A 144,179-nucleotide genomic window follows, 5' to 3' on the forward strand; every position below is an offset into this window, starting at 1 on the left:
AGAGAACTAAGGTGATGTCGGCTTTTGCAAGTAGTCTGGCACAACAGGAAAGATCTGCAGAGTGAGAGGCTTGGAGCTGAGGACCTGGGGTGCACACCCACACTGAGGGCAGGAGGCTGGGAGCTGACTCCAGACCACCGTACACTTACCCCTCAGACAAAAATCCCACTGCTAGCTGGTCCATATATTTCTCTTTGGCTAGTCAAAAATGACCTAGCAATGCAAATCAAAGCCTAGAATCTGGTGACAACTCTTAGATTGCCTTTAATAACGCACTTTTCAACCTACAATACTAACGTGGGTACAACAGGGAAAAAACCAAGCTGTTAAAATTCCCTATGTAAAATCGGAACAAGGGATTGTAAAACAAAGTTGCAGGGTTGCAAACAATGTTTAAAACTACTGTACTAATACAGTATGATACTTTTTCTGAAAGGGGCTCCTATGGATATATAATGGACATAATATGTATGGAAAAAATAATTGTTTACAGGAATATTTTGAAGTAAGAATATCACACTTGCAAAGGTTTGTCTTCAGTGGGACTCTGTTTCTGATGTCTTCCAAGACTGAAGGGAGATCTTAAATGCAAATTTCAAATTTTGGCTTTTTAATAAAGTATTCTCTAGTCCTGCTGAGCTTTGTTTCTTATTTCTACATGGTTTCCTGTTCTAACAGAATAACTTAACCAGCAAGAAGAAGTCACTTGCACAGTGATAAGAGAATATACTTGTTCCTAAACCAAAGGGTAATGGTTAATGATTGCCTTCACTTTCAGCCTACTCCTTAAATTTCCATTTGGTTCAACATGCTTTTAAGTGGAATCAGGTTAGTAAGGTGAATAACCTTGGGCAGCTAGCCAAAGAGAAGAAAGATGAAACAGGTGATGGGAACATGACTGTTCATTTACCCCTGTTAACATGCCAGTGAACTCAGCACACTTCCTAGAAAGCTTTTCAGTGCACACACAGGGCATTTCTAATTTCCAAATCATCACACTAAAAAAGGAATAAAATTTGAAGGCTCAGAATCACATTAAGGCCATAGGTACTTCACCTTATTCTGGAAGTATAAAGGCAACTATTTAATGTCTTTTTATTCTTCCAGAGTGATGTAAAATTGTTTTAAATTCACAAGCACCTGACCTAATGTCTTTATTCTTAAAGGATATGTAAAGATTAAAAGAAAATAACATTTTATAAAGTGTGCAGAATAAAAAAGTCAACTGACATTGTGTTATTCAGTAGCTCACAGAGATCCATCAGTGAAGATAACTCCAAAGACTTTCAGGAGCTGATCTGCATTATACAAGCACAGAACCTGACTGAGAGAGCTAGACCATGCAGCAGTATCCCCTTAAATCAGTGCACTAGTGAGCAGGTGCAAGGCTCCAATGCATGCCAGCTTATGGGATTTCTGCCACCTGTATCTGTTCATCTGGAAATGCACACATACATATACACATGTATTTGTTTAAATATATTTTAAAAATAAACAAACACATAGAATATAGCATATTTTTGCATCAGACACGACAGTCCTGCTTACAATATGTCCAAGGACTATTAAAACACATATCAGCTCTGCATCTACATATTACTATTACAGCTGATCAAAGAGGAAATAGATATAAATTGCTCTTGGACCTTAAATGGGGCAAGAGGTACTACAAACTTTCAAGTAGCAATCTCATCACCCTTTTTTGTTTTGTTTTGTTTTATCTTATTCCTCAATGCTGGACTATATAATAACATTTTCAAGACAGATTGTCAGATTCTGCACTAAGTAAAGATGTGGACTTCTTCAGTTAAAGAAGAATCTTCTTTCCTCCTCCTAACCCTCATCCCCCCCCGTTTACTCAGGTCTGTAAGGCTCCTCTTAAGTGCTGTTCATTATCTTTGTAGTAGAATTAAAATAGGTAAGTGTGCAAGAAGTGTAATTTGGATGCTGGTAAAAAAGATTAGAGATTACCTATCACCATGGAAAATATGAAAATATAAAATCTCTTGAAGCAAAAAAGCTCACTTTTGCTTCCCTTTGATAACTCATTTCTTCTTTTTATTTATTTATTGAAATGTTGAATTCCTATTAGCATTTTAAAGATTTTGCAGCCAGCCATGGGAAAACATCTCAAGTAAGCTAACACAGATGAGACTGGCTTTTTCTCCTCCATCATTATCCACTGACATGATTTCTAAAGATAATGCCACTTCACCTTAGAACATTTGCCAGACAAATTGTTTTGTGCTAGTGCTAGAAACTGCAGGTCTAGCCTATGCGGGCTAGAAGATATATCTCAATATTTAAACCATATCAAATGGGCTGGAGTTATATGGTCTCATAAAAAGAATAAAAATCACTGTTTTGACACTTATATGAGAAAGTACAAAGAAAGGCAGGTTCTGCTTCCTTAAGAGGGAAGATGTTATTCTTGCGGCTGTGCAGACTGCAAGGGCAGCAGGTAGGTCTGTGTAGTCTCAGTCTAAAGATAGCAGTCAAGTTGAGCCTGTATTATCCTTGTATCCAATCTGAAAACTATTTGAACAGACTTCAGAGGCAATCAAAAGAGTCTGTGCACATGCTTAATTCATATTCCTGTGATTCCATTTTACTCTACCTGTGTCTAAATTACACTTGAACTATAATTGACTGGCTATAAATTGTATATGAGGAATTCAATGTGTGAAAAAGTCAGAATCAGCTATATATAGAACTGCTGGGGAAAGAAAGGATGTCACTGAGAGCATTTTCCTGATTTGTCACCCAAATTGTCATTGACTAGTCCTCGGAAGTGGTTGGATGGCATTTATGGAGTGAAAACAAAGAGAAGTCAAAAAAAGCTCTAATTAATGTGATCCTCAGCTGCATCAGTACATTGCAAATTTATGTAGGAGAAAATGCCTGCTAAAATGAGTCAGAGCAATTACAGGACTTTACAAGTCTTAGTGGACTCTATGTTCTTTGTAGAGGGGGATTTAGAAGAAACTTTTCATTCATTTAGTTCTGATAGATTTCAGAACCTGCTTGACGACTGCCTGATGGTACAGGGGTGTCTGGGTGTAGCAGCTTCCAAACATTTCAGTTTTGCCAGAGAAGTGTACCAATTTTTCTATTGATGTTGTGGTGGCTTTTCAGTAAGTACTTTGAGAAATTCATCCTTTTTCTTTGAAAGTTTCTGAACTTAAGATCACTCCTACTGAAGTCCCATACTATTGCAGTACTCCAGAGGCAAGCTTCCGCTGGTGCCCCTGAATGAGACACTGACATGATAACGGCATTTCTGGATTTCTAGAATGGGAACAGTGATTATTCCACTGACCCGAAACAGCTACCATCTCATAACCATGCCTGTTAAAAATTGCCAGAAGTCTCTTTCAAAATTCAGACTGAAAGAAGGTTCAAACACTAGTCCTGAAAATAATGCTAGTTTAAGGGATTTGTTTCTAATCCAGAGCTTGGAAAATTATGTATTGGTTTAATCCATCTCAGACTAATGCTTCTGCACAAGTCTCCTCAGTACAAAGGTTCTGGCATGACTGTCCTCTCTTGGTAACAATTCTGCTGGTAACTCCCGAAGCACAGGAAGGTGTGGCGATGTACAGAGCCTAGGTTGGACTATTCTCCTGAAAGACATTCTCCCACAACACTCCAAAGCAAATTCCACAGCCAATGTTGAAGGTGACTGACTGTCAAGTCTGTTGTACCCCTATCTGCATACATGAAATTATCTATTCAATTGTTCTTTTATTGAATACTTTTTAGCACCACAAAGCGTTTTTAGCTGAACAAAGGAATGGAAGATTTTATATTACACTTACAAAAATGTATAAAAAGCCCTCCATAGGTACACAGGACAAATTGTAACCTTTCATCTGCTTATAAACCTAATTTCTCATTGCTCCAAGGCAAATGCAACTGAAGGCCAACTTGTGAAGGAAAATAAAATATCTAAATGAATACCTCCTGCCTCCCAGCTGCAAATCGATTCCATAATATCTTTGGCAACTGCCTCTTACAGGAACGACCTTGTTGAAGGAAAATATGGCATCCACATGGCAAGTTTGGGTGTTAAACAGATTATTATTTTGCATTAGGTTTGTTCACTTCGAGAGGCAGAGGAAACTGATTGTCAGAGAGTAATTTTCTAAATAGGATAAAATGGCACCTAATTGAAGACTTGAGTTATGGAAAAAAAAAATCCTGACTGCTCCTTCTAGCTCTAATATCTATAATTTCAGTAGTGATTATTTACATAGCACTTTGAACAAGTAAAGGGCTTTTCATGAAGCATTGTTGTTTACTTTGCATATACAATACAATAGTGGAGTTTTCAAATGAGATGTATTTAAAGATTAAGTTAAAATGTTTAAAGGAACAAGAGGAAAAGACAGTAAGTGTCTCAAATAAAAAAAATCATCATTTTAATAAGAACATCATGCTATTAGATCTACTGTAACTGTAAAAAAGGGACTTTTTTAATAAGAAAAAAATGCAGCTTTGAAAGAGGGAAATGTATGGGCATCTTTTTTCTGCACTTAATCTTTGGAAACAATATATTGCATTTCCTTCTTTTTATCTGCCTTTCTGCTTTTGCTATGATGCTGAAATAAATTCAGTAAAGTTATATATGTCAGACTTTTATGCCTCAGCTAGACCTTAGATCTTCTGTAGCATGTAAGAAACTACTCGCCACCTGATGCAGGGGAATTTCAATAGGTAGTATGTTACTATGTGAGTGATGATACAGGTAACTATTGCTAGGATATAGTTAATTTTCTTTCCAGCAGCCGGCAGAATGCCATGTTTTGGAGTTAGTATGAGAGCAGAGCTGATAATGCAGTGATGTTTTTAGTTTTTGCCAAGCAAAATCATTTTTTGTGTTGTCCTGCTAAGGAGAAGGGTGGGGTGGGGGGCACCCAGGGAGCTGGGAGGGTACACAGCCAGGACAGTGACCCAAATTAACCAAAGAGAGTGTTCTATACCATGGTGTCATGCTTGGCATAAAGGGGTACTGGTGAGTATGGGGCATGCAGCTCCATGACATGTGGTTCAGGGACAGTCTGGCTTCTGATGGGTCTGAGCTGCCTGTCTGAGCTGTTCCATGAGAAACTGCATCGTGTATCACCAGTTTTGTGTATTCTGTTATAAGTCCTATTGCTGTTACTTCTCCCCTGCTTTGAGGTTTATGAGGTTTGCCTTTGTCTTCCCTTTTTTCCCCACACCCTTTCCTCTCTTTTCTCTCCTGGGGTGGAAACGAGTGAGTGGCTGCATGATGCTCAACTGGCATCTGAGGCTAACCCACAACTATTTTATTAACCACTACAGAGTTTTATCTTAAGCTCAGATAAATTTCTCATAACTAGTCAAGACAAACTTTGGTTTTGAGCAGTTTCATTTAGCATAGATGGGAACATGAACTTAAGCATTGCTTCAAACGCTTTTTCTTAACAAAAATCCCAAAAAACAACAAAAAAACCCACCACCAACAAGACAAAACCACCAAGAAATTTCAAAGCCTTTCTGCTTGTGGGTTTTGATGTGGAGTTTTTTTTATGGTGTTAAGAAAGATGTTGACAACAGATTTAAAACATTTTGTTTGTTTGCTGAACCTATAACATGATTGCATCCTTTGTTTCAGTACTTCAGAGCACCTTATAATCAATCCTCAATCTCAAAATAGGAACTCTCTTATGTAAAGTAGGGAAAATAAATGGGAATAAAATTGACACTCTCCAAAAGAAGAGAAGTGTTATTAACTACTGTATCCCCTTGATCAAATTCTGATGAGGATACTTACTTTATGCTTTATAGTAAGTTCTCACTGAAGCCGAAACCAGGTGTAATAATCTTTGCTTCCTCTCCAAATGTGCTTGCTGGTGCAAGATATAGGAGGTATTAAACATCTGCCATCTTCCTCCCAGTTCAAAAGATACTTCAGCATTTCAGGAGTACAGATATAGCTGAACTATGGCTAGGTTTTTTCCACAGAAGCAAGGGGTTACAAGGAAGCTTTCCAGCAGTAGCTCTTCTGAATTCGCTTGCTCAAGCTCCTTTAGTTGAGTGCAAAGAGGCTCTGAAAGCAGAACATCAAAACTTAAAAGTACAAAGACATTTTTTATTGGCTAACATACAAAAGATGGCTAGGATTTAGCAACCTGTTAGACTGAGTCTTAATGTACTCACCAACACAGCACCTGAAGAGTCTTTGCTGGCCAGGGAACCTCAGCCAAGGGGGAAAGGGGCTGGCCTCTGCAGCTTCTATGACTTAGCTCTTCTGTGTTGCTGATATGTATTTTTCCACCTGCTCAGCACCACAGATGATGCTGGTGACTTGATGCGATGACCAAATAACCCTACCCCAGCCAGGCTCCCAGGTTGTGTCCCATAGATACTTATAACTTCCCATAGGGGAATCTTTCCTTTAACTGTTTGATCTAATAATGATTTAATCTCAACAGTCTAATTCCTTATTCCTATATGACCTTCCTCACAGCCTTTCTCAGCAGTTTGAGTCAAGGTTATGGGCCCATGCAGTGTCAGAGCTGAGCCTTTGGTACTTAGTTCACAGACAGTGGGAAGGGGGCAGTGCAAAGGATGTAACATGTATTATGGAGAAAGGTTTACACCACGAATAACATGGCACTTTTTTCTTCCCTGTACATGAAAGCTAAGAGAACTTCTCATTCTCCTGGTGGTGATGTAAGTGAATAGAGAAAAATGTAGGTCTTACCAAGTGTTCTTATGTAGGAGGCTTTGGTTGAAAAGCTTTAAGAAAGAGAAAAATATATTATGCATAATATAAGAGAAAGGATGTTGCCTTTTATTCACCTCTGGGAAATGTATGTCCTAGCCTTCTGCCAGGTTTACTGTGTTAATGAGTTGAACTATGAAATGTTTGTCCTATGATTTGTAGACACTTTGAATGGAGTTCTTTTAAAAAGCATAAAGCCACATGAACTATTTAAGCCTGCAGTTTAACACCAAAGTTTTATCAGGCCTTTCATCAGGAGCAAATTTCAGCTGAATTTAAAACTTTACTAAAGACAACAGACTTCAGAATGCCTAGGCTTAGTAAGTATCTGATGATAAATTATAAAATTATTACAAAATTCTTTAATCCATTACAGTTTCCTTTCCCTGCTATATTTGATTTCTAACTCTTCCTGTCTTGATAGTAGACATGTTGTCGTAGTCAGAAAACACGGCAGGACTTCTTGTGTGTCTGACAAGTCCCTTTTCCAACAGTCTTGATGCAGAAATGGATCCTAAAGTGAACATTATTATTTTCTTGGAAATAACTTATTGAATAGGGTTTCTTCCTAACCAGATCAAATATTAGCTCTAGTTAATCTCCAGGAAACTCTTCCATAGTTATTGTTTATCATATTTCCAGTCATTCCACCATGCCTTTCCACTTGAATGAAAAGAAGTCCTGAGAATGATCCCAGTTCAATTACTCAATTGTTGGTCTGGAAGTTATAAACACACAATTCTGGTTAAAGCACCATGTAATCTGCCAAGTGCTGTGCTTGTTTTCTCACTGGTTTTCCTAAGCACTAGTATCAGTTTCACTTGCAGCCTACCCTCAGAGGTAGCACGTTAAGCTTCAAATCACACTTTAAAAGTATAAAAAAACTCAGAAACAAGGCTCATCTGAAAGCTAAGGGTTCTGTCTTCTGGTGAGCTGAAAATGGAGTTCAGGGCTGGTACAAGTAGGAAGCAGCAGAAAAGCATGCAGCAGGACCGCTGCTTCTGGGCTCTCCACAGGAGAGCAAGTCCTGCATTTGCAGTGTGGAGGTTTAACTTTGAGTATGTCATGTTGAACTAGTGTTGCATGTATTTAACTTTACTTGATTCTCTGAATGTAATTGAATTGGTCTTGCTCTGCTGTGTTGAAGATGTTCCTGCAAAGAGATGGCAAGCCTGGAGGGAATCTCTATTTCTAATGACCCGAGGTGTGTGACTGGCACTGGGCACAATATGAAGAGTTATTTGGGCAGTCACAGCTTTTCATTGTCCAGCTTCTGCCTAACACTCTGACATGGGCTTGTACTGCTTTAGTAACAAAGAAGCAGCCTACATGCGGGACGCCTGAAATGATATTTAGAATCATCGAATCACAGAATCCTAGAATGGTTTTGTCTGGAAGGGACCTTAAAGATCAACTAGTTCCAACCCCCTGCCATATGCAGGGACAACTCTCACTAGACTAGGCTGCCCAAAGCCCCATCCAACCTGGCCTTTTCAGTGCTCTTGACACAGGAAGGTGATCCTTCTCCAGAGTCTGATGAAGAACTTCTACCTAAATAAAGAGAAACAAGAAATGGATTTCTAAAACTCTTCAATGCATTGTTAAAAAGGAGTTCCCACCTCATGTGATTTTCCTTAATTCGTGCTCTGTTCTGTTTTCTCCAATAATTTAATTATGCTGGCTGCTTGGTTTGTTATCTTGAGTCTTAATTTAAAAAAAAAGCTGACCAGCACTCTCCTGAGTGTATTTTTGTGACTCAGCCAGCACTTAGTTATGTTCTTGTGATATATGTCATCCACAAAAAAATCTGATCCTGGCTTGTTCTTATTCATTATCCCAGGTGATTCCCAGGTCACTCTCTTAAAACTTTACTGCTACAGAGTTCTTATTTTTCTATCACCTCTTTACCCTTTTGGTTTCCAGTTTAACACGTATTCTACCCCTGCCACTAATTCAAAACATTCTGGTTTTCCTTTGGTTCATTTCTACCCAGCAGTCACTGTTCTTGTGATGTTTAATTAATAAATCATTCTCTGTTGGGGTATGCCTTACCTTTCATAGAATCATAGAATCATATAATGGCATGGATTGGAAGGGACCCTAAAGATCATAGAGTTCCAACCCCCCTGCCACAGGCAGGGCCACCAACCTCCAGGCCTGGATCTACACAAGGCTGCCCAGGGCCCCATCCAACCTGGTCTTGAACACCTCCAGGGACGGGGAATCCATTACCTCTCTGGGCAGCCTGTTCCAGCACCTCACCACTCTTTCTGTAAAAAACTTCCCCCTAATATCTAATCTAAACCTTCCCTCCTTTAGCTTTAGTCCTTTCCCCCTTGTCCTGCCATTATCTGCTCTTTTAAAAAGTCGAATCCCCTCCTGCCTATAAGCTCCCTTCAGGTACTGGAAGGCTGCCATGAGGTCCCCCCGCAGCCTTCTCTTCTCCAGGCTGAACAAGCCCAGTTCCCTCAGCCTCTCTTTGTAGGGCAAGTGCTCCAGCCCTCTAATCATCCTTGTGGCCCTCCTCTGAACCCTCTCCAACAGTTCCACATCCTTCTTGTATTGGGGGCCCCAGATCTGGACACAGTACTCCAGATGGGGCCTCACGAGGGCAGAGTAGAGAGGGACAATCACCTCCCTGTCCCTGCTGGCCACTCCTCTCCTGATGGAGCCCAGGATACCATTGGCCCTACGAGCTGCAAGAGCACACTGCTGGCTCATGTCAAGCTTCTCATCCACCACAATCCCCAAGTCCTTCTCAGCAGGGCTACTCTCAAGAAGCTATTTATCAAATGATTCATGGCAGAAATTTTTGTTCTGTATGCAATCTCTCAGCTTTCTCTTTGATGCCTGTCTTTCTGCAGTGAAATATGCTGTAACATATCTGAATATAAAGATTTTCTAGAACTGACAGAAATACTTTGTCTTGTCATCTCTTACATTCAGTGTTCAGTTCTGGGATAACTTTAGTCATTTAGTACTTCCTGTTAATTCCATCTTCATGAATATTAAACCACTATTCAGATCTATGTTTCAACCTTACCATTAATGCCTTTGGTAGAAGACATTTCAGCTTGTTACCACCTCAGTATTTGAGCTATAAGACATTTCTGAGGGGAGAAAAGTGCTAGGCTTCAAGGCCCCTTGCCTTTGGTTGTGCAGTTTTCTCTGCAAACTTGAATTCACACCTTGCTTAGGCTTTTTATCGTTGCAGCAGTGTGTCTGTGAAGCTTCCCTATGGGAAGAATGCTACGTGGAATTTCCACCTCTTTCTTTGAAGAGCTCGAAGCTTCTAGATGACTGACCGATCTGTGATATATATTTCTTTATGAGAAAAAGTAACTTGCTAAAGGTATCCTCAGGTGAGGTTAGCACTACTCTATAGGGTAAACTTTATGTTATATCCATCAGAACAAGAATTCTTTTAAGTAAATTCCCTTTATAGGATGACAGGCATAAGCCTTGGAAGTGTTTGTGGTGTGAATGTGCTATTTTATCAGCTATAGAACTGATAGCTAAATATAGGTGTGTTTCTGTAAAAATACATGTATTCCTGTAGAATGAATGAGAAACCGAGAGTCCTACTACATAAAAATACATGACATCCTCAAGTTTCCCTGCATGTACAATCTTTCCTAATAAATTAAGTGAAGGTCTGAGACGTGGATGTGAATAGGGCTCACAGTACCTATGAACTGCACATTTTCTGTATCACACTGAGGAGAGGGCTAGGCAAGAAATTCTGAGTCATCATTACAGTCCTTGGAAACTGCAGGCAACAGTGGAACTGCTAATTACAAATAGCTGTAGTTCCTTCTTATAACTAACTACATTTGTGCCACTGTTATTCTTGTTCAAATGCTTTCTTCAGTTCTTAGATGGTTGGAAACCTTTTTCTAATATCTACCTTAAATTTATTTTTAGTCTATTTATACTCATTTATTTTTTTGCCCAAATAATCCTTACACTTTAATAGCTCTTTGCTTTCCCTGGTGCTTATTGACTTGATGAACTGATAGAGAACAATAACCACGTCTCTTCTTTCCAGAATAAAAAGGCCAGACATTTTTAGTATCTTAAGTCACTCAATCACCTATGTATTTTTGTAGTGTTTTTTGCAGGTGCCCTTTTCCAAATTGATCTTCCTAGAATGACATATAAGGTTGAATATCAACAAATAAGAAAGCTGGAGAAGGATTTTTTACAAGTGCATGTACTGATAGGACAAGGCTTTAAACTGAAGGAGGGTGGGTTTAAATTAGATATAAGTAAGAATTTTTTTTTTTCTTTTATGAGGGTGGTATGGCCCAGAGAAGTTGTGGATGCTCCCTCCCTCGTAGTGTTCAATGCCAGGTTGGATGGGGCTTTGGGCAACCTGGTCTAGTACAAGGTGTCCCTGCCCATGGCACTTGATCTTTAAGGTCTCTTTAAACCCAAACCATTCTATCATTCTATGAAACAGAAATTCCAGAGACCCAGCACGCGTGGGAATTTGTTTAAATTAAAGGATGAAACATGCCATCTTTCGTGGTAATGTTGCAGGATTAAAATAAATCAATCATCAAATGTTTTGAGATGTGGGGATCAGAGTCTTGAAAGGTAAGAGAGAAGTTAGAAGATGGTTTTCACTCATTTTCTTAAATCATATCGGTTTACTTATTTTTAATAATAGTAATTTGACAAACCTATTAAGGCATAATTGAGCCTCTTGGTTACATGGTTTTACACTACAATAATACTGCTTTTTTCTGCATTTAATTTTCTAAACTCAGTAGAAGATAGCACCATGTTTGTTAAAAAAGTAAGCTCCTAAAATGTACATATCACATTGCATCTGAAATAAAATTTCAGATTTTCTAGCTACAAAATAGAGACTTCAACAGCTTCTATACAGGATGAAAATAAATGCTTTAATAATTGTTACACAAGCCTTTCTGGGTGTTCACTGTCTGTTGATACCGAAAACAATAGTGTTCAAAAATCCCCAATTACATTTATCATGGTTTAGCCCCAGCCAGCAGCTTAGCACCACGCGGCTGCTTGCTTACCTCCCCACAGTGGGATGGGGAGGAGAAAGGGGAGACAAAGGCAAACCTCATGGGTTTGAATAAGGACAGTTTACTGGGACAGGAAAGGCAAAGGGAAAAAAAAGCAACAGGGCTGAAAATATACAAAACTGGTGATACGCAATCCAGTTTCTTGCCTGAACACACAACTCAGACCATACAGCCCAGACCTGTCCCAAAGCCAGAGGGTCCTGGAGCCATGCCATCCCCTCCCCAACTAGCCCCCCTTTATACTGAGCATGACATCATATGGTATGGAATGCCCTCTTTGGTTAGTTTGGGTCACCTGTCCTCGCTGTGTCCCCACTCAACTTCTGGTGAAAATTATCCCTGTCCTAGCCCGACCCAGGACAATAATATTCATCCACTAATTTTTATATTCAGGTTTTATATAAATATTGGTATCTCCTTTCAGGACAATTCTATGTCAGTATCACATATAAAGATATATTAGTATTTAGTAGGATCAACATACAGAGATCTGAATGTAAAATTTATGCACTGTGAGACAGCCTTGGTTTTGACCAGGATGTACAGTCATAGTTAGGGTCAGGCTTTTGACAATTTCTGTCCAGTTATGTATAACACAGTGGAGAATCTACCAAAACAGTGCTCCATTGCAGCAACAGAAGAGATAGTTTGATCATTTTCACAACATACATAAAGCTTTAAAGCTCTCAAGTCAGTTTTCATAACAACATTGTCTTACTATGATCTAATTAAGCAATAACATTATGCTATCAAATTCTATTAGTTATTCTACTTGTGGACAAAGAAGCTACTGGGTTTGTAAATACAAGATCATACTAAAAATAGAGTTCTGAGCACAAGAAATGCCAAAGCTTTTCTTTTCCAGAGCTTGAGACACAGATACACAAAAGAGCACATGGGATGTCAATGGAAAAAAAGGCCTTTTATAACTTTTTTTAACTTGCATTTTCTTTTTTTTTCCATTATTCTATCGTCAAGTAATGAATGTGCATCACAAAAAAGGAATCTGTTTTTCAGCAATGTATTTATATAGTTACATAATTGACAGATCTTATTCAGCTTTGAAAGTGGAGGTTATCTCAAGACATTTCTCTTGAATAGAAGGTTTTCTAGTTTGGGAGCGTGGGAGATCATGTTGGTTCATCTTTTTCATAGGACAAAAAAACAGTTTAAGCAATCAGATTCAGATCATTTTCACAATATATTCCAGCATTCTCAGTGACATTACTTGTTTGTATTTATTTCTATCTCGAAAAAAAAAAATGATACACAGTCATAGTGAAACTCTTGTTGCAAATCTTCTTCTTAACCCTATTTTGCTTTTATTAAAATTTGACCATATGGGTTGTCATACCAATAGACTCCATCCTCCATAAATAAATATGTACAGCTGTATACTTACTAATTTTGCCTTTCTCTTTTTAAGAGGCAGGACCCAGATAAGTTGTGAAGGCTCTGGGGAACTCTTAGGGATAGAGATACACCCTTAAAGTGCTTAGAAGAAGTACGAGTTACTTCATGGCTTTTTTAGCAGCTGTGTGTCTAATACACTCACCAGAGATCTCACAATGACAAAATCAACACATTTCATTGAAAGTTTCCCTTTATTTTCACTTTACCCATGGGATGACTAAAACCAGTAGGCAGATAAATACTAAAACAGTACTGTTCATTTGTAATAACTGAAACTGTTGACCCTTAGAAGATGAAGGAAAACCAGGGAACTTGCAAAGTCTTGCTGCAATTTACCAAAACTGCAAAATCAAGACAAAACATGGTGAATCGTGATGAACTGTCTCTTCCGTTTGGACAGTCTGATATTGTAGATAGTGTACATTCTCTGTGGTGTACGTGTATGTAATTAGTATTTTCCCTAACTTAGAGGAAGAAAAATTAGTAACAAAATTCAAATAAATTTTAAACATCAAGATCAAAGTAGAGGAAAAAAGAAAAGGAATATGTGGGTGATTCCTATAGGTAATACCATCAGGAAGTGATACGTAACATTAACATCAGCAGGGAAATGCAATGAAATACTGATAAAATAGTAAAGAAGTTCAATGCATTGAGGCAGGCAGCAGAAGCAGCTTCAACTACGTGGAAGAAAAACTTACCTAAGATTTCTGAATACTATTTTGTTTCCGTTAACTGAGCTACCCCACCATGAGTGATAAAGGACTGGCCCAAATCACACTTCAGTTTCCACCATTCCAAGACAGACAGGCGGAGAGGGTGTTGTCAATCAGAGGAGACTTTTTAAGCCGCCTTTTGATGTTTCCTCTTCTGCTCCCTGGAGTCAGATCTGCCATGTGAGCTGTCTGGGTACTGCTTGCTGCTCTCACATCAATTCTTCATCTTTTCCTCGGGAAGGACAATAAGCTAGATGGAGTGTCACACAAGCCTGAATCGCATCTCTGCGCTGCCACATGGAACTATGTGCAGAAACTAAATGCAAAGAAAGCTGCAAGAAATGCAGAGCTAGAATTAGCAAAAATACATTCATCTAGGAAGTCTGGGGACACTTCAAGTGCAACTAGACCCATTCTTCAGGTAATTAATAGGGAATTTGGAAAAATTCCATCTCAAATTTTTGAGCTTTGTGTGATATCCTAAAAGAAAACACTTCCCAGAGGTTGTAATAGCCTCATCTATACATAAAGCATGTATATCTATAACTTAAAGATAAAATCCATTCAAATAATATATTTTTATTCAAACCAGTGTGAAGAATAGATCATACAATCATAGAATGGTGTGGGTTGGAAGGGATCCCAAGGATCACAGAGCTCCAACCCCCTGCCACAGGCAGGGACACCAACCTGCCCAGGGCCCCATCCAACCGGGCCCTGAACACTTCCAGGGATGGGGCATCCACCACATCTCTGGGCAGCCTATTCCAGTCCCTCACCACTGTCTCTGTAAAAAACTTTCCCCTAATATCTAACCTAAATCTCCCTCCTTTAGCTTTAATCCATTCCTCCCCCCTTAGATCACTAAGTAAGTGTACACACGTTCATGTCCTGGAGCCCAACATTTACTGCCAGGCTAAATGCAAACATTTCTTCATCTGTCAATAAGGACTGGTAGTTACTAATACTCTGTGAAAATTTTTAGATGAGAATTACAATTTCCACTATCTTCCACATAAGTAAGAAAAGTCTTTATGACCCATCTCTGCATCATATAGAGGTAATGGTAGAGGAAAAGCATGTTTAAAGGAAAAAATAGTCTGGAATTTTAAGAGAATTCTTATGAACAGTCCCATTACCAAATACCTCTTTACTGTTAGCAGGTTCCAAGATTATCACATCAATTTTACCTAAGGCAAGTAATCCAGAGAGAGAGAGAAATGTATTTCACAGTGAATAGCAAACACTTGCACACAAAATTGAGAAACTTTGAAACTCTTTAACAGTCCACAGAATTTCATGACCAACAAATCCATAAATTTTCATGATCTGGGAGTTTTAACCCACAGATTCACCTCTGTTTCACTGCAGGAAGTACAATACAGAGAAAAGATGCAGACCTCTGGACCGGCAGCAAGCTGTTTGTCAGAAACTCAACCCCCAAAAAGAACTGAGAGCTTCCCTCAGGTGGACATCATTGTTTTGAGAAGACCTATACAGAGCTCAGAAATTAAACCATTCCCATCTCCCAGATGGAAACTGGTAGCCTAGATCTCTGAGGAGGCAGAAACAGGCTGCTCAAATTTTTGTACTGCTTACCTCAGCATACCAGCCTATGCACCAGCTTACATTTTTGGAACCTAAACAACATAACGTTCTGGCCTCTAAACAGTAATGAGTAAAAGGAAAGAAAATCTACAACAGCTGTCCAGTTGCTTCCATACACAGCTCACAGGGAGAATGTGTAAATTTAATGTGGCTTGTGGAGGGGGGAAGATGCAGTTTGGCTCTTAGATTTGGATGGTTATGCTCTGTTCAATCAGATACCAAAAGCTTTGAGTATAATGTTTTTTTTTTCTGTGGTTGCCCAATCTGTTACTGGAAGGAAACTCTAGTTCTGTGACAAAAGAGACATATGGCCATCTGTACAACCAAGGAGGAATTATTTTCTCAGATAGAAAGGTATGAAATCAAAATAGGAAGTTTAATATGGATTTAACAGGGAAAATATTTGAAAGCTCACATATTACAATAGCTAATGATCTTTTATAGTCTTTGATAGGGTAAGATGGCCTTTGGGAAGCAAACAATGACTTTAAATAACAAAAGCCACTCTAAGAAGAGTATTAATACAGAAGTCCATGTGCTTTCATCACTAGATGATATGTCATGTTAAATAACATGGCATTATTTATGAGACCACTGGAGAATAATCAGTTGAGTTAGTTAAGATTAATGTTTGCCTCTATCTCATCCTACCAACTTGTGCTCTTATTTTATGGAAACTAACCCTATAGGAACTTGTACACGCAAAAGCAGACAAAAAACTCTTGGATGTTATATGACATATCAAATGGAAATTTAGATAGACTTCCTAGGGACATTAAAATTTTAGTCAAATATACATATGATGGTTTCAAAATATATGAATTTATTAAAAAAAAAAAGCTTCTGGGTTATATCAACTTCTGTGAGAGTGAAAGAAAACAATAAAACATGGCAGCTTACTTTTAGTAATATTTCACATGATAATATTGAATTTAAATATACATGAATTGTATTAAGGAACAATATTCCTATCTATATTTAATATGCCTTATGTTTAGACAGAAGATAAGGCAGTATGGTGAAGATCTCAATATATTTTTTTCTTTACTTTTCCTACTTACAATATGAGTAACTTTGGATTTTTTTTTAAATAAATGGGTCTGCTGTGCTGTTCTGTACTGTACACATGCAAAAGCATTCACTCTATTAATCCTCATATGTAGTTTGTCATAGTATAACCTATTATTGAATGCTATTATTTGACAGGCTTTCAAGAGGTTTGTATCACAATACAAAACCTGTATTTCTTCCTGCCCCTGGGGGCTGTATTTCTTAGATGTGCATATTATTCCTGGATGAACATATCACAGACCTTACGTTGAGTAAGCCAAAAAAATATTTGCAGAAACACCAAGGGAATTGCATGAAATAACATGTAGAAACATGAAATAGGGACTTGTTAACTTTAACAGACAGCCAAGAATAAACTTAGAGATCTTTAATTCCCAGAAGAAAGTCCATCTTGATCCAGGAGTCAACCATTTTGACGAATGTTCAATAGAAATCAACTTACTGAAAATCCCTGAAGGTCATCAACTGCAAACTTTATCCATATTGGAAGGTGTTAAATGCTCCTTCAAGTTTTAACTGCACAGATGCCCTGTATACGCACACATTTTCCCACATCATCAATCACACAGAGCCCAGTGACAAAAGTAATTTCATTAAAAACTTATCCAGAGAATGGAAAGAGTATTATCATATGTGCCTGAATATGATGTGGGTTTTGACAACATTTTTGCAGAAATTATAAAAATCTGCAAAAGAAATCGGGGGAGAGGGATACTTGATATTTTCAGCAATGTCTTTCTCCACTTAATGGAATGGACTCTATTATTACTGGTGAATTCTTTACTTCTGTTTATCAAAAGGATAGTAACAAGAAACCTTTTTTGGAGATACTCTTACAAAACCTAGTTGTGTTTCTCAGGCTTTATTACATGCATTCTTCAAAATGGGGGTGGTTTCAAGTGAAAATAATTGTACTGTATTATGAGTTATGTCTGTGGTATTTTGTAGAGATCTGAATCAATTTCCCACCACCACCACTCTGATAAAACACTGATACAACTGCAGAGAGTTCCTGTGTGCAATTCTTCTCTCACTGGTTAACTGTGGCTCTGGTGTCCCAGTTGTCTATTAGATTGTTTCTGCAGTGATCATGGGTCAGATATTAATTTAGGTTTCTAGTTTTAATCAAATAAAACCGATCTGAACACACTTGATGAGATGAGTGGTTGAAGAAAACAGCACATTTCTAATGATATATAAATCACCCACAGCAGCAGATGCTCTTTCTTGCTTGGACTGAATGTATTGAGTGACAAGCTCTCTAACTCCTTGTAGCTCTGTAAAAAAGGTAGGGTAATGGGTAACAATGAGGGCTTATGTTGATATTTGACAAGAGAAACAACGCTGTTAGTAAATCTCAGTTTCGTCATTTCCAGCCGTGGTGCCAGGAAAGGGTTATTCTTGACAATCAGGAGGTTGCATGGCCCTGGCCACTGCAGAATCTGGGCTTGGCCAGGGTCCACATTCACTACAACTTCATTGTCTGTTGTAAACCTGCATTGATGACATCTTCCACAGACAAAGAAAATGTGGGAAATTATGTTTCTCAGAAAAAAATCAGTTTCAAAAATGAGTGAGCAAATACAACTTTTGCTCCAGAAATTACAGTATCCACTAAATCTCCTGTACTTGCCAATTTGTTTTTTCTCTTCTTGGTATCTCCCAAGACTATCATTATGTAGCAAACTATAAATTAGGTAGCAAAAGTAGTGACATCATTTCTACGGGAGGTATGGGGCCTGTCAAATGAGACAGGCATAGTCATAATCGTCACATCCATCAATCATTTTGAAATAATCTCTATCCCACATATATTTGAAGAAGTTGCCTTTGTATACAGTCTGTGAGGATTCAGAATTTTTGTTTTCTAGCATTTTAAATTCTCATCTACCTGAAGGCCTTGATTCTACATGTAATTAATGGTCTTAATCAGGAGAGCACTTTGTTAAGGATTTCCTGAATTGGAGAGTTGTTTTACTTAGAATATTTTCACTGGATTAGAACTTTTCAAGGTACTCAATCTGCTGCTAAGTGGTATTTTAGGTTTGAGTTTCTAAGTATTTTCTTACCATTTGCTGCAATGAAAATGTAGAAATATTCCATGAAATGACAGAAAGGAAATTTAGTGAAAAACAAATACAGTATATAAGACTTCTCCTAAGAGCTTTGATATGGCTTTTATTTAAGATTTTTCAAGACAGCTGCTATAGACCAGAAATATGGGTCATTGTATCTGAAATATCCACTGTATTTTGACATTCACACACACTTTTTTCTCAGATTCATTCACAGGTATCTTAGGTCAAAATATTCAGCTAGTACCTAAAAAATTATTTATACTAAAGTCCAACTTGGGATTGGAGAATTTTCTGGGTTTGTGCTCTGAAACAAAAAAAAATCTCTGTATGACCTTCAGTTCTCCTCTTCAAAATGACTGTTACAGTATTTCTTCACCATAGGTAGATTTTGATGATCAGTGTGTTAAAGGTATAAGCTCCTTCAGTAAAAGGAGGTGTCATGCAGTAGAAATACTGTTATTAAACCAATGTTTAGCAACCAATGAATTCCAAGACCTCAGTTTTAGGAATCTTTAGCTGTAGCCATTCTTTGATTGTTAACTGGAAAATAAACTGCATGTCCCAACAATATCTTTAATCTCATCAGCCTGCCAACCTATGACAAGTGCTGGTTTGATTTCAAAGGAAAGAATATTTTGAATGAATCTTGGGACAGCTCTCCTCCTTTCTTGATATTCCATCCTTCCCTCTGTCAGCTGGCTTGTTTCTTCTTACTCTTCTTGATCATCGTTGCCTTTGCCTTATTAATTCTGTCTCAAAGCAGGTCTCACCTTGACCTATAGACAAGAATATAACATAACAAAGATGGGAAAGAATCTTTTGCCCAGTGCACCAGTCATAGATACCAGAGGTCAATGCCATTCTTGAAGAGAAAGGATCTAAAAATGTGATTACAGTGCATTCTTGCCAAACAGTTCTAACAGTATTTTAACTCTTACAATGCTCGCTGTATGTATGCAGTGAGAATCCTTTAGGTGTCAGGCAGAATCAGAACAGCTCACCTGAGTCGTAATTCAGTGCAAGCAAAGTGGTTTATTTTGTTGCTGTGTTGTTTTTTTTTTTCCTTGGTGAGGTTTCTTTTTGTTGTTTGTTTTGTTTGGTTGGTTGTTTGTTTTAAGGGCAATTAGCTGTGCTTTGACGCAAGTAGTCATGGATTTCTACCATCAGTTCTGTGGCAGGGAACGCTGCATCCTTCTAACTGACTTGTGCTATATTCATGAAAATTCTCAGTAGACTCATTGATAAGATGTCTGTTAATTTCTCAGCAGCTGTCCTGTGAAAATTGACAGGTGACCTTCAAGACAATTATGCAGCTTCCTTTCTTCGTTTATGTTAATAGATGTGCATTTAGGCTTTCATTCTTCTTCAGCAGTTTTATGTTACTTTTTGCTTCTAATTTTTTCCTACGTTTATTTACTGTTGAAGTTTTTCATGCTTGGTGTTCATCACTAGGTTTCATTATTATTTAATATTGTTTCATTCTAAGTGAATTAAAAAAGCATAGGACTGTTCAGACTACAAATTAGTTGAACAGTGAATACATGTTATGAAAATAGGACATTGTGGGTGACTAAAGTTTATGGTAAAATATTAATTTATCTGCATGTTTGTGAACACAAAACTTGTTTTTCCCAGTTTATAATAAGGTCGATTAATTCATTCAAGAACAGTACATCACATTCAATTAACTCCCAGTCCCTTATAAAAAAATAAGAAGTTGGATTTTTTTCTGGTTTAGTTTGAATTACCCAATCCTCGTGTAATTATTTTGCTTTCTACAACTGAGAGTAGGTCAGCAGTGGTAATGGAATTATTTAGACCAAGGCCAACTTGTTGACTTAAATGAGGTTACTTCTGATGCCTTTTTTCTCTGAGTGACTGCAGATGAGAAATATTGAAAGACTTATTTTTCACTACAGGTTATAATGAAGTTTGAGTCTGAAATTCTCAAAGAGGAAGCAGGTTTATTTTGAAGACATTGAACACTTGGTAGAACTATCCATAGATGCAAATCTCCAAAGACCTATCAGTGCAATGTACACTCAAGCTCAGTCTTAAGATCAAGCTTTAAACAGAAAAAATAGTTTTAAAATGCCTTAAAAAGACAAGAGGGGAAAAAAAGAAAACCAGAAAACAATTCAGCAATCTATTACATCACTTTGATTTCTTGCTTATTTTTGTAAGTATCTATCTAATTACTGAAAAGGAAGGGAAAAAAAATCTCCTGTGGTGTGGAAAGCACTGTTAGATTAAGATGCAATAATGAGACAGCGATGAAGAGCCCTTCCCTTATATCAGATTCATTGTTTCCACATTGTTAACCTTTGTCCTCATTAACTGACCATTTTGTTACACAGTGGGCCGCAGACTTCACATTTATGGCTTTTCTAAAGTGCACTTGTAAGCTGCTTCTATAAATCCTCATGTCCATGTCATCCTGGAAGCTCAATAACAAACTACTGTGAACATCCAGCGTTGTGTCACAAGCGTAAAAACTCATTTCGCAACATCAAGGGTCCACCACCAGTGTCCTTTGCTAATTGCCAGGGGAACAAATTGCATTAGATTAATGTGGCACAAGGTAATGTCTGTGGGCCTTCTAGATTGCAGAAAATAGGCAGTGTTTTAAAGTGCTAGTTATCTGGAGGTAACTTCTGCAATACCTCTGGCAGTGTTATTTTTAACCAAAACAAAAGAATGAAAATGAATGGTTATTTCTGCCATTCCTCATAGAGAAACATGAGGAGAAAGTGGGTTTTTCATGGAGCTATTTATTATTACTGTGCTCCTCAGTGAAAATGGTCAGCCCAGAACCCATTATTTTATATGTGAAACTAGAAATTTTTTTCCCCCATGTGCATCACTTTACAATTCTCTACACTAAATTTCATATGCTTTTTTCATCACTCAGGCAGTCTCCTACAGTTCTTTTGCAGTTCCTCACTGTCTGCCCTTACCATTTTTATCTGGAATAAATTCATATCGGAAGCAAGCCTTGACACCTTTCTGCTCACCTCCTTTCACACAACCTTTATGAATGTGTTGAGCAGCACAGTCACCAAGCTGTCTCACCGGACTCCACTTTAACTACCCTCCATTGAAACAGTTAACTAACTGTGCCTGATTTCCAGCTCCTGTCTCTGGACCAGTTATCCATGACAGAGTTTTCCCTTACGCCAGTTTCTTTAAGAGCACTGAAGAATCTCTGTGAAAAGCCATTTGAGATAGAGGTATTATATGGTATTAAAGAACTAAGGAATGAAGGTAGGAGGCAAGCGTCTATCTCAGGTTTCAGAAGGAAATCCTCTCCCTGGCTTGTCCTAGCCTTTGAAATTCATTGAGTTTGGGTTTTTTTCCATAAAATTTGATGATTTAGTTCCAGGGCAGTCAGATAGAGGGGAGAGGTTAAAAAATGCATGCAGTCGAAAAATAAGCATAGCAAATAATGTTTGCTTTCTGCTACTGCTTTGGCAGTGATCCGTGTCACCTGAGAATTCTGCACTCTTCACTGTCTTTGAACATTTCTCCTTTAGTTGGAAAGAAATTGATTTCATACTCATCCTCTGCAAACGTTTCCACCCTGATTTCTTCTCACACTCTTATTTTCACCCATTCCCAAGATCTGGCATTCATCATGCTTCTTCCTGTATTTATGTTTTGTCCTGCATAGACAGAGTTCTCCATTTTCTTCTTCGGCATTTATCTTGGTTGAATGTCTCTGATTTTTCTACAAGCTATAACCATCCAATTTAGTCTCCTCTGTACAATGTGCTAAGCAATTCGGTATTCCTTAAAACAGGCACAGGAATCAAGTGTGTACTTGTTACAAGTGTAAACATAGGACTCTTCTGAGTGCATTTAAGGATATTTGTCTCCGTGATCCTCGGAAGACTCTGTTTGCAGCTAGTAAGGAAGATTTCACTGAAGACTGCATTCAGTGTTATCCAAATAAGATATTGCACTCTAGGAAAAACCTAAGGAGTTCAAAGTTAAGTTCATCTTCATTTACTCAAGAATAAAACCCCAGTCTTTGTTCTCAAGAACCTTCTTGCTTTAAAGGAAATAAAATACTTAAGCTTCCAAGAGAATTCATATATATATATATTGATTGTTCCTAAGACGTGCAGAGAAGTTTCAAAACAGCTTTGAATTTATATTAACCACTTAATGGAACAAAAGAAATGCAATGACAGTGTGAATCACAAGTACTATGGTACTGGAAATTCAGTACATACCAGATGCCACGGCACCAGTTAATGTCATAAGACAGGAAGGAATCAGGTGTTTTATTTCTGTTATTTTTCCTCTGAAATGTAAACAGCATGCTATTACTCATTTTCATTAATCTTCATGATTATGAATCTACCCATTTTGTGCCATGGAAAAGAATGATTTTTAGCTTTCAAGTTTTTATTTCCTAAGACAGCCTCACACTCTTACAAATCACCATAATCTCAACATAAGATATTTGAGGATAAGATTGTTAATTATCCAATATTTAAATATCTCAGGAGTAAGAGCTTCCCCCATCACTCAGCTGAAATAGTTCAGGAGAAATGAAAAACAAAAATTCCCATATTTGGGTGCAATATAGCTCTTCACAGCAACAATCTTGCAAACAGGGTTCCACCGCACAGAGAACAAAACTGCTACACACCCACGTGAAAGATAGATCCCCAATTAAATACAGGCACCTAAATGAAATGCAGAGTTCTTTGGCATCAAGGCAGCTTAACCTATTTAAGGTTTTATAGCTAAGCACTGTGACCTTCAAATCAATATGAATCTGAAGTGAATATTAATTTAGTAATGAAGTCATGAATTCATACAGTGGCGCGTGCTTTCTCCTTTCTCAAAGCAGACAGGATTTTATATTATCTTTACTTTATGGATGGTATTATATGAATTTAGGAATGGACTTGCCAGGGGGTTATTAAATACACTGCCTTCCTGCTATTTCAGTATTCAGGTGGATTTTTTCCCAGATACTCTGTTAAAAAGTCTAAACTTTAATATCAGATTTTGTTAGCTTTAAATAAAAGTTCTTGAGAAAATGATAGCTTTTACACAATTTCTATTACATTAATATACTCAGATGATAAAAATATTCTGGGTGAAACATGACCAGATGTATGTTTATTTTACAATTTTATAGCATCATGCTTGACACTAATAAGAAGTAATGGGGAGCTTATAGTTTTTTATCTGTCTACCTCAGTACCCCTAACTCTCCCATGTTTAACACAGGAATGGGAGTTGCAATGTCAATCCCAACCAAACTAATTCTCAGCAAATCTATTATGCCATAAATCCCAAAATGGGATAGCAAAAACATATCTTCACCACAGTTTGTCTTCTGAAGTTTGAAAGTCTGGTATTCTAGTTGTCTTCTCTTATTTGCTGTTCATGAAGAATACCTTTGCAGGTTAATGAAAACTTTATGCTTAGCTGACATTTATAAAGTCTAAAACCAGGAGCCAAGGAATTCAAAGAGAATGTGGAAAACCAAGCAAAGGAACCTGAATTGCTCATATTTTCTTGGCACATAAAGCTCTGCAAAACAAGAACTATTTCTTTATAAAGAGGTTTCCCTCTCAGAAACCTGCTCTTGTGCTAACAAAGGCATTAGGTTTAATAAACAGTGTTGACAGGTTACATACTTACTTTGAGAAGCTTTTCTTAAAAAAAAAATAAAAAAAATGCCACTTATATTCCTTGTTTCTGTATCTCTATATGGGAATCCACATTGTATTTAAAATTTGCTTGTACATGATTTCTATACAGCCACAGGTATCAGCAGAAAACACTGAGAATGTACTAGCTTTCATTTTGTGTATTTGAGAATAAGAAGAAAAGACTGAGGAACACACCATTTCATGCTGAGAAACTATCAGCATGAACCATGATATTACTACATATTAGAAAGATGAGATATATACACTTTAGAATTAATTAATAATCAGAATTTATTTCTTGACCACCACATTACATATATATCTTTTAATAGCTGCAGAAGATTAAGTCTTGATTATTATTGAGGCTTTCTGTGCCTTTAGTATAAGAAGAAGAAAAAACACCTGTTTTTTAGCCACTGCTTTCAAACGAAAGAACAGATATTTTAAACCTCAAAGCCACCACTACAAAAGCTCTCATTCCTCAGTCCCAGGTATGTTAGCACAAGCCTGTTGCAGTCCATCACTGACCTGAAGAGAAAGGGGGACACTGTGAGAGGTCTTTTGGGGCAATGCAGAGGCACATAACTGGCAGGAGCTCCCTTGCAACAGGTAATGGACTTAGTCTTTGCTTTCTCCTCTGCCCCATCATGTGGTCAGGCAAAATTTCATTTTCAGTCCTCCTTAATCACAGTGCTGTTCAAAGATCTGTGGAAAACACCTTGGAAAAAGGCTTTAAATCTACTAAAATGCAGCACGCTCATATCTGAGGGACATGACGGAGTAAACACACTTTAGGGACCGGCCAACATTTACACCAATGTGTGGCAATAGCCAGGGTTTCCTACTCATGGCATGAAAACATTGACTAGACAAGTTCAGCCTGTAAACTGAAATGATGTTTTTGAAAGTGTAATTACTATACTGGCAAACATCATCAATTCCATATGAAGAGTTTGAGTAGCCTTTTCCTCCTAATGACTTTCTGAAATGAGTATATAGTTCACCAGTGGTGTAAAATGAGTAATACTCATGCAACCGATATTCATTTTAAGGCATCTGATTAAATTTCCCTGGATCATAAAGCAAAGAATATAAGGAATCTTAAATGGTTATCTCTGAACCTGCTGATGAAAAGGCAGGTTTTTAATAAAAAATCAAGTGTGTGAGAATGGATGTTTCCTACTAAAATATTAAAGTTCTTTAAAATATATTTCCAAATTTGAAAACTAGCTAACCTAAAACTTTGTGTGTGTGTCTGTGTGTGTGTGTGTGTTTTGGAAAAAATTTTTAGCTGGAAAAAAATGTTTTTTTAAAATTGTATTTTTATTTGAAATGCTTCAAATGGGCAAAAGGAGGTAGTGAGAGTTTAAGAATATTCCATCGTTTCTGCTAAATTTAGAGGAAACCCTTTATTTTCACCAAAAAGTAGTTGTTAAATATAAAAGGAAAAATTCAGAAACATTTCAAGGACTTAAATATTATGGTCTGCTTACCTTTAATTCATTTATTATCATTTACTCATTCATATGAGAAGCTTCAGATTAGGCACATATTTGATTGCAGTATCAGATATAAAGTACAAGCTAAAAAGGAGAAAAAATACTTTAGGTATCTACATTCAACGTACGTTCATGATATATTTAGGATATTTTAAGACAAGTAATTTAAAAACCACTGGCTACTTAAGATTACCTTTTAAAATGACTGCTGAGTGATTGGGCTGGCTTCTCACTATCTAGAAAATCTTTCCATGATCAACTTGTTAATTTGCACCACTGTGACAACACATTTGAAATAAATGTGGTTTTGTGATACAAAAGGTCCATGGTCCATCTTTGCTGGAAGCCTGTATAAAATGAAGCTGAGTATTTTAAAATAATTAAAAATTATTAAAGAACAAAATTCATTGCAAAGAACTGCAAGTAAAAAAGAGTAATAAATGCATATATTATACTTCTACTTCATCCAAAGGATTTGCCATGACCCAGCAATGTTTTGAGAAATATTTTCAATTCCACATACCAGACCGTGTTTACACTTGGGGGATCCCTCAGCAAGATGCAGAGATAATAACTCTTTTCATTGCATTTCTCCTATTTAATTTATTTTAAAAACATTTGTGTAGTACCACAAATTTACAGGGAACATCAGAAATGTACAGATAAAACATGTTTACCTTCCATGTTTGCCACTGTTTGCAGTCAGTGCACTCACTTACATGCAACTAGAGGCAGCTTGCAAATTGGGGTGCTGATTTTCAGGGCTCATGCAAACCAAGCAAGGAACTGTCCACATGAAGAGAAGAGGGGAGAGTCCCTGGAAATGTGTCACCAAAATGCTCTTTAATGCCATAATTGGTGCTGAAAAGGTAGACAAGTGATCCATTGAAGATCCAGAGCATTGAACTTTCTCTCTTCTGAGGGTAGTCCCCAGGGAACATTTTTTTTTTTTAGTTATTTATCTCTGAAAAAGGACCTGGCACATACAGAAGCTCCTGTTCTAAGCCAAAGTTCGGTGTTCATTACATACAATTTGTTTATGCCATGTACTGGTTTTATTGAAGTGTGGCACAGGGAAATGAGTCAACAGTCACAGAGGAACAAAAAGCTAGCCCATCACAGCACAGTCTTTTTGATCATTTCAAAGTACACATCAACATATATCTGTCATTAGGTGGCACATGGTGGAGCTCTGAAAAGCAGGCATTTTAGAAAAATACATTTTAAGTTAAGAAAGAAAAATTAAATTAGATGTAAGAGAAAACATTACAAAACTTTCTTTGGAAAGCAAGTAACTGATTTTCAGCATCTTTGGTTCGACAGAATAGTCCTGAATATCTAGCTGAGTTCAAAGAGAAACAAAATCTCAGCTAGTTTGACCTTTATTTAGCATTGAACATTTCCATGTTAATTTTTAATATCCAATCTTGTGGGTCTAGATGAGATTAAGTCATTTTTTCCCTTAGCAGCCCTCATAGTGCTGTGCTTTGGTAGCTAGCAAGGAGTTGAAACACACCAGTTGCTTAGGCTGTTGAAAAGAGCAGTTTGAGCAGTGCTGGCACACATCAAGGCTGTCTCTCCAGCCTTTCTCCCCCCATCAGCAGTAGGCTGAGGTGGGTGAGATCTTGGGAGGGGACAGCTGATCAGCCAGAACAGCTGATCCAGATTGACTGAATGCTATACCATGTGATGTCTTCTCAGCAGTAAGTAGCTGAGAGGAAGGAGGAAGTGGGGTTATTTATTTGTACATTTGTCTTCTGGAGCAGCAGTTATGTGTTCTGAAGTTCTGCTTTCTGGGAAGTGGCTGGATATTGTTTCTTGATGGCGAGTAGAGAATAATCTTTTGCTTTGCTTCTACGCTCAGGGTTTTGCTTTTGCTGTATTAAATGGCCTTTATTGTGACTCACAAGTTTGGGGTTGTTTTTTCTATCTTCTTTTTCTCCCCTGACTGCCCTGTTGAGGAGGGGAGTGATAGAGCAGCTTGGTGTACACTGGGCATTCAGCTGAGTTTAAACCACTACATCTATGTGTCTTGTTCAGCTTGCTGCCCCATGCTTTTAAAACTCTGCAGATCATTAGCCAGATGATTCAAGGGTAGTGAAGTAAATAATGTGGTTTCATTACCTTTTCTACCAATAGGTACTGAAAGAAGTATAGGAATAAAAGGAAGAAGCATTGCAGAGTCAGTTTTCATTCAATAGATAACTATTAAAGGCTAGAGCCTTGTTTGAATACTAACACAAATATAAATTAAGATACTTTTATTTCATGGGGCAAATAATTAACCACACAGCCAAAGGCAAACATGGATTCTATAACTGTCTACATGTGAGGACATCTTGAAGGTTAATCATCACCCAGACAAAAATCATGCCTTAACCAAAAACAATTCGTTGAGCTGGTTAGAGGAGTACATGGGTCAATTTTAAGGATTGCTGCAACAGAAAGGCTCTGGTTAGATAACAGATATTTCCATATTTCCTTACCTGGAATGTATCTTTAAAAACAATTTCTTAATTTCTATTCAAGTTTGTGGGTTTGGGTTTGTCTCCATTACAGATATGTCATTAGCCTTTTACAATAAACCAATTCCAGTAGAATAAATCTTTAAAATAGACATACATTTTGTTCACCTTTTTGAAGATAAAAATGTTCAACCCAGCAAGTTTTTTAGGTTTTGCTCTTTGTCCCCATTATGTATTTGTAACTTCAGAGGATAAGTAATCCTGCTGCATAACTTGGCACAGCTATTTAAATGATTTATACACATGTGAATTGATGCAATCTCCTTTTAGCCTTCCTCACAGTATTTGTCAGATTTCTGTAGCAGTCCTGCTATCAAGGTCCCATTTATCTGTACCCCATATTTGCAAGTCTTTGTAAAATTGCCTAATTTTTCAATGCCATTTTATTGCTGCTATAATTCTTCTAGGTTGGATCTCATCTTATTTCAAATTCTTGTTCAAGACTCGTGTACTGCTTAAGTACCATCTGAGATTTCAAAATAAGGCCTTGTGCTAATCTCAGGGCTGAAGTAGGATTCAACCACTGAGAACATTTGTCAACTGTTTATAATTATTTATGAGTGGCCAATTTAGAAAACTCTAGGGGAAAAGATCTCTGTATCTTGTCTATTTAAAAATTGCTCCGCTATCTGAAATGATCCTTTTGTTATTCAGAAGATAAATACATGTGTCAAGACCTGTTGAACTGTTTTATATAAAACTGATATTAATGGAAATGCCTGGAGAACAAATTTGCTAAAAAAAAGACCTTCAGCAACTACAAATTTGCTAAAATAAAAGCTTCTACAGGTTCTGTAATGTAGTCATTTTTGCTAAAACTTAAAAAGGGGCTTTGCATAAGTGTCTCTGGCCATCAGTTATGAAGTCTTTCTGAGTGAAACTGTAACTGAGATATCCCCTCATCTACTGTGAGACTCAGAGATTCCAGTTTTTCTGAGATCACAACAGAAAACATGCACAGAGATTTCATTTTCAATTAGCTGTTTCACATTGCTCTGAGACAAATATTTTGTGTTTATGTCCATGGATTTGGTCTCCTGAACCCAACCAAAAAAATATGGAGAAAAGGGATCCTTACGAACCTATTAGGTGGACAAAAAGAAAGCAAAATTGTTATTTAAAAATAATGTATTACATTTATTTGACACATATTTGCTATTATTCCAAAGCTCATCCTTCTCCTGCTTCCCCCTGCCCATTTCTGGAGAAAAGCAAGTTTGTGACTGCGGAGTTTAGTAGTACAGTCATACTAGAGAATAGATTTTGTCTGTACAGACAGCTATTGCTTCATCTTAAATAACATTTTTTTCCACGTTAGGTAAAAAATTGGACATCTATGTTTTATTTATTATTCTGAAATAGGTAAACCTGACCAATTTCTCATGTATTTTCTAGCTTAAGGTGATACCATCTCTGTAGGTATTCAAAACCCACCTGGACGCTGTCCTGTGCAGCCTGCTTTAGGTGATCCGGCTCTGGCAGGGGAGTTGGACTAGCTCTCCAAAGGTCCCTTCCAACCTCTATTGTTCTGTGATTCTGTGGCTTTGCCTTGTTACAAAGACAACCTTATATAGTTAATGTGTTATGTATATGTACGTGTTGAAGTGTTTCATGTATTAGACAAATCAAATAAGTTCCTCTCAGTTCAGAATGCACTTACATATTAGATTGTTTGATACATTATTAAAGCAGAATAAATACTTAGAAGCATTAAATAATAGCACTAATGTTCAACTGCTTGGAACATATCCTGAATATACAGTTATATTGATTTTTATCATACCTCATCCCTCTTCTTCGCTTAAATTTCTATATACTTTTCTTAGAAATGAGAGGCAACTAAATAAGTAATAGTGATAGTTCACAAGTCTTCACTTATCTTAAAACACAGGAGAAAAAGTTCTCGCTATCTAACTAATCTACCAGGAAACCCTGTAGAGGAAGGTGAATTGAGTAACTTCACATTCAGTGGCAGAGCCGAAACCAGGCTACTGTCAAGAAATATAATTCTATTGGATTCTCTACTGAATTCTCCATGCAAAAAGAAAAGGAAAAAAAAAAGATGAATAAGAAGAAACAACATAAAACTATTTCTAACACCACATTTTTACCTATATTGCAATACAAAAGAGGTGTGTTCATAGAGTTGTTATAGTAGTGATCCGCTACCCACTTAATAGACTTGAACATGTAATGGCAGTGCTACAGGCGCAAGTTCCACTCAAAATTAAAGCACACTGAAAGGGTAAGTAAAGAGAAAAATTTCGTCTTGCATACACCCTTACAAACAGCCACACCTATAGAATAATGTTCCAGTGCCACATGAGATATAGGAGATACCACATTTGAGGTGTAAATACTAAGTATTTTAAAGTTTTGGATAAGATAGAATAATGTTTCAGGATTTATGAATTTCAGCTGAATTTCAGTACCTAAATCCTATAAGCTATAAAAATAAGTGAATTAATTTTCTGTAAAAATAAAGATTTTTTTTTCTTTACTCTCCATATAAAATTATGGATTCTTGAAAATTGAAAGATCAGCATGTGTCAGGACAGGGATAGAGGTACAGAATGCCAAACATTTCTCTTTCAAAGCACTGAAGATTCAAAAGAAACGCTTTAGCAATAGCAAAAAATATTTAGATGCAAACTTTTTAAAAATTGCTACTGAAGAGAATAAACTATTATTTCTTGACAGTATGTTTCTACTCTTATGGATCTACGGAACCTGGAACTTACCCTATATTTTTTGATTCCTACATCCACAGTGCAGATGGCTTACAGGAAAATGGGCTTTAACTGCGATCTCAGTAGTGTAGTAAAAAAGACCTGATGTTGGAAAGTCAAAGCAAGCTCTCAGAGGAGTATAGAAAACTTATTAACAATAAAGAATGAGGGAAAACATGAAATCACTTTTATAACATACAAGAGTAGAGAAGGTGATTATAAAACTACTTCTGTGGGACAGACTATTAAATAGAGGGACAAACGTCAAGAAAGCTATGGCTTTTTCAAGTACTGTTCCTTTCACCCAAGTCTTTGTTTTCCCTCTTTGAATGAAAAATGGATGTATAAAATATAGCAGCACACTGCTTTTCATGGTTATATATTTTGTCTGGTGACATTTACAAGCCAATGTGCTTTGGAGAATAATGTAAACTGTTGTTTTTAAATGGAAAGTTTGTGTAAACTTATGCTAATGTCAGGTTAATATAGCAATTATATTAACAAGGACAGAATTGCTTAAACATAAGGAAATGAATGTAAAATTTATCTGGCCAATACATATTTATAAGGCACATAGAGATGCAAATTGTGAGCTATATTTCTTTAATAAGAAATGATCAATTTGCTTCAGCATAAATACATTTCTCAGACTTTCTTTATAAAGGACTTATTCAGCTGAAGCCTCTTCTGGCAGCTGCATAAAATATTTACAGAATGTTTTTATCACTAATTCTTATATAAAATCTAGCCAAAATAAAGGATGACACATAAATGCCAAAAATGGCAAATCATAACCAGTTTTCCTGTGTCACACCTGTTTTGCTCCAAACACTGACTCATGGGAACTGGGATGAGTGGTTTGACTCAAGCAATCTGTCTTGCAGGGTAACAGAACCTGCAGAGGCTCTGCAGGATGGCGTGTTGCGGACGAGGGTCCCCGTCCTCCAAAGGCCGTGAGGGCCTGTAGACTCCTGGTCTCAAGAAAGCCACCCTGACAAACCCGATCTTGTTCTCAGGTGGGATCCTCATTCGATGAGCTCTCTGGACACTGTCCCTGACAGGGCAGCCCTGAACTCAGTAGCCTGGATCCTGTCCTTATCCGATAAGGAACAGCGACAGGCAAGTGGGGCCCTGTGGAGGCAGAGGGCTTTCTGGCAAAAACGGGGTCATTTCTCAATCAGCCTGGGTGCGGGGGGTCAAATGACCCCCTGGGATCCCTGTTCCCCACCAACTTATTTCCAGAACACTCTACAACTCACTACTGAGTTGATTTTGCCCAAAAGCTGCAGTTAAGTTCCCAAACTTTCAAATTCTTTGCGAACCAAGTCCAGACTCAGTCTTTTACTGTTAGTTCCAACTCTACAGTAAATAATTGCTTTACTCACCGAATGTGTACTTGACATCTCCTGCAGTGCCAATTTTTGGTACCCAAAATTTTAAAGAAAAGGAAAAAGAAACTATATCTCATTTAAGTCTGTATGCAATTTTGCGCTCTCCAAAGTTCTCAAAGGCTATTTCATACATCCCTGAGGGACTAGACTTGAGGAGAAGTGACCCCTATATTGGATCTTTTTTTTTCCCAAGCTGTGTTTTACATCTTACGGTGTCATCAACCAGTATATCAAGAGCATTACTTCTCTTGACTTTATTTTCTCCTGACAATAACCTCGGGGTTGATAAATGGTCCTGCTTTCATGTAGAAGGCAATGTATTTATTTGGATCCTATATATAAGTTTATGAAATCATTCTGCAACAGTGAGTGGAACAAGAAGCAAAGGCTATTCTATCAGTTAACCCTTAGGGGATGTTTGTTGGCATCTGTTCTCTTGTCATTAACTCCTTGAGGTCTGAAAAAGGTACGTTGCTGATGATGATAAGATGCAGTTCAACAATTTCTACTGGGGTATCAAGTTTACTACCACGCAAGCTAAACATAACATTTATATTTGGCTGGCATTTTTAATGAGTCTAGAGTGATGTAAATGCTTCTGGAAGAAAATATAGAAGGCAAATGTTGCTTATAGATAGTGAGAGGAGAGAGAATTGAAAACACAGAAAAGAAATATAATCTTTATGTCTTGGTTGCTTTTATCTGTACAAATCTGTTTAAGCTTGATTCAGCTAGGACTTGTAACTTGGTGATTCAAGAGATGATGAGGTGGACTGGCTTTCATTTAAATGACAATCTCAGCCCTAGCTCACACACAAAAATAACTAAATTGATAAGGCACATAAGGACAAGCTAAAGTAAGCGTCAGAGAGAGGAACATAATTTCAAAGCCAAGAGAAAATTAATTCACATCAGACTAACACCCCACACAGCCATGAGCCAGGGCAGCTACATACCCCAGAGCCAGGCTTTCTGAGTGCCTCTGCTACATGAGATGCATGCAGTCATGCTTTGGCATATGTCTCTACTTCAGTTCTTCCACGGCTCAAATGTCCGTTTCATACCAATGTCAGTCCTTTCAGTGGTCCTCTAAAAAGCAGCCATAAAATACATTTATTGTAAGCTTTCTGGGAAAGGAAATAGCTCTATTTAAATCAGTTTCTAGAGTCTGTAGACAAGAAATCACTAACCTGTGTTGCAATACAATAGAAATGATAAGTGCTCCTAGTAAATGGAAGCACATTTATTTTACAGATGCCAACCCTGCATCTGCATGTCCCAAACAGATGGGTTCACAAATCAATGGCTACAATTTTGGAGGAATGCTGGAAATTTATCTTGCAGACAGCTGATGTAGAGCCCAGACCTGTCACAGGATTGCCCCAAGGACCTGCTCAAAAGCAGTTTTCACTTTGCCCATTGCAACCAGTGGGTCAGAAGCAAGGAGAAACAGGCTGGAAACCAGCATGGGATCCTCACCCCCTTCTGCCACTAGCAGAGGTGATATGCTTTAGATTATTCCACAACTGAGGAAGTGGTGCTGATTACTGACTCAGTGCCAAATGTATGTTTAGTAACTGTTCATCTTTGAGTATAATTGAATTAGGAAATACGTTTTTATTTGTGGTGTCATTTTATTATGTGCAGTAATTGGGTTTCATATGATATGTCACCCAGGGGGTTATTTGTACATAAAAGGAGAGATGTTGAGCTCAATCTCTCTTACCGTCTGTGTGTTAATGAAATTAAACCACAGCAAATAAATTGATTTAATTTGCCAGCATACATAAATTTCTATTTCTGGGTTGCTGAAGAGCAGCGCATCGCGCTAACATGTACTGTTAAAAAATGATCAAATGCTACATTTTTGGATGGCCTCAGAGGAAGTACAAGTAATTAAGCAGAGCCTTGAATTACTTTTGAAATATTTTCAGAAAGCTGCTACATTATGCATGATGTAGTGGTATATTCCTTACAAAATTCTATTCAAGTTGTCACTTCCAGAGTTGCTGTTTGAAGCCTTCAACAGTGGTTCAGGTAATTCACATCAAGAAACTATTATGGTGTATTCCTTCAGCAGCCATCTGTGTCATGCGATACGTTGACCCTCAGTTTTGTTTTTGTAACACAAGCGGCAGCATCAGTAAATTTGCTGGGGAAAATTCCCCATGGCCATAAATTTATTCAATCAAACAAATGGCTGTGCTTGAGGCAGCCAGCAGATGCTGTCATCTGTACAACATAACAATCTTTTTCTCTACTCTAGCCCCCACTGATTGCAACTCTGAACATTTTAAATATATATAGAATATATATATAATAGATATGCAATCCGTATACATGAGTGACAGCTGGATGTAACTTTTAATCCTTTTCTTCTGGTCTTCCCTTTTTCTCCTCCTGGTCCAGCCTCTTCCTTCACTGTTCTTAGAATACGTCTGTGCTACACACTGATAGGTAGGATTTTTGGGGGGTCGTTTGTTTGCTTTGCTGGTGATTTGCTTCATTGAATAATTTACACACCACATCGTTCTACCTTTGCAAAGGTCTAGTTTGGCTGTAGTTTTACATCAATGCCTGTGACTTCCCTTTCCAACTACACGGGCTCTGTCCTGACCCAACTGCTGGAATTTTAAATATTAAACAAATAGCATGCCAAATCTAAAGCAGGCATGGTTGTAGAATAATGGCCACTGTTGCCAAAAGTAAATAGTCAGGTGGGTCTGTGCCTGCAGGTTTCTTTCCCTTTTTTTTATAAAGCTCTCCATCTGCACTGAATGTAACTCGCTGGCTGATTTACCAAATGCTTATAAGAAATTGCAGAGCAAAAGAGAATCTTAACATTGTTAGGTTTCTGTATTTTATTTTATTTTATTTTTTTAATCAACCCATTTGGCAGTTGTTTCATTAAAGAAATGAAACTGTAATTCACCTCTCAGTGGCATGAATCTCCTGGCAATACAACATAAATTCCCCTTCCCCTGCCCACAGAGGAAACATGCTCCCTACACCAGACATGGCTGTGACCTTGATTCACTGTGTGTTATGGCATATCTGTGGCCATGATAGCCCGGATGCTTGGTCATTTCCCTCTGGCAAGTGTAAGCCTTTGGGAAACTGCCTCAGCTGATCCAACCTGGAAACCTATTTGCCAGCCAGTGCTTGCATACAGCCTTTTTCTCAAGCACCAGATCAATGCCTTTTAGTACACACAAGGAAGTTTGTATCTGTTAATGATAATGCACTGGGACATTTCAGTTTTACATTCTAAAACACAAGGAGTGTAGAAGTTCGATCTAAGGGTAACAAAATTAACACTTATTTATAAAGACCTGAAAGAATGAATATATTATGCTAATTAAGCACTTGATCCAAGAAGCACTGAGGGGATGAAAGGTTTTACTGAATTAGTTGGCGTGGGTTCAGCCAAGAAAATCTTGGATCAGAGGAAAAAATGTATATACAGGTTCTGTGTATATAATTCTATTTTCGTACAGAAACCAAGGGAAATACACAAATGTTTCCAGTTGGAATTTTCTAGAATATGGAAAAAATCTTATTATCACAAAAATGTCTTTCCAGACATCTCTGAGGTTTTGAAGAATTGAAGAATTCGTTATACTTCTATTGACATGTAAAGCTTTCTTAAAGGATCACCTGAATAATTACATTCAGTTGTTTAAGATATAGATGTTTTTATGCAAGACAGAATGCAAATACAGTGTAGTATGCGTTACTGGCTTTCTATTGCTGCTAACAAGAAACACAAAGGGAAAAAAACCTTGTCCATTGGTTATAAACATGTAGTTAAACTGATCTTTTGGGGTTTTTTCCATTTACAAATAATGCTGGCATAGTTACAGGGAAAGTCACAACTGAATGTTCAGCAGATCATACAGACAGCTGATAGCCAATCTTCTCCATCACACATCTAAACTATAAATACCTGGGGGCTTGTTATCAGTCTAGCCACTTATTTATGATCCCATGCACAGCCTTTTGTCTGGGGAGGGTTTTGGTATTCACACTTGTGGATATGTGCACATACACACAGATAGAATATTGATTGGAAGTGCAAAATATTTTCTGTAATTGTATCTATGTAAAAATTCCCTGTTAACGTGGGCATCTTATTTAATGATAGAGCACAGCCAAAATTCCAACAATGAAAATTTTGAAGTGTTGCAAGTAAGTGCCTCTTATTTACCTTTAGTAAATAGGACCTTGATTGTGTTCAAAATCACGTTTGTGCAAAGAGCAGACCTCAGTTGCATGTGAAATCAGCCATTGCTTGTCCTCTAGTGATTGCAAGGAGTGGGTGTGTTTCAAGGCCAGAAAATATCTGTATACACCTCAAGCAAACTGAAGGCAACATAGAATCATAGAATCACAGACTGGTCTGGGTTGGAAGGGACCCCAAGGATCACAGAGCTCCAACCCCCCTGCCACAGGCAGGGACACAAACCTCCAGGCCTGGAGCTACACAAGGTTGCCCAGGGCCCCAACCAACCTGGCCTCGAACACCTCCAGGGATGGTGCATCCACCACCTCTCTGGGCAGCCTGTTCCAGCACCTCACCACTCTCTCTGTAAATAACTTCCCCCTAATATCTAGTTTAAACCTTCCCTCCTTTAGCTTCAATCCACCCCCCTTGTCCTGCCATTATCTACCCGTTTAAAAAGCTGATTCCCCTCCTGTTTGTATGTTCCCTTCAGGGACTGGAAGGCTGCAGAACTGCTCTGTACTGCCCATAAAGGGTTACCTGAGACATAACCAGTAGCCATGTTAGGCAAATGTTTCAGTAACAGCCAGCCAAGCCATAGAACCAAGTGGCACAGGCTGTAAATTAAAACATTAAAAGGGTATTGCAGCAGCAAACCACACAACTGCTCCGTGTCAAGTGGTGTATGTTCACACAGCTTGTATATAGAGGACAGCAGTATTGGCATTCAATTGCTTCTTGCAGTGTGACATGATCAGTAAATCACTGCAAATACTTTTTAAGAGTTAAAGAAACAAAAAATTATTTTGAAGAGATACAATTATTGATTCTACAATTATGCAATGACAAAAATACTGTATTCTACCCTTCTCTACTACCTTAATTCATTTATAGGGCATGCCCTTTTAAAATGTAGACCAGACAATTTCGTGAGGGTATGTTTGTGTGCTTGTTCACACTGTTAATTCTACAGTTTAGTTTAGGACTTTGTGTGGCTTTGGCTCTGTGTTCATTAACTTCCAAAAGCATTCACATTCTTACCCCTGAAAAAACATTGACTCTCCAGTTCAGGGTAGCATCCATCTGCCTCACACCACTTTCTGTGTTCTGTCTTTCCCACTGCTCTGCTACAGAAGGAAATAACATTGTCACATCAGTGATGCAAGAGATAATCCTTGTGAACATTCAAACAAGAAGTCTGTGGTAGACCCACCTCCAGCACATAGGCACCTTTCCAAATGTGCAGAAGAGTAGTAAATGGCAGACATAAGCTGTGACAGGTATACCAAACAGCAAACCATGTGCTGAGGTGCAGAGAATATCAGAAATTATTAGCTGTGGCCAGAGCTGACTCCATATGTCATTATTAAGCAAAAAAACCCTTTCAAGATTCCAGCTCCTTGGAAATTGTTAAAATAATCCATTTTTGGTAGTGTGGAGATCCCACCTGGCTAATTAGAGCTTCTAACCCCAGAACTTTATGGTCAGACATAATCAGATTTCTCTTCACAACTGTTATTCAGCTGAAAATACTCTTTCATTAGCCAGCATGGATTTGTTCTCTTAGTAAATTTTGTGCCTGATTAGGGCAGAAGAGAGGCTGACAGTAGCTCATTGTCACACACATACAGGTCAGAGGCTGAAACATCAGAACTTCTGTAGCCAGACTGCCACTTATGCTGGGCTCCAGACATTAGGAATTCACCACTAACTACAAAAATGCCTTATCCACTACACTACACATACTGTAGCATGGAGATAATTTTATATCAAGCCTACTTTTTTCCTTCCCCATCTAGAACAATGGTCCATAGCTTATTCAAGAGATAGGAAAACATTGAAAACAAAATTTGGCACAAAACATACTGTTGTCATTTACACACAAAGCTCTTGAAGGAAAAATTTAAGTAAAATACAAAATGGAGGCACTGATTTATGACAAAGATGTTTCTCACAGTGAACTTGTAGAACATTAGCATCAATGTGAAACAAACAGCAAGTAAGCTTTTAAAAAGTGAGATGATTGTTTGAGTAATAACTTTGTTTCTCTCCATTGTGTACGATGAGAATAAAAAATGGCAAAAGACATTTTTCTGTACCCTTTTTAATGGCGTAGTTCCTTAATGAAAAAATATGAAGGAAGCTGCTTAGTGCAAAGATTAGGATTTTGCCTACTATTTCTTGTCAGTATATGACACACATATTACAAATACTTATTAAGAAACAATAAACAGTACATTTTTCCCTGAGTCATCCATCAAACAGAGGTGTGAGAGTCGTTTATCAGACAGCCCTTCCCTGGCTACTGCTTGCGCAGTCATCTCCCTCTCTGCTACTGGGAAAACTTGACCCCTAAACTGCTTCATGCTGCAGTCTTGGATTTGACTCCATGATTCTTCTAGGCCTCAAATGCAGCTCTTGATCGTACCTCCCCAGTTGCAGATGAGCTCACCTAGCTTTGATCCACCCTGCCTGTTTCTTGCTTCGAGTTCTCTTATATAAATTCTGCATTCACAATTTTGGCCTGATCCCAATCACACTCTTATCTATATCTTTGGAATTGGCATACACAGGCAGTCTGCTTTTTCACCCTGTCTTCAAATTAGAGACAAATTCTTGTTCTTTTCCATGAGCAAAATGTATGCCAGCTTTTCTGGCTCCTAGCACAGGTGATCCTTACCATGGCATCAGGATTCACCCTACACAGTGGTGGCTTCTGTGTCCATAAAGACTTCCTTAAAACATCATGATTTAAATTGGCATTTATAGAAATATTGGGTTTATGATTATTCAACTGTGTTAATATAAAAGGGAAATAAAATTACACTACAGTGTCTACAAATGATTTACCACTAAAGCATTGGATTGTTTTCCTTGATACGAGTCAAGCAAATGGATAGAACACAAGTTCCATTACTTAAACTTGGAGTGCCCTTTTTTGGTGCATCAACACTAGCAATACGGGGGCTAAATTTCACTATAATCAATACTTAGAAGTTCGTTTGGGTAATTTCTGCTGGAAAATCTTGAGGTAAATTGAACATTTTCTTTTTTCAGAAAAGCCAAAAGAGTTGACACTTGTAAAAATGAGCTGGAATTTTTTGCTGGCTTTTTAATCAATCTAACTTCCCTCTGTTGCTGAAGGAACACCAGTCCTGTTCATGTCTTAGCCTGTTTCTGGAGTGGAAAGAACCCTCTTGAGCTTTGCATAAAGACTCAAATTGGCTAATATTAAACATATCATATTTTTTCCTAATGTAATTGAAAAACCAGTTTCTAAGGAACTTGATTGCTGCATTCCAGGAAACATTCATATTCACACAGGCTTAGAATACAGGTTTTATTAAGCAAATCCCTAACACATACATGTTGCTGGTACTTTTTAATTTCAAAATTCACATGACTCATTGCCGGACTAACATCCCCTCTCCTCTGGAAATAGTTTATCACTAAGTAAACATCATATTTTTTTCATCTGGAAGGCAGTTTTACTGGGGATGAAGTTTTGCTACTTCTAAATAACAGCAATAAACTGTTCATACAAAAACAGAAGCAGCTTGTCTTAGAAATTCATTTTAAGTAAATAGAACTTATATCCCCCTAGTAAGACGAACAAGCTTTTTGCTTTATTGCCTTTCGATAAAGCTGTAGATACAAACAGACATTTGCTGATGCAGCAGAAAGAGTTACAATTTAATTCTGATGCATATTATATTGCATTTGGTGCAACACACACAAGATGTAATGTTGCTTTCTCGTATTAAATATATACTGTAATTTTAACTAAAATATTCAAATGAGTCCTGTCATGCCTGAGCAAACCTTAGAGGCTTGCTATATTAGTGTTATATAGTCACATCGTTGTGTCATGGTTCTTTCACATTGATACTTATTATCATGGCTTGAACTCTAAACATAATCTTCCACTTAATAATTTTTTTTCCTCTTGCCAGACCTAACTAGTAATATCAATATCCACTGCTCAAGACCACAATCAAGTAAGAAACCTTCAGCTTGCACATTCAGTAAACTATTAGTCTGAAAATGGCAATAACAAACAATTTTAACACAAGTAATTTGGCAGACTGACCAAAATGAAAAAAAAAAAAATCAGGAAATCTGTAGGTACATAGTTTTGATGAGAGCAAGATGAATTGAAGGGTTCTTATGATCCAAAACTAGAGGCACAAATAATTTTACCACGATCAATAGAAAATGAAAACTTGCCTCTCCTGAAATTGCTGAGAAATATTTTCTATCGTCCTGTTGTCCTGATGATGGGTTTCTAGAGATTTTGAATGATACCACAAAGCCATATGTCATAGTGGTCACTCCTGTCTTTGCAGTACTCTGCTTCTTATGGTGTGTGTAGACTGAGTCTAGAAATGGCTTCTCCATTTGTGACACCTCTAAAGACGTAAGAAGTTTTATTGCTGTGCTGCACTGCAACTGAATCATAGAGAGTCATAGGGGTTGGGAGGGACCTCGAGAGATCATCGGGTCCAACCCCCCTGCCAAAGCAGGGTCCCTAGGACAGGTCACACAGGGAGGCGTCCAGACGGGTGTGGAATCTCTCCAGAGAAGGAGACTCCACACCTCCCTGGGCAGCCTGTCCCAGGGCTCCCTCACCCTCACTGGGAAAAAGTTCTTCCGCATGTTGGTGTGGAACTTCCTGTGTTCCAGCATGAGGTCATCGCCCCTTGTCCTGTCCCCACAGACCACTGAAAAGGGGCTGGCCATTTCCCCATGGATCCCATACTTAAGATATTGATAAACATTAATAAGGTCCCCCCTTAGTCTTTTCTTAAGGCTGAACAGTCCCAGCTCACTCAGCCTTTCCTCACAGGGGAGATGCTCCAGGCCCTTGATCACCTTCGTAGCCACCTCTGGACTCTTTCCAGGAGATCCCTGTCTTTTTTATACCAGGGAGCCCAGAACTGGACACAATACTCCAGGTGGGGCCTGACAAGGGCAGAGTAGAGTGGGAGGATCACCTCCTTCGTCCTACTGGCCACACTCCTCCTGATGCACCCCAGGATCCTATTGGCTCTCTTAGCCACCAGGGCATACTGCTGGCTCATAGCCAACCTATCATCTACCAAATGTAGATGTATGAGCATTACAATAGTAGAAATCTCCACTTTCGCTTTGTGCTTCATTTCCCTGATCCTCCCAGTGCCACTGGAATAGTTTCAAAGTTCATGTTTCTCGATTGCATGTTAGCTGGCATCATAAAGCAATGCCCGCTGGGAGTGGGTGCAGTGCATTGCACACTGCGTCTCCAGCTAAAGGATGCAACACAACCAAATGCTTTTTCATTGCTGCTCACACAAATAAGTCTATTTCAACCTTCCGCAGCCAAAGACCCATTTTGTCTTCTCCCCTACAGTCTAGCCCTTTCCAGCAGTGTCATCAGAGCACGTGGCCTTGCTACAGCCTGTAATTATCTGTACTGCTGGAAAGATCCAGCTGTGAATGGTATTCTGCTACAGGTAGCGTATGGCTCTGCAGAGGGTCCCACCTGCCGTGGCTTCAGCAACTGCAGACTGTCACATGAAAGGCTTCCAAGCAGCTCAGCAGCTTTGAGACAGCATCTGGCTTTCTTGTGTCCCCTCATCCTGCTTTCTGTTTTCATACAGCTTTGATTCAAAGTACTCTATTTTCTCTGCCGTGATCCATTCAGCAACAGTAAAGCAGGTTCTCAAAAATGATATCTATATTTGCTCTGAATGAAGATTAAATAGCTCAAAGACATAATTTTTTTTCATATTTCTCTTTCACTACAACATTGCACACCTTTTATTTTTGACAAAAACAATTTCAGGTGCCTATACATAAGGGAACTGCAGTGGGTTGACCCTGGCTGAAGGCCAGGTGCCCACCAAAGCTGCTCTGTCACCCCCTTTTCAGCTGGACAAGAGAGAGAAGACATAATGAAAGGCTTGAGGGTTGAGATAAGGACAGGGAGAGATCACTTAGCAATTATTGTCATGGGCAAAACAGAATCAACAATAACAAAAAGTAATCTACCCAAGAAAATCAGAGCAGAGCGACGAGAAATAAAACCAAATCACCTCCTCCCACCTGTCCTTTCTTCCTGAGCTCAACTTTACTCACAAATTCTCTACTTACCCTCCCTGAGCAATGCAGGGGGATGTGGAATGGAGATTGTGGTCAGTTCATTACACATTGTCTTTGCTGCTCCTTCCTCCTCGGGTAGAAAACACCTCACACTCTTCTGCTCCAACATGGGGTCCTCCATAGGCTGCAGGTGGGATACCTGCTCTCCATCATATTCCCTGGGCAGTCTCAGGCGTCTGGTGCACCTCTTCCGCCTCCTTCTTCACTGACCTTGGTGTCTGCAGAGTTTCTTACATCATCTCACTCCTTTGGCGGCAAAAGATGCTGCCTTAAACATGTTATCACAGAGGCTCTGCCACCATCACTGATGCAGCTTCTAGCAGGTTCTCACAGAAGCTGCCCCCATAGCCTGTCCTCCTACCAAAACCTGGCCATGCATGGAAGGTAGCTTGCAACTTTTGCCTGTGTTTCTCTGTGGGAACAAAGACCAGAATAGTTTACCTGAATTTCGTAATTGCTATGAAAAACAGAATTTTCCAGCTGAAAATGTGCATTGTTCAGTGCAGCCTGTTTTCTCTTGCTCAGTTCCTGTTTGCACTAAAGAGCCAGGCCATGACATTGGCATATCGGGGTGGGGGGCAGCTTGTTCTTGCTTTTCCTTCCAGACATTATTCGTGTCTTCTTTCAAGGCTCTTTATGGTTGATTTTCACACGAGGCATTTATTGTACTTTCTTGTCAGTAGCCAATGTCATAAATGACATAATGAATAATTATGAATAATGATTCTCCATCCTCTGTCTTTTTCCAGTACTAAAGCATAGTTTCTTTGTGATGGAAGCTAAGCTGCATGGTTTTCTATCCCCCGTTTCTATTACTAAAGAAGTTAGCTGGACTAAATGGACCATCTGAAACACAAACAGGACAGTATTCAAAGCCATCATTCATTCCTTGTCAGAGCTGGAGACCCCCAAGGCAATGACAAGGGATTCAGAGACCATTTCTGGTTCTAAGGACTCCTCTGAACTTTCGTTTGTCCTTTTCTCTCTCTCCTTTTTCCCTTCCTTTTGTTGCATTTTTTGTTTGCATTATGCTGTTTAGCACAGAAGGATGTCATCTTGTTTCCCACCTTGATGGCTGAGACACAAGCTGATTTCTGGGGCAAATATTCTTGCAGGAGAGAGAACAGTTCTACCTGTCTAAAGTATTTTTTAGCACTTTTTATCTGCAAGTTTTTATTACTTAGAACTGGAACAGAATCAGCCTAGTGTTCGTCAAGATACTTAACTAGGTTTATTATCTTAGAAAATTCCATGTGCACTTTAAAGACATCACATCATAATGTTCAATTGAAACAGAATAAGATGCATTAATATAGCTTTATTTTGCATATGGAACAATTTTCACTGTTTTTATTGAAGCAAGCAATGGCCAGACACTAAAATTACAGGGCAACAATAATACGTAATTTCTGTATGTAGTTGCTTGAACATTTAATATCTTACTTATAAACAGGGGAGGTGGAATTGTAAGTTCCAGGTTTAATAAACCAAATATTCCTGTCTCCGCTGGACAGTTAAATCAGACGCTATGACCAGGACAAATGCTTTCAAGCTCTTTAAAGTCTCTGGGAAAGAAATTAAAAATGATGCTGTAGGATTGTAGCTCAAAGCAAGAAGTAAAAACGTAGATCGGTAAGTGCAAGCTGCTAGCATTGAATATTTGCAGTTTAATAACCTAAACACATGTCTCTACTCTGAATGTGCTGGAGTTTTTTTTTTCCTTATACAGAAATATATTACTTTATTAAGTGGATAAACTGTGCTTTAGTAAGGTCACTAGACTCCATTTCCTTCTGTTACTGCGTACACATACTAAGTATTTTTGACCTTTTATTAGGATTGACTACTCCTCTTGGAAAGCTTAGCACACCTAGTCTGCTATCTGGTGACCCAGGCCATTAAAGTACCTCTCTCAACCATTTGCAGTAAGATTCTCCTTATCTAGAAAAATTAAAGCACACCAAGTTACATACTGCTTTGCTCCACAGATCTCAGACTAATAGAACTTAGCTGGGATCCCTGTTGGACCTCAAGTCCCTCCTTTACATGGTAAAACAACTGCCCGTGGAGAGGAAGGAAGAAAGAGATGGGAAAGAGCAGAGAAGGCAGGATCCTCTCACTGGTCTCCTCCCTGCTTACAAGGCAGCGATGGAGTAAGCAGGTCTGAGACTATACAGATCCAGTGGCTTGAGAACATTCTTGTGAGTCCTGGCCAGGAGTAAAAGATGAACCAGAAAAACCCCTGGAAATGCATTCCTCTGTGACACTTAGCATTGTGCATGCCAGGGATGAATCCCTGATTTTCAGAGAAGTGTGTTTATTCAGATGGTGCAGATATGGTCAATAAATCTCTTTTTCCTACACATCTCTATAACAAATTCTGATTTTTGCAGCCCTGGGATACAGGGATATATATGCAAGCTAAAGCATCAATATGCAAGAGGTGCAGCTATATTCTGTAAGCTTTACTGTAGCCCTTGGCTACACCACCAGCTGCTGCCACAGTAATCCTTCCTACACAGCTACTTTTTCCTATGGCTATGGATGTTATTGGACTATTGTTCATATCAGTATCTAATCCAGGCAGTTTTTCAGCTTGCATGCTTAAGCTGAGAGATCTGCCCTGTAAAGCATAACACACAGCACGCTCAGAGAGACTTGCAGACCTTTTTAATGCTCACTTGGGTGGAGACAGCAGGGTTCATTGGGCGAGCTTGGAACCAGTTAGGAAGGGGGAAGGGGATACCACGAAGGCTGCTGGGGTCAGGCAAGTGTTTCAGGAGATATGACGAGAGTTGATGGTGGAAGAAGTTAAATGCCAACGGCACAGGGACAGACTTGGGGATGTCATTCCACATGATAGTAGGGAAAATACTGTGGATTGCTCTGAGGACTCCTCAGTGGAGCCACCATTGCCCATCCCCTGTCAGAAATCTCCCTGTGACCTGTTGAGGATACCTGCATCTGCTGCCCCCCTAAAGTGTCTATATACGAATGCACGTAGCATGGGTAATAAAGAGGAAGAGTTAGAGATCTTTGTGCAGTCACAGGGCCACGATCTCATTGCAACCACAGAGACATGGTGGGACAGCCTGGATGACTGGCACACTGTCATGGATGGCTATGTGCTTTTTAGGAAAGATAGGCTAGAGAGTCGAGGTGGAGGAGTTGCTCTTTATGTGAGAGAGCACCTAGAATGTATTAAACTCCACCTGGGGAAGGATGAACCATCAGTTGAGTGCTTGTGGGTAAAAATCAAGGGGCAGGCAAGTGTGAGTGACACTGTTGCGGTTGTGTACTACAGGCCCCCTGATCAGGAGGAGCAAGTTGATAGTGCATTCTTCAAGCAGCTAGAAGTAACCTCAAGATCCCATGCACTGGTTCTTATGGGGGACTTCAATTACCCAGATATTTGCTGGGCAAGCAACAGGGCCAGTCGTATGCAGTCCAGACAATTTCTGCAGTGTATAGAAGACAATTTCCTGCTACAGATGGTGCAGGAACCTACAAGGGGAGGGCAGGTACTGGACCTTGTTTTTACCAACAAGGAGGGACTCATTGGGGAAGTGAAGGTCGGGGGCAGTTTGTGGCAAAGTGACCATGAAATGGTAGAGTCAAGGTCCTGAGTGGAAGAAGCAAGCCAAAAAGTAGGATAGCTACCCTGAATTTTGGAAGAGTAAACTTTGATCTCCTCCGAAATCTAATAGGAGCTGTCCCCTGGGCTGTGCTGTTAGAAGGTAAGGGAGCCTGTGAGAGCTGGGTAGCATTTAAACAGCGCTTCTTCCAAGCACAGGACCGGTGCATCCCTTTGATGCAAGAAATTGGGAAAGAGAGGCAGAAGACCTGCTTGGATGAGCAGGGACCTAATGAGTAAACTCAAAAGGAAGCAGGTCTATGAATTGTGAAAAAAGGGTCTGAGCACCTGGGAAGAATATAGGGATGTTGTCAGGGCCTGTAGCAATGTGACTAGGAAGGCTAAAGCCCACTTGGAAATGAAACTGGCAAGGGACATAAAGGACAATAAAAAGGTTTTTTTCAGATATGTGAATAGTAAGAGGATGACCAGGGATAATGTAGGTCCCTTGCTGAATGAGGCGGGTGTCCTGGTTATGAGGGATGCTGAGAAGGTGGAGATACTGAATGCCGCCTTTGCTTCGGTTTTAACTTCAAAGGCCCCTCGGGACCTACAGACACTGGAAGAAAGTAATAGAGTATGGGAAATGAAGGTCCAGGAGCATCTCAAAGGGATTAAGGCACATAAATCCATGGGCCCAGATGGGATGCATCCAATTGTGCTGAGGGAGCTGGCGGAAGTGATTGCAGAGCTGCTCTCTATCATCTTCGACAGGTCTTGGAGAACAGGAAAAGTGCCTGAAGACTGGAGGATAACCAATGTCACTCTGGTCTTTAAAAAGGGCAAGAAGGAGTATCCCAGCAACTATAGGCCAGTCAGCTTCACTACTGTCCATCGAAAGGTGATGGAACAGCTTGTTCTGGATGCCATCTCCAAGCAATTGGAAGAGAAGGTCATGAGGAGTAGTCAGCATGGATTCACCAAGGGGAGATTGTGCTTGACCAATCTCATAGCCTTCTATGGTCTCATGACAGGCTGGGTAGATGGAGGGAGAGCAGTGGATGTCATCTACCTTGACTTCAGCAAGGTTTTTGATACTGTCTCCCATGACATCCTGATAGCAAAGCTGAGAGAGCATGTGATAGATGAGTGGACAGTGAGGTGGGTTGAGAATTGGCTGTCAGACCAAGCTCAGAGAGTGGTGATCAGTGGAGCAGAATCTGACTGGAGACCTGTGACTAGTGGTGTTCCCCAGGGCTCAGTGTTGGGTCCACTCCTGTTTGATATCTTCACTGAAGACCCTGATGAGGGAATAGCAAGTGCCCTCATCAAGGGCAAGTGCCGATGATACAAAGCTGGGAGGAGTGGCTGACACGAAGCAACACTGCGCTGCCATCCAGCGAGACCTGGACAGGCTGGAGAGTTGGGCAGGGAGAAACCAGATGAGATTCAACAAAAGCAAGTGTAAAGTCTTGCGCCTTGGAAGGATTAACTGCTTGAATCAGTACAGGCTGGGGGATGACCTGCTGGAGAAGAGCTCTGTGGAGAAGGACCTGGGGGTCCTGTTTGATGACAGGTTGGCTATGAGCCAGCAGTGTGCCCTGGTGGCTAAGAGAGCCAATGAGATCCTGGGGGGCATCAGGAAGAGTGTGGCCAGCAGGTTGAATGCGGTGATCCTCCCCATCTACTCTGCCCTTGTCAGGCCTCACCTGGAGTATTGTGTCCAGTTCTGGTATCCCTGGTATAAAAAAGACAGGGATCTCCTGGAGAGAGTCCAGAGAAGGACTACAAAGATGATCAAGGGCCTGGAACATCTCCCCTATGAGGAAAGGCTGAGTGAGCTGGGACTGTTCAGCCTTAAGAAGACTAAGGGAGGGACCTTATTAATGTTTATCAATATCTTAAGTATGGGATGCTGAGGGAAATAGCCAGCCCCTTTTCAGTGGTCTGTGGAGACAGCACAAGGGGCAATGGCTGCAAGTTGGAACATAGGAAGTTCCGCACCAACATGCAGAAGAACTTTTTCCCAGTGAGGGTGACAGAGCCCTGGGACAGGCTGCCCAGCGAGGTGGTGGAGTCTTCATCTCTGGAGAGATTCAAGACCCGTCTGGATGCCTATCTGTGCAAAACAAGGTAGGGAGCTGCTTTGGCAGGGGGGTTGGACCCGATGATCTCTCGAGGTCCCTTCCAACCCCTACAATTCTGTGATTCTATGATCTCTGAACCTTTAACTTAGAAGTGTCAGCTACATGTATAACGGAAAGTAGTATTCACCCAAGTCATGGACTCCATGTTCCTACAATGCTGCAAGAAAATCATAGAATCACATACCGGTCGGGGTTGGAAGGGACCCCAAGGATCATAGAGTTCCAACCCCCCTGCCACAGGCAGGGACACCAACCTCCAGGCCTGGATCTATGCAAGGTTGCCCAGGTCCCCATCCAATCTGGCCTTGAACACGTCCAATCTGGCATCCACCACCTCTCTGGGCAGCCTGTTCCAGTCCCTCACCATTCTCTCTGTAAAAAACTTCCCCCTAATACCTAATTTAAACCTTCCCTCCTTTAGCTTTAATCCATCCCCCTTGTCCTGCCATTGTCTGCCCTCTTAAAAAGTTGATTCCCCTCCTGTTTCTCTGCTCCCTTCAGGTACTGGGAGGATGCAATGAGGTCCCCCCACAGCCTTCTCTTCTCCAGGCTGAACCAGCCCAGCTCCCTCAGCCTCTCTTCCATGGGGAGCTGCTCCAGCCCTCTAATCATCTTTGTGGCCCTATGCACAATCAATAAATATGATAAATCCTGCATATTGATAAACAAATTTGATTGATAAATACATCCTGCATATTGATCAAAAAATCAATATGCAGGATTGTTTTCTCCAAGCTGAATCTCTTGCCTCTTCCCTTGCTTAGCTCTTCAAAGTTCATGTACTCTTGCAGATCCACGAGTTCAATAGCATTAATTCTCATTCTTGGTTGGCCAGTCACCTGTAGTGATAACTACACTGTCAACTTACTATCACCTTCCATCTTGATGGCTCCTTCCCCTTTGCTTTTCACTTCTCTTGTCTTTAGTTTTTTATCAGAGAAGAAGCCAGGAAAGAAAAGAAGAGGATGAAGAGCTATGGCCAACTAATTAAGAAGTTGTTCTCCGGAATGATTGTAGAACAGATTGCCTTCAGGCACTGCAAGATGAAAATGATGTATAAAAGTGCCTGCAACAAAATAGCCTACAAATGAAGCAAAATGTAATGGAACGTGGCAATACAAATTAAAATTATATACAAATGAAATATTAAAACTTGGCAAAAATATGAATAGATTTTAATGAGTGTTGTAGAATAACCAGAAACAAATCATGTTTGTTTTTAAAATGAGAAATATGTGGTCATGTTGCAGGCTTATATCTTGCTGTATATCAATTTCTTTCTTGGTTGTTATTTATCTCTTCCCTCTGCCACTGTTCCAATAACTTGTATAGCCATTAGCAAATGTTGAACAAATTTGATATAGCAATAATATTCCCCAAAGAGAAGTTAATCATATAGGTTTCCTGAAATAGCTCTATAGATACAAATCAGATACTTTGATTTCCTCATCTAAAAGCTTCAGAGGATATATAAAAAGTTGTAGTGCAAATTCATACAGACTTAAGGACTGGAGAGTACACAGGGAAAAGAGGGAGAGAACTTGTAAATACTCTAACTAGAGAAGAAGCTTCAGCAGGGTCTACCAAGCAACTGAAAGGCACTCTTAAAGAAAATCAGCATTGATTAGCACTGAGACAAGATTGTCAAAAGGAGTTGAAAGAAATGAGTAAAACCATTGCATCAGTGGAAATAAGGTGTGGTGATATCAGAATTTTTATTGATCAAACGTTGTGGGGAGGGGGAAATTAAAACTGAAGATCTGTCTTGGTTCTGACCAGACCACAGTCAACCTCCTCAAGCAGCCCAGGCTGTTCCCACACAACCTGACATCATTCCCCAATAAAAAGGGCTGGTTAGGAAGGGATGCTCTTGGCTACCTCCAGGGCAGGCTGAGTGCTGCCAGGGCATCAGGTTGGTCCTTGTGTTGTGCATCGCTCAAATCCTCAGGTCACTAAGGTATTGTTATCACTGGGTGTAAGTGAAATTTACTGTTATTGTCCCCCTTTCATGGTGCTTTTGTCAGTGAACTGTCCTTATCCCAACCCATGGGGGCTCTGCCTATTTCTCCTTTGGGAGTGAGCTGTGTTTGGGGCTGAACCACAAGATCTAAAAGCATAGAAATAAAAACAAAGATTGTGGCATAGTTATAGTGACTGTGTTAGACGGTAATTGTGGTGGTTAATGATGGAGCTGTGGGCAGCACAAAAAGATAAGGTACTTGAGAGAGGACTTAAGGGTCAGAGTTATAAACTTCATTTTTAAGATGTCATGTGAAAAGACTAATGTTAAGTGTACTATGTAAGTCCTAAAGGTGAGACACTATCCCAAGAGGCACAGAGAAAGATGAAGACAGTAGCACCATGCACTGGGCAGCTAAGTTTTGGACATAGCTGTTGACCCAACTAAACTCATCCTTCATTTTGTGATCTAACAGGTGTCTTCTGTTATGTTACAGAGCCTTGGAATGACATTTAAATTACAGCGAACTCCAGAAAAACATCTTTAAGGATTTTATAAGTATTTTTGACCACTATTAAGTAACAAAAATTTAAATAGAACTTTTTAGGTAAGACACTAATTATACTAATTACCAGGTTTCAAAAGCACGGACCCACTGTTTAATGTAGAAAATGACATCCCCTTCACTTGGTATGGCTGAAGAGAAACTTCAAATGCATGTGGGTAGAGCACAGTCAGCTGAAAACACACTGAGAGAGAAAGACAAGGAGGAAACAAGACTGCTCTTTGATTTACAAATGCTTCTCAGCAATGAATTCATTTCAGGAACAGAAGGCAATCTCTTCTGGAGAAACAAATAAGCAAACAGCAAAACAGAATAGGGAGCCAGAATGTAAACTAAATACTTGGCTGGCTCAGAGCCTCCAATTTCAAGTCTTGGGTTATAAATAATCAAGAGCATTTGTATTTTCCATGTTGCAGAGCACTGGTATTCATGAATACTCAAAAATCCTCTGACAACTGGTAATGTTTCATCAACCAGAAAGTACAAAAGGCAAATTAGGGTTGTTTTTTCATCACTCTCTGTGGCCAAAAAGATCAAAAAAGAGATTTTCATACTGGCAAAGATCTTGTCACTCTTTTTCTCTGCTTATGTATAAAGATGTGCTTCTGCAATATGACAATGAAAGCTGGCAGATGTTAAAAGGAAAGTCACCCCCTACAGAAACTGAGCAACTTCAGGATATGAAGTCTTTATGAGTATTTTATAAAAGAATTTACTCTTATTTCATGTTTATTTCATTGCTTTATACTGAGAACTGGACAAGTCAGTTTTCTGTGCAACTTACTTCTGGCATATTTGAATTTTCCTTTTCAACTGGAGAACAGGAAATCACTAGCTCTGTCACAGAGCATGACCTCCCACAGTTATATGTGTAATGTATAATTTAATTACGTTATGAATATAAGTACGACAATTTCCAGTTTAGTAAAATTGCAATAGTATCACAATATGTTTATTATATTTATTGCATTACACTACATTATATGTTCTATAAACTCTTATATAACATTAAATTATATATTAAAATTTAAACTAAACATTTATCAATGGTACAGACAAGACAGATCTGTGTGAGGTAATTCAGAGAAACTGCAGAGGGATGTTGCCTGAGTCTGAATTTTCTTTTTACCCTTAAACATCTATCTTTAGATATAATTGTATCTTAAAAGTTCAGTTATGTATATGATGGTACTGTCTATACAAAGTACTACACAATATAATTTCTTTCCTAAACAAATTATGTCCATCCATTTCTTTAAGACAGAATTTTCAGAATTTTTAGTGATTATTCTGAAGACAAGGGAGAGATTCCAAATCGTACTGACTGTGAATTTTCCACTGCTCTGTAATCATTTTCTCTCCTGCCAGTCTATGCACTCTCCTCAGCCACTGTCTCAAAATATGCACATAGTAATAATTCATGCCTGAAAGAATCAAATGGAAAGAGTGACCTTCAGTTTTCTTTTGTAACAGCCCAGAAGTGATACCTGTCTCCATCCCTGGCTTTGGGGCATGGCTCTGGCTAGCAGCAGCTCTCCTTACTGCCACTTCTGTGGGGTAGAATCATAGAATGGCATGAGTTGGAAGGGACCCCAAGGATCACAGAGCTCCAACCCCCCCTGCCACAGGCAGGGACACCAACCTCCAGGCCTGGAGCTACACAATTTGCCCAGGGCCCCATCCAACCTGACCTTGAACACCTCCAGGGATTGGGCATCCACCACCTCTCTGGGCAGTCTGTTCCAGTCCCTCACCACTCTCCCTGTAAAGAACTTCCCTCTAATACTTGTATACTGTGGGCTAGCCTGGGATGCCGTGAGCATGTCTGTCCCCAGGTCTACAGCTTGCCTGCTGCATCAGTCTACTTGAAACAGTTCTGTGGCAGGAACTGTGAGCAACCATGGAACCATTGCTTGCTGAAACTGGAGGCAAACCATGCTATAAAACAGGATTAGATGCTCCATTAGGGTTTTGTGAAAGCAGTCAGATGCGGTCCACTCCACTTTGTATTTAACCTTCATCTGATGAGTTTAATCAAGACTATACCCTCTCTTTGTGGGGCAAATTGGCTCTGGTTAGCATTTCCTTTCATCTCTCATATGAAGAAAGGGCATTAAAATGAAAATTCAGGTTTATAAGGACCATAATTCTAAAGGAATACAATGTACTCAGAGCCCAATGAAAGGTGCAGTGCTAAAAATAAAAATGGCTACATATAAAAATTGCTTTTCAGATTTCAGCTGTATAAAGATTATTCACTGCCAGTGATATGCGACCACTTCGCAGTAGTTTGCAGGATAAATCTGTGCTACATAATGTATTCAGAAATGGTGTTTTTTTCTCTGAGTTTTGGAAAGGGGAACTAAAGAATGGTTCCCATTCTACCTACAGGATTTGAGGTAGATGGAAAGCTAAGGAGAACTTGGCAAAATTACCACCCCTTAGTTTTGCAAAGCAAAACATTTGGAAGACATTTAATGTAAAAACTGGGCAGAAACTACCTCTCTTTCTCATTACAGACTGTTTTGATATATAAATGGTTTTATTCTTAATGTTAAGAGTTAATATATATTTTTTTAATATTAGTGTCTGATATTTTAGTGACCTATATATGTTTATGCTAGAATGTATACTTAAGATGCTAATTTTATAGAATATGATCTTCCATTTAAAAAACAAAATCTCTGCATGTGCTGTGGTATAAGGAGGTCATGTTTTTGAAAACAAACTGCTCAAGAAATCAGACATAAATAGAAAAATCTGGCACCAGGGAATTTGCAGTATAGCAATTTTAAAAAGCACTAATATCCTGGGACATATCTAAAATATTTGGTAAAATGTATGTTAATGTTTAAGATTACAGCACATTAGTCTGAAGATACCTGAGATTCTTTTCCTTGGAGAAGACAGAATATTCAACCAGTCACACTTCAGAAGCTAGATTGGAGGTAAAGCACTGGGATCAAATACCCCTTAAGGCTTGGGACACACTTCAAAACGGATCTTTGGTGATTTTAACTGCTTTTTGTTTGCACAAGTGGAGACTCTTGAAAGGGCTTTATTTGCAAAACACATCTTCTCAATAACTTTATTAAAACTCCTTTCAGTGGAAGAGTTGACAGTCATCTGGAAATGTGGTACCCACTACATATCATCAGTTCAGAAGCTCTTGGCAAGGAAACTAGTATCCATTTAAATGAATATCTTAATAATCTCAGGAAAAGAACAAAATTCCCACTTTAATGAAATATTTAATAATTTTGAGGAAGAATGAACAATAGATCAGTTCCAGATGTTATTGTTTCATCCTCAGTGTCACACAGTACATCTGCTATTTGTTATTGAGAATCCACCCATACAGTTTTATTTGATTGTCACATTTATTGTTTTACTGTTGACTGAGGTTTTCCTCCTTGCACTTGCTCGGTTGTTCTCTACGATGTGTAATATTTCTTCCTGGGTGGTTTTTCTTCTACTATGCTTTCCAAATTTTGATTTTACCACTAAAAGCCCAGTTCTACTAACATTGTTGCAATTTATCCGCTCAGGAAAAAGAAGTGTAATTTCTCTCCTGTGAATGGTAAACTAAGTAGGTATTAAGTGTTTGCTCTCATCTGCAACTAGCAGGTTGGAGAGAGAGAGGCATTTTTTAAGCTCTTTGTATGCAGCTAGGTGGCTATTCAGCATTTCAATGAAAAGACTCAATCTGCAAGAGGTTGGGCTGCTCCTCCTGTGGAGTTGATGGAGGATGCAGGCAGATCCATCTCCTGGGGTCTCTCATCCTCTCCAGCACTGAGATCTTAACCTTTCAGACGTTCTGCTTCAATGTGATCTCACTTGTTTGAGCAGAACACATTGACACAAAACATGTGTCTGCAGAGTGCTGGAGGAAATAATAGGATACAGCCAGTTTGCTGGAAACCCAATTTCAGAAATTCTCTCAGGCAGGTAATTACTCCTTGTACTAGTTTTAAAGAGAAAGACTTATTCAAGATGTACCAGCTGAACGCTAAAGCTTTCTTTATCCATAGGCAAATGCATCAGAGTTGATTCAGCACCACCTGGTCTTTTAGTAGTTGCTAGCTGAAGACATGCATACACATCAGGGGAAAAACTACACCAAAAAGACAGATGTCATGAGGCCCTTTAACAGGACTTGAGATATAAATATTATCTCAGTAATGTATGTTTTTAATTTGTCAATTTAAAACTTCCTGCATGAAATTCTGACTTTGATTTACTTGGAGGAAATTGTTATAGAAATGTAGAGTTTTCACAATTAACATTCTCAATGGCTTACTTTTAGGGCTTCAGATTTAGAACTGTTGGACCTAAACTATGACTACTAAAAATGGATATGCATAAAAGAAACATTTTAGCTTGCAAAATAAGTAAGCCCTATTACAAGAAAGAATTTATATATCTGCTTTATCCACTTTAAATTAGGATAAATGGGAAATATCACATTGTCCAAAATGTCCTTTTTATCTCTAAGTATTTTCCAATCATAATTTTACTGCTCATTTTTTACCTTTTATTCCTATAATTGTCATGACAATCATTTAACCACATGACCACAGAAGAGTTAAATTCAAGGGCATTTGCAAAAGACCTGATATCAGTCCAGGTATAGGGAATAAAAATGGTAACTCTCACAGGCTGGGGGAAGGAGGCAGCAGCAATCATTAGAATGGTTAAGGAGGGCTAAATCTGGGGAAAGCAGAGCAGTGGGAGAGCATGTCTTAGCCATCTATTGATTTTCTGATGTACCAAGTTAGCGCAGAGGAGAAAGGATATGGAATTGAGCCTGAGAGAATGGTGGTGTTCATGCAGCAGTAATTAGAAGTGAATTATCAGGCTGTAGAGAGTGGAATACCTGTGGATAAAAGTCCCAGGCTTATAGAAATTATTATTTGTAGGACCAGTGAAGAGCAGTCTAGCTCCTGAATGGTCCATTAAGCTTTGAGTTGTGAGGGGAATTGTCAGGGAGGCTTATGGACAGAGAGGGAGCCTCATCAGGTAAAGGTGAATGCAGAGCGTGAAATCCACTTACACCATCGCTAATGGAGAACTCTAATTTCAGAAAAGTTGGTCCTCTTCTTTTTGAGGGGCAGCAGACAACAGTATTTTAAGACCTTATCAGCTGTCCTATTTTGTTTCCTTCATTTCAAGAAAGGAGGTAACTACTTTCTTCTAAGTGGAGCTATATTCCACTGCGGGAACCAGAACTTAATGGATTGCAGTGCTGCTGCTGGGAGCATATCGCTTCTGTATCGCAAGTGTGGGGAGGGGACCCAGCACAAGGGAGACAAGCTGAGAATCACTAATTTAAGCAAAATCAGATAGAAAGTCTATATTGAAATTTGAGGTTTAATATTCTAATCCTAGCACCTTTTTGTTGGATTTTGCGACTTAAAAAACATGCAAACAATCCAAAATTGCACATTTTATCAGCTTGCCCCGACTGATCAATGTTATGCTTACTCCTATGCTAAACTCAACCAAGGTACAAAATGGTAGCCAAAGAAAAAATTCAATCCAAGCTTTTGCTTGAATTGAATTAGGAAAGAATTTCCTAAGTGCACCGACTGCAATGATTGTTGTAGCTTCTCCAAACTTTGCTTAAAAATAAATTAAAAAAAACAACCTGGCGAGGGATCTGCAGATATTAATGCCAGGATTTTTTTTTAATAAGTTTTCAGTAAACTGAATTTAAAGTGTCCATAACTGATGCAAATAAATGAGTAAATTTGACCTATGAGTTCTTGCTACTAAAGCTATTTGTTCCCTGCAAGACATCAAACTTTTTGAACTGCGTCAGTGCCATTAGGAATCAAGTAATAGATTTCAACAGAATGCGAGACAGAGGCTGGTCAGAGGTAGATGTAAGGTCTGTATATCTTGATCACTAGCCTCATACTCTAATTCTAAAGTATGTGTATTTACACTGTCATGAAGGGATGGGGTCTGGAATTAAACTCCAATATTGCCATGAGAAAGCATTAGGGACTGAGGTGAAGAAGTCAGAGGAAAGAGTATGAATCAAAGTCCAAGAGAGCTAGGGGCTCTATAGGAAGAGCATAGTTTGAGAAAAAAGTTTTTTGTCCTTTTTCTGACCAACCTTAAGACAGAAAAAACACTGTTTCTATTTTTTCTTCAACCAACCTGTTTACTACATGAACCTGTAGAAGTGAGAGAAAGTGCTATCATTCTGGTTTATGGGTAGCACATTTTAAACATATTGGACTCTTCCTACTTGCCTGAACATATCTTTGGGATACAGCTGCTCTTTTGTCTTCTGTTCAGATACAGAATGTTATCAAGCACATTATTATGCTCCCTCTTATGGAAACAAGCTGTTTTCTTAAGCTTAAAATAAAACTTAGTTCCTTGAATCACACACTTACTCTTAGGTATGAGATACTATAGCTACTAAACCAAAATTATTTTCTTCTTCTCCTGAACATTGCTTATTTATCTTTATTGAAGTCCACACAGAGGATTCCAGCGTTTCCACTGTTTCTCTTCCTCTCTCAACCAATACTTCCCTCTGTCTCCACTCTCCATGCAAGTTCAGATCTTATTGAACTGGAGATAAAGGCAGTATAAACTGACTTTCTACAAATAGGGATATAGTTTAGAAACAAGTACATTTAACATATGGAATAGAAATCAAAGTGGTTTTGAAATGCGTTTTAACATTGCTAGAAGAATGATGGTATCCTGCCAGCACATTATACTGCCTGCAGGGTATCTGCCTTTTTGGTATTAGATTTTGCTGCTGTGATATTTCACAGTTTAGATTTTTTCACCTTACATTTCATTTCCAGTCACCATTGCAGTGTACTAAGAGTAGTCACTTTTGTGACACTCGCTGCCCATATTTCATATTGCCTTAAAAAATTAGATGTAAATTTTTACCACCAACAATTAACACCAGAAGACAGAGCTGCTTTGAATTAAAACTGTTCTTGTCATCCTTTCAGTGAAAAAGTTGCTTGAATAAAAACATCTGTGTGATGTGATGTGAAAGATATACTTTTGAGGCATAAAGAGCATTTTAAAATGTTTATAAAACCTCAGGGTTTAAATTGGATTTTTTTTTTTAGACAAATAATCAGGAAAGAAGGGCTTATAAACAGAATATGTGCAGCATATGATCCTGATGAAATGTGTGCATACGATCAAAACCTATAGCAAGACAGTGAAATGCAGGTGCCATGCAAAAGGATTTCTTCACATGAGGTTCAAGAAGACTTAATTCTTGACTCAGAGTTGTTAATGTCATTGAAGTCATGGAAAATGAAATGTGTGTGTGGAGAAAAGACCATCCTCTAGCCCCAGTAATGGCCTAGAATTAAAACTATAAATGGATATAAACCTGCAATTTAGAAAGGAAGCAACATGAGTTTTCTTGTTGCATTGCTCTTTCAGCAAGAAAAGCATACACTTAGCAGCAGCGCTGCTGCTCCAAGCACAGCAATAAACCTTTTAAAGTGTCACTTTTTTCAGCATTAATCTAATGATAAGATAGAGAGGCAATTGCAAAAGCCATTCTTTATTGCACCACTTAGCTCCCAGAAACTTCGTCAAAATCAGGAGGGACCCCTCTTTCCTCTGATTGCCTGACCCAGAATCTTTAATCCCCTTTCATTAAAGCCATGCTGCTTTGTTTCCTCATGAATTGCCTTCTGAGCATTTGGAAATCATGGGGCGCAGGCACAGAGCGGAGCTGAAGGCTAGGCCAGAGCACAGCTCTGACACATGAATAGCAGCATTCTGCACTGAGACGGCAGTCATTGGGATGTGAGACGTAAAACTGACATCCTACTGATGAATGATAGCGTTAAAAATGCCACCAGACTTGATTAAAGCATCTGTTTAGACTTCAAATCAGATAAGCAGCTTTCTTCGATACTTCAACAGTCTGTAACAACATGTCACTGGGATTCAAAACTGATAAAAAGAGGCACCTGTATCAATGGATTTGGTTTTACATTCTCTTCTTCCCTCTGAAGAGTTTCCAGTAGGATTGTTTTATTTTTAAAGAAAACTAAACTTTCATGTTAATGTTTGGGAAATATTTGGAATAGTAAATGGGTTTTTTTTAAAACATTTTGAACCTGTCCTAATGCCAAAATTCACTTTGTTTTCCTGTTTCCTCCTTTTCCCACCCACAGAAAAAAGGTGATTGGTATTTTGCAGAACTGCAACAGAAAAGGGGTTGATGCAGGGCTGCATTTTTCTAGGAGAGACTTAAATACATTGATGTGGCTCCAGCTGGTAGAAGAGAAAATAAAGCTAAAACAGAGTGTAAGATAGTAACAGTGATTGCACAATGAATGAGACACAAGGGTTGTCCTGTTTGACTAGCTGACACCTTCCTGTACAGCATGACCCTCTTGAAGACTGATAGAGGAGGTAGATATATTTGACTGCAGGATTGTCCCTCTAGGAGTGGAGATGACAGCAGACACCAGGCCCTTCACCTGGCTACCAGGGACACCAATTATCTCATTCTACAAAGGCCCGTTACTTCCCACTGTATATAAAGGCATATTTGCACAGGCAGCATGGACTTGAAGGACTTTGTTCTCTCATTAGTAATAGCAGGTAGTTCAGCTCAGGCAAGCTGGTAGAAAACCAGTTGAAGAGATGTGCTTTGCAAGCGTTGCTGGTTGTTCCACTGGTGAACCGATGGACTCAACCACTTTTGTGTCATAGCTTTACCACTGGATGGATGATAAGCTAGTTGCACTCCACAGTTTCACAGTCCTGTAGGCCACAATTCCCATAGCAGCACTGGCATGGATGGAGTCATGCGCTTCACTTGCAAATGAGAACCGAAAATAGACTTTATTCATGTAAAATGGTGAATCAACAAATTTCATCAGTACATGTTGTAGTGGTTTAACAGGATTCAATGGCAATTGATATTTGATAATGTAAAGAATAGAGGACAGGGTCAGACAAGGCTGCCAGGGAGACCCTCTCATTGAATCATGAGGTTCAGAAAGGACACCCTTGCTTTCTAAACTTCCTAGATAGGAATCTAGGTGCAGCTGGATTCAATCCTAATGCCAGATTTGATCAACAGTTTAAAGGATGATTATATGTCCAATGAACACTTTATATCTCTTAGCTAAGATTTCAAAGCTTAGCATGCTGTTAGTCACAGAGAATCTGTCGTGGAAAGAAATCTCTCAACCTCAAGGAGTAACTGAGGGGCATCCCTACTCAAGGGGAGATTCTGGCATGCAGCCTACTGCCATTCAGGACAGCTCAGATGGCTCTTGGACTGCCCATTTATGGAGTAAGATGATTGACTTATATCATATGGACTGCAGATGTTAGTTTCTTCCAAAGCTGGCTTGAGTTCAACACTGATCAGCACTGTGGTAAGATGGGTGCCATGTCATAAATTAACCCTTGGCTATTGTGTCATCATCTGGCTCCAAATCCACATTAAGCCAGATGCAACCATTGTGACCAGACACATCCATCATGACTGCCACTGGTGGTTATCACTTGAGTGGGGTTACAGGAAATAAAGATCAGGTCAGGGGGGATGGAGAGAGCACACCATCATGAGTACATTGATTGCTTTTACCTTCAAAATCAGGAGCATCTGAAGATTTGCTCTATGGAAGCATCTAGGGCACAAAACGTCTGAGGCTGTTGTTGCCCACATGGGAGAGGGTAGATTATGCCCACTGCCAGAAGGTTATCAACATTTGCATTATATTTCAGAGCCAGAGGTGCTCAGAACCACAATGCTGCTGTCACTCAAAAGACTTGGAAGCTGGGCAATGCTGTTGGATTCAGTGAAAAGTGGGGATGGTGCCAACCTCTGCTGTGTAGAAGATCCAGGGCCTTTATGATTTTCCCCTAAGCTGAAACTTTTATGGTATATTTTCTCTGGGATTGTGTTCCATGGGTTTGCAGCATGCCTGATGTTTCTTCTCACTTCAGTCACTGCTCAGGATAATTTTAAATCCCTAGAACAGGCAGAAGGCAAGGCTTCTGCCCCAGATCTGAGCCCAGATTTCTAAACTGTTAATCCTGTTTGCCTTGACAGAGAACATCAAGGGTTGCAATTTGTTGTGATTGCTCCCTGGTTAAAGATAGCATGAAATTCAATGCCTGAATTTATCAGTAAAGCCATATTCAGCAGAGTAAGTGATTCTATCTTATTTTTCACCAGTTTCTCTTATGAAAACTATACCTAAAACCCAAAAGATGAAATGTCAGACAGCCTTTTCAGTGAGTTGTTGGACAATGTCTTCGTGTTTGAGGAACAGTTCATTCTCAGTGGTGTCCTGTTTATTATAAGGGACTACGCTGTTTCAGAGCTAAATCAGGCACAAAAGACTATCAGTGTATCTTATCCCATAAAACTCAGGGTATGTTTTGCTGCATAAAGTTCAAATTCCATTCTGATGTATTGGGATGTTAGAGAACAAAACATCACCATATATTGCATTCTTGGCATTTAACAGGTTTTTATTGCAAATCATTCTCTTCACTTTCTGGGACCCACATGTAATGATCATACTGAAATGAAGAAGCAAATTTATTAAATTTGCCAAGTAGCACGCACGGAGATGTATTTCTCCTGGTGTGACCTTTCATACCCTGCAAGTTCCCAGCTTTCAGTGGTGGGAGATTCTTTCACTTGATCAACAATCACTTAAGAAAGATTTTTGTCAAACCTGAAGATTTTAATTGGTTCTATAAAATGACCTGGGTTTCTAGTCGCCTAAGATGTTTATTTGCTTATCTATGACATATAGAGCTGTGTTTCATTCAAATCAGAAGCACTTCAAAGTGGAATTTTCGTTCGGCTTATTCTGCTTTTAGAATTTGAAGCCTGTTTTTCCTGTCATACTGAAGACAAATGGGATTAGCATCAGATAATTCAACAGTAATTCAAGTGAGCAGCTGGGTTCCAGTATTGAGACTCAGCTACGTGTGGCTTATTAGAAATTTCCAGTATATTACAGTAGGTGCAAAAGAAGTTTCCTGAGAAACACCTTGAGGTTTTCTCCATTGTTAGAATGATACCTTCCAAGTGATTCAAGAGAAATGTAAAAACTTGCATGGGATTTTGTGTACGGATTAAGACTCAAAAGAGTTAAGAAGAAAACTGTAAACTATAGTGCATCTAAGCATTATGACTCTACTGATAATATGGCAGCAATCTTCTCAACATAGTATTTAAAGAAAACGCTGGCTCCTTTGATTAAGATGAGTGAAAAGAAAATCTACCTTGAAGTGAAGGTATTACAGATGCCAAGATATTAACAACAATAAGGAAATATATGACATAAAAAGAATTTGTGGAACTAAAAGAATGTGTATACCTTTATCTGTCATATAAACTAAAGGTTCTTTTTGATGTATGAACACCTTTTAACATAGTTTAAAAGAATTCTCACAGACCTTCTCCTGCTGAACCCTTGATAAGAAAAGCAAATCTTCATATTCAGTCTAACTGAAAAAATAAGGTAACTTTCAATGCTATCTTGGATCATCTTTGATGTTTTCTCACTTTCACATTGCCATTAACAAAATTCTGCCTTGAGAAGTTCTCTGTGCTATATTTCATGCCCTGTGAGAGGGAAATTTCTTGTTACATGCTTCTGGAAGGCATAAACACAATCGGGTTGAGGAGCCAGGACTCTAAGGTCAATTCCTACAAAATCTTGGTGTTGTCAGCCCTGTTACTGTCTGCTAGCCTTATTCTAAGTATAAAGTTAAAGCTGTAAATAGATGGACCTGAGAAAATTGAAAATACTAATGAGCTGTATAAAACTGATAAATTAAAAATTATTAATTTATCCTTTGGTAAATGAATGTCTTGTGAAATCTCCACACACTAGAGCTTTATCACAGTTGCTTTTGGTAGTGTTTGGGATTATTGTCAATAGTGTGATTGTATCATCTGAATAATGTAAGATGTTTTCACAGACATCAGCTATGATTTGGTAATTTTCTTTACTGGAAAAAAAATGTTTTTCCTTGATTTGATTAATATAAGGTAGTTTTATTCTGTCAGTTAATTTTGTTAAACCAGTAGTCCACTATTATGTTTCCTGTTTACTTTTGACAGCAGTTCTTGGACTAGTAGTATTTAAGGCCATATAATATCCTTTTCTATGTCAGAAGACACCATTTGTGCTGTACTGACAGCACCATACCCTTCTAGAAAGACATCCCAGTTTGATTTTCAAAATTCATAAAAAAACTATTTTCTTTATTGTCGCTAGTGTATACTAGTAGGTAATGCAGAAGCTAATTATTATGGAACTGAGAAAGTAGGACAATCCTCAGAAGATTAACTAAAATCAATTAGCAGAGGGAATGAAGTCACCAGTGGCTTTCAATGCTGGTCCCCACCAATACAGTCATTCCCTTTCCAGGACATAAAGGGATTATTTTAATGGAAAAGAATAGCTGGCTTCTGGGCTTTGACAGCCAACAGGAGAGTCAGTTAATTTTGAAAGTCATCAAGGATTTTCTCATTTGAACATTTTGCTCTGAGGGAGCAGAGTGAAATAAGTATTAAGTATTTCATATTTTAAAATTAATTTGTTCTAATATTGATAGATTTTTGCTTACATTTTTTTCACTATATAATTTGTCCATTTGTTGTGTTGAGAAAGGTGTACAGGGATGACCATTTTGACCAAAATATGTTGTTTTCAATATAATCAGAGTGCAAAGTGATTATAAAGTCAGCACTATGTAATGTTCCTCAATGAAAACCCATATTGCATTTAGTTAGTGTTCTGAAATAAAATAAATTACTGCTTAAGAGTTTATGAGAAATGGGTAACCAAATACATACATTTTTCATAGGACTTTTGCTTGAGAAGGACCTTAGGCTGTGCCTGGGTTTTTTTTCTTCCAATCCTGTTTTCATTTTCTTTTCCCCTTTCTCGTACCCTGTATCTAGGGTACTCATTTTATTTATATCTTCTGAATAATATAAAAATAAAAACCTAGTAAAATATCAGCTGGCTTCATATCATAACGTTCATGTTTTAGTGACTTCATACAATGTAATCAGACTGCACTCTTGTTTCACTGTTTATTTAAGGTCACCTGTAGTTTTTAAAAGCACAGGAAGCATCCAGGCAGGGGAAGGCCATTCATATTATTTTTCGATGCACACAGCCCACACAGCATACTGCGTGCCCATATGGTAGTATAAAAAAGCATCCCATGAACAAATACCACATATGCTAAGATACTGAGTAAATTAATCTGAATTTCACATTTATTTCCACTTCCCCACAGATTTCCATGCACTCATTAGAGACAACATCTTTCCATCCATTAGTTCATGTATGTTGTGACTGACACATCTAGCATAATGCCTAAGCAAATACTAGGTTTAAGGTAAAAATTCTTTCTATTTTTTTTTTTTACTGCTGCATGTATGTTTGTTGGGTTTTTTACATTAGTTCATTTATATGTGTTTTATTACACTAGTTCAGATATAATATTGATGGTAACTAAGGGTAATTTCTCATTCTACTTCCTTTTACTAAGAGTGGACATTGGAGAAATGTGTGAAAGAAGCACGGAAATATTTCTCTGAGACTCATATGTCATGTTCATAAAGGTTTGAATTCTTGTACTGAATTGTCTAGATACATCTTCTCCTAATTGCCCTCAAAATTATTTGGATCTCACAATGCAAAGGAAGTTCAGCTGTAGCTGGAAATCTTGGTCCATCTGTCTGGCCACTGCATACACCTGGCAGCATGTGAGCAAATACAGCTAAAAAGGCAGGAGAGGTTTGGGTGTCACAGTGACTTAAATAAAACCTCAAAAACGTTCTGACCTGCTTTGCCATATGTAGAATTGATGCAGAACAATAATTCTGTCATAATAACCATAACACTATGTGTGATAGTATTATTAAACCTGTGTGATCAACCTGGAACAGTGGCAGTGTTTAAGGTTAAAAGGAAATTCCTATCACTCCGTAATATCATAAATCCTAAGACATCTGAAAGGGTATATTTTAAACTCTAGTTAAATCAGCTTCTGCTTCCTAGACTCAAGAATATATGGCATATGGGCATAGTACTAAATAGAATGCTACGTTCATGTATTCTTGTATCATATGGAAGTGCAAAATTCTTTAAGATCTACTCTTTAATTTGTGGGTATATGCTTTCCTGACTGTAAGTCTTGTTTATAGTTCTCAGTGTTACTGTATTCAGGATTGAAATACACCAATTTATGATGATAGCAATGAATCCAATACACAGAGCATGAATACGTGGAGTTCTGAATATTCTCAAAGAATTATCTGTGATTTATCAATGTTGCTGTAAACAGATTTCCAGGAGTTAAAAGTGATACTACAGAACAACTTGTTAAGGTATGTATTTATGAATACTGCCTGATAGGGGGGTTGGACTCGATGATCTCTTGATGTCCCTTCCAACCCCTACAATTCTGTGAATTAAACCCTGATCAGACATTTAGCACATCAACTGCTACTTGTAATTTTTTATGTGACTTATTACTTTTGTCTAATCATCCAGACCATGAGAGAAAGATAATACCACTACTTCTGTACAACAAAGGAGTGGAAACTTTAGGTTAGGTTAATTCACTAAATAGAAAATTTAAAAAACAAAATTCAAAGGAAATCTCTTGCATGGTTTGTTTTTACATTCTCTCTTGTGCTTCTCCTGTCTGATTTTACCCAATCAAGGCAAACCATTTTTCTCTCTTTCATAGATGTAGTATTCCTCTAATTTCAATTATTACTGCAAGATGAAAATCAAAGCTGTTATGCCATGCTTAAAATGTATTATTAATGCATGCAGGTAGAGGAAAAATGTCCAGAGGATATAATTTTGACATATTTTACTATTCTATGCCCAGCTATGAACCATCTTGAAGAGGTTATCACGTGGAAAGAGAAATCTATTACTGTTGATGGAACTTGTTGTATGATGAAACAATAAAACTATTTTAACCAGAGAACAAATAGAAGTTGTGATGAAAGACACTCAACTGCAGGATTTTGTTTGGGTTTTTTTTTTTTAAAGACTCTGCTTTGCTTAAAACTATTGCAGGTTTTATGGATACAATGGAGAAATGCACTGTTGCAGTTTAGAAGTATGACTACGCTTGTCAACAACAAGAAGGATTCACAAACTGTGCTACTGCCAACACAACCAAGCCACGACATACAGTGTTGTGGCCCACAGCAGGGTCATGGTACTCACAGCCCACAGGTAATTCACAAGATTCACTATTATAACCCACAGCAGATCCATGAGACACACTAGCACAGCTCACAAGCGCACTAAATGCTACACGTTATATGAGTCAATCACACAAGGCTACAAATTTAAAGCATATCAAATATTCACTTACTCCTCTCAAGATTCTCAACAGGTTACTGTAGCCAGCAGCCTGGCCAGGAGGAAAGGTCTCCTCACAGATTTGGAGAAGCAGCTCCCAATTCTCAGCCTGAATCTGAGGGGTTTTATTTGGTTTTATTTCTTTGATCTACATGACAGTGGGCAGGGCCATGAGTGGACAATACCACCTTCCATGTTTGTTATTAGCAGAGTTCCCCCTTTTCTTACGCCCTATCTGTTGTATTGTCTGGGCCCACTGAAGCCAAATGGGGACCCTCTGGTTTGTCTTTTTCTTACTGCTAGGCAGCTGAATAGTGGCTTGATTGGGACTCAGCATATTGCTTGTTGAAGGAATTCAAGCCTCAGGCCAGGTTTCTTCAGGTCTTTGAATTATGCAGCACTGCCCTGCTTAGTCTCAGTTTACAGGACGATTCAAGTTTGAGCTATCTACACAGCTCCCCATGGGCTGTCTCTGCAAAGATGGGGACTCAAGGCAATCCACGAGTTGCCTGGTGCACTAGGCATTACTGAAAACTGTTTGTGGGACTCTGAGCCAGACCATCCTTACAGAAGTATACCATAATACGTGTTTTCAACCCAAAAATGTTAAAGATGCTGATATACTTACCTCAAGGTCAAAGATATGGGGAAGGACATGCTGCTACTGTAACATGATAGAATGAAAATTGCCGGGCTCTTCAGTGGCTCTGTAGAAAATAGTGCATCCCAGAGTCACTGATGGAAGAAGAGCAAAACTGGCATATATTGGAGCAATCCGGCTTCTGTGTCGAGTTTTCAAAAATAAATGCTGCATTTAGCTTTACTCACAAAATCTGATATTGAATTCCTGACACAAATAACGCCCCTTCCCTCAGAATCTTAACAAGCATTCAAGCCTTGCTCGTTTAAACTATAAAAGAGAACAAATGATTGATCTTTATTATATGATTCAGCCCTATAATAAAATATATCTGTCACTAATAGATCCAGGCACATTTCACAATTTTTACTTAGCTAAAGACATTATTAGAACAGAATATTTTAGCTACTGCAGTTTAGCTTAGGTGCTTTTATACTTCCTCCAGAGTTATGATCAACTAAATTTTTTCTGCTTAGTTCAGTCATGACCATTTTTCAAATAACAAAAAAAATTATGTTCATTATTCTTACTGTTCAGCTACTTCATCTGCATGCAAAAGAAAGGTAAAGGTAAGCAGTGACAATTCAATGCCTAAAACATAGGAGCAGGAAACAGGAGCTTCTGTCTTGGCTTTAACATTTCCATCAAATGTTAGGCAGCTAGAACAGGGCAAAGCATTTTCATCTATGCTGATATATGTGCATGTACTCATTTACTCTCAGTTTTCTTCAGAAGGACTTTGGTGGTAGTCAGTTGAGTGAAACATTTTGTGGGACAGAAGTCTTGGCACTCTGCTTCTGTGTCCCTCATTGAAATCCATTAACTCCACCATTCATGCTCTGTCTCCTGTGCCTCTTCATTGGAACTTTGTCCACAGTCTAAGCAGAATGTCAACTTTAGTGCTGAGGTTCAGTATCTCCCACTCCTCAGTGGTATATCACTGACAAATGACAAAAGTAACCTTTTTTAAGATTTGTATTTATCTAATATGATTTGTAAGGGGAAAGTCCTATTTAGAACCCCAATCTAAACCAATGATGGCAAGTGTTTCTTTCGATTTCACTCTTTAAGTACATTTTTCTTTGTATTCAGGTTACATATTCATATAAGCACACAACAAAGAACTATTTCAGCCAGATATTTACAGCAATTTGTGACTACAGAACTAATCAGGTAAGACAAGAACAGCTTATAAGGAGGGTAGGATAAAGCACACTAAATTTTCATGTAGCTCTGGGCTGTATGAGAAAACAGTTAAGAATTTTGACTAATTTTTAAAAGATAACAATTAACCATTTTTGAACAGAACCCCAAACATTTGCATTTGGTTATGAAGTAAAAGGTAATATGTAATCTGCCTATCAAGGAGCAGCATTTTCAGGTGAAGTTGTAGAGGTCAGGAAAGGCCATCTTTTTTTTTTTTTTCAAAGGATTGCTAGCAGTTAAGTTTAGTCTTATATGTTTTATTTCATATTTTGCAGGGTTTATTTCAAGGCAGGATAAATATCATAAGAAAAATGCATCCAAGTCTCTCTTTCTGCTTACTTCTAGATTTAAGGATGTGGTCAAAGCTTTCAGGATGACTTGAAAGACTAGTGGAGCACCTTACTCTCTTTCAGTCAATGAGGACCAAACTTTAGAAGTTAACTTTTTTTGCCAGGCTGTCTCAAAGCTGATTCTGTTTACATTTCATTCCTGAAATCTGTTTTTTTTTTTCTGATGACTATTCCTCAAAATTCTGCAATTCAATTTATGAGACTCAGAACTAAAGTAATCAATTATTCTTCCCAAGGAAATAAAAGAAAGGATAAACCTACAAGCATCTTGAAAAATGCCTTTACTTTTCAATTCCACAATCACTTTGTATTTGAGATTATGTACAGAGCAAAAACATTTTCCTGAGAAACAGAATTTTAACTCTCTCTCTCAGGCAACTGTCGTTTCAGATGTGCAGTGATGGCCAAGTCATGTTTGATTTCTTAGGCTGTAAGGGAATAAATTGAAAATTACTTAATTTTGTTTTTATTAAAGCCTTCCTATACACATATACTTCCAGACCAGTGACTGATGTAAAGTGACACAGTTCTACAGTCTTCACCAATTCTGTGCTGATGTTATGCTGAAATTTGTTCAGCAACATCCATGCTTATAAATAGCTTTGCCCTTTTTTTGCAACTTGTTTTTGCCATTCAGGCCAGTGATGCATAACTACGATACAATATGTCTGTCATCTCCCATTTGTGATGCCAAAATGAAAAGACTATCACAGTGTACTGTTCTGGTCTGCTTCATTTTGATTTTATTGACTTGTGAAATAGTTAAACAAGCTGAATTCAAATAAAAATCATTAGATGTCTGAAGAGAGAAGGAAAAATATATTCATACGTGTGGTTATTTTTCAAACCTCAGAACAGGCTGATTAAGGTTTTTCATTTAATACACTTTTTTTGCCTCTATCTTCTCTTTCCTGGTGTCCTAGGCTGGGACATGAGTTTTAGCTTTCAGATTTGACTGTTCTAAAGTAATTAAACAAATAAATGGAAAATAAATCCATCTGTGTGTTACTAAACACAATTACCCATGTGAAGTATTAGAGAGTCCCTCACTAAGACTGATAAAATACTTATTAGCTGGAAACTAAGTAAGCGTAAGAATTTCACTCTCTATATATCCTAGTATTTTTCCTGCACTTCTAAACACCTCCTAAGACAGACACTGAATCTTTGGCTAAATACCCTGTGTTTTGGATCAGAGAAATGAACATAGAATCATAGAATCATAGAAAGTGTTAGGTTGGAAGGGTCCTTCAAAGTTCATCTAATCCAACCACCCTGCAGTGAGCAGGGACATCTTCACTAGAGCAGGTTGCTCAGAGCCCCATCAGTCCTGACCTCTGAGATCACTCCTCAGAAATCTCAGATTCAGAGAAAAAACAAGAGAGAAGCAATATTAAGTTGATTCTTGTCTTCAAGTCAACTTCGTACACGTCTGTGTCATTTCTGAAAAATATTCATGTAAGCTACTCCCTGGAAATTTTCACTGGCTAAAGATTCTTCAACATTGCACACTTTGTTACAGTACTTCCAAGTGCCTCAGACTTATTTTCTTCCCAAGTGTCTAACCTGAATCTTTCTTTTTGCAATTTAAGACTATTTCATGGCTTGTTCAGCAGGGACAGTAGATTATTCACATTTGGCAGAAGGCAGTACATATTTGAAGACTGTTACTGTGTGTCCCCTAATTTTTCTTTTTTTGTAAGCTTAATATACCCACTGTGTTCTCTCCTTCTCCAAAAGACATAACTTTCAGATGTTTGATCAAACTTTTTGCTTTCCAAAAGGCCCACTTCATTCTTGAATTGTGGTGCCCAAAATGGACACAGTAAATCACCTAAAGAATCACCAGTACTACAGACAGGAATTACAGTATATGTCTTGCTGCCTGTATGCCTGTTTACACATCACACTATAATGCTTTTTCACAACAGCATGACATTGGTGACTGTAATATATTTGTCCTCCACAGAGATTTATTATTTGATAAATTACATAGTAACATGTAACATACACATTTTGGGACTGGAGTTTCCAAAGGGTCTTTTAATTTTTCCATACAAAACATATAGTATGAACTTTATTGACTTATAAAAAGCAAAATTTTTTTATTGGCACCTGCACAGCAGCATCGCTATGCATATTATGCAGGAGATTAGGTTATAGTTTTGTGCATTTTCCACCAATCAATTACAGACATTTTATTTTGTAAATATGTTTTGATTTTTTGTGAGGAGTAAAACAATTTATGTGGCCTGAACATAGTATGTGTGTGTGCATATATATATATACATATATAAAAAACAAAATCAAGAACGCTTCTAAAATCAAGTTATATTTTTCAGAATGTATTTGGTTTGCATGGCAAGCTGTGGGTAAGGGGGTGGGCTACAGGGGTAGCTTCTGTGAGAAGCTGCTAGAAGCTTTCCCTATGTCTGACAGAGCCAATTCCAGCCAGCTCGAAGATGGAGCCACTGCTGGCCATGGCTGAGCCCATCAGTGATGGTGGTAGTGCCTCTGGGATAACAGAGGTAAGAAGGGGATAAAAAAATATGAGAAAATTGCAGCCAAAGGGAGGAGTAAGAATATAGGAGATAAAAAATCTGAAGACACTGGTCAGTGAAGAAGGAAGGGAGAAGATGCCACAAATGCCAGAGCAGAGATTCCCCTGCAGCCCCATGGAGAAGATTGTGATGAGTCAGGCTGTCCCCCAGCAGCCTGTAGTGGTTAAATGAGCAGATACCTACCTTCAGTCTGTGGAGGATTCCACACCAGAGCAGGTAAACACACCCATGCTGACTGTGACTGATCACTGTGTAACCTGTATGCTACATGATGGCACTCAAGATGATCTGCTTGATAACCTTCCCTGGCACCAAGGTCAAACTGAGTGGCTTGGAGACTTGCTGGTGCTTCCCATTTCTCCCCTCATAATTCCCTGCAACCAGAGAGATAGAGGAGGATACTACTTGTGTCCTAACTGGCTATCCCAAGACCCCAAAGACTCTCTTGATTGCCCTTGGACTTCCTGGTGCAACTTTATCACTGCCTACCTGAAAAATTGACAATGGATAACAATTGAGGGCTGTATTAGGGCAGGAAGCTTTTTTCTTCATGTCTTTACCTTGTGCCCCAGGGAGATTAGACTACTCTAAGTGGGTCCAGTCTGCATATTGTGCCTTCTGGTCTCTTCAGGAGGCAGTGTCCTATGGAAGCAGTCCATCTTTTATTCTTTATAGATGCTGAACATAGGCCCATTTAACCTCAGGAATGCCTCCAAGCTAGAAGAACCATCATCCTCTTTATTGTTCAGTTCACAAAATGTCAAGGGTAGGGAAGGGACCTCGAAAGATTATCGAGTTCCACTTACAGAGCTGCATACCTGTTATGCAAGGGAACCTGGGAAGGTGGGGAAGTCACATGCTTGCTGTGTCAGGTAGAAATTAGTCATCATTCTCCCCTATCTCTTAAGTTGCTGTGTTGAGCCAGGCAGAGAAAGCATAGGGAATCCTCAATGTCATGCATCCTGCCAGCCTGTTGGGCCAGTTCCTGGGAAAGTAAGGTGTGATTCCAGTAGCGTATCTCCCACACTCCCTGATACTCCTCAACCTACTCACCTCTTCCTGGAGCTCTGTCACAACACAGGAGTTCCTCCACCTGGGCACATCTCCCACAGGCATGCTCACTACTGCCATCCTGTATTGGTGTAAGAGTAGGGCACACCCTACACGCTGACTCCTCTGAAGTAGGGGGTGTTGAGTGGTGTAATTGCCTTTATATCTCACAGGGATAATTGGGGCTCAGTCCACTGCTGCTCTCTGATACAGCAAAGAATCCTGGCCAGTAATTATTTCAACATACATTTCTATGTAGAAGCACATGCTTGTTATTTTAGAAGCACAGGAAGAATTGCTCAAAATCTTTCGAGTACCTTCACCAGATACTGTTTCCTCTTATAAATTGTGCAGTTGACCAGTTTGATGAGAGATAGGATTTCAGTGCTTACCTTTGCCTTTGTTCAGGATGGATAACACTTTGTCAGTATGAACTCTAAGTTTTTGCATTTGAATGGAACACAAGAATGGTACCCAAGGTTAAAATACCTAGAAAACATGCTGGGTTTAATATATCTTGCCTCTTCCTCTTTTTTCCACAAGGAGTTTATTTTCTCTGCTTCCAAAGAGAGAACAGAGAGGTTTCTCAATTAAAATCACTCTTACTAATCTACAACTTTCCTCAGCTCTTACGTGTATGAATCTTAGTATTAGGTCCCTCACTCTTCCAGCTGCAAAATGTCACACTGAGCAAGGAAAAGGTGAGTAAGTCTGCCTGCTAAAGCTTTCCCTCCTTGAAAGGAAAATCTGTGGTGTGCAGAGATCACTTGAAGCAATGCAGAACCTCAGCCCTGACTGTCAATGGGTTAAAGGGCATGGTGCTTAATTTCTGTCTTGTTTTCTTTTGACAACACTGTGTGCTTTGCCAGAATTGGGCATGTGTAGGTGTTGGATAATAACTAAATGTTTCACTGCTTTTAAGAGAAAAATAAAGCAGTAAAATATGTAAAAATATTTCAGATAAAGGCAATTATTAAATAAAAACTTGCCTTTTCTAGTTCTGGTAGCAATGGGATGGCAACAGAGACATTCACATAGCGCTGTTCAAATGAATTCTCACTTAACAGCTGCATAGGCAGGTCCACTCACCATTTCCTGTCAGTCATTAGTGTACTTCTAACTAAAGGTAAAGATGAGTAGCATAATCTTTAAATACTCTTTTAAAAACTGTTCAATGGCATATTGTTACAGGATTGCCAGGGCTCACACCTGAGTTTTTGGGGATGAAGGTGTCTTTCACACTCTCTTAGGAACAGGTTGGGCAGCCTCACTTAACAGGGAGTTAGAAGACTCCAGTTCTAGAAAAAAAACCCCAACAATTTCCATCTCAGGGAACAAGAAGTCCTTTTCAAGGGTTTGGCTAGGAGGGGTGACTTAGTGATGCTAGTTCATACATCAGTCTAACCTCTTTTTTTTTTATATTGATGTGATACTTCAGGAACTCTAATCTGTAGTCACTGCTGCAGAATTGGCAGTCCCAAGACATTATCTACTTCTCTTTTTTTCTTTTTCTTTGTTTCATTGTAACAGTCAAGTTTAGAATAATAGAAGAGGTTAAGCAGATGTTCAAATAAGATTGAAACATTTGCTTGCTGACTATTACACACTGGTGGTACAGTATAAATAACAAATAATGCAGCCAAGAATCACAACATGTCTCCAGGGAACAAATAATGATATTTAAACCCTATTTCAGAAAAATACTTACATACACACTCACACACACATCCATTCTAAAATCCATGTTTAATCTATTAAACCAAGATAGTCTTCAGTGTGGTGAGAGCACTAGAAACAGCACTCAGGAGATGGGGAAGCAGAGATGCTTTGCAATGCCATGGATAAATCTGGCATCTGCAAGTAGACTTTTGGAGGGTCTCTGGAAGGGTTCTCCTGCTCCTCGGGGATGCCCTCTCTGGGGACCCAGAGAAGGACAAGCATGCAGAGCAGGCAGCACTGTGTACCCTGGATTCCAGTGTGTCTGCACCCACTCTACCCCCACAAAGACTATGGGAATGGATAGGAGAGGAAGGGGGTACCCTTTCTGTCCTCCTGCCAACTCAGCAGTATGAGTTCCAGTCAGCATTTTTTTTTCCCTTTGGCAATTAATGAGTCTCCAAATTCCATCTTAATAAAATTATTGAGTTAATTAATTTTCATCGGTTCACTGGACTATGAGCTTATCCCTGTTAGCATAAATAAAGATTAATCTGCAAGAAAATATACTTTCAAACCACATGGCTTGTAAATGCAATAAATTTTTAATATGAAGATGAAAGAACCATACATAACGCTGACAATTCACTCTCTGCACCTTCTTTACTCCCTGCTTTAGTAATGACCTCACTTTAAACCCATGCTTGAAAGTATAGGCAGCTGATGTTTTTGAAGGTTTTTATTACTATCCTTGTGAATGGAAGTTATTCATTCAGCTATTCCTCAAAACTAACAAATAGTTCTCTGCTTCATTCTTCATTGAAATTCACTTTAGCTCTGCCCTAGAGATGTCTGAGTTTTTTCTATTGATTGATAAATTAAATGAAAAATGTTTCAATTCATAACACAGCATGGAAATATTATCAGGAATGATATAAAGCATTTTATCACTCATAGTTGTTTGCTACTCTGTCATCTATTATTTAATGTTTGTGTGGAGATTTTCCAATTTTACTCTTGTAAGAGTTTAGAGAGTGATCTGTGTATCAGGGCAATAAACACACACCCTAGTGAGAATATTCTGTAGAATGCCAAGTAACTCTGCAAACACCATAAGTAAAAGAATTTGGAATCCTATTCAATTAATAGTATCCCTTACATCACAGACTGGTGACACATGGATGGTTGTACAATAGGAAGAACGTTATCTAGAATACCAAATCCATTCTTGTATGAAATTACTCTATCTTCAATACTCAGAAAACTCCAAATCAGCATTTTGAATCAGGGTCATGGATGCTATCTTTGTTTTCAAAGTAGAGGGATATTGTAGGTTATTCTCACACAGAGTGGTAATCATGTATTTTTTTATGTAGGCAAATTTCATTCATTTAACGATACATAGGTGCTTGTAATTTTATCAATTATTGTGGTTAACTGCTTACTATTTTAGCAAGTAAGAGCAAAACTAGTTTCTCACAGTGATAAGAGCAATCATTGCAACAGAATTGATACTAGACTTACATTTCTAGCTTTTTATTTGTTTGGATGATAGTTCCTCACCGTAAGATGTAATGTTTAGTATTCGTCTAGGCACTGCAGGTATCATTCAACTGTTCTAACTAAGCTATGTACGCAGTCTACAGTTTACATCATATAGATTTTCTTTTTAGTCAGTGAAGAAAGATGGATATGTCCAAATATATCTTCCCATTTTAAGTATTTGTTTATTGTAAGGCTAAGCCTATGGAAGTGTTTTTTCCAGTGATACCTGTAGCTACAATTAGGTGAGATGAATCCTACCTAATCTGTGTGTCTCAGTCATCCTGTAAGGTCCATGTCATCAGAGATGGCATCAAAAGCTTTTCATTCATTCCCTTAAACCCCAGAAATGATATGCAATCAGCGAAAGATTCTTAATAGGAAAAGTTACTTGTAGTGAGCAGATCTAGACCACAAAAGCAAAGCCCCTTTCCACTTAAGACAAACCAGTGAATTCAGGAAAGGTAATGTCAGAGACATTATTAATAAAAATACTTTATTCAAGACACTGGATAAGATAGAAAGTATCAGCTGTAATAGTATTTATCTTGCACTATCTGGATTAATTAAAAGTCATTTAAGATATGGAAGATAGATGTGCTTTGCTAATAATAGCAGTGGTGGCAACTCTGGACCTGATTTTTTGCTGCATAAAAATTGATTTTAAAAAAATATTTAATTCTGTTCTTGAAAATTGGGTTGGAAATGATTTATATTACAATGTTAAAATCAGAGTTAATGAACTTGAAGAGGTATAACCTGGTTTTCAGAATTTCTTTCACCAGACATGGATAATTTGTCTTATGAAATGTTCAAGCATTTAAATGGCAAATGATTGAAAAATATTTGTCAAATTTTTTAATTTAATTTTGGAAGAAATGTTGGATCTCAGCCTTTTGGAGAAATGGAAGAGAGAATGCATACCTATTGCTAGTACTTTTTATGTGTCAAACTAACTATTCAACTTGGACAAGGCAATTTTAGAAATTAGTTGAACCCTTCTTTCATGAATTATCTGCAATGACTTTGATTTCCAAAAATGAGCACCTTCAAACAGAATGAAAATTTTTTGCAAACATGAAGAAGGAGGCAGCTCAAGCTTGTGATCTTTTAAATGCTATTTGGGTCCTACATGGCTGGTAAGCAACTTAGGCCTTATGCTGCTTCTTTCATTTGGTGACTTGAGTTTTGGTAATTTATTATTCTTCTTTTCTGGAGAAAATCCTTTCCTGATATTTTTGTGTCATCTGTAGGATTCAGAATTTATAGGCAAGTGATAGCCTGGAACACTTCATATGACCATAAAGTCTGGCAATATCTTTCCTAAATGACTCTTCTCAGGAGGGTTTAGTTGAAAATAATAACATTTGAAGGCAGTAAGAGTAATTTTGTTTAATCACTATTCTGTTACCAATGTGATATGAATGGATTTCATCAGACTATTTTCCAGCAGAAAGTTATGCTTCATCATAAAATTGACCAACACGGATCCTTTGCTGTCTCTGTGGTCTGCCCCCTGAGTGTACTGTCATGGGCAGCACACACTATAAAATCTGAACTCAACTTTGATCATAAATCAGTCTCCCCAGAAGATATAATGATTCTGGAAAAGATAGAAGGAGCTTGTAATATCACCATCTACATAAGTTTAATGTAAAAAGACAACACCTTTTTTTCCCTTTTAAAGTCTGTCAAAATTACCAGATTCTCTTCAATAAACTTAGTTTCTCATTATTTTTTTAAGAAAGCTAACTCAACTAAATGCAAAGTCATGCTGTAGACTTTTTAACCTTCCAGTTTGAATAGATTGAAAAATAAGTCTCATCACTCTTGATGTGACATGAGCTGGCTATTCTGTTGGTAGATGTGAAACTGATAAAATAACATTCACAGCTGAAAGTTATGCTGAGCACTATATTAATCAGTTAGAAAACTCACTCTTGCATTAAAGCTATGAACAATAAGTTGGAATAAAGAAAAGGAGTTTTATATAGCCTGACATCAGTAGTTCCCTTTATCAATGAGTACTGTGGGCCTGACAAATGCACAATGATAGGTCATGACCTGCCAAGCATCCTCTGTGACATAAAAAGAGAAAAGCAGAGCAGTGGACTTTGTCCAAAGACAGTTAAATACATTACCCAAACATTTTGTATGGCCAAAAAACTTTGGTCCAAAATAAATTCTGAAAAAAAATCAATTGCATGCAGTCGTATGCAAGCTTCCACAAAGGCTCAGTTGCATTCACCATCCAGAACCACCAGAATATTTGCTGTTTCTCCTTCTGCTGAAGTTTCTCCAAGATTAGCTACTTTGCTTGTTGTCCACTATGCTAAATGTTTTAGTATCATGGTGATATATACTTGACAAGAAAATGGCAGGGGGCAGGAAAGTACCACATCCTTCCTTTTCACTTTTATTATTGGCACTTCATCCAGAACAAATTTAATGAGGCTACAGATGAAATGTGTGGGTTTCATCCCTTCAGGCACAATTTGCAAGCACAGAAATACGAAGGAACAGATTACAGAGTCCTGTCCTGGCTGTTAAAGCACGTATAATGGCTTGTGTTTTTAATAAACAAACAGAATAAATTATGTTTCTTACAGTATGATATTCTGATCATTCAAGCATAACAAGGAAACTGCTCATGCACACATTACTACAATGTAGAGAAACAGTTTGTGTGCACTGACTGCACCTACAGTAATAACCTTCACTTTTGTCACCACAAAAATAAATTGCACGTATTTCTTCTCCTCACAGAAGTGACACACTATGCTGTATTTTTAATATTATGTTTTAAGGAGAAACAGAGGTCAGGAGGCAAGTTGGTGATTTTACATCTTTAAATAAGAATTGTTTGAGTACTGTCTGCCTTTGCAAACATTTTACTTGGTTTTAATGAAACATCCCAGGCATGAGGAGTAGAATTTGCAACCACCAGAGAACAGGCATACTCCCTACACACACTGGGAGACCCAGTGTGATGAATGACTCAAGGATCTGTTCCAAAGAGACTTGAAGCACCTTTAACTCACACTGCAACTCGTCCTTAGATTCAAATATGTTTTCAGTACTGTTGCTCATCATGCTGAGCTCCCTGGTTAACATGTGTTCAGAACCAGGGACTGAGCAAGAGAGAGGAAGGCTCTGCTGGGCCAGGCACAGCAAGAATCCATCACTACAGGATTCCCACCAGAAGGCCTGGGTTTACTTTGCCTCCCCACCAAGAGGTCTGCCAGCTTGAAGGGGTAATTCTCTCCCTAGGGAAGTTCAGAACTGCTATCTCTGGAGGCTTCTAAAACTTGACTGTGCTAAAGCATGCAAGAAAGATGGAAAGGATGAGATAAGCAAACTTTTCCTTATGTGACTCTCTAAGATTGCTTGCAGCCTTCAATAGATTACATTCAGGTTTTCAGGTTTGAGAAAGGAAATGGGCTTCTCAAATCTTCCTAGTCCTGAAGATCTACATAACCCTGACTGCACTTCTCAGAACCACACATGTCCATAGAAATCTTCAGACCTCAAACCAGTTTTTTGCTGCAGTCAAGGGAGGGGGTTTGGGGGGGTGGGGGGGGAAAGAAAGTGGATGTACTGGTTCTGACTAGGACAGAGTTCAGCTCCCCAAGCAGCCAGACCAGGTGAGCTGAGTCAGCCCAGGCTGTTCCCACACCACCTGACATCACTCCCCAGTAAAAGGGGCTGGTCAGGGAGGGGTGCTCCTGGGTGCCTCCAGGATGGGCTGAGTGTGGCTTGGATGGTGGATTGGTCTTCTGTTATGCAGCACTCTCCCATCAACAGCTCAGTAAGGTACTTTGTGTTATTACTGGGTGTAATTTCTGATGGGCTGTTGTTCTTCCCCTTTCATAGTGATTTTGTCAGCAACTGTCCTTATCCCAAACCAGGGACTCTCTCTCTGTTTCTCTTCTGTGAGTGAGACCGCCCTAGAGGGCAAACTAAAAATAAATATTTCTATATGAAATGTTTTACAAGAAGCTGTAAGTAATTTAAAAAGTTAGCTTTATGTTATAAAATGCAAAATAATTGAATAAAGTATCATATATAAAAGAGCAATATTTTAAAATAACAGAAGTAAAATATGTTCCAAAGATGTGAAACCAGACCCTTTTAACACAAAGATGCAATCCAAGTAATGCATTGTCGAAACAAGAAAAAAGTAAAAGCTTTGCTTCTTCCATCTGCCTATGACAAAAGAACATTTGAACTCAAAATTTTCAAGCACTATTTAATAAACTTCAAGGTAGTCTTTCCTAAACGTTATGTTCATTAAGTTTCAGACAGTTTGTGTTGCAGAAATCAGTGCATTAAAGAACGTAATTGCTTGAATTTGTACTTATGTAAAGCCAGGGTTTTTTACATTATTACCTTGTGTCCTGGGTTTGACCAGGATAGAGTTAATTTTCTTTCTAGAAAGTAAATAATTCTGCGTTATCATTTACATGTGTAAAATATCATATTTGTCTTTTAGTCTGAGAGTTTTCTGTAGTGGGCTTTGGGCCGTAGGTACTTTCTTAACAGCTTAGCTGACTTTCAAATGACTATAGTTTAGTCTTACTCTGGGCAGGAATTCTATAGAAAATAATAGCGTGCTTTTCTTGTGCATTAGGCAAAAGACTGTACCATATTGATAACATAAGTTGCAAGTATTCAACACTTATACTGAAAGAGTTTAGGATGAATGATACGTGCAGTGAAGCAACCATACTAATTCGCTTGACTTTCTGAAAGACTGATCTAAATGCATAGGCAACACCTGCCTGGTCAAATACCTTTGAACAATCAGCCTAGTATTATTAATCAGAGCTTTCAGTGAAGTACGTTGTATTATAACACCATGAAGCTGTCACCATGCGCCAGCAAGTAACACTAAGCGCTGTTCAGACATGACTCGCTCCAGTGGAATTCTTCAGTTTCATGCAGTAAAGAAAATTAAGCCCATGTGCATAGTTTGAACCACCTGGCAGGTCTTTAAATTAGATAGGCATTAGCTACTTATAAGATTGGACACTCCTCCAGATGTTGCCACAAAATAATTTTCCATATATTGAGACACCCACATAATTTCTGGCTGTCAAGAGATTGGCATATTTTGACAATTTAACTGAAATAGATGCTTTCAGGGAAAAATATAAAATCCTTACCTTTTGTTGTCAAGGAACTTTGGTTTTCCCCTAAAATATGTTGCACTAAAACCAAAACCACATAATTAATCCAAGAAAGAGAAAGAAGAAAAAAAAAACACCACAAAGCCTCTATGTGCTTTAATAGAAATTATAGAAATTATTAGACTTTTTTTAGAAAGTAAGTGATAAGAAACTCTCTTCCCTAGATATGTAGATATGTGAAGGCATTAAAATCCGCATCATCTGCTTTTGCTTCTACTTTGCACTAAATGTTTAGTAGTGGCAAGGAAGACTCATAAGACTCTTAGATTTTGTTTTCTTTTTTTCACTGTGGGTATAATTTGTCTGACTGGAAGTGGTAGTCCAAAATTGGGTGAGATGCTACAGCCAGAATAGATACCTGCTTTTACCCATTCTTCAGCTGCTCAAGGGCAAGCATTTTTCTCCCTTGCTTACACAGAGGGAAGCACCTGAAAATCTTTTCAGGTCATTGCACCAGTGTGAAAGATGATTCCAGAGCAGATGTGCAACACCACCTCTCAGTCTCCTGTATAGCTCTACACACATAGGACAGCTCCTCCAATGCAATTCTAAATACACCTTTAGAAAGACTTTCAAGGCTTATACTCATCTCTGTTTCACCAAGACCTGTGCAAAACACAAGACTCAGCAGGACTACTGCACACAGAAATAGGAGACACGCTGAGAGACCTGAAAGCAGAGCCAGAGCTGCATCCTCTATCTAGGGCAAACAGGACATGGTGTCCACCTCACCACCTCTCTCAGCAAAGTTGACTTGTTCCTCAACTAGGTCCAGAAGAGACAGTTCTTATAAAATCATACATGAGTTCTGCCATCAACCCAATTGGTTGTTGTTTGTGCCCTGTGCTGTCAGCCATACACTCTCAGGATCCCTCCAGAGCAGAGAGGTAATGTACTGTAACTTGTTGCTGAGAGAGATATTCCTTTGGTGCAGGATGGGAGTCAAGGGAGTTGAAGTGGGACAAAGAGGGAGAGGCAAGGGTACTGGGATGTCTTACTGCCTCTTAGACAAGTCATAAGTTCCCTTTTCCTGCCTTGGCAAAGCATGGATCATCAGCATACTAAATAGTTTTGTGGAAAGCCCTGGGATACTTCAGTAATAAACATAATCTTCACTGCAACAAATGCATGGAAGACAGATATTTATTCATTTTTTTAATGTAAGAAATAGATAGTCTTTTAATCATAATCCATTCTTAGTTAAAACATTGCACATATCTTCACTAATGCTGTGAATTACAAAGTGTCATGTGTGCACAAAGGTGGCTTCAACCAATGTTGATTTAAATGAAAGCCAAAGGATGATACCAGGATTCAGAAAACATTAGTAAGCTACTTCAGGCTGTTATAAGTTGGCATGAACTGTCTGTATTGTGGTCAGTCATTAATCATGAACTTTAACATCCCTTATATCTATGAACTTCTGCTGCATAGCAATTAGCTTATGCCACTATTGAAGAACAGGAATACACTTAGTGTAGCATAGTGTCTACCTGTAAAATTCAATAACCATGCATGCAGAAGTTATCCTGCAATATTACACCATTCAAGTTGTGTTGAGTCCAGCATGGTATCAGTACATAACCATGACTGGCTTGACACAAATGCTGTGCCTTTAGCACAGTGTAATGACACATCTCCGAATGCTTCTCCATCACCACAAAAGAACAGCTGTTCCTACTCTTTGGAAAAGACATGTCCTGTGGAAATTCATGTCTGGTGTCATCTGTCTGGCTGCTTTTCTAATACTAGAAGCCAAAAGAAAGAAAAAAATATTCAAATGTTTGCTTTTTAAAGCAAAGATTGACAAAGCAGCTTCAATTTCATTTTAAAAGTCTATCTTTGTTGATGTGGTAGTAAAGACAAGGTTAAATATTCAAGACAACTGAAATCACTGGTGTAGATCATCAGTTGGAGAGAGGCTGTAAGACATCGTTATAATCTGCTGTAAATAAACAGGATTTAATGCTGGCATCTGTTAAACATGAAATAATTCTGTCCTTGTGGTTCACATTTATATGAACTTTACGTAAATGTTCATCGGCTTTTAAAACCAACAAAACAAGTGAAGCCTTGGTGAAGCCAGACTGACAAGTTCCTGTAGGTGAAGCAAAGCACCAAGATCTCCATTATTTTCTTTCCGTGTACATTTGATTTCATATGAAATACCATTTGATCAAGACAACCAAGCAAACTTGCATGCATACTGATTTGAATTTTACAGTGTACTTCTAATCAGCATTCTAAGCTTTTTAAAAGACTTTAAAAAAAAATCTTCTTTTTAATGTGCATTTTTAATTGTTGAATAATTCAGCTTGTAGATAAAACTATTAACCAGGCTCTGAATCAGCATCTCCATGTACCTAGACTTGTGCATTTGTCACTGTCCCACACAACATCCTTGTCTCTTAATTGGAGAGACATGGACTTGACAGATGGACCACTCAGTGGATAAGGTATTGGCTGGATGATTACACTCAGATTTGCAGTCAAAGACTCAATGTCTAAGTGGAGACCAGTGACGAGTGGTGATCCTTAGAATCATAGAATTGTAGGGGTTGGAAGGGACCTCGAGAGATCATCGGGTCCAACCCCCCTGCCAAAGCAGGGACGTATCACTCAGATAGGCATAGAGATGGGTCTTGAATATTTCCAGTGAAGGAGACTCCACCACCTCCCTGGGCAGCCTATTCCAGGGCTCTGTCACCATCACTGGGAAAAAGTTTTTCCGCATGTTGGTGCAGAACTTCCTGTGCTCCAACTTGCAGCCATTGCCCCTTGTCCTATCCCCACAGACCACTGAAAAGGGGCTGGCTGATTCCCCATGCATCCCCTGCTTCAGAGAATTATAGACTTTAATTAGGTCCCCCCTTAGTCTTCTCTTCTCAAGGCTGAACAGTCCCAACTTACTCAGCCTTTCCTCATAGGGGAGATGCTCCAGGCCCTTAATCATCTTCGTAGCCCTTCTCTGGACTCTCTCCAGGAGATCCCTGTCTTTTTTATTCCAAGGAGTCCAGAACTGGACACAATACTCCAGGTGGGGCCTGACCAGGACAGAGTAGAGGGGGAGGATCACCTCCTTTGACCTGCTGGCTACACTCCTCCGGATGCCCCCCAGGATCCCATTGGCTCTCTTAGCCACCAGGGCACACTGCTGGCTCATGGCCAACCTGTCATCAACCAGGACCCCCAGGTCCTTCTCCACTGAGCTCTTCTCCAGCAAGTCATCCCCCAGCCTGTACTGATACAAATGGTTGTTTCTTCCCAGGTGCAAGACTCTACACTTGCTTTTGTTGAACTTCATCCGGTTTCTTACTGCCCAGCTCTCCAGCCTGTCCAGGTCGCGCTGGATGGCAGCGCAGTGTTCCTGCGTGTATTGTGGCCATGGGGTCCTCTGCTGTTTAGGATCTACTTGTAGAACTCTGAGTATTGACCAAATGTAAAGCAGAAAATTCTGTGGTAAAATGAGCCATATATCCTGGCTCAGAACCGTATCCTGGGTTGCATCAGAAGAAGTGTGACACAAGCACCTCCTCTCTCAGGACAGGCTGCGACAGTTGCGGTTGTTCTGGCTGGGAAAGAGAAGGCTCTGGGGAGACCTTATTGCTGCCTATTGTACCAAAAGGGGACCTGTAGGAAAGATGGAGAAGGGAGTATAGTGATAGAACAAGGAGTAATAGGTTTAAACTAAAAGCAGGTAGATTTAGATTAGATATATGGAAAAAAATAATCTTTACTGTGAGGGTGCTGAGATACAGGAGCAGGTTGCCTAGAGAAGTTGTGGATGCTCTTGAAGTGTTCAAGGCCAGGTTGCGTTTGGGCTTTGGGCAACTTGTTCCTGTAGAGGGTAACCCTGCCCACAGCTTCAGGGTAGGAACTAGATCCGTAAGGTCCTTTCCAACCCAAATTATTCTATAATTCTATGATTTTGTGTGATAGCATCAAAGTCAGTAAACTCAATCTTCTCTTCATCAGTCAATTCTCTACAACTCAGAAATTTCAGTCATTCGAGACACTCATTTAATGTCTCTCAACACATTCACTGTCTGCTTTTAATGTTCAGAACATCTGCTTTCAGTGAAGAAAAGTAAAGGGAAATGAGTTTTGATTTGCATCCTTTCATGGTCAGGTATTCTAGGCACATATTGTCACTATTCCCGTTACAGATGGTATTTGGAAGTATGCCTGCATCCATAATTTCTCTCTTTATCTGTTTATTTGATTTTTGATTTTTACTCTTTTTTTTCCTTTTTTTGATGGTGGAAGCCTCTGTGTTTCTTTAAGTGTAGTAACTAGACAATTTAGGTGAAGATGAAGTGTTGCTCCTTGAAAAACTATCTGTGATTGTGAAAAATGGATGGTTTGGGTCTGAGAAATGAGGGAACTATATGGGCAACTGTATCATCTAAGCCAGAGAATCAGATCGCTTTCAGCTTAGATAATAACTATGAATTAGTGGCAAAATGAAAGTAATGGTACTTAACGTGCACTTCTGCTGCAGGCCTTTATATATGAGCATGTTGGGAGAAAGCAAGCCCATCCAGGGGAGGGGCAGCATCACTTAGTCCAGTGTTCAAGACCACTGTGTTGAGGTGGGCCAAAGCCAAGTCAGCAGGTTTGGACTGGGGTCAGCATCACGAAGGTGGGAGTCTGGGTGCAGTCACAGCTGCAGTGCGGCTGGATTGGATACTGCAGAGGGGAGATAGGCTTTTGTTCCTACCTCATTCTCAGCAGCAATGGAGCTGACCCTGGGCACAGACATTTTAACAGAACAGAAAAGTGGAGGACTGGGATTGAAATTACTTTGCTTGTCAGTCTGGGAAAGGAGCACTTTTGTGATGCTAGACTACTGCATGCCAAGAATCATCAAAGATAATTCCAAAATTAAAAAATTAAAACCAGAGAGAAACCAGAAGTATCTACCACTGTTTAGTGCCTCAGATTAACTCTAAGAGGAAACTTCTAAGACCATATTTTTATCAAAGAATATTTTCTACTAGATTGAAATGAATGTGTAGGATGTCAACCAGTGCTCATGGAAAAAAAATATCTCTAATAAAAAGATACCTCCAAGGAGTCAGACTAATTTAAACACTTAGTCCTACATCTGCACTGACACGTTTTCTAATAGCAAGTCAGTGTTTCTTATATTACATCTCTTAAATAGAAGTCAAGGATTCTTCTTCCTGATAAACAATAAAATGTGCCCTGTCATATTTATCTTTTTTTTTCCATTTCACTTTGTGCTTTTGCATGCAGCCAACTGAATTTAAATGACCTGTTCTGTCAAGTACCATTTTTCAGGTTTCAAGTTTCCTGTTGAGAGCCAGAAACATAGGTGATGAGGAGCATCTTTGTGAAGACAAGTATACTTTGTATGTACACTTATAATTGGTGTTCAGGCAATGCATGATACCACTTAGATGGAAGAGTTTCTCATTCCATATTAGACAATATTAAAACCCCACAGATTTGAAGTTATACTTTCTTGTTCCTAAAAGAGTATGAAACCTTAGCTATAGCTCAAAGCTATAACCCTTTTTGTCCTTCACTGGCAATGGCATCTTTTGTTATTCTGGGATGTCTGGATGTAGTGTTACATTTAGTTGATTAGAAATTCTGTCTTACAGGCAAGATCAAAAAATAAGATAATAAGTACAGGTGGATCATAGGGTAAACTCTGCAGATTGTTGGTCTTTAGTCCTTCATGCATTAAATTAATTTTTAAAAATATCTTAAATATTTTAATATTGATTTGGCTGAGTCACACTTTCTTCAGTATCTATTTTTATCAATTTTAATGAAAGGATTACAATTTTCAGTTTTGAACAATCCAGCATAGCCTCAAATGGCTCTGGAAAGTTCACTTATCAGATTCAAACTCAAAATAGAATTAATTTGGAAGAAAATTTCAGCCAAATACCTAGAGTCACTAAACACTTTTGCGGTTGGGCTGGTTTGTGTTGTTGGGGTTTTTTAAAAGTCTTATTGTTTCAGCCACTTTTCTTCCAACAATTTTAAATAACTTTGTGGCTGTGCGTTGAACAATATTTATGAGTAAATACGTATCGTTGCCTCCCATTTATAACAACTAACCTACATAACTGTAACAAAAGCTGGGGCAGTAATAAGAGTCCAAACCTCCTCTGTGAAATGAAATGCAGAAAAACATGAAAAAAGCAAAGATTATTAAGGCTACATTATTTGATAAATAGGAACCCTGGAGATAGCTCACTTCAAAAACTCAAAGATGATTCTTATGCTTTAAGACTTAGAACAATGGTTTTATAATTATTTTATCCCAATTCAGAAGTCAAGTATTGTTAAGTGTGGGTAAACAACTATAGATAGACCTAAACCTGAGAAAAACAGTGGCATTAATTTTTAGTGTAGTGCACTTACAGACTGTAAAAATCATCGGCCCTTGAGACATAGATTTTGCTCAATGAGGAATGAGTAAAGTTACGATATGACAGAATTAGTTTTGAAGGAGTACTTTATAATCCATGTAGCATTTTTTAAAAAAACCTGTTTAGGTGGTTTTAATAAACCAAATAGCCTTGAAAGTTATAATATCTTCAGAATGTAGTACACATTCCAACAAATTTAATCCCCAAGGCTCTCTGCAATTCAGTGTTCCTTTTCTTTTTTCCTAAGGGCATAACAGAATTTGACCAGATCATCTTATAGAAGAACCATAGGCACAGGTTTTCTTGGGTATTATCAGATTATTTTGAAGCTATTTCAAGGTCAGTAACAAAAGACCATGTGACAACTTAGGCTGTTTTACAAGCTCTTCCGTGTTGTAATTTGTCATACTGCACTACATCTTCCTCTTGTAAGCATCTGCACCATAAACCATCGTAAAGTGGTGGGAAATAGATGATCTTTAAGGTCCCTTACATCCAAAATTAATCTATGATTCTATAGAGTATGATGTATTATTCATATAGATAAAAAGAGTCTCTAGTCCAAGGACACTTCTCTTTGGTCTTTGCAGTCCTTGGCAAAATAAAATTGGATGTTGCTGATGAGCTAACGAGACAGAAATAATACTGTTAATGACCAAAGATGAATGAAATGAGAATCTGTGATTGCATATTCCTGCAGCTGGTGTGTAAGTTAGGTTGTGCTACTTTCTCTTCTTAATAGGAGGAAAAATACTGTTGTCTACAGCTGCTATTTCACTGGCTACGCTAGAAATTTTGTGCATAATATTTCCCCAGATGGATTCAACACTGATGTTTCTGCTACCATTTTCGAATTTACTACTTCTTCTACAGATTTACTCATCTGTACTGTCTGCTTCTTGTTATCATTTTTTTTTCCTTTGAAGTATTTAATTTTCTATAGCTGCAGTGTTTGCTGTTTCTATATTGCTTGTCTATAGTCTCAGCAATTTTAATTCGTCTCTGTTCCTCCACTGTTTCCACCAAGCCACATTTTCAACAAATTTCCCTCTGCTGACTCTCTTAAACAGATAAAATACAAGCCTTGAGACATAGGGATTTTTCCTGTGCTAACAGAAGGAGTATAGGTTTTTCAATTGCTTTTGTTTTCCCAAGGTGCTTATCAAAACTAAAGGCATCTGCCTGTTTAACTCACACCTACAACCACATTCCTCCTTTTTTTTTTTTTACTTCTAGATATTTGACATAACAAATCTGTTATTAGTTGAACACAGTATCTTACACACTTTGCATTTAACTAAACCTGTCTTAATTCCAAATGTGCTTCATTATAGCACCGTGGCACAACAATCTATTTCTCTTCAACATGTATCAGCTCTTGAAATGTCCTTTATGTTCAAGTTTCATAAAAACTGCCTCTTGACAGAAATTCATGCCTCTAAAGTCTAAGAAAGGATCAGGGAAGCGTCCTTTGTGGAAACATGCCCTGTGGGTGAAATAATTAAGGTTACATCTTGGAAACAAGCCTTTTTCCCCAACAGTAGTTTGTAGGCTCTATTAAAAAGTGTGAGATCCCATCCAGTTCCTCTATCCTAAGGAAGCTAACCCATTCCCATTTATATTCTTGGTCTCTTTTTCCATTATTGTTTTCAGTGAATTCAATGTCAGAATGTTTATCATAATCTCACCGGAGGGGAGAATCAGAAGGTCTCTAGAAACTGGTTTATGGAAATTAGTAGTCTGTAGAAGGAATAAGGACTTTCAATGTGCTCTGAATTTGTAAAATTTTCCTGCCATACATCCCATATGATTCTTTGTCCTTACTGGAAACCTACTGGCTTTGTAGATTTCAGGGGCTTTGAAGGTCCTTTGGTCTGATCCAATCTAAGGTTTGCATTCTCAGAACTGCCCAATGTAGACATCCAAAGATATTTTGGATAAAAATGCTTTCAGACACTAAACAAGTTTATTCATATAGGATGTGGTGAGAGCTTTAGGATTTGTTTAATTTGTCCAAATTTGACAATAGTCACCATTACAAATTTGTTTGGTACTTTGAGATCATTAGTATGTACTCATTAAATTAATTTTATCTTCAAAAAAGAATGAATTTGCAACTCAAGTGACTCTGAAGCTTTTCATTTTGGCAATGGGCAAGCCAAGATATTGTTTATTATTAGTTATTTAGAAAAGGCATATATATCCACTTCCTGTTATTTTTTGCTATTTGAAAAATTAGCTACTCAGCAATTTAAATTCAAGAAGCTTTACTATCAAGTCTACGGCTCTTAACACCAGTCTGTAAATGTTAATTTCTTCTACCATAGGCAAATGTGTTTCTGAGCTCAATCTTTTCTCTACTAAAGTTTTAAACCATTCCAGAAGCTTACCTATGACTGCATAGAAGCCTGACATAACTCTGAGGAAAATGGAAACCATGTATAATATCTGGGTTTTATGTTTCAGCTGTTAGTTCCTTTAGCTCATCTTCCTACTGTTTTCTTCCTTTCATTGAGATTTGAAGATAGCAAAAAAAGAAAATATCCTTAAACTACACATTTACTCCCTTTGCCTATCATATTTTAACACATCAGAGTGAATTTCTAAGCTGTGCAACAGTAAAGAAGAGTGTTTCTGTGACTACCAGTCATCAAATTCATTAGTTAATTCTTTTATAGCTTAGCTATGATGACAAATGATAACTAACTTCCTTATCTTCTATAATTTTATGGTATTATGTATTTTCAGAATCAATGTTTTCCAAACTTGCACACATCTTAAACACATGCTAGTAAAAATAAAATCAAAAATATTGTAGGAGGCATAGTCCTTTTGATATTCCCTTTTCATAAAACTAATTAATGTACAGAAGGATTTTCTGGTTAGCTAATACAATGCCTTGTGAAAGATATTCAAAGCCCAGTGACAAGCCTAACATGAACATCATAAAAGAAGGTATGTTGCCAGAGATGAAGGAATTTGTCCCTGCAAGTGAAACTTAACTTTCTCTGGGAAAGTAAACAAATAGCCCAATGGCTTTCTCTATATATAGACTTTTTAATCCCTTTTTGGCAAGTAGAGCTGCTATCTACTCCCTATGCTCTTAATATCTATAAATCAGTTTATTTTTTCAATCTGCTAATAGATATACCTCTGTGAATGTGGATATTTCTGTGGAACACATTTTTACTTTTTTCTTTCTATTGTCTTTTTAAACACCTCCCATTTCTTAAACATAACTGCTTATTCCATTAAATTTTAAGTAAGCCCCTTCACAGAAGTTCTCAATAACTAACACTTTACCCTCTTTACGAACATCTTTTTTAATTTGAAAAGTCTTGAAGGAAAAAAAGTCTGTAAGTTGCCATGCATCCCATAACAATGCAATACATTCTATATTAAGATAAATTCTTTTTCTCCTAGGAAAAAGAAATCTACATAGGAGCGCTAAAGAACAAACAAATTTTATTAAAAATTGAAGAACTTGAAGGTAAAATACAACTTGTCTTTTAACAGAGAAATAAGCACTATAAAACTCTATAGGCTGTTCTCCTTTGAATATTAATAGGAAAATAAAATTATATTCTTCTGATAAAAAAGACAAAGAAATCAAAATACAACTTTTGATTATGAGCTTAACGTGATCGAAAAGCCTTTTTGCTCTCAATCTTGATTTCCTTATAATAAGTAATTATCTTCTGGTCATTTCTCTTGATTTATACTCAATGTTTTTATGAAAGGCTGTTTCTGACAAACAAAATTAAAGCTAGGCATTAACTAAGTCATTTCAGTTTTGAAACAGAAGAATTTCCAATGAAGAATTGAATCACTATATGAAGATTGAAGAACAGCAGAAGTTAAAGGGATTCCAAAATTTAGTATTTTCATTTTTATCATTGATTTTTTTCTCTTCAGATTAATTTCACATCCTATCACCAACAATAACATAATAAAATTATATATGTTTCCAAATAGCACATCACCTTTTAGTTATATCTTGTATCTCAAAGTTTTGATCACTGCAGACAGAAATTCTTGGATCATCTTAAGTCTTATGCTGTTTAGAAAATCCCACATTATAAATACTAAACATGAGATAAGATTCTCTTACAGGATGGGAAAAAACTATTAGCGTTTTGCTTGCTTTTTGTAGCAAACATGAGGGAAAAAAAGCCCTGATTTTTCTTTCTTATTTCCTAGCAATTTACAGTATTATACTTCATTTAGCTTTTTGTCCAAAACCATGAAGTAAAATCATTTCAGCTTAATACTAACAAGAGGTGCCAGCCATATATTTCCTTTTAGACAAGGAATGAATTTGGGAGAAATCCATTCTTCATTAGGTTAGTAAGATGTGGAATACATTACTAAGAGTATTTATTTTAGCAACCACTTACTAAACAAACGTGTAATTTCAGCTTGTCTTATTTGCATGTCTTAGTGGAAAAATAAAACTGAGTCTCTTTATTTTGTTTCAAGTACTTACCAAATTATACTCATTAGTTAGGATAAAGCAGAGTAACAAGTGTAGCAATTTGGCTCTTATCAAAGTTATTTTAGCCCTCAATAAATATCCTTAGATAAGTGATCACTCGCTTCCTTAGGGGAGACTGCTGTTTTTAAACAAAATTGCATTATAATATGTTTGCTTGCTTTGCCTTTGTGTAAGATGCTTTTGATTAATTCCCTTTGGTGCTAAGAGAACATAGTGTTAATTTGCAGAATGTAAAATAGACTATCAACTGTTAAAATACATAAAATAATACAGCATTCTGCATATGGATTAAGTTTGTTAATATAATTACTTACCCCGTCATTCCTTTACTGTACATTATTATGTAAAAACATCAAGAAAAAGTATTTTTTCCTCACAGATAGAGGAACATATCTGTGCTGAACATGCTTAAGGCAAGATGGTTGATTTTATTAAAGTCCAAGTCACTTCTGTGGAGGAACAGACAAACTTATACCTCAAAAAGGCCAGTGGTTGGTCATCTTTTGGCATATGCCAAAAAATTCAGGGTTTCAGTTTACCACTTTTCATCTCCTTTCTGACTAAAAGTAATCAGACTGCTGGAAGTGTTCTTGTCCCAAAACTTGCATCATATTAAGTGGTCTGTCTTCAATGCCCTCTTTATCGACTCTTTCAACTTCTCCTAGTTTGCTATATGGAAAGTCATTAATACAAACAACATGACCCTGGAGAAATTAATAGGAAGTCTAAAAGTACAGATTTTGAGAAAACTGAAACTCCCAGTTACTCTGTAATAAAGCAGATTAAAAACTTGCTTTAGTCTAATTTTCACAGTTCTACTTCTTATACCAGCAAGATCTTTAAATTTACATATCATTTTGGTATTTATAAATTGCTTTTATAGTTAGAGAAGAGCGGTACTCCTTATTGGGGCAAATTAGGTGCAGTTGAGCCTAACTTGATTAACAGGTTTAAACAGGCTTCATTAGAAAAAGAAAGGGTTTTCATACTTTACAGGTAAAGAAATGCTATAAGTAGGGTCTGTTTGGCTTCATTAGCTCATGCTTAGAATTCAGAGAGGTTTTGGAGGGAGTTCTTTTTTGTTACAATTAAGAAATTAATCGAAAGACTTGACTTTTGGTTGTAGTAGACTATAGTGCTGACAGGTTAGTTCAATCTGCTAGCAAAAATATATTAAATATGTTGTGCTAGCTCAATCAAGGAAGTAAGCAAATTTTATCCTAGTGAAGTTACAGTAATATCATTTTTATCAGAAATCATTTTAATTGGACTGCATAATCTTGACTTCTCATTTTTCTCTTTAAAATCAGTTTAGGAGGAAATAAGTAGTAAGTTGATTTAAAAAAAAAATGCTTTGTGAAGAGCAAGTTAGACAGTCACTTAATGAAATTCAACCTCTAGCATTTCTAATAATCCCAGGATCATTAGCAGTTGTATTTATCAACTAAAAAAAAAATTATTTAAAACTATTTCAAATGACTGGGATAAAAAGGAATGTACCTGTATTACTAAAGAGCTGAGATGTTCCTCACTAAGTGTTTTAGCTTAATTTTCCAGAAGGAAACAGAGCAAATAATCCATTTGTAAAAGTCCTCAAGAAAACAAATAAACAAATAATTGCTATTGGGTGTTTAACTAAAACATACTGCTTCAATAGCAACTTTTACCTGACAATTATGGGATTCCTATAGGTGAGAATGGAGGTAATCTTGACTTCTTGTAAGGTTTTGGTACTACCTCACATAGCATTCTTGTGAGCTCCCTTGTAAGCTTTTTCTTGCTATAATTACTGTAGTCATATTGCACCACATCTTCCTCTTGTAAACAGCCATACCAAAAGCCACCCTAAAGGCTGGTGAAGTACTAGAACAGGGTTCCCTTGAAACTGGATTCCCCCTCCCTGGCAGTGTTCAAGGCCGGGTTGGATGGGGCTTTGGGCAACCTCGTCTAGTAAAGAGTGTCCCTGCCCATGGCAGGGGGTTGGAACAGGGATGATCTTTGAGGTCCCTTCCAGCCCAAACTATTGTGTATTTCTGATACAGAAGGTAACACTGCAGTTATAATTAGACTGCTATTTATAAGGTATGTGAAGTAAATATAGTGCTTCATCAGTACTATGTCCATTCTGATCACAAAGTGTATATTTACAGGCTTGCCTCAATTATTGACCCAATAAAAAGTCAGATGTCATTAGTTTAGATATGAAGTATTCAAATACACTACATGTTGCTTAAAAAAAAAAGTAATTAATTTGTTCTGTACTCACTGAAAATAGGTCAAAGTATGTATTTAAACTGTGGCATTAGTCTGTTAAATATGAGTAAAATCTTTTTAATTATAAGAGCAGACAACCGGAGTTGAGTGCTGTAAGGATCAGGAATCTCCTATTTGGAGATTTTCAGGTGTATAGACGAAGCTGACATCTTAGAAATGCTTTTGTTACCTCTTTTAGAATTTTGCCTCAGAGGGTAACTAATGACCTCTGAAAATTCCTTTCAGCTCTCCAGTCTTCAGTTTCCTAACAATAAATCTAAAAGAAGCTCACAGAGGGAACCTTATAGAGAACTATTTGCTCAAAAAAATACTTGTTTTTGCAGGTTTTATTAAAAGATTGGCAAGGTCAGGGAGCATATATACAATGTTTCCTGTGGATTCTGTCAGCATAAGGTTCATTTTCTGTGTATTCTGTGCAACATTATTAAGTTTTCCTTCACAAGCATTTTTCTATTGTTTGTCCTATGAGAGCTGTTACATAAAATTAGCTTTTACAATTTTTTTAGTCTAATTAGTTTCCCAAAAAATCCCTCAAGAAACAAAAGCATTGAACAAACTACACATGAAAAGTTTTTCTACAGTCAAAACTGATGTAGATTGTCTTCTTTTCTATCATCAATAGAGAATATATTAGTTTCATTGCATTACTGCTTTTTTTTTTAATCAGAAAACAGAATTTTTCTCCTGCTGTTCTTGACCTTTAGACGATGGTAATATTAATAAAAGACAACTGAGACCAAAGAGGCATATAACACATGATCTCTTTGAATTTGTATGTCTTCAGAATTAACACTCTTGCAAATTATAAAACATGTAATTTAACTTACACATACCTACTGGAGGAATAGCTGTGATTTATTAGGCAGCCATTATTTGGTACCCAAATATTTTTATAGTTCCATTTTTACTCTCAATTTACCTACACAGACTCAACTATTCGAATATGAATGTTTATAGCCTTCACTTCCATGCTGGTGTACTGGTAGCTTCAGCTCACATCTATTGTTTTGTGCCCTCAGTTAAATGCTTAGTAGCAGGGTACTGTCATGGCCTGGTCAAAAAGGAAGACAGGTTACCCTAAGAATAGCATCCCCTTGACAATTATATTTAGCCAAGCAATATCACTTTTTGTAAGAACTGAGGTAAGCCTTTTAGTACTCTTTTAGTAGTTTTTGTTATTTAGCATCATTGAAGGGAAAAAAAGAGACAAAAAGAGATAGAGATAGAGATCACCAGTCCTGGATCTAGCCTTGGTCCTGCTAATGGGGGGTATTCAGTGTGTATTCACCCCCAAAAAGTCCATGCCTTATTTTTTTATGCTCATTGTTTGTTTCTTCATTTGCATAAGCTCTGTCTGTGCTTCTTATGTAAATTAGCACACATGCTCAAAAATGGGCAGTTTAGAGTTGGCAGTTGCACTGTTGCAGTAAGTGCATTTATCATTGTCAATCCCAAAGTCTTTGTACCTGTCACATTTTCCATTAGGTAGAACTTTGTGAAACTGTCTCAGTGAAAGTCCCTTGGGGGCTTTGACAGGCAAACATTGACTCTGATATGTGATTATATGTATAGACCCTTAGATATGAACCACTGACCAAGCCTGGGACTAAGACTGTGCCTTGCTGCACCTGGGCTCCTCTCAGAGAAGGAGTTTAGTAAGGAAGGGGATCCTTTCTGAACCTCACCACTCAACAGCAGGGCCCCCTCAGCCACACTTCAGACACTTTACCCTTTACATGGCAGATGGTCTGGTTTCATGTTAGGTCTGAACAGCGTGGACTGAGTTATACAATTGTCAATGAGAAACTGCATTGTGTATTCCACACTGTGTGACATCACGCTCACCATAAAAGCATGCTTGTTGGGGAGGCGTGGTTCAGCAAGGCTCCAGGACAGTCTGAGTGTAAGTTTGGTGTTCAGCTCATTATCAGACTGGCAGATTGCCTTGTTGTCAACTCTTTGTATATTCTAAGTCCTGTTGTCATTATTTCCCTCTGCCTGTGCTGCCCCAGTAAACCGTCCTTATCCAAATCCATGAGGTTTGCCTTTGTCTGTTCACTTTCCTCCTCATCCCACCAGGGATAGAGCTGAGCAAGCTGCTGCATGCTGCTCAGCTGCTGGCTGGGACTGAATTACATCACCTTTGGAGGTCACATTGCTCACATAGTTATACCAAATGCTTATATTTCATGTGCCTGGTCATGAAATCACAGTATTACAAAATGTATTATGGACAGTATTTTTGTATGTTTGTATTTGGGTTCAAGACAAGCCATTATTGATTCTAGCCTGATTAATGTACTTCTCAGGTATAGCCTCTGTTTTGACTACACCACTGTAAAAATAGTCTGCTTATTGGACAGAAATGTATTTGCCGTTTATAAGAAAAAGCTATTCTGTGCTGGGATCTCAATTTATGTTATCTGTGAACAGCTGCAGAGCTCCTTTACCAGCTTAGAAGCCATGTGTTTTACCCTTAATGAATGAAATGAGTAATAGTACAATGCAGAAATCAATATTGGAATACCAGTCCCTAGTTCTTAATGCCACTGAGTTCATAGAATTCCAGTTCATGATTGCTGATGATCCTGAGTAAAATAATTATGTTCTGCAAGTGTTTGGTGAACAAAATACTTTGTATTCACTGGTAATACTATAGGTGGTACAAAACCCATCATAGGCAGAACTGTATTCAGAAAGAGAAATTGCGGCCTACTAAATCAATAATACGATTATTCTCTTGCAGGGGATTATATCTATCCAAAGGATCTCTATAACCAACTGATCTGATCAATGCCCTCTTACTTTTGGTGAGGTATTCATAGAGATCTATTTAATATTGTCTTTTTTAAAAGATTCTATGGGACTAATCTCAAATCTACTGGAAATATTGGGATGACATTTTTGTCAAGGAGAATTTCTTTGAATAGTATACAGCCTGTTAACTTTTCTGAAGTACTCTCCTGATGATGTGAGAATAGGATACACTTTTACGTTCAGTTTGAGTCATCTGTGAAACACATCTTCTAGCTCTTCTGGGAGTGTTTTCCTTGGCTCATTTGGCCATATTTGTTTAAGGGAAATTCTCCCTAAATTTACACATTTTGTGGTTCATTTCACAGTCAATGGAAACAATCTAGACAGGAAAAAAGATTCACAATTCCCATCACTGAGAAGAAACTTGCAGGTTTTTGCTGAAACATTCTATTGCAAGGTCATGGAGTTTGAAAAACAAAACCAAGTTTATTGATTCACTGCGTGATACTTGAGAAACTCCTATCACTTTTCTAAGTAGATGATGGCCTCCGCATTCCTCCTACAAGCAATCACCAAAGGGTAGTAGATGATATTTGTGTAACCATAATAACCTCACAGATCTAATGGAAATACCTGAGACCTAATAACTTATTTCAGATGCATTCAGAATACATACCTTGAATGACTTTGAGACTTGGTGAAGCAGTACCCACTAGTGTAAAGTCCTGATATGGCATAACATATTGCCTCAACCCCACTACTGAAGTCAGTGTAGTCCTGGGTCCAGATCTGGTTTTGAAAACATCTTAAAGCTAGAGTCATCAGAGTTGCCTAATATAAAATGGTTTACTAATAGTTCAGAGAAAGACAAAAAAGTTCATTGACTAGGATGGGTTTTATCCCTCATTTCTGCTGTATGGTCTTAGCATACACAGGTGCACACTTCTGGGGAGCAGAAAAAAGATAGCAAAGACAGTCTGTGCAGCAAATACAGCTTTATTAGCCTGGAGCCATTTCTGATACTTTTCCATATGCATTAAAACTATCTAACTATGCAGTTATTATCAAGGGCAAAGTTAGAGGACATCTGTATTTAATATACTACCAACACTTTAATTTCTGTCGTTCTGTTTCATGTTGATTAGACTGCTACGGCAGGCTGCAGCTTTTTATTAAGTTTAGAGAATGTCAATCAAACAAAAGCTGTTTCATCAGCTTCCTGTGTGAAAAGAACATAAATAGAAACATTAGACTTAAAAGAAAAAAAAGATGGCAAGAAACTGCTCATCTCTAACCATCTGCAGTTGAAAACTGGAATATATATATATATTTCAGATAAAAAGAGAATCTTTTATTGTTTTTACCCTAACCCAAAGCAACTTTCCATATAAATATACAGCAAATTTTTATTCCCTAGATAAAAAAGGGACCCTTCTCCAGCAGAGCTTGGGAACCCTATGTTTTGATATGTAAGGTGTTGTGAATATAGCTAACCTTGAATGTGGATTAGTGTATTTGACTCTACAGTAAAATATTTGTGATAATAACACCATTGGCTGAAAGGTTGATAGGGCTGAGTTCTTTCATTGGCATTTAGATTCTAATCAAGACCATTTTCCATAGTGTTTTATAACAGATTACATGCTAATACTGATATTCCAACATAATTAGATATTCCTGGAGTAAATGCAAAGGAATAAAGTTCCCAATGAAGGGGAAACCATTTCTGTCACTGCTGTTTACGGCTATGTTAGCAAGTAATGTGGCAAAAAAAGATCTGTAGAATGCTTTCAAGGAGGACTGGATGTATTATGAAGACGGGAAACTGCTTTGGAGTAGCTTTACTCCGGTCCCACAGACTGAACGTGGATTAATTCCTGGTGTGCATCAGGTGTGTGCTGTGTGCACATCCTTCAGTTTAGTTTCACCCAAAAGAAATACAGTTTATGTGCCATGAGGCTGTTCTGTGACTGGGCTCAATCAAGTTGGTTTCAAAACTGCACCCTTGATCCTCACTAAAGCACCAATGTACACGTGTACTATTTTAGTTTATCAAAGAAGATTCATCTTCAGTTTTCCCAAAACACAGAATACAGACAATTTATCCAGACAAAGACTCCATTTTCTTATTTTACTAATGGCCATAGGCTCAATTGCAGAATCAGCTTTCTAGCAAGTATTATCTGGAGGCCATATGCGTAGTTGTGATGACAGGTTACAAAGCTCTCCAGTTTTAATTTTATGCTGCAACTTCAACTTAGGCTGTAAGAAACTTACCCTTGTACTGTATCTCCTTTAATCAATAGTTAATAAAATAGGGTAAGCAGATCAAATTTAGTGACACAATGTAGCATAAACTCGTATTGCAGGAAGGCTCCCAGCAGCCTGATCAATTGGGTGGTTTTGACATTATAAGATTTCATTAAATCAGATTAAATTAACCTAACAGCATATATAAGGATGGATTTTACCTTCTCGGATCATTTCTGGAAAATTCAAGAATGTTAATGATTAGAGAAGTAATACTCTCATACTTTTACAATTAAAAACAAAGGGCTAAATAGTATTAAATAGAACCTTCTGTACTAATTGCCTGCCTACCAGACTGATGAAAAGTATTGGAGTACAAGAAACCTGTATATTATATTTGTTATTTGCCAAGGATTTGTTTTTCAATGTGCGTTACGGCTAAGGAAAAAAAAAAAAAAAACCCAACAAATTTTCTTTTCATGGATCATTACCCATCAATATAACTTTTTTGTCTTCTCACACCCCACTCCAGCATGATTTGCAGGAAAATAACAGCATTTGGCCTTTTTAGAATGGTAGAATGGTATTGATTTGAAGTGACCTCAAAGATGATCTAGTTATAACCCACATGCCTAGAGGGAGGCCTTCCTCTAGAAAAGGTTGCCCAAAGTTCCATCCAACCTGGCCTTGAACACTTCCAAGGAGGGGGAATACACATTTTCTCTGGGCAACCTGTTCCTGTGTCTCGCCACATTCACAGTAAATAATTTCTTCCTAATATTTAAGTTTAATCTACTCTGAGTTTAAAATGATTACCCCTCTTCCTATCACTGCACTCCCTGATAAAGGAGCCTCTTCTCATCTTTCCTGTGGGCACCTTAATCATGTTAAAAACCTGCCATAAGTTCTCTCCCAAGCTTTTACTTCTCAAGGCTGAACTCTCTCAGCCTGTTTTCATTGGAGACGTCCTCGAGTCTCTTCAGGATGAAAAGGATCATCTTAATTGTCCTCCTCTGGAACTATGTGAGCAGGTCCATGTCTTTCTTGTACTGGGGACTCCAGAGTTGAATGCAGTACTCCAGGTGTGGTCTCATGAGGGACAAGTACGGGGGGGCTATCACCTGCCTCAACCTCCTAGCCATGCTTTTTTTGATACAGACTTGGATACAATTGGGTTTTTGGGCTGTGATCATACAATGCTAGGTCATATTCAGCTTTTCATCCACCAGTACCCCCAAGACCTCCTCCATAGGGCTGCTCTCAGTCCACTCATTGCCCATCCTGTGTTCATGTGTGTGACTTCAGCGACCCAGGTGCTGGACTTTGCATTTGACCTTGTTCATACACACCCACTTCTCAAGCCTGTCAAGGCTCCTGGATGGCATCCTTTCCCTGTAGAGTACCATTTACGGAATCGAGTGAGGACTGGAACTCAGACTCTTGATTCTTCATCCTTCAGACTGCCTTCTTCCATGAGCATATGAGATTTAAGAGAAATCAATCAATCCTCACAGACACACACACACACAAATATTTCTCTGTAAAGCCCATATAAACGTTTCTGTTTGGTGGCTTCTGAGAAACGAGGAAGATAGTCCTTTACACTAACAAGTAGCAAGAACATAGAACAGAAAGGGCAGTAATTAATTCAGGCAAACCAGTCATTTTGCTTTGCTTTTCCCTACCTGTTAGGTAATATGGCACCAGGTGTTGATGACATACTAATCATGTATCAATTGTGAAAAATTATACACATTTACTAAGAAAGTGTTCACTATAGCTGTAGCATTAGCTTCATAGTCTTGATGTCTGTCCCAGGGCTAAAAGCTAAACAGAGGGATGGATTTTCAAAGCTTTTCACACTTCTGCAACAACTCATCTAATATGCTTACAGGTGCAATAAGCAACCAAGCAACTGGAATAGCTTAACACTTCCTAACACAGCAACTGTGGAGATCACTTCAGCATTGTGACTCCAATTAGTTAGCCCTGGTTTGATTCAGTGAATTATCACTGCTATTTCTTTGCCTCTTTGACCCACCTTTTGAATTTTATCCTGGGAAAATTGATTTCTAACCATTCATTCACTTGAAATGTTTATACAACATTTTCTGTTGGAGTTTCACTTTCCTTTCAAAATTTACTTTTTTAGTATGATTAGACATGCTAAGTATGTAGCATTTTAGTATGATTAGACATGATTAGAGCATCTTTACTTTTCTCACTTTCTCTATGTTTCAAAAATGACTATTTCCTTGCTCCACTGAAACCTTAAGAGAGCTCTTTAGGATGGTTTTTTAACTGTTGTGACAAGTAGGTATCCTTTTTGATGCATCCATGTTATATTGTCCAGTGAAAAATAGTCCCCAAAATGTGTTATTTCTCATACCCATGTGGTGAGGACTTTAATGTTACCCATACATTGTATGTGAAAAATCAGCTCAAGGTAGTGGACTAAAAAGTACTTGTAGTGTAGCAGAGCTTTAAATGTGACTTTAAAATAGTTTTGAAATACAGTCTCATTTTGGACCTAATCCACCTGTAAGCACAAGTGATTCTGCTGCTTGCATGTTTGTTGACATTAAAATAGGTAAATCATTTAAGTCTGAGTATATGCTACACAAGCTTTCTCAATAAACTCAATAGTAAAGCATGAGAATTTTTGTTTAATGTAGCAATATAGAATCATATCATCACCTAAGTTGGATGTTCCTTAGCAGCACATCTACATGTCTCTTAGACACCTGTAAGGATGCTGACTCAACCATTTCCCTTGTTTCCAATGCTTGACAACCCTTTTGGTGAGGATTTTTTTCTTAATATTCCAATCTAAACCTTTTATGGGGCAATTTAAGGATATTTCTTCTCATCCTATCACTTGTTCATTGGGAGAAGAGATCAGCACCCACCTCACTACAACCTCATTTCAGGTCCCTGTAGAGCACAGAATCACACAGAATGGTATGGTTTGGAAGGAACCTCTAGGGATCACCAAGTCCAGCCCCCCTGCCAGAGCAGAGTCATCTAAAGCCAGTTGCACAGGCCAGCATCCAATTAAAGAAATAAGCTGGTTTTTAAAAGTTCAGATTTTATCTTTATGCTGTTAATGGTGGTGTGGTTGCATTTTAGTGACCTAGAGCTCTGTGTATGTGTGAAATTATTCAGATTAATTATGCATTTTTAAATAGTTACCTATCTTACTCTGTAAGAACTAATAATTTGATGCCTGCAGTTCCCAATCACTTGAATAGCAATAAATGTAACATCAATATAAAGTGTTTCAGAGGGGAATCCACTTAGATTTCAGCAATGATAAAGGGACAAATTTTCAAAGTAAAATGCTACCTGCCATCATGAATTGAATTTCACTACAGATTGTGGTGAGTAAGAAAACTCTTCAGCCAATTTATCTGTTTTTCTTTATAATATGAAACCAGCCACAGTAATTATATTAAAAGGTGATTGTATTATAATTCATGTTTACATGTTCTGCAAAGGAAGAAATATAGAGCAATTTTTCCTTCCTATAATCTTCAGAGTCAGACTCCGTCTTCTATGGAAGGGTAGATAGATTCTGATGCTTTCAATGTTAATGAAACAGTATCACCAGAGTCAATACAGATGGAACTTAGCCAAGAAGAAGGAACTTAGCTTAGCTTCTATATGTTGGTCTCTAAATATGCATTTAACTTAAAATAACTCATTGGAAAAAGAAAAATACATATTGAGGATAGAAGAAGACTAACATGGGATAATGCATCTCTTAATTCTGGACTTGATTACAAGTATCATGGTCATCAAATGCTCTCAAAGTCAAGAGAGGTTACTCTTAAGCCCTGTAATGTACTTACCTTGTTGTGTGGAACAGACACTGCCTAATAAGATGCTACCATAGAGTTTAAACTTACATGTTAAGTGGAGGCTACATGAAGAAACATCTTTTCAGTTGCCAGTATAGGAGCAGAAGGTATAGAGTCCTAGCAGACAGAGGAGATGAGTAAAGGAGTGGTAGATTCAATTCTGTGTGAGTTGTGTGTCCTGCCCTGCCGCAAACTATTCTGTTCCTCTTCTCCTTCACCATGATGCTGAGAGGGAGGGGTGCCATCAGAACTGTAATTTGCAGGTTTAAAGATGAGAAATTTTCTTTCTCAGCTCAGTAACGTGGCTTCAAGAAGGAAGGCAGTGTTTACAGAAAATTTGGAAGACTGCTTGCAAGAACAAAAATAGCATCTTAAAAGGATCAGAATGATTACTTGTTCTAGTTCCAAACACATAGTCTGCTCTGACAAACACATTTATGAATTGGAGGAAAACATTTTTTTTCTACTCATTAATTTTGGCCCCAGATGGACAGAATTTGTAACTTTGCCTTAAATACATTTAATACATGATTTCTTTTTTTTTTTTTTCAATCTTCATGCAATTGTACCTGATGAAATGTATCTACAAACTCAAGTAATTAAAACTGCATGTAGGTTAGGTCTGTCATTACTCAAAGCTTAGGTCTCTGTCACCGATCCAGATGGCAAAAAAGCACTGTACCTTGGCACTTCCATTTGTCACTGAAGTAGAGAATAATCATGGGGTTGGGTTGTAGGAATGTCATCTGCTCTAACTGATCAGTTTTGCCAGTAAACATCAGGATAGTTCTGCCATGCCTGGCTGGTTCACTGCCTGTTGAAGTTCATTGTGTCTTGTCAGACATAACTTTTTAAAATCTTGAAAAATATTTTTCAGCTCTTCTTTCAAATATCTAAAGAGAGTTACAAGTTTAATTTTCAGTGGGATCTGGACTCTTCTAGTCACTTGATATGTTAGAGAATGCTGCAGATACATTTTTCTTCTATTTTACTGTGTGTGAAACTTTGCTTTTATTGCTAAATGTATTTGCATGAAGATAGGATTTATGTTGCATACCTCCATCACTCACACTGCCTTTTCCTCTCTCAAAGTCATAATCCTCTAAAAGTGAGTCCTAGACTTCTATACTGCTAATTGTGATGTGGCAGACAGAGGATTATGACTCTGACTGAGGAATAAGCAGCTGGAACAGATGAATGCTTACAAAGCTAAAGTCATCTTTGCATGAGAACATATAACTTCTTTTCTTTATCTTTTTCTTTAAGGAAAAAGAATAAAACAAGAGGGGAGGAAAATGCAGAACTGTAAAAATGCATGTCTCCTCGTGGAGAGGATATTATCGTAAATAGCATCTAACTGGTTATAGTACAAAAGATGTTACAGTAATTGTTCCTGTGGCAAAACACTGGCAAGGGAGAATGTCCAGCACTTCACTAATATTTTTGCATGGCTCAGGACACCAGCTTCTATGACCATCTAGGGCATCATCCACAGCTCACCAGTAAGAATTGACTGAAAAGTATTTCTTACATAATGTTCCAAGTGTATACAGTAACTTCAGCCACTTCTTTGTGCTTCTTTCATACACACAGAACACAGCCATAGATCAAAGGAACATGGATAGAAATGCAAGTTTTGAACAGCATCTACCTTCATGTTTGCCAATCCATTATACAGCCCATGAAGAAGTGTTTCAAGGCTGTGACAAGGGAAATGGTTTTACCGTGTGTTTTCTCGCTGCCTGCATTAAACAAACTGGTGTGGTACAGAGAAAATAAAGGAGGCTGAAGCAAGGCCAGTCTTTTCAGGTATGAGTGTTGGTCGAGAGTTCATTTCTAAACTACTCAGGTCAAAGTTGGGAAGGGTGCCAAAACCACAATTGCTTCTTTCTACTCGAAAACAGTTACTATATACCTAACCAGGGAGTTGCTTTATCTTTGAAGGAATGTCAACATATATACTGTCCGTATAATTAATTTCATTGATATGAATTTCAACACTACCTTCTATAAAGACTTACTGCAGATGTCCCTAGAAATATCTTCTTTATTCCTCTTTTTAATAAATTTTAAGATTGTTTTTGCTCTCCAGTTCCCAGTTCTTTTGAATTAGAGGCTTGTATGTCTGGATATACCTGGATATAGTCTATTTTTTTTTTTTTTCCAAAAAAGGAGGGTATATTCAAGTTAGCAACAAAGTCCTGCAATGCCTTTTAGAGAAGGGAAGAGGAAAGAGAGTGTTTGCTGCCTACTGTGGCTTTCAGTAGATTGGACCTCCTTCTTTCTGCCTTCCCTTATGTACAAGAAATTCAAAAAATCTTCTTCTTTAAAAGCAAGAACCTGGAGGGTTCTCTCCTCTTTGAGGAAAGGGTAGAACACCTTCTCTGAGAAGTCTTTTTATTAGTGACAAATAACTTCCTTCCACATGCAGAGAAGCGTACTGCAAAACCAGGAGGCAGAATGGGATGAAATACAAAATGTGCAAGGCAGAATTGGGAAAGATCTGACAGGCATGTCAGTAAATTGATGTAAGTTATAGTATTTTGCTTGTAGTCTCAGATCTGGATCCACCTCTTGCCAGTGATGAGTTTGGCAAAGGGACTCAGGAATTAGGCACAGTTTCTGCTTTTGGCTGTTGACAGCCTATTTCAGAAGGCAGAACTACATGGAGCATGAAAAATAACCTAACAGGACAGGAACCAAGAATCTGCCTGGCATGTCCCCTATACAGAAACTTTCTGGGGTGACACTGAGCCACATTGGCCAGCCTAAGCCTGTGTAGATTTTGTAAGATTTTTAGGAGATTAAATATGGATGAATCTCAGAGGACATAATTCTCTTTTACACTTATTTTGGGTTATAACATTTGTTATTTCTATTATAATTGTTAAAATGGGGGATAAAAAGAGAAACCAGGGTAAGAATTGATTGTAGCAAATTATGTAGCTTTATTCTGCGAAGGAGCTGTGGTCTTTCTTGCATTCTCCACTCATTGCACACTCTCACCTTTATTTCCTGAGCACTCTAATTGCATTCTGGACATTTATTACAACAGTTAGCTAGCAATTCCTGGTACACCATACATGCTTATTAAGAAGTGATGTGCCTCATTTGTGAGCTTACCCTGTAAAGTGAAACTTGTCAACTCCTAAGTATTATTACCAGTTTAACATAATTTGCGAATGTACAAACCACTGTATATTATATCTTTGGAAAAAGACCCAGAATTCTGTTTGTATTTTTAAAATGCCTAAAGAGTGGGGCTCTTGTCCAGAAATATGGTCCTTGTGATGGCTGAAAAGCAAATAACAAATACTAGAAAAACATGAGTACAGACAAAGTCTTAAAAAAGAATAATCTTCCTTTTCCCCTGTTTTACAGGTGGAAAGGCACTAGTCCCCCCAGTGCTAACTCTAGCCTTTCCCAAACTCAGGCAAGATGGTGTTTTAGTTAAAAATTTCAGCATGCCTTGTTCGTTGTTTATTTTTCCCCATCATTTTGCAACAATGCTTTTGGCAGATGGAAATGACTCCAGCAAAAACCCAGGTGCATGGACTGGCGGCTTCCCTGCTAAAAGGGATTTAGTCAGATGTTCCTTCCACCTGTGAATTGACTGCCCAGCCTCAGCCAGCTAATATGGGTGTAATTATTATGCTCTATTTCAAAAAGCTGAAACAAGTTCAAGTTGGCTCTTACAGAACCAACTGTCAAAAAAATCTGATACCATTACAATTCTATTTTCAGGGCCTTGTTGTCAATGAAATATCTCTGACTACCAGTCATACCATTTGGAGTCTGAGAGCACATCCTATCTGAATTTCCATAAATTTGGTTCAGATTTACACCAGCATAGCAGCAATCTGTATCTATTCTGCACTTTTTAAATGATAAGCAGATATTTATATTCACTTTTTCAACTGTGTTCCCAAACAATAAAATCCCATTTTTTTCTGTGAAAAAATGAGTCATATTCAGCCAGTAATGAGTGACTGTGTGTATGCATGGCTTCATGTGGAGCTCTGCTACCTGGAGGGAAGGCTGCCAATATGTGGCTTCCAGGGGATTTTAAGATCCTTGTGCTTTGAGATGTCCTTTTCCTTTATGAGGAGCAAACCCATTTTCTCAAAAGGAGAAATCAAAGCCAGTTTTATTCCTTTCCCTGCATTTATTTAGCTTGACATGAAGAGGGCTATTAAGCAGCATGAAAAGTTCAAAATGAAATGAAGTTCTGTACTAAAATATTTTTTAAAATGTAATTGGAAAGAAATGTGAGATTCCACGTTAATGAACTGCAGCACAAAACCTTGCACATAGGAACGATGCAAACAGCGTAGCCCTCTTTATCACTGATCAAAAGCACTTGGGTAGAAGCAGCAGTCTTCACACAAATGTACTCCAAGACAGATTTCGGGGAGTTACAAATTGAGAGATGAAAAATCCCTGCAGCCCAGCATGAGTGAACAAACCTCACAACTAAAGCACTAGGCAAACTGCCTCGGGCTAGGCTTTTCTGGTGGCTGTTTGCCCAGTCCTGTGCAGAGAAAGATGGAGACCTGATATTACAGAGATTCCCAAGAGGAAAAGCCAAATAGGACCACAGTGTTCACTGAGTTGTGTGATGCAGACTGTAGAACATCCTCGAATTAAATCCTGTTCAAATTACTATGCAAAGGTTGGAAAAAATGGCCAAACTTTTATTTTTCAGCCTTGCAGCTATAATACAAGAACTACCACAATGTTTCATGTGTTCCAGTAGCCGATTTTCTAGAATTAGGTAATGTGCAGCTTGTCCAGTCTATTATAGTCTCATTTTCAGTAGCTCCACATTTCAGCTATGAATAGTATTGTTTGGATTTTTTCCTACTAGGCTGTTGATTAGTTTCCATACTTTTGCAAATGTTCCCCACATTAGTATTTTTAAACTAATGAAAAAAGGTTGTGGGTTTTGTTTTTTTTTTTTGCTGGAGGATACGTACATTAAATCTCTCTCTGTTATGGACAAAGTTCCCATTTCTTTAATCATTCACATGATGATATCTTGAAGCCTTTCCTTACATAAATATCTGTGCCTGTTACCTCCAAGATTCACCAACATAATGTTTCAAACTTGAAAAAAAAATCATTGATAAACATTATCAGTAATTTACAAACGGTTTGGGCTTTTCCAGTTACATTTTCACACTATTTTCTTCTGTTTGTTGTGAAGACTGTGTGTTATTCTAATTTGCAAGGTGTGAAATCATGAAAACATACTTCCAAAATACAAGATTCTGTCCTCTGCACTGCATGCTTCAGGCCAATGGTGGTTCTGTTTGGTCATGATCAGGCTATGATTGTAAATTTCAGGCTTATGAATATCTAAAGATACTTTAAAAAAAAAAAAAAAAAGGAAGGGAAGGGAGTAAAAAAGGCCTAATTTTATACCTATAAACTCTTCCCTAGTGTGCAAAGCTCAAAACACATGTGTGGGACTAACAAGAGATGCGCTGGTTAGTGACATGGAAGTAAAAAGGATTGTTTATGTTTTTGCCATTGGAATAGCAATCTGAGCACTTTTTCCTCTTCTGACATAAGAATAAATAGCTTAACCCTCCATATGTCACTTTCCCAGTGGTTTTCTTTGTTTGTTTAGATAGGTAGGTAGTTTTATCTCAGAAATAAGATAATGCAACATTCAGAATTTTTTCTAAGTTCATTTCTGCTATTTTAAAAGGTAACTTTCACACAAAATACTATGTCCATCTGGTCATGTGAGGGTTTTCACAGATAAAAATGTTTTCTCTTGCTGACTCTTGCTGTCAGCAGCTCAGACAAAAGTATTTGCAGTAGAGGACAGAAATAGTGTTAGAATTAACAAATTAGGGATGGAGCTTTTGTGATTGTCACTTGGCAAGTGTCCTGGTTTTGGTCAGGATGGAGTTAAATTCATTTGTAGCAGCGGATGGAATGCTGCGTTTGGGAGTTAAAATGGGAGTAGTACTGATAACACCCTGATGTTGTTAATTGCTGTCAGACAGTCAAGGACTTTCTCAGCTCTTCATGAGAAAGGAAGGGCGAAGCCAGGACAGGTGACCCAACTGACCAAAGAGAGTATTCCACGCCAGTTACATCCTGCCCAAGATATCGGGGGGCTGTGGGAAGGAAGGCCGAGGGCGGCTCTGGGACACGCGGTTCAGGGGGGACGGTGGGGTTCTGGGATGGCTCTGGGTGGCACGGCCTGAGTTGTGTGGTTTGGTGAGAAACTGTATTGTGTATCAACAGCTTCATATATTTTTTTGCTCTAAAGTCCTGTTAGCATTGTTATATTGTATCTTTCTGTTATCTTAGTAAACTATCCTTATGCCAACCCACGGGCCTCTTAATTTCTTGGTTTTGGGGTTATTTGCCCCTTCCCCTTCCTTTTCCCTTCACTTACTTCTCCCCCCCCCCCTTCCCTTTTCCCTGCTCTTTTCATTTAAGGAGCAGGCAGCTGCGTGGATCTCGGCTCTCAGCTGGGGTGAAACCACCACAGCAAGGCAAATCTATAATCTGACTCAGATTTCTATAACATATTTGTAGTTCAGAAGTATTCTTCCAAGAATTTGCATGAACAAATGTCAGCCTGTGGGATATTTGTGAACTGTTCATGTTGATTTTTTGCTATGTGATTTGGTTAATTTGCCTATTTGGCTGTATGACTGAAACGTTTTAAGCAGGTGAATATGTGATAAAGAACAGGCAGCAAAAACACCACATTGATCTGCATTGTTATTATAAACAATGACTACCTTAAAATGCTGTAAACTTTTGGAAAAATGTGACATTTCTGTGAGTATGGGGCACCCCACCTCCATTTTTTCATGCATTGAGCAGTTCAACAAAGTAACATGGAGCCCAACTTGTTTTACTCGGTAGAGTAAATTACATTGATTCTTATCAAACTGCCAACCTGAAATACTTTTCATAACGGGAAACCTCCCACTCACAGCAATGGGAAGCAGAGTTTCTTTTGTGAAGTACTTAGCAGAATGTGGCAAAAATTGCTGGACTGCATTATGCTTCTATTCAGGGCTACTTCCAGAGTATATAAAGCAAATAAGCATCACTAATCTTTTTTATTTGTTTGTTTTTTAGTATATCGCATCTAGATTGGTGGTGTTTACACTGATGGTACTTCCTCATAAGAGGATTTTATAAGAAAAATATACAATATTGTTCGGAACATAAAATTAACACCAGATTTTTCCATTAAAATATCATTACTGGTTTACACTGTATTATGCACATACCTACTTCTCAAAGCTAATAGAAGCAATACAAGCTTAAGTTCCTTGCAATTTCTAATAATTCCTTCCTTTGTTGATTTCCATATGTAATGAAACTAAATTAGACTTTATTGTTAGACATTCTAATTGGGATAACTGATACAGACTCATCTTGGTTTTGTTGTGGTTTTTTACAAAACCAAAAGAAAAAGGAAAGGGAACAAGTTTAGCAACATTTGGTAATTCTTATTAGTTACTAAAGTAGACCCTAACATTCAGCTGAATTAAAGTCTGGTTATTATGTTGTAGTTAAACTGATGTAGCCAAGATAATAATCTGGTATGTACTGACATAAACCACTAGCAAAAAACCCAACCAATCAAAAAAAAAAAAACCCAGCTAACAAAAAAAGCTAATACAGCTTGTTTTGAAGATGTCTACAAGCTGTTAGGAACACTGTAAAACATAAGCCTTTAAACATTATATCAACCCAAATCTGATATCAGCTCACTAATAAATTTCTGATCATGGTAAACGTGCATATTCACCAGTTACCAATTGATAAATTTTGTATTTTAATAGCTTGAACTAACACCAGTATATTTTTCTGAAGACACATGAAATCTAGGAGGGCATTTTTATTTTTTTATTTTTTATTTTAAAAGACAGATGAGTTATATAAGCTACACAGCATTTTCTGGCAGTATTTTTTTCTTAGACCAGCTGACTTAGTGTATCTATCTACAAACCTTAAGAGATTTGTGGTTGCAGCATTACAGCAGCTAAAAAGAGAGATTAAGTGAAACAGTGGGCAACTATAGGACACCCACATCTCAATGCAAGATTCTGGACTTGGTTATACAGATGGAAATATTGACAGTGATACTTTGCATCTTTTTATGTGTTCTGGCTTGCAAATTCCCTGATGTCTTCCCACAGTTTATTTAGTCAAAAAAAAAAGGTAGTAGGTGCCATCAACTCCATGCTATAAATGGGAAATTCAATGAAAAGTGATTAAATTTATGACTCTACAAAGCCAGGAAAACAGCATAGATTCTCTACTGTCATCTGGGCTGGGATTTGAGGTGTAGGTAAAGCTGCCTTAACATTTTGTTCTTGAAGTAAATAGCAGGATCATGTCTCTACCCCTTCCAGGTACCCCAGCACAGGCCCTTTAGAGCAGTTATCCAAGGAGTAACTTTCCCATGTGAGGAGAAAGACACAGTAACGCTGTTTCAAACACAGCCTCCCATGAGGAAACATGGATTGATTTCTTGACTCAGACTAGCCCAGAGAGATTATTGTATTTGTTCAAGATCAAAAGTGTCTGTGTCAGAAACAAAAGCTCTGTTCTGCATTTTATTTAGGATCTCCTACTACACTGTTTACCAGCGCTGGGCAATTTGACCCCTAACCTCTCACAAACTCACAAGATCATTCTTCCTTAATCTGCTTGCTGCCAGCATGTGTGCTGCATTCTCCTGTTTTTCACAGAGGTAAACATTACCACAAGGCAAGGGACACAACTCTTTCCTAGTCATAGCATCAGTAAAAACCACATCATTGTCATACAGTGTTGTAGCATACAGTTAGTACTAAAAACAGATGGAAGGAAAGTATCAGGAACTCTACAAAAATACAACATAAAACTTCCAGATCTTCCAAACATTGATTTTGCTTGTATTATAGTCCATACCCTCTGTTTCGCTGTTTCCATACACCTAATCCATTTTAAACAAATCCAGCTTCTCACGTTACATACTTCTATGAGAAATCCATACTCAATATAAATTTGTATTCAGATATAACACCCAAAGAATATCAACATAAATATATATATATATATGGATGGATAAATTCTAATTTTTGAATTCTGTCATCTATAGACAGCTTTAACCCCCTCCAAAAAAAAAAAGCTGCAAGAAATTTGTCGGTAGATGTGTATCTCAAGAAACAATGGTTAGCAAATATGTTTGGTTTTTACTTTCAGTTCTTTGTACCTTCCTGGCATTTCTCAACAGATAGAGCATAGTTTCCTTCTATCTAGAACTTGTTGAAGAAACAATTCATATAGATTTTTCTTATGCTGGTTTGTTTTGAGGTTTTATTTTGGTAGGGAGATCAGTTAAACATTATGGCATTTGGCATTTAAGCAGTGTTCACTGGACTGGTACCAGAAAGCCACAGCATGTGTTTCTATTTGCACTTTGAATGTGCTTAATTGCTGGAACTAGGTTTCTGGAGCAAATATTCATAACTGTATGAGTATTAACTGTATTTCCTTTAAAGCTTATAAATACTTCACAGTGTTTGCATAAAATTGTTTCAATATCTGTAGCAAATAGGGTACATATTTATTAGTGTATTCACAGATAAAGTATGTAACAGTCAGAGACACAGTATACTCATGAATTTTTATAAATAAGCATGCCAGCTAAGTTATTTACAATCAGTTCCGTGTGTTTCACCTGTATACTAGCTGAATAGTAGTTGAATTAGATGGACACAAGTAAATCAGTTATGCTGGTTGTCTAGAACACAGCCAGATAATTCTGCTTTGGCCAAAAGTCATCCTGATTTCCTTTTCATTATTTTGTTATTTCTAAATGATCAACCAAACTTCATCAGTCCACTCCCACAGGTGTCTCATGTTCTCTGTGCTGTTCAGAGCACTGAAGGACTACTTTGACCTTTCCCCAAGTATGATTACTGCCCACTTTCTGTCAATAAATGAGACCTGTCTGTTTCCAAAGTGAACAATGCTTTACAAACGAAAGAAGAGAGAGGTATTGATATTTGTGCATGGACCATTTGATGGTGTGTGAGGATAGGCTATACCATCCAGGGAAAGAAAAATTGAATTCTGTCTGTGATGCTATTTATCTGACATGTGGCATGAAAACCTGTCCTGAAAGAATAAAGGGTATCAGAATGAAATGACCATACTTCAGCTGATGATCACTGCAGTAATAAGAATCCCAGCTGTCTCAGACCATAATGTAAATGGGGGTTTTTTGGGTTGTCTGGTAGGGTTTTTTGTTGGGTTTTTTTTTTTTGGTTTTGTGAGGTTTGTTGTTTTTTTAAAATCACCCATGCAGGTGTGTTCCACGAACAATGAAAAATAACATTTTGGCAGCTGGTTCTTTGGGTGGTAACATTTGAAACAACAGGCATCAACTGCAGCTTGCCATTTAATTGACAAGAGACAGAGAGTAAAGGAATTTGGAGCACTTCTGTCCAAATCTCATTCCAATAACCCAGCCACCCTCAGCACCAGTGTTAAATGAAATGTAATAAATGTTGGTGAGGTACCATTACTGCTGTTATTCATGCTTGCTACGTCAATTGCAAGAACTATATATTTGCAAATAATAAATACTTTATCCTTGCTACTTATAGATGAGCAATAAACCTAGTAGCAAGTTATCTGTCATAAACCACAACTCAGGAGTCTAGCACTTACAGCTCTCAAGAATATATTCCACTAAAGCAAAAATCTTGAATTTAATTGTACTGAGGATTTCAAGGAAGTCCAAAACTTTACAGAATTCTGGATCGTTCTGGTACTCTGTAACTCCTGGTCCACATTTTGCTTTCTTCAGGCTTGGCTTGGAGATTGTGATCTGTTCATTTTGTTATTTTGGTTTGTGGATAAGACTAAGGTAATAGGCTATTGATTGTATGTACAGCACTTGGAATGGGTTACTACTGAGAATTTGGCCTCCTATCTTGCACTGTATCTCTGGAATTTACTTATGATGGATAGCTTCCATAAAGATGGTGTTCATCCTGAATCTTTGCAGACTTATTTTATCCTGCTGAAAGATGTAAGAATGAAATAAGGAGTGGAAATGAAGCATTTCTATCTGTGTACTTTTTTTTTCCTAATCGTTTAACTTTCCAGAATTTAATTTGTCTTCTGAGGCTGTAGGCACTGGCAATGGCATTCACACTCTTTTCATGCTTAAAGTTAGTGCTGTCCAGAGATGCTGAGACAAATACTGCTTCCAGTTATAACAATATAAATCAAGATACTTTGGGTACATTCTATCCAAAATGTGATACAAATTTCAGTGTTCTTATTCTAAATATACTCCAATAAAGTTTTGAACAGAATTTGTCTTTTATAGCTTAAATATTGCAATGGTACAAACAGTAACACAGCTTAAGTATTAGCTGTGATAAAGTAATAAAACAGATTTATAAAACATTTGCCCTGGTTAAAAAGCACCCAGTAGTACACTTAAATGCTCAAAAGCTGGGGGAGGGCATAAATGGATAAGGTAGGTTATCCAGTCAAAAGGAGGTCAGAATAGTGATTCATCAGTGGAATCCTACAGTGATGCAGACTCTGAAAAGGATCCTGGTGAACAGCACTAATAAAACTCTACCTTACAGTGCATAGGGCCAAGTCATGACCATTCTCATTAACTGTTTCATGTGGCTGTTACTCCACAGCTTTGGAACAACACAAATCAACCATACAGCAATGGTTTTTACCTTGTAACAAAGGAAACTGAATACCTATAGTTTACCTGCATCACTGCGATGTGCCAGCACTTCAGCAATGTACACGGAGTATTTGACATTCTATTCTGATGATTGGAAATGACCAGATTTTTTTTTCCTACACAAATAAAAGGTTTGAGTGGATTTTAACATGCTGTTGTTAGAAGGGTTTGGTTCTCTTCTCTTTTATCTTCATTGCTCAGCATTCAGCTCTTCTACCAAAAATGCTGTATTCTTTGAATCATTTTGCCCCCAATTAAAGCGTATTTCAAATATCTCATTACCACAAACAAAAAAAAAATCCAACATTTATCTTGTCTCTCTAATTTCCAATAGTCAGGTCTGAACAGCAATAACACTGGCATGGAAAGTGTACGCCCTTCTTTTAGAATATATAGTTTATTAGAATATATAGTTTATTGGATATAGTTGATAATCTTGGCTTTTCACCTTCAGTTTTACTGCCATTCAAGACCTAAGCCATCTTTCTCATTTGAATTGCCTTTAAGATTGGAGGAGCAGGGAAGACTGTGCAGAAACTATTAGTTGACAGGTGAGCAAGCTAAACGGGAAGCAAAAGTGGTTTCTATTTATGATTCACTTCAGTAGAAAAGAAGTTGACTGTTCTGAATAACAAAGATTTAGCTAATTGTGCTTTAGGGCCAATATGCAGTAAAGTTTATAATGATCATGACTGAGAATGAAAATAATGGGTTGGTCTTTCCTTGCATTCAATTTTTAACCTCTGTCATATTGTCTATCTCTAGATTGTAATTTGGATTCACCATCTAGAAAAGAAATGGATAGTTCCTAGGTGTTACCCAAGTGGAATAAATCAGTCTTGTCTCTCCTCACAACGGATCCATCACCAAATACCTGTGCTTGCAGCAGTCACCTAGACTGCTCCCTTTCTCCATCCTTCCATCTTACTCCTTTGTGCATGCTAACCCTAATCCAAGGTAAGTTTCTATAATTACACTTCTGACATCCATACTTTTCTCAGCTGTGGCTGGAATTCTCCAAAACCAGAAAAATTCACCTTAAATAATAGGCTTGAAGTATGTACTTTCTATTTAAGAAAGTTAAGAGAATATTGAATTGCTTTTCTTCTACCCCCTTTAGTCTGGGTTGCAATTTGTGGTAGTCAGTAACAGAAAATTATTATATTCTTTTTCTTTGTGCTAGATCAGATGTTTTGTGCAGTATGTTGGATACTGTAAATGTACTCTGCATATGGGTACTCTAATCTCATGCATGTGTGCAAGAATGGGCAAGCATGTAAAATCCATTTGGTCCTTAAAAATTATTGCTGCAGGGTACACCATGTTTGTGTGCTATAAAGCCAAGCAAATGTTTGAGATATTTCTCAACATTTTAATGAGACACATATGATGATATAAATTTGCTGAGTTTTCTATTTAACTAAGTAGGAGGTATCTTTGTTCTAAATTGCATTAGAATAATAACTGTGTGGAGGTGGGTGTAAAAGTTTTCCTCACAGTGTTGGAATCATGAACACAACTTTGTGTTTGACAAGAGAATCAAAAATTTAAATGTGAAAATTACAGTGATAAAGCAAGATAAATATTTAATGTTTAAGTTAAACAAATGAAGCTAACTATGGCTCTGCAATGTTTTTTTCACCTGCTGGAAGTTACATATGTAGTACATCAGCCTACGAAAGAAGCAGCAGAGTCTGACCAAGTATATCTACACTTCTCAAAACTGAAGAGAATTAATATCACCGGCCATCATCACATGCTCCACGGTAAGAAGAAAATAGCTGCTCTTAAAATCTTTATAACAGTCTGTGCAACTCCTGTGCTATTAGTCAGTTCTGATTGTTAGTAAGAAATATATGGTCAACATAGCTTAATTCTTAGTTTAAATGAAATCCAAAAATTTTTTTTTGGAGTTGATTTTTGACTAATTTTATTTGGTTTTAAAGCAAGGTATTAACATACACAGCACTCCCAGATGATGTAGGGTGAGATGTAGGCTATTTTTGATGGTGTTCGCTAATATATATTGCATAGACTAACACATGTCTAATGCAAATATCATTGACTACCTAATCTATCTACCCTCTTTTAATTTAAACCCATTCCTCCTTCTCCCATCACTAAAATCCCTGACAGAGTCCTCCTCCACATTTCCTGTAGCTCCTTCGGGTACTGGAAGGCTGCAATAAGATCTCCCTAGAGCTTTCTCCTCTCCAGGCTGAACCCCAACTCTCTCAGCCTTTCCTCATAGGAAAAGTTCTTGTGGAATTCCACCTAAGAAAATAAAACCACAGGTGTCTGCCAATCTCATGTAAATATTTGGATTGTTTTGAGAAGCAACCAAAGGCGAGAGCTTTATAGCAGCAGGATATCCCTGTTTTGGTTAGAGACTGCAGAATGAACAGATAGATGATTTCTACATATAATATTGAAGGCTATGGTACCCAGAGAGAGACCTTTTGCTTCATTAACAGCAACATTAATATTAAGGTTGACACGCTTAATACGCCCACATACTAATGAGCAAAAGCAGTACATACTAAACACAGATGACTACAGTACTTGACTCGCAACTCCCATCATGTCAAATGCTACCCCTTGGAGGGAACGGATAAGATTAGAGTATAAAGGGTGCTGTGGAATGTACCCCAGGAAGAGGACAGAAGAAATGAAAGACCCCAAAGAGGCAGTCGAGTGGCTGTACTCCTTCTCCTCCACCCAAGACAGGGACGCCTTCTTGGTTAGCAAGTGCAATTTCACCTTCTTGGTGAGAATACCTGGGACAGGATTTGGATAGTGCTTTATTACAATCATATTCATAGATTAGCACTGTTGCAGTAAGTGCATTTATCATTGTCAATCCCAAAGTCTTTGTACCTGTTGCTTTAATAGACTTTCCATTAGGTTGAACTTTGTGAAACTGTCTCAGTGAAAGTTCCTTGGGGGCTCGGACAGGAAAACATTGACTCTGATATATGATTATATGTATAGACCTTTAGATATGAACCACTGACCAAGCCTGGGACTAAGACTGTGCCTCACTGCACCTGGGCTCCTCTCAGAGAAGGAGTTTAGTAAGGAAGGGGATCCTTTCTGAACCTCATGACTCAGCAGGAGAGCCCCCCTCATCCATACATGACTCTTTACCCTTTAGATGACAGTGCTCCAGAGCACGATCATCTTTGTGGCCTCCTCTGGACTTGTTCAGCAGCTCAGTATCTTTCTTGTACTGGGGACCCCAGAGCTGGACGTAGTACTCCAGCTGGGGTCTCAGGAGAGCAAAGGGGCAGAATCACCCCCCTTGACCTGCTGGTCATGCTGGTTTTGATGCAGCCCAGGACACAGTTGACTTTCCAGTCTGCCAGAGAACATTGTAGGCTCATTTTGAGCTTTACATCAATCAATCTCCCCGAGTTCTTCTCCTTGGGGCTGCTCTGAGTCCATTCTCTGCCCAGTCTGTAGTTGTGCTTCAGATTGCCCCAATCCATGTGCAGGACATTGCACTTGGTCTTGTTGAACTTCACATGGCTCACATGGGCCCATCTCCAAAGCCTGTCAAGGTCCCTCTGGATGGCATCCCTTCCCTCCACAGTGTCAACTTCACCACAAAGCTTGCACTATTTGTTCAGATAAAATTTTATATTTAAACTACTTATGAGTTCTTGTTTAAGTAAGGAGGATATTAATTGAATTGCTGTAGTTTAATTATGTCCCCCAATGGAATGTTGGAAACACCTTTTTATTTTCTTCACGTTAATGCAGTCTGAATGAACCTTTCTATTATGTTTACTGCCTGTTCCTTTCCCATTGTTAGAATAAAGAGTAGAGTCTAGATTATTAAACAGAAAGAAGGTATTTTAAATAGCAGAGATCAACATTTTCATATGTGGCTCTTAGCTGTGAGATCTGTTCACAACCTGATTTTCAGACAGTGCTTATTTAGGACTAGTCTTCTGAGAAATGGAAGTTTTACAGTATAAGACAAAATGTGTGCCATGCTCACAACCTTACTTATCTTTTTGAAAGTATCAGTCATGACCCATGTATCTGCAAAAAGCCAGCTGAAAGTGTGCTGTTGTAAGAGTAATATACAGAAAAAATAGTGTCCAAGAATGCTAGTGAGTATAGTTGATGTAGAATGGTTCTCCACTTCTAAGAGCTATCATCTGCAACTTTTAAAACTAGAGGGACCACAGCACTAAAAACTTAATCCAAGAAGCAAGCCTTTACTAGAAACAGAAATAAGTCATTAATATATTTTCCCTACCTCTTTCTTTCAAAACTGATACCATTACTAGAGAAATGAGAAGGTCCAGATTCATCACATTGCATCCTGGTTGTACCAGCTGTTGTGCTTGTTGATGTTTACAAGACTGAAGTGTCCTTTTACTTGCTGCTAGTCACTTTAAAATACAAATTCAGAAGTGTATTTCTTATGAGAAGTGCTCTGCCAGTTCTTTTTGTAATGCTGCACTTAAATCCTCATCTGTCTCTCTTCTGTTCTTCCTCTCCCTCTACTGCAATCAATGTGAATGACCGCTCCAAAACAGTCTAAACCTGCTTTTTTAATGCCTTATCAGGAAAAGCTTAGCATAAAGTTTGGCATGATGCAAAAGTACTGAATTTCCATGGTTCTTTCTTCCACAAAAACAAATACATTTCAGGTAGGCAGCAGAAAGTAATTATATAATTTCTTTGAATAAAAGCTACCTTCTTATCATGGAATCATCAAGAAGTAAGGGCATGAAGGGACACTGTAGACCTCTGTTAGATGTCCCTTATAAGACTATGTCTTTTCCATTAGGCAGTGTTTTCATGTCCCAGAGGAGTCACATAGAAGTAAAGGTACATAAATATTAGTCTTTGATAGTGATGAAGAGACAGCTTCTAAGATTTATATTCAAGACCATGATGGAGAAATGGGGGTGAACAAAGTGCTATATCTATTTCTGTTTGAGGAGTTTTAGTGTACCCAGTTACAGAATAAATGTGCAGTGTTTGGTTAATAGTCAAGTGCTATTATGGAATTTTTCTGATTAATATGGGTATTTTCTGCCTGTTACCATTTCTTAGCACTTCAATGTTAGAAAGTGTCTTTAGAACAATTGTAAACATGCCCAGAGGCTTATACAATAGGCCCAAGAGTTGTAAATGTGGATATAATGATCATAATAACCATAATAATAAACATTTATAATGTTTCAGCTCCATTTCGGAGCTGATCTAAACAGAATACAGTTTTAGCCACAGTTGTAGCACTAAGTCAAAGAGCAAAAAAATCCCATAATGATCAATAAATACCTTTTTCTACAGCACATACGTATTTTTGGACACAAAAATTCAGGACTCACCAGTGTCCCTGCTGCTTAAGTTGCTGACAGACCCGTTGAGCAAATTCCATCATTTAATAGTAGTGAGCATCCTAAAATCGATTTTCATACCATCATGAGCTATAAATATGTTAACATGAGCATTTCCTCAATAGGAGTAGATAAACATCCTTAAGGAAAAAATATCTGATTTTCTAGTTTAGAGAATAGAAATATAGACATATTTTGTCATACCAGGACTATACAAAGAGGATCATTTCTACAGTGAATGGTGATTGCATGTGAGGTGGCATAAATTCTTGGCAGGCTTTTTGAGCACAACTAATTATTTATATTTATGATTTGCACATAAGTGATGCACTTGGTAGATTTACATTTTAAATACAAGTTCATTTGTTTTCAATGATGTGTATGCATGAACTCCTTCACATTTATAGGGTTATGTAAAATATTGTTATAGATAAAGGAGTCAGGACCTTTCAGGAGGAACTATACCTTGCAGGATCTGGATACCACCTTTTTTACACAAGGAAATAGTATTACACCATATGTCAGTTCTATTTATTTGCTTAGCCATATGGGAAATTCTTTTTTTACATCCTTCTTAGCTTGTCATGACACTGCTTGTGCTAAACATGCCTGTGTGCTTGCTTCTTACCTTCTGTAATAAGAAATAAATATTCTAGATCAATTCCCATCTAGTTAAAATTCAAAGGTTTCCCCAGGACTTTGCTGTACCTTTATTAGCATGATTGTGCCTTATGCAAGGACTTGTGGGAGAAAGCTGTCCCTTCAGAGGTATCGGACATCGTTCTTCTTTAACTTGCATTCAGAAAGCTAACATTGAGGTCAAGAAAGCCTTGCTAGAGAAGAGCCAGTGTCACGGCAGTATCAGGCCCTGCCTGGCTGACTGCAACCCAGGCTGTCAGATTTGTCCCCAGGCTCGCACTGGACTCAGAGAAGGCTTTGAGGGGAGAGACAAAAGCTGCCTTTATCTTATCAAAGGTATACCAAGATCTATTCTGTTTCTCCTTCTGTAACATCTTTTAAAAGCAGTTTTTCTATTCATGTAGAAAAGCTGTCCCCACACCCACTACGCACTTGTACACCGTCGGTGCCCGAGAGCTGCTTTAAGTCCCCTTTTCAGGGGGTCGCAGGGTTGGTTTGACCTTCCACAATGCCTTCAGAGTTTCTCACTGTAACCTTGCCATAAAGCCTTCTCACTAGGGCCTTGTGACCTGAAGACACAAAATAACTCAGTTTTTTAGTACTGTGAGGCTGTGTATTTTGTGCAACTCTATCTTTGCTCATTTCTTAATACAAGAATAATACAATTTCTTAATCTTAATACAAGATTAAATTTATTTCAGAGATCTAACTGGGAATTCCTACCTATCCCTATGATGACAACACTTTGCAAATAAAAACACCCTCCCTTGCTTACACCGTTGCTCCTCTTTACTTTCTACTGGGCCAGTATTAAATCGTGACAACAGCTGATAAATGCAACCCAGTCTTACAAGGAATTCCAAGTACCTATGGTCCAAGAAGAGAAAATCCAAATTTGAGGCTGCTGCAGGTCCTTCCTGAAAAATCCCAGAAACTTCCAGTGACAGATCCATTGGCACCACCAAGTTTTATAAATCTCTGTACAATACTTTCACTTGTGTAGATGATTACTTGCAGTAATTTGCAAGAATCATGGTATAATCATTTCTCTACTAAAAGCTCTAACAAACTAGATTATTATTCTCTGAAACTGAAGAAAATTAAGCTTAGTGAGAAAATATAATAAAAATGTTCACACTAAAAATTGTAAGTTTTACATTCATTAAAAATTGCTAAAGCTTATGTATCTCATTTCATTCAGTAGAAGAAAATCCACAGGCTATATTTCTGTATTTTCTGACAGAATTTTCCACAAAATCTCCTTGAGAAAAGCGGACAACATGTATCATTCCTAAATCAAGCTCACTACCGTTATTATCTTCCTTCATGTACAGGAATTCATCCGTCCAGTGACAGCAGCAGTATCACAGATAAACAGGTCATCTGGACCTTTATTTAAGGTCTGCAAAATGTAATGGGAACCTTCTCCCTGATTTCAAGGATTTTTATCACCTTTCTTTATCACTGACTTGCTGGTTCTAGTGCTGGAAATAACCACAGGAGGAGGTATATTTAAATCATCTGAGGTTTCATCAATAGCACTTCATCTATAATAAGTGGTCTGTGTAACCATATACATAGTATATCCTATACATATGAGGTACCATGCTGATCCTAAGATAATATTCTCTATGCTTTCTTAAAACTAAGCATGTGAAACAAACTGTGGAGGTTTTTGTTTCAGATCATCAGTGTGGCATTTTTCTAGCATGAAAGCTGAGAATGGATTTAAATGCAGCTGAACATTGTATGAACTGGCCACGTAGGGTTGGCATGGGAAGACTGTTATTTGCGCTTACCTCCAAGTATCTAAACAACTTGGAAAAAGCAGGCTGAATTGTGTACCTTTCGGGAGGAGGAGTTACAGAGCATTTTCCTGATTGAAGAATGATATAGCTGATCAATGTAAAGAAAGACCAAAAGATGAATTTTCATGCCCTAAGAAAAAAATATTGAAGAGTTCAGCCTACATTTTGAATTGGAGAGCTTGCCCATATCTCAAACAAAGTTGTTCCAGTCCTATAACTTAGACTTTGATCAGAAATGCACAGACACATAGTCAAGGGTGAGGCTGACAACCCCCTTAATGCCAGCAAATACAACCCCCCCCCCCCCCCAAAAAAAAAAATAATCTATAAACCAAGTTTTCTTACCAAACTGCTGTTCTCCATCATTGTTATTTCTGTTCCGAAAAATTAAGTTTATCAATAGTTAGCCACAGAGAAACTAAAAGCATGCATGCAAAGGACTAAAAATCAGCTTACATTGACACAGACAGACTTCAAAGAGAATCATCTGAAAATCAGCACTGGGGGAACTAGTCCTGAGACCCTCTTACTGCTATTTATCCAACATGTTTCTTCAATGATGCTGGTGTGAAATTGGTCAAAGAGGTATAAATTCTTTTTTTCGATCTCTGTGTCTGATTCTGTGCTGGTATTTACCTTGTGCGGTAATGGGTGTGTAAAGTGGTAACAAAATACTACCACATGCAAATATTTTCTTATTGATATAACAGCTTTTTCTCTCTAAGTAGGAGGAAGCAGTTATTCAGAGAGAATGCATTTTGTACATGGGAATTACAGCTGCATTGCTGCTGTGAAACAGAACAACTTTAATCCATTCCTTGGCAACAATCACAGCGAGAATGAGAAACGATGCAGTAAACATATGTAACCTATTCCTCTTAAAAACTGAAGAATGTCTCCTTAGAGTCCTCCTTGGATGTTGCAATACACAGACATTTCATCACTCCTGTCCTTTACAAAATATTGATATTTAACTTTCAAATATATCAGTTATTCTATCACTGTACTCATTGCAAATGATTTAAGTTGCTTGAGGACAACGAAGCGTAGCCTGGATACCTGGCTTTGAAATATCTCTGATTATAGCCACTGTAGCCTATCAGAAATGAAAAACCTGCTTGTTGCCAGACCTAGCCTCAATTGCTTTTCCTCTCAATCTGCCCATAAAACGCCAGGGCAGGGAAATGGGAGAGGGAAAACAGTGATTCTGTACGTTCAGCCTGAAAGAACCCATTCTCTGCTGTCCCAGGCACAGCTCTTCAACTGAAACACAGGTGCAGCTACTAAGCAAAAACTAGAGAAAGTTTTTTTTAAAAAATCCATTTATTTCAATGGAGAACAGATTTTGTCATTAAAACTTATATAAGTTTATAAATTTACACAGCTACCTCTCTTCAGCTGTTTTAACATTGCAGGTAATTGAATTAATGTGCAATTATGTGATATGAATCACTCAATAGAATAATGAAAGCCAGTACTATTTCAATGAATCAGTTTGTAAGCATTTATGTTTAGCAAAACAACAAAGAAAAAGAAAGAATCAAAAAATTATTCTAGAATGCTTTAGTAACTGAAGTAACTTTTCTCTGTATGGACATCATTCCTTTGTTTTTGCTGGAACACTCTGGTACTTACTAATGTATATTTAATCTTGATATTGAGGTCTTTAATATATTTTATATTTAAAAAGAAAATTTTGAAATAATTTATTATTCCTAGCTTCAAAAAGCATACTGAACAATGTTCCTTACAGTAAAATAAACTGATTGCATGCCCATATTACAACAATGTTAATGCAATTAAATGCTTTAGAAAAATAATAGCAATAACTCTTTTTCAGATTGGCATTGTGAATAACAAGTTCTATCCTAAATTAAATGATAAAAATTTAACTAGGGTAACTTTTTTTTAATTTAAAGCAAATTGAATTAGAGTTAGTATGGATAGTGAAATGAGATTCGTGTTTGGGGTGCTAAATCTGAAGTTCAGCATGTTATTTTGAGTAGCATTTTTTCTCTTTATCTGAACAGGAACCTTTAAATTGCTAATTCCATATCAGCATTCTCATTTGACAGGCTCCAGAATTAAACCTGGATGAACATGAAGAAATCTGCCTTCATTAACAGATATCCAATTAAACTGTCCAGTTCCTTGGATCCTGAGTGATGATAGTGCATTAAGGCAGAAATTACTCACCGCAAGTGATTCTGACTAATGCCATCCTTGGGAACATGCCTCTCCACCACCACCACTCTGTGTGAGTAACATCCCTCGTTGCTCAGGGACTTAGTTGCCCTTCCAAGCTCTCACCTTATCGCAGGAAGCATATCGTGGCAGATGCCCAGATGCTGTTTCTCAGGCATGTCTGTACCTTTCCCTGGTGCAGAGTGGCGATTCTTCTTAATGAACAGAATTAAGTATAGATTTCCAGTCACACTGAATGGGAACCTGAAATGAACATACAGCTCAGAAGACTCCAGATATTTATGAACTATATGTATTACGGAAATGCTTCGTATCAGTTCCTGAGACTTGAAGTAAATGGCTTTTTGTGCAAGTAACTAAAAAATAAAGTGAGACAAAAATCCATGCTGCAAACCCACTCGAACCCAAGGGAAATGAAGAGAGGGTAGGAGACTGTTTTACCCAGGAAATAAGTCAGCATGACATTCAGATGGGAGAGGGGGTTAGGCAGCAAGAGAAATGAGGTACCTTGCCTAATCCTTCATCCACATTGGAGCAAAATAAAGCTTGCTTGTTATAAGCAATTAAACTATATTGCTGGAGTGATCCCTCGAAAACAAGTGGCGTGTTTTAGGAGCACAAGTGTTTCAGTTACAATTCAGACATGAGCCTGATCATGCTCCTATAAATCAGCAGTAAATTGCAAGGAAAATGTAGATATTACAGTACTATAAAAGTGGTAAGAAATAAGAATCAGCTTCTGACATTTTGCTATGAACTCAAACATGATTCCTTGCATATGTACTACCTGTTAATTATCCTAATTCTCTTTTAATTGGATACCTCCATCCATGTGCCAATCACATCCTTTCCACATTTCATCTCACATTTTGCTTCAGAAGCATTAACCAGGCAAAAGGCCAGGTTTAAAACAAGGGTCACAGGCAGAGCTTCTGTGGCTGAATCTGAATAAAAGATCAAATCAGATGATCGCAATGGTCACCTCCGACACCAGGTAGTCAGCTGAACTAGTGTAGGTGTGCTGGTAACTCCAGTGTCGCATATGATGATGCGTGTATATGAGATGAGGGTTTGTGGTCAGCAGGATCCTTCAGCATCTTGCTTTTCATCAGACTTTTTTGGCAGCAGAACCTCTGTAAACCAGTGTATAAATAGCTGTGCCTCATATGGGGGAAGCTTTTTAAAGTTGCTTCAGGAGAAGGCACTGACACAAGAAAAAACACCGGTTGTGGAGGCTGTTGAGGGTTTTGCTACAAGGTTATTTCTTGAGGCAAAAGGAAGCATCTGTCAAGAGCTGGTGTGCAGAATCTTTCTAGTTTTCTGAGGCTGCTGGGAAAGCACAAGGGAGTTCTCAGGAAAGTCTTCCCAGAGCAGGGAGATCATCAGCATGTCCCAGCACATGCGAAAGAAGATGAGTTAGCATCTGTTCTGGAGCTCCACTGTGTGTAAGCCAAGAGTCCTGGGTCCTGGCAGTCAGACACGGAGACAGATGACAGCATGCACGCCAAAAGGCTTGCATGCTGGTAATCAAGCATGGAGATGGATATTTTGATTTGAGGGCACGTATGAGTAGCAGTAAAATCAAGTGTGTTTCCTTCCAGTGCTTTGAAGGTTAACAGACTAAAGAATCTACTTACGTTATTGTTAGCTGGAATATTTCACATAGTAGAAATGAGGCAGAGATAGAGTAGAAATTTTAAATAAGAGGCATTAATTTTTTGAAATATAAGTGCCACAACTCAACACGCCTGTGCCTTGATTCTCCAAAGGTGTTTTAAAAGTACAAATACGTGATTGTGATTGGGACCTTATATATTCAGATATAAATATATGCTCACATAAGCAACTTAAACCCAAAAAACCCCATGAATCACATTCCCCTGAACGCAAAGTTATTTTAGACTTCACAGCAAGGCACGCTTATGGGATGCGAATTGCTGTGGGGCTTGCAAAACAGAAGTGTTTTTTCAAAGGAGAGGCAGGTATGTGTCTCCAGGTGTCGCTTCTACGGTGCCTGTAGCTCACTCCTCTCCTTTTAAGCTCTGCCGACGTGTTTGTGTTGAAATCCACAGGGTGGCACCAGCGCGTGCCAAATTATCTAAAGGGAATATTTGACCTGCGATACTTACCTTGCAGGCTCCTGTAGTTAAAAGAGGGATGCCATCAGTTTCTGGATGTGTAGGGTTTTCACCATCAGGTGTCCTTAGCTTGAGGTTCACAGCACTGTCCAGGTACTTAAAGATGATTCACCCGTGTTTGTTATGAGGGCAATTCCCATGGATTTTGGAAACTGCACAAGGAATGGTCCGTTTTCTTGGGGCTGTTTGATTAATAGGTATTAAAAGGTAATTGCATTTAACTAATTCACTGATGTATTTTCAGTGATTCAAAGGCTGGAGTTAAAAGGATAAGGCAGAGATCAAGAGAAGATGTCATCTAATATTTTTGGGCTGTTAACATTAAGTACTATATAGGGATTACTGTATGTGCAGACATTTTTTTTAAATTGGGACAATCCACCCTAATGCTGAAGACATGTTGAAATGCACAGTGCATACCAAGACCTGAATCTTGGCAGAAGCAAGCTGCTGTCAGGAAACACTTGTGCATGTCACACTGCTGCTGCAGAGCTTCAAGTTTTGCTTATTATATAGCTGTTTGTTTCCATTATGATGTCATCACCCAAAAGTACTACTGCTATACAAAGTGCCAGCCTTGTGCAACTGAAGTGTATTGATGTCAACTAATGTAAGCCTGGGTTATAAAAGGCATTTTACAGCAGATAAAAGTTACCTGCATATGGTTGTCTCCCACTGCTCTCACTCAGCAGAAAAGCAATGGCAGCTCCTCCTACGTCACTCTCAGGTCTGTTGGTGCCCAGCAGAACCCACCTTCTCCTTCCAGGTGTCTTTGAGGAGTCAGAGACATTCCAGTATGCCTGATTCAGCTTTGGGGTACCAGACAGTTTGAGAAACCAGATGGTAGTGTGAGCCAATAAAGCAAATGGAAGAAAGGAAGGGATTAGCGCAGTAGCTAGAGATCAAGGAACTTCAAAACAAGATTAGAAATGTTATCTATATTTTGGGAGAAATTCATCAGTAATCAGATAATTCATCAAATTATCAATGTAATCCTATTTCTTTGTTGCATAAGATTGGAAGGGTGTGCTTTGGTGGAAATTTCCTAAAAGGCCTAAACAGCTAAATTTCAGCGTTTAGTAGCAGTGATAAGAAATGTATTTTATATTATTCATAGTGAATTGGTTGCATTCAAAATTACAGATTTCAGTAGATACCTGTGGTTCTTGTCATGCTTTAATTTACCCCTCACCTGCTGTATCTGTCTCATTATGAGCTTCTTCACAGGCTTTGTAAAGCCTTGTGGTTTACCTTTGAAATCCCAAGAGCCAGGACTTTGAAATTGTGTCTAACTCTGCTATTGAATTGCTCAAAGGCTTTAATCCAATCATTCATTCTCTTGCTCCTTCAGCTTTCTTACCTACAAAATGCAAGCAAAACTTATTATTTTATAAAGTACTTTGATGCCCTTATATTAAAAGCAACTAAGTGCAAAATACCACTGCAGAATACCAGAAACACTAGCTAGGAGTCATCAGCAAGCAGCAAACAGATGAAAAAACACCAATTGTCATGCCAGAGTTAAGAGGTTACCTGAAATATCAGAATTTTTTTTAACTGGTAATGTATTTAAATTTGGATTTCAATACTACCTTGTTACCCTGCTTAACCTGGTAATTTACTAGGCCAGAGCAAACCAGGGAGGGAGGAAGAGGGTCCTTTCCTGAAATAATGCTGAAGATTGGATAATACATCAATGCTGTATGCAATTTTTCCAGCCACAAAGGCACAGTATCACAGAATCACAAGGTTGGAAAAGACCTTTGAAGATCATCAAGTCCCATTCCCATCCTATGCTAAACCATATCCCTAAGTACCTCATCAACCCTTTTTTTTGAACACATCAAGGGAAGGTGACTCAATCACCTACCTGGGCAGCCTGTTCCAGGCCCTGACAACTCTTTCAGTAAAATTTTTTTTTCTAATATCCAATCTAAACCTGCCCTGGCACAGCTTCAGGCCATTTCCCCTTGTCCTATCTCCTGTCACCTGGCTGAAGACACCATCGCCCACCACTCTACAACCTCCCTACCTGCGACTATGATTCAAAATCATTTGGTCACGTCAACAATGGAGCACAGAAACACTCAGAGAAAACACAGCTATATAACTGCTACTGATGTTTAATAGCAACTGCTACTGATGATTAAGGCAGAATAATCATTCAGAAGGGATTCTCCACTGCCTTGATGTTCCTCTGACACAGTGACACCTATTCACACAGAATCCAGTGATACACCTTTCTGGGCTTCAGAGCCATTGTGAGCTGGGCCTTCACAAACTACCTCCCTGAAAATACAAGGTTATTCATAATTTGTGGCTTTCCTAAGAAAGCTCCTAAATATAGAGAGAAGTGATACAGTTTGGTGGAAATTATAAGAATTCAGAAATTAGTGGGATAGTGGGAAGAATGGAAAAGTTGTGAAGAATTATTAACTGCCTGACCTAGTTTACATTTTGTAGAATCCATTCGTGCATTTTTTTTAATGTCTTACCTGTTTAAGAGGAAACCCGAACTAATTTCCTTGTCTGAAGCTCTATTCCACTTTCTTCTGTGCCTTTTGCTGGTTTTCTTCCAGCTTCTAGCATGAAAAACAACAAATAGCAATAAAATAGGGGAGGAACATCATGAGAATAAAAACAGAATAATTTTCATGGCCAAACCAAAAGTTTGGAGCAAAATATTAAAGGACCAACTCATGAGACCCAATGCCTATGAACTTTATGCTATCAATAGAATCTAAGGTAAAAAGTGGAGCTATCTTCTAGACATTTAAAACTGATATAAATGTCTTCTCAGCCATTTCTAGCTTGCTGTACATATTTGGTAAGAATCACAGTAGTGAGGAATTTCAAATTTATGAAAAAACACAAGCTTTTCTAAAATTGAGGAAAAAAAATTTCAACTGGACCTACAAAGTGTGCATTCGGGTTGGAATGCATCAACTATGTTTAGCTCTCTAAAATTAATTGTATATTATTTTCTTGGGCAGCCAATAGGGGAACATTGGTACCTGCTGGCATTAGCACATCACATTTACTTTAGGCATCTCTTATACCTCTGATTGCACGTAGCACTGACCAGTACATCTCATCCACTAACTGTGCAACCTCTTCTCCATGCTCTAATTCAATCCCCTCTAATAATGCACTTATCTTGTGTTAGACAGTATTGACTATGATTTTGACTATAGTTTTCCTAATTCTAAAGCCCATTGGATGTCCTGAATCCAGAAACAATTGTTATTCTCCTTTCTTACTAGAAATGCCAGTATTTCTTTCTAATGATCTTTCTAGATCACAAAGTAAAGAGCCAATGCACAAATACATAAAGCTTTCAATCATGAAAGTTGACCTTTGTCTGTGCTATGCAAAGTGGACCATTTCACTTATTTGACAGTGGAGTATTTATGCCCGTATGAACTCCACAAATGAATGTATTATTTATTACAGTGGAGTTTGGGCATTCCTTACTAGCTGTCTTTGTCCAGAAGAATATCACCAAAGGATAGTCTAATTTTTCTCTGATTTTTTTTTTTACAGGTAGAAAAGCCATACACCTTTTATCCCAGCCTAATGGTTTGCAAAATCTAATCTTATCCAACCTGATTAGATATAATGACACTTGCTTTTGCTTATATCTCAGCTCCCCTCATCAAGTCCCTGAAGAGACTTGCCTATTTTTTTGTAGTCCTCTGTATTCTATCCTGCTGTTCCTAAAGTAATCATCTTTCTGATTTTATCAATCAATTCCTTTTAAAGAACAATGATAAGGTCTGATTTTTACAAATATTTGCTAGCCAGAACTTGAATTTATTGTAATAAGAGTGACAGGTGTTCCGTGTGAAGCCTTAGACATCTCATGGCATACACCCAATATTAAAGAATGAAATGCAATGGATATTAATGAAAGTACACATCTTAATATATATTTTTCTAAAGTCGAGGCTTTTCACACTGTCAAAAGTGTCTCTGATTAAATATACACTTCCATTTAGAAATTCTGTTTAGGTTTATTTAAAGTTTGTTAATCTTATGTAATTCCTGTGTGTAGGAGTCATTATACGCTAACAGCTATGTTACTTGTCTTTTAGATCAAGCGTAATTAGGAAGAAATGAACATTCTTGGTGCCTTGATGAAAAGCATTCTCTAGCTAAAATGAGTCTTCTCCAGCTTTCTCTCAAGCTAAACCAGGTTTATCTTCAGCTTCTCTTTGGAGGTTAGAAAATGCCTGAGCAAGTAAAAAACCCAAACACCCACTCCACCTCCTCCCAAAAAACCCCAAAACCACCAACTATTAACACCTAGTCTTAAAACTTACCAAACCTAGAATACAAAATAGGAAAAGGATGGTTGGGTAGGCAAAAGTAATGCAGCACCTACCTCATAGAAGAGCCTCATGTCATGCTAGCTTCATTGTCTCTTGGATGCCCAACTGTTAGTGGAGGACTGAGGTGCTACCCTTTCCTTGTGCTTTTTCCATGCTCAGAGTTTAACTCAAACTCAGAGGAAGATAAAATGGGATTTGTCTGCCTCCCCTACCAACAAGCAGAGTACACTGTGGTATTAAGCACATAAAGAAAAAGTTTCAAGTATTTTACAGCATTGGTATGATTTTAAATTAACAGTGAGCAATAGACAATATATAAATGAGTGTAGAACAATATATTCATGTTCTAGACTGACACAGTTTAGTATCATGTAATGAACATAGTTTTGAGATGAAAATTTACTATTCATAAATAAATATTGTATTGTTCACGTAATACATACCTTTGCCCGTGTCTTATGACAGCCTCAGAGAAAAGTTCATTATGTTTCATATTCCTATTGGTCATATGAGTTTAAAGTAACTGCAATAGTCCATTATACATTTGTATACACTTTGCATACAATTTGAAAATCTTACTATTTAATTTCTGTTGAAAACAAAGTAAAAAAATGCATCCAGGCCAAGTATTTGAATATCCTCAATGTTAATTTAAAATCATTAAACCAGTACTACCAGTACCTTGCTTTCATTTGCCAAACCCCCAAACTTCCCCATATCAGAAACGCTCACCTTACGTAACTTAAATAGGAATACTTGTCTATCTTTCTGCTTTGTAATGTTACAGGGCTTACACTTCCCCTGTGCTGAAGAAGAAAACCTTCCATCTAACTTCATTTATTTCTAGTTACAGTCTTACATAAAAGGAAAGGACCTCTATTAAATTCAATTAGAGTTTTTATTTGATTTCAATCAGATCAAGATACTGGGCACAACATTCAGCTGGCAGGTGTTATTGTAGCTACAGCTGCTCGATGATCAGGCCCAATTTGTATCTTGACTGCACTTTTTGTTCGATCAACCACAGTACTGTAAGCCAAAGGTATTCATGCCCAAACAGAGGTTTTTAATGCCATCCGCCAGTTAATAGTATTCCAGCTACACAAAGAAAATAGCATGAAATACAGCCTTCATCTTTCTCTTCTTTGTTTATTAACTCTAGAATGTCAAATGGTAGAGAATGGTTTACCACCATACTGCTTTGTTCCCAATGTCAGGGTTTTCTCTGCTATAAATACAACTGTAAAAGCAGTGGTCTTCTGACAAAGGAGCTAGTTTTTGGGGTTGGTTCTTCTTAGTTCTAATATCCCTAACTTTTTATTTCCCATAGAAATTAGATTTAAAATAACAAAATGCATAGAAATCTATAACGTGTATGTACAGAAAGCTGCTTCAGGACAGTGCCCAACCTGTAAATAATGGGATTTAGAAAAAAAGCGCTTCCAAGGAGAAAGTTATTTGATGTAGATTAATAGACTATTGCTATGCTAAATATGTGGTTTTATGAAGACCATTAGCTGTAATAATGAAACGACAGTTAAAACTCATGCAACCTTGCCTGAGCATTGGATAGTTAAGTCTGTTGTTACACCTTAAGCAATAACATGTCAGGTGAGAGGCTGTTTTTATTTTTCCTGTGCCCTCTAATCTATATGAATGCATGGGGTTTCTACCAGTGTTTAAAACCAGACAGGTATTTGCAGAATAAGGGAGCATGCCAACCAGGTTAAAAGTGTGACTGACCTCTCCCAGCGTAGAAAAATGACCTTTTTTTTTTTAACTGAAGCAGTGTTTGTATTATATGTGTCATCCAAAAGGCTAAAAATACAGCAGATATGAAACTCTTCTTAATCCCTTGGAACTAAGCTGAACGATGACGGCCTGACTTGATTACTGGAAGGCAAGTATTAAATTCCAGCAAAGAAGCAATTACTAAATCCATGTTTGTAATTAATTCACTACAGATTAGTTCTGACATGTAAGCAGTCTGACTGGGTCTGAAAAGGCAGCTAAAAATAAGAAAGGAAAAAACGTTCTGTGTAAAATGACATTTGTTTCTGTTACGAGCAAAAACAGTGCCCTAAAATAAACCCTTGTTACTTTTTGAGATGGCAAGGTTTGGAAGTTTGCCCTTCTCCCATCCTAAACATTTCAGAGAAATGTCTTGCATTACTTTCAACGCTTTCATAATAGACACTACACTGTATATCAGATCCTAGCCTGGTGAAAATAGTTTCAGATCTAGTGAACATCATTCTTTTCTTCACATTACAACAGCCATAGATGTGATTTTTGTTCATTGACCAATTTATTATGAATAATCATTCAAAAAATATAAGTCTTTTGTTCACCATGGGTTCTCAGGAACAGTACTCATTAAAATGTTTAAGTAACCCAGTTGTACATGCTGTGTTTTTAAGCAACTGGCAAAACGTCTGGAAGTGTTAGTACTGGAAGTGAACAGCTGTAAATGTTCTCTGTGTTGGCATAAATTACCTGGTGAATATCAATGAAAGCATCTGCAGAAATAAGATTGCTGCAGAGATATTTTAGTAGCTCACAGGAATCAATTAAAAAAAGGTAAACAGCTCCAAAATTAGACTCTGTAAATCATAGCACCTCAGTGCTAAACAAACTATGAGTTCTACTTTTTCAGAGAGTCTGAAGTGATACGTTTTAATCTCCTTTATCACTGTCGCTCTTCTTGCTTCCTCTTCTGAAAGCCTCCTACTCATTAAAACCACTTTGTGATCTTTGTGTAAGAATAAGCTGCTCCTGGGGCACAGATAGAGTCAGAACAGGTATGCAGATTTACGTATCCTGTTTGCTCTCACCTGGTAGCTCCAAAGACACTCATCAGCCAGGTAGGCTGTGCATGACTGTGGATATGCAGTATCCAAAAGCAGAGAGAGAGTGAGCAGCACAGAAACGAAAACACGCATCAGATTACTGGTCAACCACTCCATTTAAAACCAAGGTGCTCCTCCTTTTGGAATTAAACCACCAAACCTGCATCACAACAAGGTCTGATACAAGCACAAAAGCAGTACAAAAATTTTGAGTTCAAGAGGTGTAAGAGAGGAGAAAGGAACTTTGAGAGCAGTTGTGAAAAAACAGTGATAGGGAAAGGGGGCAAGGGAACAAAGTTTGAAGGTGAAAATCTCAAGTAAGGATGGACCTGAAGAGGAGGCCACGTGATGAGTACAAGAGGCAGGCACCGCAGAGAGAACTTAGCTGTTTGGCTACTGCAAGTGGGAAGTAATGAAGGCATAGCTGGGAGTTTGTTACAACCTCCAGCTGTTCAGTGAACACCAAAGACAGACTTAGGAGCAGAGCAGTCAGAGGCTACGCAGCTTTTCCACTTGCTTTGCCACATCAAATGCCCTTTTCTAGGCACAGTGTAATACCCGTGTCAGTTCTGGAAGTAATCTTTCCTATCTGGGCTGCATGCTAAATATATCTGTCATGATAATATGATGAAGTGAGCTAATGTTAATTTTTAAAAAATTTTAGCAACTGCAACACACAGAATTACTTGTGTCCTTTCTTCTCAGCATCTGCCTTTTAGATCCTAAGCTCTTAAAATTAATATTTCCTTTATTTTGAGCAATGTAAAGGGCAAATATTTCCATATATGCTGTCACTTAAATAACAAGATTTAATAATTCATTCCTTCTTCCAGAAATGCAAAACTTATTTGCACTGCACATCTCATCTGCAATTAATTTCCTTGTAGATATTGCCTCTTCACAGCCAGCTCTAAAAAAGTACCTTTTCTTCCATCAGTGGTCAAATAAAATTATGGGAAATGGTAGTATTATGAATGCATGGAGTGTAATTTAGCTATCTGCAAAATGCAAGAACAGCAGCATCTTACTATTCATTCCACCACAGCTTGCCTATGCATGGTTCATGTGCTGCACCTAAAACTACTATTAGATTTAAAGTTGATCTGAGACAATAACGCAATTGCCTCTGCATATCTTTCCTTCTTGCTCAGTATTTATATAAACAGAAAAATTAAATATGGTAAACAGTGCTGTTGGAATCAATGTATTCCTGTGTGAATCTTTACTTTTTGGATGATGCTAAACACTGGAGTATTCAAGTTGGAAGTCATTAGCATTAAAAACTCAGCGAGAAATACTTTCCGTGAAAATGAACCTAGCTTCATTGAAAGCATTTCTTAATTAATATCCTATCACCTCTTTGATGGTAATGTGTAAGCTAAATTAGCTGATCTGGGTGTAATTAAACCTTTGTAAATTGAATGCCCCAGTATACTGTCATGACAGTGTCTACAAGAAGAAGTCACTATGTCAAAGCACAAGAAAACATACTTCATTCTCAGTCCTACATTCATTCTCCCATGGTTGGATACTCTAAGTGTAGAATAATTAAAATAACATTTACTTTAGTATAGTCTTATGTCTATACTACGACTATATAGTATAGACTATACATAATGTCGCTTAAATTGTCATAACAATGTCATAACTTAAATGTCATAACTCAGCATAAAAGTTTACTAAATTTAATCAAAAATATTGTGCATATCTAAAAATTAAAATGACTACATCTGAGGAAATAAAATAGTAGCTTTCTCAGTCCTATGCTGGTATGCTATACTATCACCACAAAACAATTAAAAATATTTTTTCTTTACAAGAACATAGCATCTATTTGAAATTATAGAAGCTTTGTCTCCCAGCATCTTTGGGAATCAGAGGGATATGATGAGAAAAAACCCAGTTGTTCTCTATTGTAGTTCCACTCAATTGGGTAGATGGCTCATCTGTCAGGTTAGTAAACTGCTGCAAATTGCAGCAAATAAGATGCTACAAATTATACATTGGAGTAGATGCTACATTACTAGAATCATTGGTGTGTGGCTTTTACAGGGTCTGCTGACCTCTATAAACTATGAAGTTACCCTGCAGCAGCCACAGTGACCTCTGAGAGGGATTTCTTGAAAAATAAAGTGAAAACAACTACAGGTTAGCTGAGATCTGTGTATGTCAATTGTAGGTTTTATTCTTCTACTGTTTGGTGGGGTTTTCTTTAAAATCGCAGTTTACCACAGCAGGATTCATATCAGAGAGCACAAACTGGGGTCGTCGTTGTCTATAAAGTGACGTATCCCTCTGACCATGTTTTACAGTTTTATACAGCATGGCTATAATTATGTAGAAGCAGACTGGCTTTATGCCTCGTCCATCTGCTTAATATCAACTGCAGTTTAGGGCCAAAAAAAGAGCCTTGGGTCTTGCCATGAATTTTCCACACTGACCAGAGATTAAACAGCATGTTAGTGAAACAAAAGGAAGCAGCAAAAGTCTAATAAATCAATGGGAAATTCAGGTTGACCCTGACAGGCTTTGATTCATTGCTGAAAGCCAATGTTAGATAATACTGCAAGTATTTTTCTGTGGACTTTGTCTTAATTTTTGCTCCTTTTTTTGGCATTGGTTTCCGTTCCATGCTACTCTCCGCAAATCCCCAGTGGGTGAGATTACTAAGGTGAGTCCTGACACCAAGAATAAAGGATATAGTGAAAGATATGTCCAGAAACTAAATTTTGAAATCACTATTAATATGACCATTTGCATATGAAACATGACTCACAAAAATCCTCCCAGTGAGTTATGTGAACCCTGCACCGAGTCACGCTGGGCACATTCTGCATATCCCACATCCACTCTCAGTTGATTGGACATGATCCATAAGCTGACATGGTTTTGCAGAATGCACTTACAAAACAATAAATCTTTCCACATAATTTGCAGAGAAGAACACAGAACTTTTATGAACCTTACTTTACTTAGGAGGGAGTGCAAACGATCTGATCCTATGAATGATTTGATCCTATGTGCCCTCCAGTCTTGAGAATTCAGGGCTTGTAGATATCAATCTGTCAAAGATGCTTAAACAGCATAATTTTCCTGGCCATGTAACTATCATTTCATAGATACGGTCCCTGCATTACAGTTTATTGCATGTGCCACATACAGAGTTAGAGAGAGGGTTGTTTTATGTCTTTTGATTCGTGGTTAAGGAATAGTGATGGGAAAATCAACCCTGACTTCAGCAAGTGATAGATACAGCCCCTTGGGGTGGCCCTGAATGAGGCAACAGTACTTCATAGAATACTAAATTCAGAGAGAGCAAGAAAATAAGGCATGAAAGTGAATTGTCCAGTACATACCACACTGTACTATAAACAGTAACAGAAATAGCAAACTTCAAACATTTAGGAAAGAAGTAGCAAAGTACCAGTGTGGTCCCTTGGCTCTTCCCATGGAGCATGAGGTCAACAGACCAGTTACCACTGACCTCAGTATCTTTGAATCAGACCTGTGCTGAAAGGCAGTGTATACAATCACATTTTTTCTTTAACCACGATTCTCTGTCTTCATTCTTTTCAACAATATTTAATTTTTCTTAGCATAGAAGGGATACTGTCATAGAAGTTATTAGTTAACTGGAGAAGTGGGTTTTGTGGATTGGGTTTGGGTTTTTTCAGATATCACTGTAGACATGATTTACATAACGTGAAAGTATTTTTATAAGAAAGTGCTAAGAGTAGTTTATAACTGTGAAGTTTACGAGCATGTTACCAGAAGAAATGTTCATTCTGATAAAATATGAAATCATAGAAGGCATATATTCCTCCTTCTAAATAACGATCCTGGTTAGAGATACTTGGGTACGGGTCTGAATCAACCAAAGAGACTTGAACTAAATTACTTGTCTCAAGAAAATTCAGTAAAGAACATGTATACCTTATTTCTTATAAGCATTAAAAAACATAAAAATAAAAATAACATCACAGTTATGAGTAAATATAACATTCATATTACTCTGTGTTTGCCTCTTCAAATTCCTGTATTTTGCTCTACAGTCCTTACTAATTCTGATAGGACTGCTGGTCTTTTTTTAGTAAATTGTTATCTTTATCCTTATTTAGCATCCCTTCCACCTCTCCACCTCTGTATTGCATTTGTTGCTTTGTATGTTGAAAGCTACCAAATTATCAGCTTCAGTTCTGCAGTGAAGAAAAACTTTGATTTCTGCAGTTCTTTCTTAAAGGACCAGAAGGATTTTAAAAGCACCCATTGATAGCCAAGAAAATAAAATCATGTATGAATGCTTAATTTGTAATTTCTTTCTGAAACTGACTCTATAATCAGTGATTTGCTAGTATGCTTGGATCAGAGAAGGTTTAAGTTATTCAGTCAAAACAGAGAAGGAACAGTTAAAAGGTTAAATCCTGTTATATAAACATTTTTTACTTGACAGTGCATAGAGTACAATAGTTTTAACTTGAAATAAATCTGTGGAGTGTACTCATTCTGGAAGTTTTCAGATGAGGTTTTTTTACTTTACTCTCAGTTCATAAATTAACTGCATTTCTGTCCTGGATAAATAATGTTGTTTTCCAGGCTCTTGCAGTTCCTCATTTGAATTATCAGAATGGTCATTCACTCACAAAACACCGGTTTTGATTCTGTGTTCCAATCATAGAACTTATGAGAGGAGAGCCTAAGGAAGAAATAATGGAAAAAACAATAATGAATAACAAGCCACTCTTCATGAATATTCTTCTGAACAGGTATTTAAAATATTCTTGTCTCAGGTGAATATAACAATAGATACTTCCTAGTTTTTCTAGGAAGTTCTTACTGGCAGAAAAAAAAGTAACATCCAGCTATTCTGCTATAGTTCATTCTTATAGGAACAGTTTCATAAACCAATGACGGTCTGTCCCTCTGCTTCTGTTAAAGGTTCAGCCTTCTCATTCTTTAGGGCTTGCTACTTCAAACTCATCCTTTATAGTTAATTTAGATCCTTAATATTAACAGTAATTACTAGTTTGAGTAAATGGTTTTCCATGTGCAAAAGGAAGCTTAAGTACTGTCATTATTAGCTGAGGCGTAATATCATTATGTTCTCCTGGAAAAATTAAGAACAGTTTCATATTTCATTGCCTCTGTTACTAAAAGCTGATGTGCTCCTTGAGCTACAGGAACAGCTCTTCCCTTGCAGGAGGCTCCAAGCTCTGTATGTGCAACCGGATTTGTAATACACAGCAACAAGAAATTATCCTGCAGCAGGGGTCACAGTGGGAGATAAAAGTTCACACAGCAGAACACCGCTGCATCTTTTAAAAAATGAGATAAGGGATAGTTCTAGTGGGAGGATTATGAAGGCAGCTTGTGATATTAACAAGGGAAAAGGAGACCAGTGCATTCCCATCTGTCTGCCTTCTACGACTTAGTGGTAGGTAACAGAAAATGTGATCTGTAACTGCATCACGGCCAGTACTTAACACTACACTTTGAGGCCTGGTGGTGATGAATAGGGACAGGGAAAGGTACTTCATGGAATTAAGGAATTACAGTTAAGAGTTACAGTTTTCACAGGAGAGAACTGCTGGCTGGAAAATTAGAAATGTGTTTGCCTTTTTTCTATCTGAGCAAGTTGTCTGCCCAACTGTGATTGATGGGCTGCGTGGCTGACATCTGCTGAGGAAAGCAGTAGATATTTGCTACTTGTAAGTGACAGATAACCACATCAAGAGTACTGCTTAGGCCAAACTGAGCTGTCAAAACCAAAATTCTCGCTGTGAATTGTAAAACTAAACTTCATGCACTTATTAAGGATCTATCCAAAACAAACAAACAAACAAATCCAAAGTGCCCCTATTTGCTCCTGTTCAATAGGCTCTGGTTTTGCTTGGAAATCACAGCAAATGGAGTTTACTAGCATTTCCATGCTCTACAGGATTTACACCTTGGTTTCTAGGATATTCGTTACATAAGCAGAACTGGACCATGACTGAGGAAAATGGCCTAAAACACACTTTTGCAACCTGTTTTTCTAAAAGCTGATCCACTGCCCTCCCTCCTTGCCCTGAGTTTTAGCTGATGAATTTTACTCACTACAAAGCATTACAAGATATCAAAGTACACCTCAAGATGAGAATATTGCACACAGTTTGGTCATGCAGCCATGTTAAAACTTGACCATAGAGACTGAGTGTGGCATAAAAACCGCATCACTGAAGAGCACTGAAGGAATATCCTTTAATCTGGAATGAAAAGAAACACCAAAAGCAAGTATTTAAATGTCACACCTTCTTAATCATTGATTTTTTTTTTTTAATGTTAATTAAGGGAGAAGAGTAGTTATGCTTTTTAAAGTTATTAAAGATTAATAATAATAATGTCTTTGTGATTCCCTTTAGATAGTGTTTTTGGAGACTTTATTTGGATTACTTTTTTCTTTTTTTAAATGTATCTTTCTGCAACCACAAGAAAATAGAAAAATGATGTGATAATCTTAAGTAATTGTTGCATTTGTGTCTTACAGTGATCCTAACTATTATGAGGTTCATTATAGCATAGCAAAAGCAGGTAACGTTTTTCTTTCTGCTCCATGTAAACTACCATTCAGATCCATTCAGCCACTGCAAAAAAGTCCTCTCTGATTGGGGTTACTAACCATCCTGCCGACTTTGTAACAGTCAACCTCAAAGACCTGCAAAATCCCTGATGAAGACCTTGCTTGAGATATAACAATATATGACAATCTTATATACGAATACTATACACCCATGCACTGATATTATTAGCTCAATAGTTTATTTTTTCAGATAGTAGATGGAGATCTAAATCCTTGGGATTAACTCTACCACACCCATCATTTTTAAGAGTAAATAGCTGAGTTTTCGTCATTTTGATTTCAGATTTTTAAAGGATTTAGAATGTACAATTCTCAGAGGAAGCTGGTGTAGGAAGTGTGGAGTTTATGATGTTAGAAAGCAAGCAAACCATGACCATCTGACAAATGAAAATTCTCCCCTCTGCTCACTGTGTTCACTTCTCCGAACAGTTTCATGCACTGTTTAACAAGGCGTCAGCCAAGCCCAGCAAGACAGAGGTACCTGAGAAACACATTCTCAGGCACCAGAATTGAGATTTCCTGCTAAACATGACATCTTTATCTGGGAATAACCTCTGAAAATAAAAATGTAATTCTTAGTACAGAGAATCCAGTTCAGTAAACTGTGACAGACATTCAGGTACTCAGCTCCTATAATTCTGTTTAACTCCATTAGAGTCAGTGGCATTACATCAATTTACACCACCTGAGCATTTGACCCAGAATACTGGAATCATGAAAATTCACTTCAGAGAAAATAGTGGGGACTTTTCAGATAAAATTTGCTTGTCTATTCATACTTTAGTCTGATTTAGATATCCATTGTGACTAGTGTGTCTTTTGTGATCAAATCGTGTTTTGTAATAAGGAGAGGACAGATAGGATTTAAAAATGACACTCAATTCACTTTCCTACTTCTCAGCTGAAACAAAACCTCTGTAACTCAAGTGCCATTATTTCACCTCTTTTCTTCAGATACAAAATAGGAATAGCAGCAGAGGTAGCATGGAAAATTAGATATGGGATTTTAACATTTTTCCATCCTTCAGGTTTAAGTGTAGATTTCCAGAAAGTATCCATGGTGTCTGAGGCCTTTTGAGATCTGGGAAAACTCAATTTTAGACTTGCTTACAAGTGGGGAAAGGATTTAGCTTTATGATAAAGTACTCAAGACACATTGTCACATCTCGCATCTCTAGAAGAAATGGAAAGTGATTATTTAAAGGTAAAGAAGACAACGTGAAATAAACATAGATTCAATTACCAACTGCTCCTTTAAAGGATTGGCTGAAGAGGGGACAAATCAATTAACTTTAATATGATAACCATCAATAATTGAACAATATTTATGCAGTGTCCATGGAACAGTGTGGAATTCAGTTAGCCATGCCCACGCTAGCTGGAGCTCAAGTTGCATGGAGAGCAGGGAAAAACAGCTTTTATTTGATTCTTGGATGAGTTGCTCTATTAATTTAACAGCAGACTCTGGCTTTAGTATAGTAAATAAAATATTAATCAACATGTTTAAACTCTCAAGAAGTGATGAAGACGACATTAATAACTGGCAAATTGTTTGAAAAATAACAGTAATCCAGCAGGAGTGTATGCTGAACTGGTAAACTTAGTGCTTTCTCTCTTTACTATACATAGTTTGAAGGTGCTGCTCAAAGCGTAGTCCAGTACAGGAGTGACTGAAGTCCTTTTAGAAAACAAGGCATACGTTCCCGTTCTGGTATAATATTGCAAGGCATACAAAATATAAACTTGTCTGGCAAGGTGGGACTATCGTTCAGACAATTGGTTTCTATTTCTATATTTTCCTTATTATTTTTTAAATTAAATCTATTTAAGTCATCATTGACCTGCCATTTTAAAAATGTATCTCAGATATACTCAAAAACTGTCACCTTCTTCCATGACAACACCATGAAAGCCACCTGCTCATACAGCCTTCCTTAGAGAAGAAATCTTTAGATGACTAAAGTCTCTAAAGCTGCTTATATATTAGCAACATATATATTTACATCACAAACATATACATGACATACGTACGTTACAACACACAAGGAATAGAATAGGTCTAGTGAGAGGTCCAATATTTTCCTATGACCCACCAGTTCAAGACTGCCAGAATAATTTATGGGTGCTGTGATGGAGTATGTGGCTTAGATTAATCTCAATGCTACTGGGATGTTTATAATTAGTGATCTAAAAGCACACTGACTCTTTTACAGTTACTGGTTTAAAGTAGCATGAAACCTCCTCAGACCTCTGCTCGTGTACCTTTCCTATATCACCCATAAGGGCTTCTGGATACAATGGCTATTGTGAACATCTTTTCTCAGACTGAGACAAAAAGCATCTATCTTTTTCTCCAAAAGTGTTAAGCAGGACTATGAAAGAAGTAGTACTAGATCTTCTCCACTACAATAAAGGTTACAAACACGCAATATTGGGTCCCCAGCACAGGAGAGATAAGGGCCTGTTAGAATGGATCAAGGAGGAGGCCCACAGAAATGATCAGAGGGATTAAACACCTGTCTACGAAGAAAAGCTGAGAGACAAGACTAACATGTTGTTTAATTGATGAGAAAAGAAGGCTCTGGAAAGACCATATTGTGGCCTTTCAATGCTAAATGAAGTCTTTTAAGAAAGATATTTTACCAAGGCCTGTAGTGACAGGCCAGGGGATAAAGGTTTTAAACTGAAAAAGGGTATATTTAGGTTGGATATAAGGCCCTTCAAAAGATTTTTTTAAAAATAGATTTTTCTAAAACTGGATTAAATGTATTTTCTGTTGTCTGAACGTGGGTTCCTGTCTTAACAGGCTACACATGAATATTGTCTCTAAGAAGACAATGGTGATTTGGGGAAGTCATGGTCAGAGATGAACATCAAAGACTAAGTCTATAATTGAACCTCTACATGTATTCAGGTGGAAAAGTATCATTCTTCTGCTTTCTAACTTAAGGTGCCATTACATGGAATATATACTAGCCAACTATACCACTGCCAACATGGAATATATACTAGCAAGAATGAAATTGTAATAGGTCACTAAAATAATTCTCTGTCATGCTCAGAAGCAATCTTTTTATTCTTAAAATTTTCTTCATAAAGAATTATTAATTAGGAGTATGAAAAAATTCCAAGCCAATACTGATTTGGCACTCTGGCTGAAAGTGAAGAGCAGAGACAATTATACATTTCAAAAAGCCCTTACCAGGTTACATTTGTTTGCTCTAGGGGAAATGTAATAAATTATACCAGCTACATAATAATATGGCTAGTCTCTCTAGTAAAAATTTTGCTGGCAAAGCCCTCAGAACTGCAAATCTTGCCTCTACACTTACTTCATTGCTTCTTGTGCCCCTCACCTGTGCCTACACAAATTAAGATTATAAATTCAATGGGAGGGTGACAATTATTTCATTGGGCATTTGTACCACACACAGGTATTTCCTGGCTATTCTGTGATCTTTCGCAAGATGTAATAATGGAATGTCCCTTTCTTGGTGTTAATTTTCTAGCTTCTGTGATATTAATTTTGTTTCCTGAGGCAGAAATTGAATAAACAAAGGCTGCTTTACATTCCATTAATCACTGAGACATACATGTAACCCTATGTGTGCCAGTACACATTTGGAACAGGGTCCCCTTTGAGTGATTTACAAGTATTAATTATCAGCGTGTCCATATACATAAATTTTATCATACGCTATCCAGCCTAGTTTTAAATAAC

This window comes from Gallinula chloropus (genome assembly GCF_964237585.1).
Source record: "Gallinula chloropus genome assembly, chromosome: 4".
In the NCBI taxonomy this organism is placed as follows: Eukaryota; Metazoa; Chordata; class Aves; order Gruiformes; family Rallidae; genus Gallinula; species Gallinula chloropus.